The sequence below is a fragment of the Megalops cyprinoides genome, chromosome 12 (assembly GCF_013368585.1).
Source record: "Megalops cyprinoides isolate fMegCyp1 chromosome 12, fMegCyp1.pri, whole genome shotgun sequence".
Lineage (NCBI taxonomy): Eukaryota > Metazoa > Chordata > Actinopteri > Elopiformes > Megalopidae > Megalops > Megalops cyprinoides.
Window position 1 is genome coordinate 8,399,415 of NC_050594.1, and position 144,179 is coordinate 8,543,593.

The 144,179-nt window shown below is 41.5% G+C and overlaps 1 protein-coding gene across 2 annotated transcripts; it reads right to left on the reverse strand.

Annotated features, from left to right (window-relative positions):
- Positions 1-55,003: 55,003 nt before the first annotated feature.
- Positions 55,004-108,450, reverse strand: LOC118787361 (ephrin type-A receptor 7-like). 2 transcript variants are annotated; one of them, XM_036542894.1, is made up of 19 exons: positions 108,310-108,450; positions 106,454-106,518; positions 105,117-105,786; positions 91,630-91,785; positions 86,140-86,475; positions 80,997-81,008; positions 80,785-80,806; positions 69,883-70,036; positions 67,133-67,313; positions 66,300-66,408; positions 64,747-64,802; positions 62,328-62,453; positions 61,267-61,452; positions 60,661-60,722; positions 60,125-60,334; positions 59,696-59,845; positions 57,509-57,702; positions 56,283-56,438; positions 55,004-55,263 (listed from the first exon to the last, which is right to left on the reverse strand). In XM_036542894.1, the coding sequence occupies exons 1-19, from the start codon at positions 108,401-108,403 to the stop codon at positions 55,149-55,151; spliced, it is 3,054 nt and encodes a 1,017-aa protein (XP_036398787.1). In that variant the 5' UTR covers positions 108,404-108,450; the 3' UTR covers positions 55,004-55,148. The 2 variants fall into 2 exon arrangements, with proteins under 2 accessions (XP_036398787.1, XP_036398786.1); XM_036542893.1 differs by lacking the exons at positions 80,785-80,806; positions 80,997-81,008 and having other exon boundaries at positions 59,696-59,911; positions 67,145-67,313; positions 69,883-70,007.
- Positions 108,451-144,179: the final 35,729 nt, after the last annotated feature.

Genomic DNA, 144,179 nt, shown 5'->3' on the forward strand with positions numbered 1-144,179 from the left:
CCTCTTCATTCATGTAGGACGTTTTTACCAGCAATTTTAATCTTTCACAGTTTGTACAACAACCAGGGAGACACTTGGAAATTGGGTGACACAGAGCAATGTATTCTGGTTGCTTGAATGCTGGGACAGTTTCTTTGTGGGAGAGCGGGCCTGACAGATAGAATGGTGTGCTGTCTGTCTGTTGACATCCTTATTTCACGCGCAGGGAGACGAGGGAACATCTTGCCAAAGAGCCCACTCAAGCTTCGCCACGAATGATTTAAGATGAAAGGACTCTTTGCGCTCAGAAAGCAAGCAGTCTGTGCAAAGTGCATCATTTTGATGGTGTGCAGGTGTATATGTGCAGGTGTGTGTGTGTGTGTAGATGAGTGTAAGAGCATGTGTGTATGTGACTATTGGGTATTAAACACAGTTATAAGGTAATCTGTAGGAAACATTCATTCATAAGCTCATGTACTGAACATGTGAGGTTTGAATGCCACAGAGGCCCCTTTGAAGACCTGTCAAGTCTCAACATTAAGAGAGAACAGTCAGCTCTCATCAAGATGATGACAGAATAACTAATTCCATAATTTGCAACCCCACTCTGCATTTCAAGTGCGCTCGGGCACTTTGTTGAAGGCAGTAACCTTTATTGTGTTAAGGTGGGGCGGCTGGTAACATTTAAGAAATCAGATTTTTTAAAAAAAGATGATTATATCCTTTTTAAAAAGTGGCGTGCTCAGAGATCTCAGATCAACAGATGGGGGTGTTGCTTCGCTCTAGGCTCAAAAGCCCCCGGATTCAGACGGCTTCCAAAGCTTCCACCAGAGCAGCCGCAGAATGAATGCGCAATTAAGCTTGTTAGCATTCCGTCAGTTAGCCCATCGATTCCGCCCGCAGCCATGCGTAGCTGGAGGGTATTTTCTTTCAGTGGGGAGACGCGTAAAGAGTTGAGTGGCTGTAGAAGAAAGCAAGTGAGCGCACAGAACAAACGGCTGCTCTGTCCTTTGTCCCGACAACATGAACCAGAGCAAAGGGAGCAATGTCTTATAGTGGTTAGGGATCTGGGGTAAGCTTATAGGTCCAATTCCTAGGTTAGGAGTGAGGTACACAGTCTGAATCACCTCTTGAAGTTCCAAGGAAAGATTAGGAAGGAGAATTTTCAGACCTTGCCTACATAATTAACCAAACCTAGACAAACTCCTCTTACCTACCTCTTTTCCATGTCAGCTGCTCACAGCATGCCTCTTCCACCCCATCTTCCCATGTTTTTTCCTCGGTTATGATGTCCAAATGGGGGATAACAACCTTGGCATGACTAGGTGCAATCCTTTCATTGGACTCCAAGCCAAAGATCAATACCCCTGTGCCTATATAAATAGCACTGACAACATTTCCAATAGACAGATTTGTATTATACAGAAGTTCATATCCACTGAAAGCAGACATTCAGTGGAAAACATAAATAATATAGCTATACAAGTCGACCCTGTCAAAGCTATCTGTACAACAATTAGACATCCAGTGAAGAGGTATGGGACTTAAATAAAGAGCAAAAGAAGATCAGAAACATATTTTTTTCTCCTCCATTCTGTCTCTCAACAGCAGCTTTTCAGTCTGAGCTACATTCCCATTTGGCCACTAGTCGGTGAGAATAAAACCCATTTTAAAACACATCTCTCTGTTAACTCGATAATACAGTTCTCATCAGGAGTAATCCTGCTCCTAGACTATGCTGTGTCCTCAAAATAGGTGAGGTTTTCTCATTTCTGCAGTCAATGAGTGTTCAAGGACTTGAAACTTCATTTATTTCTTTAATCAGTATATTACAAATGCACTGTTACATGTTTGCACTGTTAATTTCCTTTGATATGAAAACATTATTTTCATGCAGATGCAAGGGAAGATGACGGAGCAAAATCTAGCATTCTAGTCTAGAAAATGGCAAGATAAATATAGCTATCCAGATAAAATAAATCTAGCTGAAACATAATATATCCAGCTAAAACAGATAATAAATGTAACATGGATTAACTGTAATGCTTGTCTCTCTCTCTTTCCTTTGTGCATTTCCTGTAACCTTTTCAGGCTGGCTGCACCACTCCGCTCTACAACCTCAGGATGCCTGGACACCCACCCACCCATCCCCCTCGTCTGCTCTGGCCTGAGTGTAGTAGAATAGGCCGTCCACAGTGGTCGGAACAGCAGAGTCACAGGCCATCTTCCAGCACCCCTCCGTGCTTCCATTAGTTCCCCTGCCTAGGCAACATTTATGTGCTATCATTCATAGCACATACTACTTGATAAAAGCACCCAACAGAATATATATAATGTTGCAAAGCATGATGGAGAAAATCTGACTCGCATCGCATCCGGCTCCTTTAATCTTTGGGGCGCCACTTTGTTGCACTCTCTCACAGCACAGATGAAACCTTTCCACCCTCTCTTTTGGCCTCCGACATCCTTAACAGAAAATCGTGGCTGTGGTACTGGTGACCGGCAGACTATTTACAATGGATCCGCACTACGCTGGGGGGCGGAAACAGTGGGTACCTCCAGAATCGACGGCCACCTGCGGCCCGTCGACGCCACGGGGGCCCGGGACATCGATCATTCCGCCCCGGCATCGTTTCCACCCGCGCTAAGCACGTTTGCCCTGGGGTCGCCTGCTTGCTATTTTTATTGCACACATCCGCCGTCCATCAGGACGAGCACTGAAGATGTGAGCTGATGGAACTGACGGGGGGGGGGGGGGGGGGGGGCGGGCTGGAAAAACAGGATTTCAATGCATGCAGACCCCCGCTCCAGGGGGGGATACTTGGATGAGCTACACTAATGACAGTGAGACAGCATTGTCACCAAACTATATATATATATATATATATATGTATATATATTTAATCTTTGGGGCGCATTGCACACATATATATATATATATATATATATATATATATATATATATATATATATATATATATATATATATATATATATATATGTATGCAATATGCATATGCATTATATATATATATATATATATATATATATATATATATATATAAAACGTATATGTAATGCTTACAACATACAATATACAATGGCAAGCTGGGCATTTTTGAATCGATGCACAGACAAGCTGATGGATGCACTTTGTGGCTTTCACCCAGACTGCAGCATCGATCTCTGCTTGTCAGTGAAACATTCTTTCCATGTATGTTCGAAGTTGGTGGTATTGGCCAGTGTTCTACATGCACAACCTACATGCAGGTAATACAGGATAAGGAGCCCCCTTTTGAAGTGCAATTCCTCCCCTCGTTAAATAGTTGCGCCGGATCGGAATGTAGCGGTAAACCATTGTCATTTAGGCTACTTAAAATCTTAAATCCTCAGCCTTTTCAACACGCTGCCTGTCCTCTGTTTCATGTGCTGTAATCCCCCCCAAGTCCATCGATGCCAGCCTTATTGCCTCTACTGATGACACTTCCATCTAGGATTAGCCCGTCAGTGAGACGGCTGGCACCCCCTCTGACACAAATCTTCTTTGTCTTTCTCTTCGTTATTGATTAGCTTAGCTGACACTCTGTACGAGCGACTTACATAGCTTACATTTTTCCGCATTATCTATCAGTGCAGCTGGATATTTACTGAAGCCCTTCGGTTTAAGCAGCCTCTCCCAAACAGCAGTTCCTCACCTGGGACTTAAGCCCACAACCCCCTGGTTACAGCCCCAGTTCTTCAACCACCACATATCTCGGCTGCATTCTTCTTCTTAAGGAACCTTTGGCCTGACGTCACATTTAGTGGGCCTAATGCGTTTTCATATTACCTTCTTCTGAACAGTGTAACACACACAGTTACATAGTACTTAAAACTGTTACAATTGTTTGTTTTGCATGTGAAATTACACTTGTGAAAAAAAAAACTGTGCATATGTATGAGGTAGCTGGGGTGCCTGTGTAACATAGTGGTAAGGAGCAGGGCTTGTAACCAAAAAGGTTGCCGGTTTGATTTCCCACTGGGACACTGCTGCTGTACCATTGGGCAAGGTACTTAACCCACAATTGCCTCAGTAAATATCCAGCTGAATAAATGGGTAACATGTAAAAATTGTAACATATGTGAGTCACTGTGGATAAAAGTGTCTGCTAAATGACAATAATGTAATGTAGTTGCTATGCAGGTACACAATAATAATATGCAAGCATTGTGGCCACTTAATGCCAAGTGGGGCTGGAATAGAGCCTTTCTCCATTAGTATCCATTCTGGATCATCATATAAAATACATGGCGGCTCACGTACGGTGCCTGTTACATGACTCCTGCCACTTTGTGACTTCAGGCCCAGCCCTGCTGAGTGGCAGCACCGGCAGCAGGAGATCAGGATAGGCTCCCCAGCATGACTGGTCCCTGAGGTCCTCGAATGATCGCTCCTGCAGGCAGTCAGGGGAAGAAGAGATTCGCTTTTTCAACATTTCTGGTCCAGTTCAGCTCCTCTGTTGCAAAGGAAGATCACCATTTACTTAGGGCTGACTCGTCGAAGAAGTATCTGCCCCCCCCCCCCCTCCAAAAAAAGCATGACCAGCCCTGACCATCTCGGTTTCCCTGCTGTCGGCACCCAGCTCTCGGCCCATGAGGCCTCCCTGCTCTGTGTCACCATTGCAGTCTGCCTGCTGCTTCCCTGTGGGAGTTACATTGACATCTGTAACGGAGCTGACGTAGGAGAGCTGACGGTAGCTATAAGGATTTAAACCTTGTGCCATTTCGTTCTGCTCATTAGTGTTGTAACTAGCAGTAACCCTTGGACAATAAGCAATTCCTTTGGCTTAACTTGCTGTCATTGTGTTACCTAGTTAACTGATTTTCATATTGTACATATGAACATATGAGCTATAGATGCTGTGTATGATGTAACCACTTGTAACCAAATGTAGTTCTGTTTGGTAATAACATTTGCTAAATAACACGCAAAAATAAAAAATACTGTTTAGTGGCAAGCACTGAATTTTTAAAGGGCAGGTCTGTATGGAAAGATTGTTTAAAAATTTAACTGTAGAAACATGTATTGGCATTCATTGGATGTTTTATATCATAGCAGATGTTGGCAGCTCAGCACTGAACAGTAATGAGTCTCATATTTTCTCTATTTCCCTTTATGGGTGTTGTCATTATTAAACAAATTATGGAGAAAAAGTACATTTTAGAAACAGTCCAATTCATCTACACAGACGTTTGCATTTCAAAACTATTTATCTATCAGTGCTGTTGATTGGGAAGGAAAATCTCAGAGAAACAGTAGAGTTCTGTCACCAGTCAGATTTTCTGCTGAATCTCTTTCACAGTATTTATGACCTATGACCTCTTTAAGACTGAGACTCTGTCATTCACCAAGTCTGTCAATATGAGGGGTGCTTCTGAAAGTTTGTACAATGATAAATTGGGCAGCTGTAATCCCTCTTTTCACCAGTTCCCAAATAAGAGCACTAAACTGCACTTTTTTAAAAGCAGTTGATCCATAATTGCAGAGAAATGTCTGGGGGAAAAAATGTCTGGCCACTCGTCATGATTCTTGCATTCATTGAACCGCTTCAAGAAATCTAGTTTAAATTCCACCTCCCTAAGTCAAAGTAAAAAGTGGGTTACTATTCGATCACCACTGCATTAACCCCCCCTTATAACTGCACAAAGGCCTGACAAACCGTGGCCTTGTGATCAACTGCACAAGAGCATGAGATTTGCATTTGTTTGTATTGTATGAGAATAAGGAATTTTGCTGTTTTTGTTTTATTTGATTTCTTTCCACCATCAAGGGTAGTAAAATATCAAACAGTCAATGTAAACTTGTAGTTCATAGTATTAGGCTGGGTTTTTACATGGGTTTTTACTTCAGGAATTAAACAGACAATAAGTAGACAGGTCCCACTCTTCCACAAGAACTCTCATCCTTTTTACCTTATGGCAACTTTACCTTATGCAAATGCCATAACTGACAATAAATGAAGCTATGTCATTGAGTTAGGCCACAGCTGAGTTCAACTTTGGTTGAGTTTTGCACCAAAGACTTATCTGATAATAAGAATCACAGCCATAGTTCAAAGTGAACTTCTAATGTAACTTTGAACAGTACATGTGAGCATGTCTCAAAGTTACTGTCTGATAGTTTCTCTGAACTAATGAAACCCCTTACTATATTAAGGCCATTTCTGTAACCCACCTTGTCATCTACTGGCCTCTGAAGCACAGACCCCCTAGGATGTTAATTATAATAACCTAATCACTGGAAATACCAGTGAAACTAAGGGCCTAATCAAGGAGCTCACTGATATTCAAGACAAAAGGTTTTAACATTCACCAGAAAGCAAAGTTCACACGAGAAAAAAGCATATTAAAGAAGCCAACTAACACCAGGTGATTTCAGAATAAGCCCTGTGTTGTAACAAAATCCTAAGAAGGAAAAGAGAATCAAGAAAAGTTTTATGCACAATAAAAAACATTCATGCAGAGACATAGACCATTTAGGATTACAGAAAGCACTCTAATGTCAAATCTTGTGCCAAATGAGGCTTTGCTTCTGATTACTGTAATAACAATCATAATTATTATTGTTATTATTATAATTCTCTAAGCAGATGCAGTGTCTGTAGTACTGTGACACAGTGGTTAAGGAGCTGTGCCTAAAGGCCAGAGATTGTATGTTTAGTTTCCATGTGGTACCCTGCATATGGCACAGGTACAAGCAAGGGAACTCATCTGACAATATGTGCAATGACAGCTACACCTGCATGTAGGTCAAGGGTGTCTGATGAGCTAATAAATAATGTGACCATAGGAGCTGAATATGGTCTGAAGTCTGATCCCACATACATCTACACCATAAAGCAAACTGTCCTTTCATTGGTTCACTGGCACCACATAACAAATGGGGGCCAATCACAGAGAAGGGGCGGAGTGTGTAAAGAGATATACAGCATGTCTTCATATGTCAGGAGAATGAACAACTTACCCGTGCTAGTCAGCAGCCTGCCCTGCTGATGTCATATGTCGTGACACCTCTGGAGTGGTGTCTGGAGGTCTGGAGGATTGGAGGTCTGGAGGTCTGGAGGACTTTTTCTTTCACTTACTCAGTGTTTTGTAACGTGCAAAAAATAAGGCTGTTTTTTTGTGGTCTGAACACAAAAGTAGGTCATGAGAACCAAGCTGATGGAAGTCAATCTGGAACCAAAAACTACAAAACTCACCCACATTGTTCGTGGCGCAAAACACAGCATAATCTGTACATTTACCTATGTAATGGACTGAATAACGGCGTGTTGTCAATTTATGTCACTGGATAAGTAAAGCTTTGTGAATGGTACAAGATTGTAACTGAAGGCACATTATCCTTTTTTGTTAATGTTTTATTGGACCTTTCATCCACAAAAATGCAGTCTCAAAATGCACAACGGAGCTTGTCCTTTGTGTTATAAGTTCAAATTGTACAATAGTAAAGACTTCAGGGACACTAATTTTTTGTGCTTCTACTTCCAGTACGCAATATAATGAGTTTGGCAAAAGCCTAAAAAAACTTGTTGTTGAAATGCCAAACAAACAAAACAAAAACAAAAAAGGTGTTATTAGACTGAATAACATTCTATCACTCTTCATACTTCTTACATATTCGTTATTTGCACTTCTGAAAAGTGTGTTATTACAAAAAAATAAGTGCAATAAATGGATACAGTCAAACTGTATCCATTTATACAGATTTGCATTTATACAGATTTGCAACTTCACAAAAAGTTGAATAATCATGGTTTTCTCCATCATATTACAATCCATACTTGCATAGTGGCATTTACTTGCTGCGCGGCTGGCATTTTATGCATGTACTCTTCACGAACAAAGTTTGAGAAATGGCTAAAAGTTGGAGGATCACTTTCTTTGAAAGCATACTTTTTTGTCGAAAGAGTGTGAAAGAAAAGTGCAGAGGCAACATGTCCTTCCTTGGCCCTTGGCAACTCCCCAGCCCTCTCTCATTTCTCCTCAGAGTCTGAAATGATGACTGTATTAACTGCCTTTCTCACAGTCGAGGGCAAAGTCGCAGGTGTTGTGGCAAAGTTTTTCCCTGGCCGGGACCCATAGAGTGAGCGTATGATTGGATCCCATTCTAGTATATAATCAATCAGAAGTTCTTCTCGCTGAAGCAGCATTCGAGGCCAAGGACTGAATCTGGTAAAATGACCTTTGGTTCACCCAACGAGCAGTTTGAAGGTGCAGGAAAAGGGGCTCCCTTTTTCAACCATCCGGGGCAAAGGCCTGCACGCAATTTAAACTTCAGACATTGAATATCTTTATTTTCTCCAGAAGTTTTAGAATTATTAGCTCTCTTTTAGGCTGGCAGTTATGATGCTGAATCTCAAACCTCTAATTTCCATCTCTATCCCTACATAAGAACTGCATAACACCTTGTTAAGCATTGCATACACATTTAGAAATACTCACGCCAGCTGACACATTGTCATAGTGTGCTCTGTCACCATCCAAGTGGCTGTGAAATATCAAATCAGAATGTCATTGGAATGTTACTTGATAATGATAATAATGCCCTATGGTAGCCTTTCTTGGTTGCCGTATGTGTGTATAGGAATGCATATTAAGTGCTAATGTATGTGTTATGCATTTCTTATGAAGGATTTATAAAGGTTTTATGTTGGGCATTTCATAGACAGCGCTCAAATCCTGAGAAGAATGAATAATGCCAGCCTTTCTCATAACAAATACTACTTTGGCATTCTGTCAGGTAGATACCATAAATGTATATTAATATCCTCAGTTGTCTACAATGCCACATGAAAGGACTATTAAAAATCATCAGCTTCAACACATGCATCTGTATAAGAAAACTGCAAAACAGGATTGATATTAGCGTACTGCGTTTACTCAAAACCAGCTGGTAATTAGCCAATGAAACCTCATGATAGCGTGACTTGACTGTCTCACTCTGGCAGTGAGTTATAGAGGAGAGAATATATATTCACTCAGTCTTTTTAATTTAATATTTAATATTCAGTCCCTCGGCGCCTCTCTTAGCTGCCTGCACGTTGTTCAGCACACGGCATTGGGTGCCGCATTTCAGAGCTGTCGGCTTTTTCCCCGAGATAACTAAATAAAATCCCTTGAGTAAGACATCAAGTTTCTGCCACGAGAGAAATAATTTATTGCCGCGTGCCGGGAAAAAAAAGCGGGGGGGGGGGTGGAGGAAGTGCGGGAAGGAAAGGAAAAACGTCCGAAGGAATACCTGACGACTTTCCTTTGAAGCGCCTTTTTTTTCCCAGCGGTTTTTAGTCCTGCATGTTGATGAGCTCTAGAGTCTGCCGCCTGAAGGGGTGGCGCGTCCTGAAACCTCGAACGGGAGCACGCGGCTTCACACGCGCTCCAGAATCTGATCGCGATGAAGCTGTCATCCCAATGAGCCACACACCGGTAATTCTTTCCAGTCACATAATTAACTGCTGTTATTAATTGCTGCTGGCTAATGTTTAATGCTCAGTGTTACAGCGTAGTGGAAAAGGAACTGGAACTGTTAGCTTGCAGGTTCACTTACCCAAAAACACAAATATCCAGCTCCATAAATTGACAGATGACAAATGACAGATGACAAATGTAAACTAAATGTCCCCAAGGATAAAGCAAATGATAATTAATTATATAGACAGATAGTCATAATATCATGCAATCTATAATCAAACAATCCATTTTTACCCACTAGTTGATATGTCATCTCCAGAACTTGCAAGTAACTTGTGTGTAAGTATTTGGGGGGAAAAAAGCTTCTGATGTGGACTCAGAGTCTTGAATAATTTCTACTGCACTGTGATTCACCCCCCAAACTGTCGCTCATGGGGAAATAACAAAAAATCAGAACTGCTGTTCAACTCATTGAATGTAAACCCAATGCGAAATACCAAACAGCTGCAATAGTCTTTTTTTGAATTTGCAATTTTAATGCTGCATATTTCAAACTGAGTTGAGCCCTGAGTGAGAAGTTGGGGAAAAAAAACATTTTAAAATATGTCTATATCATTATGAACCCTAGCAGGACTTGAATGGCATAGAAAAACATTGCTGTTGCTTGTCTTGGTTAGGTCTGCTTATTTCTTGTAGCTTTGATTCACTCACACACATAGAGAGGAAGGAGAGGGAGACCAAGAGAGAGACATGGATTTATGATATTTATACTTAAGTTCTTTCTGGACTTGTAAGCTAACAGACACTGCACGTAATGTCTGTACCCCCCAAAAAAGTACAACAAAGTCACTGTTTGAGTATAACATGGTTCTACCATTTTTTTCAGTGACAATGTATTGCCGCTGTGCCACACAACTGTTGTCTCATTGTCTCCAACCTAGAAAGACAATGGAAGTGGGGGGAAAAAAAAGAACAGCTAACCGAGTTGCCATTCAATCATAATTTACTTCAGAAGTCCATTCGATTTGGAAGTGGGTATATGAGGACCGCGTCGCCTTGCATCTGAGCACTGACAGGAGACATAAGACAAGGTCAGTGCCTCCGTCAGGCCAGATATCCTGACTGGCGGTGAAGCCCGCGAGCCTCATGCGTCTCCCGTGGCAACTCACAGACCCGTTCGCAGCGGCCCCGCTCGCTTCGTCTTATTGGCAAACTCCATCATACGTTGCGTTATGTAACACATGACATCTCATCTCAGCTCTCTGTGAAGGATGGGCCACATTTAAAGAATCGGTGACCTCAGCGAAGACGCACTCCTCCCAGCCCCAATACTGTGCCGCAACAAAAGGTGTTTTTTTTATACTAATCATAGTAATTTTTACCCCCTGTTCATAAGTGTATACGGACGATACTTATCTCATGGATGCTATACCATAAAACACATTATTTGCTTTCCTTCCTCCGTCTTTCCATTCTATTAATTATTTAACCTATTTATCGGTTACATAGGTCTAGAAATTTATGGTAACCTTCGGGTTGGACCCTTCGTGCAACACTTCCTGTGGAGACTAATCATATTCAATACCATCTGTGTCCTGTCCTTGCCTTGTGAACTGCGGTACATAAAGCTTTAATAGCTTGTTTACAAAGCTGATGGAGTGGGGTGATTTATGCCATTATTAATTAATGGTCAATGAAAGCACAGGCTGTTGACAAGGGGGGGGGATCTCAGAACAGCTTTGCAGTTCACCACACAGTGGAGAGCACACTGGGAGACCCTTCTTCACCCTGGCCCTGGAGGGTCGCAGTCTCTGCAAGCTATTCTACCCTGGTCTTGGAGGGCTGCAGAGTCTGCATGTCGTTGTACTTAACCACCTGAATTACTACATGATTAAACTGATCACTCTCCTGATTAGTTCAGTTCAGGCTCCCTGTTAGTGGTGTAAGGAGAACTGGAAAACCCGACGAATCACACCCTTCCGGACCGGAGTTTTACAGCCTGAATCCTGACACTGCAAAGCCGATGTAGATTGGCGCGTGGTAGTGGAAGCACCGGGGGCGTCTTTTTTGCATAATCTCAGCGAGACGTCGAGCTGACTTTGATCTCAATTCGCCGCATACATCTTCGCTCTGCTGCTTCCCCCTAAAGTACGTGTGGTGCTTTCAAGTTTTCCAACTCTTTTTCTCTCTCTCCCCCAGTTTTGGCAGAACAGTGACCCCACCTGACCCTGGGGGCTTGAGAACGCACACACTCAGGTGCCGAGAAGCTGATGTCGTGAGACAGAACGGCTACGCTAGCTGTTCAGGGAAATGTACTTAACTTCTTTCTCCTCTCTTCTTTTTCAGTCTCAGTCCCCTGGGCAGTGCAATGCATGAGCCGTCTCTGAGCACGCACCAGATCCATTACTCTCAACCCTATTGTTGGAAGGCCTTCAGACATCATCATTACAGTACTGCTCGCTTGCTCACGGGTTTAAAAAACAAGAGCAACTGTGGACCATTCCCGCATGAATAAGTGCTGCAGCAAACTTGTCAATGAATCAGATGTCTTGTAACAGCTGTGGCTGGCATCGACAATTATGGTTGACTGATTTGTAATTTTATGCAAAATGTGCTTTTTCCTGACTCTGAACGAAATACTTCCGAATACAATTATCCAAATGCCATTGCCATTTTGCCAGTTATGTTCCGATTCCGTGATTTAGACAAGCTGGAGTTCAGGAACAATGAGGGGAAGGAGGCGACAGAGACCAGCAGCATGGGAGGAAAGGAATAATGCATTTATATGGATTTATGTAATGTTTAAGTCTGATGCAAATGTCAACCTCCTCTTAATATTAGACTCAGAAAGGCCTGTTTAATTCCTGTGTCTGTCTGGCCACGGTGGGCAACATTTGTGTAAAGGCAGCACAGATACATATAAACTATGCAAAAACATCATAAAACTATTCACACAGAACTGCTATTGAGGTTACACTGTATTAAGTATATGGTCATAAGCAATCAAAGCATGCGTAACAACTTCATGAGTCTGGCATTACTGCATTACAAAGTATTAATAAACAACTGCAATACTGTATGGTGGTTGACAGACACAGTGCCCATGGGGAAAATGAAATCGTGCCTATGTTGGACGACTGCATAATAAAGTAATTATGGCATGCTCATAAGGGGTCTTTTGTAGACCTTGTGAAGTTCATAAGTAATGAAAATGTGGTTTTGTCTTTTAAATTAATGCAAATTAACCCAAATACCAAATTAATGCATTACCCATGTTAGAATATTCCTAGTCACCCATACAAAATCAGTCATTGCAGTCCTACTGTGACAAAGATCAAAAAAAAAAATCTGATGTTAATAAAATTAATCAAATTTATTCATCAACACTTGGTGGGTGGCAGAAGATCACCACAGAGAGTATACCTGAAGGGATGTACACATGATTTAATAAAAGGAAGAATGGATATTTTATATGGACCAGTTAGTCTGGGGAATACAGCACAACTAACTTGGTGCCTACCGTTGCTATTGTGTTACTGTGTCTGCTTAAGCTTACAAGGACATCTGGATGGCTGGACAGACCATGAAAATACCTCAGTCATGCCTAGTTGCCCGCTTACTTTTCATGGCAATGTCCACTTTTTCATGAGCAAAAACAAACCTTGTAACCATCCTGCAAAATGACCATTCTACCACAACAATTGCAAGCTCCCTTTTCCCCCGGCTGTATGTGTTTGAATGTTTTTTACAAGGTCCACTGCATAAAAACCAATCTGCAGGAAAAAAAATGATAATCTATTTAACCTTCCATACGCAGCAGTTGTGTGGTTTTTTTCCAAGGTAAGCACAAAAGGAGGAGGTCCTCTCTGTATATGAGCCACACATATTGCACACACAGAAAAAAAATATAATGCACAAGACAGGTATTGACTTATTTGATCAATTTTCTTCCATCAAATAAACTCTGTGCTATTAGATTTTAAAGGGTGAACTTATGTCACTTACACCAATGTAGGAAACACTGCATTTTTGAGTAGTCATTTTTTGGAGTAAGTCAGATGTTGATTGACTCTGCCCCCAAGGCTTGTTAGTGATGCTAATTAGTACTGTATGTAGAAAAAGCAGAGGCGCTTGACAGGGTATAGGTGACATGCACACAGTAGGGGGTGTCCTTTCATGAACTGGGATCACTGCTAACCTTTTTGCCACTCGTCCTTCTTCATGAGATGTCGAGAGAACATATTTTATTCTTGCTTCAAACACTCCGCCATCATCCCAGTCCCCAAGAAACCCTCCATCACAGGACTGACTAACTACAGGCCTGTCACTCTGACGTCTGTGCTCATGAAGTCCTTTGAATGACTGGTGTTGGCCCGCCTGAAGAACGTCACAGGACACCTGCTGGACCCCCTGCAGTTTGCCTACCGGGCAAGCAGGGCCGTGGATGACGCAGTCAACATGGGACTGCACTACATCCTGCAACACCTTGACTGCCCAGGGACATATGCAAGGGTCCTGTTCGTGGACTTCAGCTCGACGTTCAACCCCATCATTCCAGAAATCCTCTCCTCCAAACTCTCCCAGCTCATTGTATCCCCCGCCATCTGTCAGTGAACCACCAGCTTCCTGACGGGCAGGAAACAGCAGGTGAGGCTGGAGGAAGTCACTTCTGGTATACTGACAGTCAGCACTGGCGCTCCCCAGGGATGTGTCCTCTCCCCACTGCTCTTCTCCCTCTACACCAACGACTGCGCCTCCAAGAACCCAGCTGTTAAACTCCTGAAGTTTGCAGGCGACACTACGGCCATTGGACTCATCAAAGATGGGGACGAGTCTGCATATCGGAGGTTGACCGGCTGGTGCTCTGGTGCAGTCAGAACAACTTGGAGCTGAACACGCTCAAGACTGTGGAGAGGACAGTGGACTTTAGGAGACACCCCTCAGCACTGCTCCCCCTCACAATATCCAACAGCCCTGCGTCAGCCGTGGAGACCTTCAAGCTTCTGGAAAGAAAAACCTGAAGTGGGAGACCAACATCAACTCCATCCTCAAAAAGGCCCAGCAAAGGATATACTTTCTGCAGCAACTGAGGAAGTATGGTCTGCAACAGGAGCTGTTGAGCCAGTTCTACACTGCGGTCATCGAATCTGTCCTGTGCACATCCATCACGGTCTGGTTCGGAGCAGCCACAAATCGGGATACAAACAGACTGCAGCGAACAGCATGGATAGCAGAAAAAATCATTGGTGCTCCCCTGCCCACCCTCCAAGAGTTGTACTCTTCAAGAACCAGGAAATGGGCAGGGAAAATCATTACAGATTCCTCACACCCTGGACTTAACCTTTTTCAACTCCTCCCCTCCGGCAGGCGCTACAGTACCCTGTACACCAAAACTACCAGACACAGGAGCAGTTTCTTTCCTCATGCCATCACCCTCATAAATAGCTGACCAGTATCTTCTGCTACGCCATAGCTTCACTTGTTTCTTCAGATAGTTATGACACCCTGCTTCACATCTACAAATACTGTATTGTACAAATACTCATACATCATAATTTCATTCCCATACGTGATGCACATTATTGTTGTTTGCTCTCACACTTGCACTTTATGTATATTGTTTGTCTTTTATATAATCTGTATATTGCTTGTATATTGTGTATTGTCTGTAAATAATATGTATATTGTCTGTATTGCTTGAGAGACACCAACGGCCGGAACCAAATTCCTTGTGTGTGCTAACATACTTAGCCAGTAAATCTGATTCTGATTCTGATTCTGATTTATGGCACTTCAGACCCAACAGAAGAAACAACAACTGTGGCAAGTTTTCCTAGCAGGAGACTGACTGAATGGTAACACAACAGTGAATTCAATTTCCTTCCCTTCTCACTGTCTGATTATTTAGTGTCTGGAACTAATTTACATTAACCTCCAAGGGATGCAAGGTGCTCTTTTTATTCCTCTCCCTCCAATGGGGAAAAAACAACACATACCCAGCCCCTTCACTATAAAACATGCCATCTGATGTTGTGCAACAGCAGCTTCCAGGTAAAGAATTGAAATTTATTGAAAGCCACCCATAATTCTGAAAATTTTTGATGAATTGATTGAACTTTAGTCAATTACTTGAATTGACTGACTTGAAATGGAATTAACACCAACAACTCCGGATCTAGACACAGTTGCCCTTGGTTACAAAAGTGCTATAAAGTGATGGGGCTAATCCCCACTGTGACTTGCTAACTTATCAGGAGACACCATGGACGGTGAAACAACCCTACCTTCAAAGAGCAAGAATAGATTACTTTAGGAAGCAATGTACAGGTAAGAAATGAACTCAACACTTTAACATTTCAAGTTCCTCCACACTGCACTGGTTTGTGTCACACTTCCAAACACCCTTTCAAATCTGGACCCTTTCAGTAGCCCTTCAGCACCACTGACTGGCTCTGATGTTTGGTTGCCACCTGATATAGTTATGATTATGCACGCACAGGTATTTACGCCTGTCCCATGGAAGAACAGCACAGAACCCCCTAGATCAGGTTCAGACCTAGTCTAGCCTAGACTGGGTGATCATGGGTTCACCTAGAAAGAGCAGTGCTGTATTGGTTGCACCCCTGAGAAAAGCACTGCTGTACCTGAACCTGCACCTGAACTGATCCTCTGTGAACTGGCGATGAAAAAGAGGTATATGTAAAATGGGAGCACCTGTTTTGCAAATAAGTAATAAACTATGATTATTATTACAGACAAATTGGATGGATCTTGAATCCAAATGCTTGTGAAACATCTTTGGCAACTTTATGGTGTCACTGTCCTGTCATTTGTAAACACAAGGTATTTCTTTCACATGCATTTATTTTTTTACTTCTTGTTCCAAAAATGCTTTGTAATGAATACATTTGCACATGATGTTTTTGGGCTACAACAGGCTTTGTCTGAGTTTTATTTATATTGTGCTAGTTAGCAAAGCAAAGATTACAACAAATTAAACTCTGGCTGAATAAGGAGCCCTTATCCCCCATTTCAACTTGCGAATGTTTCAGTCAAAAGCCAGTTATTGTTATGTTTGTGTGCTAGAAGAAATAATTCAGTGCTGAGGAAGTTTTAAAACAAGCATCTCCTTGAATGCCACCACTCTTGACACAGACACATCATTCAAAAGAATGAAATTGTACAGTCTGGGGACAGCCTTAAGTTCAGGATTTTTAAAGGCAGATATTCATGCAGGGCTGAGCAGACAATCACACCCAGGGCATACTGGGTAGACAGAACTGACAGGAAAAGAGGCATCAATTTTCACTTGTGCCTTCTGGACTCCTTACATCCTGTTTCTCAGGCAATATACAAATTCCAGTGTGAACTCCAAGGGGTTATTCTTTCAATTTATAACCAGACCTGCTTATTACATGCATTATATATTTATTGGCACTGAATCAAAGAAAAACAGGACTTTAAACAGAATGTGTGATGGGGTTAGAGGAGGGCCTCTTTCATCAGCTGTGTGAGCATGGAGCTTGTGTATTCATTGCTTTTAGTGCCTCTCATAGGCTCTCCTCTGCACAGGCTCTGAATCCTGACAGAAAGCAAACAATCAATTAAAACTGCTTCACATTGGTTACTCGAATCATAGCAGAGGTTACCTACACAAGCAGAAATGCACCTGAATCTGAGTAGAAGACCAAAAACGCTGTTATTTGCCATTAAAATTAGTTTTGCAAAGTTTCAGAATGCATTCCAAATGTTATGCATGGTGAAACAACCAAACAGGATTTCTATCATGTGTGCAAAATATACTGAAAACAGTTGCTAAAAAATCCCTCAGAGATGGGGGTAAAAAGAACTTTAAAAAATGCTCAACTTTCATTATTGAAAGTATTGTTAAAAAAGGGTTTTAGTGGTGTAAGGATTAAATGAATTCTGAACATCTGAACAGTAAGTTCAGACTGCAATATCTGGAACCAATACACATCCTACTTATGGGGAAGGCACAAAAACTGAACAAAATGCTGCCAAAATGTAAGCATCTTAATTTTAGGAACCATATATCATACCTACAATGGCACAGCGTAGTGGTAAGGAGGAGAGATTTTCATACAAAGGCAGCTGTATTTCCCAGCCTGTTATACCTTTGGTTGTATAAATAGAGATCCAGCTATATGAATGGATAACATGTACAATAATGGTTAGCTATGCAGTTCTATGCAATCTAGACAAGAGTGGCTGTGACGAAAATGTACTTAAATGTACGTACACATAACGCTTAATGAAGAGAAATGTTACTACATTACTACATCATAGTGCTGGGCTGGTACAAACTATGATCCATCAGAGCCACATCACCTTGCATAATGCTTTGATGCATAGCGCTTAATGATACACTGGGGGCAAGTTACGCTGTATCAGATTTCACTCACGGTTTGGAATGATTTGGTACTGATGCTAGATGCAGCCCAGCCAGCAACCCTGGATCCAGGCCTGGTTCTTTTGGCTATGCAGGCACACAGCACAAAGCAGGGGACATAGACAGGTCACGCGCCTCTTGGGTAGAGCTCAAATTTTTGAGTAGCACTAACTTAACCAAACAGACTCCACAAGTACTTTAAACAAACCAAAACTCTGCAGGCAAGTTGAGAGTCAAAGTTCAATCTTCAAAGAGAAAGAGATATTGAAGCTGCTTCAATATTATTCTCCCCAGGACCTCTACCTTCAGGCAGCAAAGCACTGTACATGTTGACAAGAAGTTTGGAAAAAAAGGCAATATTGACAACTTATTTTTCTCCCAATGCTCGGGGAACAATTACTGAGCTGCGCTTGCACTTCAAAATGAATTTTAAACAATTTAAGTCCGAGGGCAAAAACAAATAACTGAAAGGATGAAAAAATTAATTTGCAACAGGAGGCTGGATGCTTTTTGCATTGTCAAGTGCTTAAAATTGCTGCGCACTTAAAAACAACTGCATGGAAAGCTTTTGAAGCATCATTCAAAAATAGATTACTTTATATAAAAAGCAATCTCGATAAACACATTTCATCTAGATTAACTGTTTATTCCCGAGACGCACAGTGCAATATTGCGTGTTATTATCGTCATAATATATAAATTCCTGTCATATTAATGTTTTATAATAAATTCCTTTTTCGGTTTTTCACATTTCTGTGGTATTGCAGTGAGAACAAGCAGTCGCCGTTCCACTAACCTCCAGAACGCAAACTCCAGTCAGCGTCGTCTGCCGTAAACTGCGCATCTGCACCAGGACAGAGCAGCAGCGTCTGAGTCATGCTGAGCAATAATTCCCGCGGGCACAGCCGGTGCACTCGACTTCATCACACAGAGCCTGTCCACGCACACGCGGCCCTCTGAGAGCAATCAGAATCATAATGATCTGGTGCGAGTGAAGTGGTATGTCGGTGTAATACCAGGACGAACGCGATGAGTCTAATTAGGGCACGGCTGGGAAAGATTTACCGTTAATCCCAGGATAGGCGGGTCAGTGGCAACAGAGACGCGAAGAAACGCAAACGGAGAGCCCGCATGATTTTCACTAATCAGCATTCATTTTGCGTTCGTCCGGAGTTCTTTCGGTGCGAGACGTCACGTCTCTTAAGTTCCAGCAGAGTAATTAAATTCCCTTGTGAAGCAGCAGCTTTGATTCCGGGCGGCTCCCGGTGAAAGTTAAACAACGAAATTCCAATGACATGCTATCTTGCCTCGGCGCGGTTATCGTAATGAAGGATCATGTCTCCGCGGTGGATAATTAAGGCCCTGGGAGTCAATGGGGTCTGTTTAAAATGCGTTTACTGACGACCAAAAATAAATAAATAAAAATCGCGAAAGAGTTCTGTGATAAATATGTTTCTTGTGAAGATAGGCGAATGTAATGTGTGCTGCTCCTTTGATCATTTCACGCCCCAGAATCCGCTTCTGTTCATTTGATGTCTTAATTCAAATAAGTAAAACTTCGTTGACAGTGTGTAAGATATCTGCAGAGTCTCTCGCTTTCATAAACTCCCTGTTATGGTTACATTAGAGTGCCCCTTGCCCTGGAGCATTATGGTAAGGCGTCCATACATATAAATATAAGGATTATCTTCCTATCACACCACCTTTCACATAGCTGGTTCAGTATTGTGTACATTATTTAATAAGCTTTTAAACAATTCTTTTACAGGCAAAACAAAGAGGGTGTCTTTGAATGTATTGTGGTAGACAATGAAAGAAGTTTGGGATTTTTGCAGCGTAAACTACTTACAATATTTGAGTTTATTTAAAGTTTATTTTACTGACAGTATTTTAGTTATGGGTTGGCAATGTTAAAAACACATTTTTTTTTGCATATGATTAATATGCCTATTTCCATGTAACCCCTATAGGCTACTAGTAAACCTTTGGTTGTGCCTGTGATTGGCTAGTGCACTTCCACCATGGAAAGGTCTCCTGCTCCTGTACCTTTGCTGGCCTACAACCAAGGGGGATCTGTAGAAATGCATCCCAAAAGACAAACATGACCCAAAAGCACACTGCATGCATTTAATTACAATAATACCAAATTCAATTTTACATTAAGGGCTTCTGAAGTCATTAAAATGACTAATAGACTCAGATTAGTTCAAATGTATTCTTTACAATCATCTCTTTTTTTGTTAATTTTACTGGTGAACTCATTGTATTGTGCAGGTGTTGAAAGAAGTGATACTACTGTGAATTTCTTGAAAAGCAAGGAAAAATCATGCCGTTGTACTGAACTCTGCCCTTCCTTAAAGTGTTAAATGTGATAATGGAGACAAGCATTTTTAGATTGAAACATTTTGGAGCAATCAGCATCATAGGACTGAAACATTACATTGTTATTTAGCAGACACTCTTACCCAGAACGACGTACAATTTTGTCCGTTTATACAGCTGGATATTTACTGAGTCAATTGTGGGTTGAGTACTTGTCCAATGGTACAACAGCAGTGTACCCCAGCGGGGAATCCAATCAGCAACCTTTCGGTTACGAACCATGCTCCCTCTCACTATGCCAAACTGCTGCCCGCTATATAGAAAATAAATACCACAACCTTTTGTCAAACCAAGAGCACAAATCATGTACAAAGTAAGTATACATCAATAAGTTAATTCATTTTTGGATTGTACCCATTCACAAGGGAATTGTAAGTTTTATTGGAAATGAGAATCTTCACATCCAGCATAGACTAGTTGCTCCTTATTGCTTTCAGAAGAGTGTACTGCTATTATAATTTGATAAGGATGAAAGGGCATATCTGCTGTATTGTTGGAGTAGGAGGGAATGGATATCCAGTTAGCTCATTGACATCCCACATCCCGTTTGTGTTACGAATTAACGCCCCGACAAGCAAATGGGGATCTCACGGATGAAGGGTCGAGGTGTCTTGCGGTGAGCTCGTGTGTCATGAGACATCCACGCCTCATGTAACCCCCCCCCATTGAGTGCCCTTGCTCTGCGGGGTCCGCGGAATCATCCCCAGACACCTTGTAGCGCATGGATTCAAAGTCTCCACTACCATCCTCCATGGCTGCGCATTAGCCGCCAACCGCTGTGAGGGAAATTAGCTACCGGAGCAATCTCTGCGAGATCTCAATTTGATGAACTCTTCAAGCGATCTCATTTGGCAGGGCTGCGCGGCAGGGACGCTAGATAAGGGCTCTTGCGCTCTTCAGAGGAAGAAAAAAACAATACATTTATTATATTTTCCATATGGAAGGAAAACGATGATTTATTGAGCCAAATTAAGGCGTGTTTGCCCAGAACCATGTTTCTGCTGATTTATTCAGTTCAGAACAGAACTCACTGTTTCAACTTCCTTATTCTTCCTTATTCTACCAATCTACGCGCATTCCTGGTCCCCTGGACATTCATCTCAAATCAATCATTTGTTGGAAACTAATCACATGATTATGTACTGAAATTTACATTAATTTTGCTTTAGGTAAATCCAAGAAAACAATTTTGAATAATTTTTGAGTGTGATGACATTTAATTCATTTTGCCTGTGACAAGACTTTTGGGGGTGATGATATTTCATGATTACAATTTGTGGGGATTGGCTTACAAATGTATGATGTATAGAGTTCCAGCCCTACCTTTCCAGCTAACAAAGCAGGGTCAACATTGTTGCTGAAAAAATTATTGCTATATAAGTCATTAATATCAATATAGTCTCATTTTAGCCAGCTGTTTACCCCTCATCAGACAGCTTCCAGACCAGAGTTTGCCTCCAACAATTAATTTATCACAAACAAAATTAATTTGTGTGCCCATACCAGAATTCCACAATGCAGGCGATTTTAGAGCATCCATCCAGTCCATGGATGAGTGCATGATTACTGAATAGACTTCTACCCTGGAAGACATTGCAGAAATCCATCTGGTTCAGGCTCTGTTCAGGAAGAAAGTAGCAAGGCGGGGGCAGTAGGGAAGATGCCATGCATACATTGGAATGCAAAAAATTTGCCCACTGTTCCAGGAACCCTGATGATGGATGCTTAGCCATCGCAGCCAACAGCTGCAGATAAAGTCCTTCAAAAAAAAACAGAAAATTGGGATCAACTGTACAGTCAGGGTTCACGTTGTACTGCAGCATTTATGGGGTCCCCCCTATTTTGACTTTTTTTTTTTTCCCAAAGCATCGCCGTACCAATCACATGGCAATTCAACACACGTATGCGTACATGCACACACTTCAGTGACAAGCAGCAGTAATACCTATACATCAATCCAACCCCACGTCAATGCACAACTGAGTGACTAACCTGACTATATGGTTGAACGCCAACTTCGAATTGCACGCCATCACAATCCATACCCCAGTACAGCACACAAATACCACCTACTCAGTGATCAGACACAGAAGCTGCTTCAGTCACAAGTAACAGGCTGATTAAATGCAAACAGCGCCTCTTCAGAGGCCTATTTGCATTGGTATTATTTACATGTACAATTTCATTCTACATTGCCATTCATTGCACAGCCTCCCCACAGTAATATAATGCAAGAAAAACACAAACAGTTGCTTCACTGACTCAAAAGTGCATATCTTCCTAATGTACACATATTATTGATTTAATTATCTCAGTTATGTGTTTATGTAATGAGAATGAAACAGCTTACCAGTTTAGGATAAAGACTACACTGACACAGTAGCAGTGGCTTGAGGCTGTGGCCCAATTCTTCATGGGGTTGGGAGATGATGGACTGATTTTTTTCCTTGTGTGGCACAAAAATTCTCAAAAACAGTTGGATCAATCCATACAAGACCTAGGGGTGTTCATGTTTACAAGAAATATATCTGTTAAAATATACTGTCACAGAGGAACATTGATACATGTGAAATGGAGAAAGTATTCTCGTGATACATTCTCACATGAACCTCTCCAAAGTTTGATTATTTTGCTTTTATGGGTGTTTTTGTCTCATTAAGGGCAGCTGAGCTCGCCCTAGCTCCCATATAATTTGATTCCTGTCCGCAGTTGTTTCGTCTCCATAATAATTCCATTGTTACCAAGGAGACAACATACAGACTTTGATATTCTGGTTCCAAAGCCAATGATTAAAAAGAGGCAGACTCCAACTCAGGGCTGTTCCACAGCAGAGACACAGTGGAGCTCACGGATATTCATATTTATTATGGATAGATATTCAGCTCCCTGTGCTTCACTTCAAAAGTTCTGTTTCTGCTGTTGCTGAAGCTGTTGATTTGCTGACTTGTTATGAACATTCTTGATTGGGAATAGCCTGAAACAGAGCATTCATAGGTGGCATAGCAACAATATCAGCAAATGGAACCACCTGCCACCAACCGGAAACTTCTAGGCATAGGATGGGAGGAATGCTGGAGCTCAATATTTGGCCATAATACAGAATATCTGTGTGCCACTTTCATCCAGAGATCTCTCTGAAGACACCGTGGTCTCAGAGGTTTCATTTCTTTTTTTATTGCGGGGGAAAAGATAATATCTGCTGGAGGCCATCAGCAATGAACTTGTATTATTGATTTTTTTTTTTACCCCTTCAATGCACCAAGGCTGAAAGTGGAAAAAAAGTCAGCACAATTCCACTTAAGTTATAATGACGAAATTATGAATCTGTAAAAAATATTTTACTGATCGATATTTTGCAACATAGCTGCTACAAGTAAGTGTCTGTACTGTCACTTTTTTCCATGGCCATGGCTGTTTAACACACTGAGTCCAAGTTGGCTAACTTGGGGATGAGTGTGAGGGGGGTCCTGGTGTGGACCTGGTGCACCCTGCCATGGAAACTGCTTCTTTAGCTTTAAAGTTTGACAGTCATGACTGTTTGAACACATCCCTATTAGCGACCACCAGCAAAAGGGCAAGACAGAACGTGCAGCAATGGAGGCAGGGTTGGTGGACTGTCTGGTCCTTATTCATCACCAAAACTATCAGTGAGACCACCCTTCTCAGGCCCCAAAAGAAGAGCGAATACAGGTCTGCAAATACAGCAGTAACAGCAATGATTACGACTGCTACCAGAGGTGGACACCCCAGCTTCATAAAGTAAAAGCCCTACCATGTATTTGTTCTAGCCATTCACTAAACAAGCTGATTTCACTAATTAGCTCCTCTACCTGGCTGAAGAGTTGTTAGCAGAAGTCCTTATTAATCACTATACTGTCCCCTACCCATCAATTACTCTGAAAAAAGATGCATTCTATCAAAAAAAGAAAAACTAAACAAGCAAACAGATCCAAAATGCAGAAGTGTTTTCATTCATGGTTCCAAAAGCTGAGGTGTGAAAAAGGACTTTACGCCGAGTGAGATGAACCACTACTAACAGGGGGAAAAGATGGAGAATATGCATTTCCCCTCAAAGGAAGGAATACTCCAAAGATGCGGTGCTTTTTTGCAGTGCCGAAACACCTCAAGACCACAGAAACAAACTACACAACAAAAGGTAAAGTCAACAAACAATGGCTTTGAAAGAAAACTCTCAGTAGCTTCTGAAGAGCACAGATAGCGATATGTCTTTTTGTTTCATGTAACATTCAGCTAGATGAAGACTGACTTGGGTGGAGTGGGTGCATGAAGGAGCTCATTCTTGCCCGTTGATGCTGAGGGAAATGTTTTTTCAAAAGTCAGAAAGGAACTCTTTGTGCCAACTCATGCTATATCGCCGCTTGCTATGAATAAATCTCTTTCTTTTCTGCTGATATAGACACGCGCATTCCTCACCCTACCTAACATTGCACTGGCTTGAAATTCAGCTTTGTCATCGCAAAGCTGCTTCATGACCTTGCTCAGGGACACAGTGCTGCAATGAAAAATATTACCGTCAGCTTTTGATTTTTAGCTACTATGCTACATCATGTAACTAATATGTTAAGCACTAATGACTAGGCCTTTGTCTCCTTGTTTTGAGCCTCACTTTCCAGCTCTGCCATTTTTGTCTTTTTTTCCCAGTTAAAGTTGGATTTCACAGTTGTACTTCCTATATCCGTCAATCTGAGACACCTCATTGTTTTTTTTTTAACTGCAGACATCTCTTCTTACCTGAGTTCAATCATATTGTACAATTATGCATGTTGAAGTTACCATAGAGCATTACACTACTGCTTGTATATCTGGAGTGGAGGTATAATTAGGTATAATGAGAGCTCTAGACTTCAAACAGTGGCTGACCAAGCTTGTGGCTATATTTAATCTGAAAGCATTTTCTTTAGACATTCATTATTCACACATTGAAATGGACAGATGCCTCTATGACTAAGACCAGCACAAACTGAGCGAAAATTTAAACATGGCTAATTCACTATGGGTACTGGGTCTTTCATGAACATCAAACCTATTTTTAAAATATATACGCATATTATGTCTCAGTGAGCTGTGTTCAAAGCATGTTGAGGCTTTATCTTTGATGGCTGAAACAAGAAAAGGAAGTTGATTTTCAGGAGATTAAATCTTCAGTCCCTCAGAACCACAGAGAAAGTAGCAAATGAATTTAGTTTCCTTTCTTGAATGAAGCTTTGGTCAGCAGTATAATTATGCTTTTCACTAATTGCACTACTAATTGCATCTGTGCTGAGTGTGGCAAAAATCACCTACTTCTGACATATTTATTCATTTAATTGACAGATACTATTATTCAGAGTGACTTACAAGGTAAGAGTTTTATAAGATACATTAAGTGCATATCAAATGAACAGGAACACAGGCACAAAATTACCCTGTAACACGCTGAATGAACCTCCAGCTAAAATGAACAGTAACAATTCAACATTAATTACTTTGGTATACACATAGGACTAACAATTGTCTTTCAACATAGTAATGTGCACATAGACCCTAATCTAACTGCATTATATGAACTGACAAATGCTTTATAAATCCTTTATATCCATGCATAAATAGATGAATAAACAGATGCAGTCTTATCACAGAATTATTCTATATGTATCGATTTCAGGATATGGAAATGCAAGTGCCATTAACCTAAGTAGGTTGACTGTTGTTGACTGACTCGGTCGAGTATTGAACGGAAGACCCCGTACCAATCAATCAATGAAATTTCATTTGATACAGCGCTCCGATTGAACGCAATGTCACAGGGCGGCTTGGGCAGAGCGCGTGTCACGCAAACAGATCGATCCGTAAGGGATGCGACTCGGAAAGGAGGAAAAAGCGACGAAGGGGGGCGGCGGCAGGAGAAACGAGCCGTGATCAAACCGTGCTTGATCAGAGCCAGAGAGGTGACCTGAAGGAACGGCCCGCGACTCCTTCTCAGTGCTCTGATCCGATCTCTTAACATGGGAGACCGGGGCGGCGTGCAATCGTTAGATGACAGTAACCGTTTTAAAAGCGAGGTGCCACCCGGCCGTCCCATCGTTCCTCGCTGGGCGCGGAGGACCTGGGGCCATCCGTCTATGTCACCGTCACGCAGCTCAGGGGGAAGCCGTCCGGGAGACCTGCTGCTGCTAAACGGAAGATTTAGTGGATATTGACGCACCTCCACTGCCCTGCTCTGTGTGGGGAAGTACAGCTCATCATACATACCTCCCTGCCAGGTGCATCATGGGAGAAGCAAAAAGGGCAGAATACATGTTTGGCACAAAGGTCAAGCTCTCTACTAGGATGTTCAACTGCGGAGGCCGGACCACACTGAAGTCCCTGTCATGCCCTCTCAAGAGCTGACAAAGAATACATTAATGCTTAAAAGTATAATTTCAATGACATATGGCCAAGTGGAAGGATTAAATGGGGGGTAAATAAGATGAGTGACTTTCAAAGGGTTTTTTGTGCCTTTAAGATCCTACTTTGAAAGACATGAGAAATAACATCTCAAAGATCAAAAGATAAGACACTTCTACAGAATTAAATTAGTCTGGATGATGGTTTTTTCATTCAGATGTTTTTAATGAGGTCTCATGGATTATAATTTGCTTTTATGACAACATTTTTTCTTTTCAAAACTATAATACATATTTTGTGATTGGCTGATAAATTAATTTTATGTAGACACATTAATACTTAATGTTCATGTTCTTTTTTATGGCAATGAATAAAAATCTGCAAATGAAAAAGAAAAAACACAATGTGTGTTTAGATCACCATCTTTGAGACACAGCCTGGATTCAAACAGCAGGTCTTTTATCTATTTTAAACTATTCTGATCTTTTTAACAAAATCACCCAGTACATGAAGAGTGCATTTTCAAATGCATCACATGTAATGGGTTGGCCTTTTATGTAGCCAGATAGCAAAAAAGCTCAAAAGAAAAACCAAAAATGAGTTAGCAATACCCAGTTGATGAGAATGATCCTACAGAAATATCTACAATAATATTTTGCAAATAACATCTGCAATCCAGTTTTTAAGATAAGTGGCTGTCCTTACTAGCTGGGGGACAATTGCCAAGCTGGGCTACATAGGTGTGGCTTGAATCGTTCCAGGCTGAATGATCTATAAATATATAAGCAGAACATACCGCAGATATTTCTCAACAAGGGCAGTTTCCCAAATTTAGTGGTCCACACCCAGGCAGGGATCATAAATTCAGTTTATTTGAAAGTCCCCTCTTCAACGGAGAGCAGGATTTGACCAGCCAGTTCATAAATCAAGCACATCAGTGCAAATGCTATAGCTGATCTTAAATCAAAAAGCCCTCGTTGAGATAGCTGTCCTTTTCTGAAGCAATTTGTATGAGGAAACAAGGAATCCTTACCTGACCCAATATGAAAAAAGCTGTTTTTTATTTGAAAATGATATATAAATATTCTCCAACTGCTATAATATTTGCCATCTCTATCAGAATGGAAATATCTCCTTTCCACAAAAAAAAAAAAAAAAAAAAAAAAAATGCAGGGATTAGTCGACTTAAATTTGGTGTTACAATCCAACGCTCTGTCAGTGTTCCTCCCAGACTGGTCTTTGATGGAGCTTTCTTTTATAACAGATGTGGCTGTAACTCAGAAACACAAAATATAAATAGTTAATACAGTTTTTAATGGTTGTGTTGGCTGGCCTGTCCCCCCGGGAGGCATCACTCTCAGAACTGACCCCGTATGCGCCAACTGCTTTTCTGCGTGACGCGGAAATTGATTTCAAAGCCATGCTTTCCCACACTCAAGGACTGGCTGTCGCAGGCCCCTGTAGACGCCTCGTGTGTCCGTCTGATCTGGGCACCAAAGCGTTGCTGTGATCTCAAAGTGGTGCTGTACGGAACGGAATGCCAAAGGTAAAGTGGATTCACTTCAGACAATTCAAACCCGTCGTCTGTCACAGTGTCGGAGTCGGGGGGGGGGGGGGGCGTCAGAGTTCACACATTTTTTAAGCAAAGGAATTTCGTAATACTGTCTGCAACATTTCTTCACTTTTCCATAGTCCACCTGCTGTATACGCACACATCTCTTCATTTCCCAAAATGAACTCACTACTGTAGCACTGTTGAGCACATTACAAATATGATTTTTCAAAGGGGGCCTAAAGGCGGCAATGGTGGCAGTGTAGCATAGTGGAAAGCTGCAGGGCTTGTAACCAAAAGGTTGCTGGTTAGATTCCCTGCTGGGGCACTGCTGCTGTACTTAAACCACAATTGCCTAAGTAAATATCCAGCAATATAAATGGACAACATGCAAAAATTGAAACATACGTAAGTCGCTCTGGACAAGAGTGTCTGCTAAAATAACAATAATGTAACGTAAAGGTAGAGTACATTATTTTATATTTGTCTTGGTTAGTACACATCCATGAAGAAAAACTATTTACATCTGATGAAATAATGAAATCCTCTTTCAATCCTAAGGCCTGTATCTAAGGTTTCACTGACTTGTGTTTTGTGCTAACTGCTATCAGTTTTTTGCAGCTGAAGATTGCCACAGTGACTGCAAACATTGGAAACAACCTTCAGACGAGAGCTGGGGAAAAAGAACATAGCTGAAATGTGAAGTTTGATATCAGTTTAAGGAAAGGAAGCATAATTAAAATCCTACATCAAGGAGCTGTTGGGGAGGCAAAGATTCCTTAGAGGAGACACTTTGAATACTTTTGTTTCCACGCTTCCATATATCATTTGTCACATGCTACATTAGGCCTTGCTTTGGTGAAGCGTGCGCCTGGACTGCCCATAGGGTAAGCGCATTACAGAACGACAGTAAAACACGGAATAAACCGCAGCACTTCAGCGCTGCTCCGGTTCAAACCGGTGGGCCTCGTTGTTTGTGCCGACTCTTGGCGGAATCGACAAACAGGCTGCCAATGCGAGTCTGCGGGGACCTCGGGCATGATGGCCGTCATCTCTGGAGGACAGCTCAGGGCGCTCCTCTCACACCTCCCTCTCTCCATGGCACTAATCAAGCTTCCACTCCATTACGCAGGCTTCTTGCACGCCGTCCCTCCCTTTGTGCCGCGGCCCGTAGCCACTGACCCCGGTCTGATTCCCCCGGGAGAGCGAGTGGCTCATATTTATCCGAGCCGTCCGGGAATGGTGCAGACCTCTGTCTTGTCAAGGCCTGCTTGTAGCTAAGGTTTAAATCAGAACCAAACAACACAACGCATCATGTATTTGTTAATCAGATGCCAGAGATGTCATCTGATATATTATTCATTTACACAGCTAGATCTGTACTATTTAGGTATGGTCCTCAAGGTTAGAAACAGCTGGTAGTTAAACCTGCAGCCTCCTGGCTGAGCCTAGTCATCTCACCACTAGTGTATCCATCCTTTCTATATCACACTTTTCAGTCTCCACTGAATGTACGAATTAAGATCAACAGGTATCTGCGTGTATTTTTTTTTTAATTAACACACACAGTTTTGGCTTGAAATTCCAATTGACCTTTCTGTGCCCTGGTTAAAATAGCTTCTGAATCACTATGAGCTCCTGAACCCACATTGCTGTCTGGTTTCTGCAAGATCTTACAAAACCTAATATGCAAAATCCATTTGTGCAACACGAGCAGCAAAGGAAAACCAGAAGCGATTGCTGCTGTTCTAAGTTCAGCATTTATTTATTAATTTACTTTTATCTGATGTGGCATCTGGCATAAATGGTCATAACTGGTTGAAGCGCGGCATTAGTACTATAAAAGCATGCTATTTATACAGCACGTTTTATTTTTGGAGCTAGCCTTCCACATCAAGTTTTCACTGATAGTGTCAGAAGTGCTGTCACGGTGTGTCTGTCTTAGTTTTGCACAGCGGCAGCATTAGTCTGAGGGAATCAAAGTCCATCCACTTAGAGGACCACTGCAAGGCGGCACCACATGGTGTCTTCATTTCAGCTCAGAGTCGACAATCTGAAACTCGAATCCTTTATTTTGCCCCGAAAAGCATGAATATTTGAATGGCGGTCTTCGGAGAACAAGCCCAACAAATTAAATTAGTGATGAGCTTGCTGAAACGCCAGCCGCCGATATCTCACTCCAGCACAAAGCCTCGCGTGTGAAGGTGTGAGCACTTCTGCTCAGTTTTTATGAAAGCATCCACAAAACCGGCAACTCGGCGCCGATGACCTGTCTTATATCACCTCTATTTGCCTTGCAAATGCTTGTATCCAAGGTGACTTACATGAAGTAGCTTACATTGGGCATGCTATCCATTTTTTACAGCTGGCTTCATTGAGGCACTTCAGGTTAAGTACCTCAGGGGCAGCAGTGCCCGACAGCAGTGCCCTGATTTGGATTCAAACCTGCAAACATCTGGCTAGTCTAGCTACACAAGCCCTCTGCCACACATTGCAACCCCTAAGCCACGCTGCTGATTGTGGAAAACTCCTCATGGATTTTGTGCCATCTCCGTTTTCTCCTTCTGTTTTCGACTTATAATTTTATATTAGAGTATTCTAGGGGTTGAGAAATAAAGCTGTCTGTAGCTGAGGTACAAACGTGCTCTTCGGTAAACAGCGGCGGTGGAGAGTGTTTCATATGCGCCTCAGGGACATTGTTAAGTCTCTCTGGCAGGGCGGACTGCTAAAAAAAGGATACAAGAGGCAACCTCTGTGTGTCTGCCTGCTCTGCGAATAACTCCAGAAACCTCTCACAGTCCTGTGAGAACAGCTCCGCACGCTAGCGACGTATTGCACCATACCTCAGGACACTTTTCGGAAAAAAGCCTCATTAATCTGCCAGTAAATTGGTCCAACTCGAACTCCCACACTGAGAAAACTTCACCCGAAACGGTTTTGTTAACGATAGCTGCGATTTCCGCCTTACCCACCCGTTTTGAAATGGAATACATCACGGCATGAGCTTCTCATGAAAACATCTCAATTGCAGAAAAGCAAAAAAGTTGGTTTTAATTTTAAATACATCACTAGTCTCTTTGTGTGCCAGTAGAATTATTTAAGGTAACCCAATTGTTTTGTTCTGAGTGCAAGACTTTAATAGGGAGAGAGCATAATGGTACTGTAATGACACACTGGTCAAAACAAGTAAGTAAATCAGCTGCAAATAGGCATTCCTATCTTAGATAGGCATGGGTATAACTCATGAAAAACAGTCAAAAACAGGTTCAGGGTCTTAAGGTCTCTGCCTCCTGTATTTCTTGCTCATGGGCAGCCTGGTATTCATTCTAACCACTCCATACTCATCGAATTAACAGGTGATAAAGCAGGGGAGCACCAAGGCTAGTTCTACTATAGATTAAAACCCAGGAAAAGTGTTTGGTTGGGCAAATCAAAAAGAAGAAATTATGACCTCTTATGAAATGCATGCAGATAAATAATGAAGCAGATACCACACAAGGCAAAACAAGGAATTAACAGGTATTGCTCTTATAGGCTGGGATTTTTTTGTTGTCCTGTTTCACACCCTAGCGCCTCTCGTGGGAAAAAGTTGTTACTGCAGGTGGCACTTGGTCAGTGAACTACTGCAGGGAAGCTACCGTTTTAGGTTCCACTTTCTCCAGTGGCAGCCAAAAGCGTTTTGTCGCTTCCGAAGTAACGGGAGCGCCACGCTTTTTTCTGCCAGGCATCTGTCTGCCATGAGGAGATATTTTCGGTTTCTCTGGCTGGCAGGGACTGGCAACGTCTATGCCAGTGTTAAGATCTCGGTTAAATCCCCCGATGCGGTTTGCACTGACAGCGTGTGATGTGCCAGCCCAAGCGAGTGCCACATTTTTAGGGAATGGGCCAAGGTAATGGAGTTCATCCTTTTGACAGCGGAGTTTGTCTGCATGCGTTTCGCGACTCTTTGTCAGGTTTTCAAGCAACTACGCCCGGGAAATGAATACATTGACAAAATGCATGAACCAGAGATCTAATTTGTTCATCAGCTATTTTCTGGAAGCAAATTTTTTTTGGCTCCGGAGTGTGTGGCCGTTCCTCTCAGGGTAATTTATTTTGAAGTGAGAACCCATCCCTCTGCATGTATAAATGATTTGGGTGTGGACATTCCAAATGGCCCTGGACTGTGGCAAATGCTGAGCATATTCATTTTGAAGCGAACGCCAGACCGTTGACAGGAATGGCTGTGGGGAAAGACGCCAGCTGATCACTAATCATGTCGCAGTGGACAAACTTTTCACGGCGGGGAGATCGATTTCGATCAGCGGCTGAAGTTTAAAAGGCCGTCGACCCCTAGCGTGTTGCATAAAACAGCGAACCAGTGAGGCGGAACGGGGAGCGTGCGGCGAGAAAGACTGTTCACAGATCGAGCAAAAAAAACTGCCGTGTGCTGAGCGCGAGCACCGGGCAGAGGAAATATGTATTTTTCATATCCATCTCAGTTGTGACAGCTCAGCTTTAGATAAATTCCCATCTCAGCAGAAGTGGAAGGAAGGGGGGGCAGGGTGGGGGGGAGGATGGGGGTGAAACTGTGGCTTATCAGAGAGAGAGAAAGACAGATACTGACAGTCCGAGTCTTCTCATTGCTCCTGCTCCATGAATAATCACGGCCTTGTTAGTGATAATCTTACATTATTTATTTGCGTAGGAGACACCCCCAGTGCAGGGCCACTTAAAATGCTTACAAATGACTGCACCCACTACCGTTTATAGATTGTTAGTGAGGCAGCTGGGATGAAAGCAACTTGCTACGGGGTACAAGTGCAGCCTCTCATCTGACGTGCCTTACATCACCAAACAGGTGATTTTCCCCGGGTTTGAGTAAATTGGATTGCATTCCACTGTGGCGGATGGCATCCTCTGCACCGCCCCCTGCTGCCACGACCTGATTTCTTTTCCCCATCTGCATGATCTCCCGGCTTCGCCAGGATTTCTGATGTGTTGCTAGGGAATTTCCACCTGCGGAAGGCGATGCGGGTGAACTTTGTTTTAGGAGACACTCAATATTCAAACCCACGACTAGCAAGCACAGCAGGGCAGACAGCACCAGAATCTCTGGATCTACTCGTAATGTGATAGAGAAGAAAGTAAAGAGGGGGCACAGGAGCTGTGCATTTGGTCATCACCTGTGGATGTACCCTTTAACATAATATTTAGCCTAAAGCGGGGTTAACATCCAGCTGTAGGAAGAAACGGAGAATGCAAGCCATTTGCGTTGCCGAGGCAAAGGGGCTTCTCCTAAGCAAATAAAGGAATGGTCTCGTCAGTCAGCCCGCTGCTTCAAATGAAAGACAGTTCAAACATTCCCACAGGAAGAGCTAAGTTGACGGGATGTGTCTATGTTTTAATCAGCAGCATTTCTTTCCCTGTGCTACGAGACACCGCCCCCCCGCCCTTTCCAGCGAAGCAAAAAATAGCATGAAAGCATCAGAAGACAGTGGAGTAAGTGAGAAAGTAGGGCGCGGTGAGGGAGGAGAAAGGGACGCCTGACGCCTGATGACTCATTATTAAGTGGATTTTCAGGCTCGATCTGCCGTTGAATTACAGAGGCTGGGAGAGTGCGAGGAATTCATTTCTATCGGAGCAAATCCCAGAGGGGTTTTGGAAGAGGCGAGATTTAAGTACGGGTGCTGAGATATCCAAGCAAGCCTCTGCCCAGGCAGGGAAAACATCCCTTTGTCCCTGAGCTGAAGGCCTGGGATTGAGCGAGGAGGGAAGACGCCAAGGTTGCAGCTGCTGAGGTAGATTCAATTGAACATCAAGCAGCAAAAGAAAAAAACACCTTGGTCTACTCAGTCAAACTGCGGTGTACTTTTTGGAACTCAAACCGACACAAGTGGCGGTGTTTGCTGGACTCAAATAATCCATCATCTATTTATGACGAGGATATTTATAATGAGGAATAAGATGAAACAACTGATTTAATAAATGTGTGAGAAACTAACATAAATGCTTGAATTTGATGTTCAAAGTTAAGGACAAATTGCATGGTGGCTTGATTAATTCTGGGCCCTGCACTGCATTGGCAAAAACACTGTACTGGACCTAAATCAACCATGCAAAAACACACAAAGACACATATATATGTATATGTATGTGTATAAGTATGTATATACAGTATATATATATGTGTGTGGGTGTGGGTCTCCACTAAATTTATATATTGCTGAGTGACCTGGAAATTTAGACTATGCAAGCGATAATGCTCTGCTTTCAGAATCAGTTTTGTCCTTAACAAGATGAGAATGTCACATTGGATTAAGGCCGATCTTTGTCACCTCTGGCAATAAACAGTGTTTGCCACGGTGATTTTACAGCGTGACTAAGGATGTCATATTAATCTGTTACCTGGCTGTCATAAGCGCACGGCAGGCAGGGCCGTCATGTGATCTGAACGCGCAGCAGAGCCGCAGTTCTCAACACAAGATGAGAACCCAATTACGTAATTAACAACCCAATTACGTAATTAACAACCCAGTTATGTAATTAAGACCTCGGATGGAGCAAGAAAGAGAAACGGCTCCTGCTCCTGTGCTCCATGCCCATATTTGCAACATTTTTCAGCAATGATGTCAAAAATTACAGTACCAGCCAAAGGTTTGGACACACCTTCTCTTAGAACAGTTTTACTTTATCTTTACTATTTTCCACATTTTAGACTAAAGACATCAAAACTACAAAATAACACAAATGGAATATGCAGTGAGCGAAAGAGTCTTAAACAAATCAAAACAAATCAAAAATTTTAGATTCTTCAAAGTAGCCAAAAAATACTTTTTAAAACTAATTTTTTTTGGAAAGAAATTCATACATAGACAGATATAAATAGTGAAGTTGATGCCTAAGAAACAAATTTCAAGCATTTAGCCATAGGTCTTTAGATCAAGATGTTTTTGCATGTTTCACATTATCTTAATCAGGAGTTTCCAAACTTTTGACTGGCACTGTATGTACAGGACACTTTTGTACTTTGAATGAACCCCACCTCCAAACAACCATACATATTAAAGACTATGATGAAACTACCTAAATATTCTTGGCAGCATTATCTCCTGCTGTCAAACTCCTGCATGTAAAATGTTGAGATATCCAACATATTAGCACCCAACCGCACCCACCTGTCAGATAAAATTTTGTCCAATGTCTGATGCCGCTTCATGCGGAAAGTGCATTTTCACCAAGCTAATTATTTGTAATTATGGCCAGAGTGTGGAGTAAAATGGAGCTGGGCAGTGACTGGCTGGCCTGCATATGGCCAACAGCTTGGATATATCTGGACCGATGAAGTGCAGTAATGAGGTGTCTCGCCACTGCTGGCCTGCATCCCTTGTTCCCCAACCTTATAAAATTCACATGCATTCACGGCTTCATTCATTCATTTCGTTCAGATTAGGGCCAATGCATTCTGATGCATGGCCACTAACGTTAAGTCCGACAGCACATTCAAAAGGCAACATTAACCGAGACACGTTAAATACAGGCCTGCATCCAATTATCAGCTCAATCAGACCTAATTAATTAGCAGCTGCACTTAAAGGCAGCTGTAACTAAACCTTTGGACTCTGAAATTAACAAAAAGTCTATCTGGTGAAAAAAAGAAAAGCAAAGATACGACTTCTCCCATGATTCGAGGTGCAAGGAAAAAAATACGTCTGAGAGCAACAAAAAAGAAGCCGGCCATCTCCGCTTCCCCTCCTGCGTGAGAGAACTGTCTCTTTCTCCTCTGAGTGACACCCTCTTTGTATTCCTCACAGCTCAGAGAAACCTTGCTCTCCACCGCCCCAGAGTTTCCCGCTGTTCCCCTTTCAGTTACCCATTTTACAGCATGCTTCCTGACTGACAGATCTGGAACTTAAACATGCCGGTCTTACGGTTTTACTCCACTGTGCACACGGGGAAATCACAACGCGCTTGGGGGGGGTAGAGAATGATTTCAGAGTAATGTTTCGAGGCAACTTAAGTCCTTAAGAAGTCGTAATTGCCGGGTTGAATGTCGGGAGTCGGGAGGTTTGGCCAAATCCATAGCAACAAGGCCTGCACTGGTCTTGCGTTGACAGCAGATTGATTAGGATTTTTTTTTGTCAAAGGACCATTATTTTCCCAGGTGGGAACATTTAAAAGTCAGACAATGTTGCCCTGGTAGCGAAAACAAAGCAACACACAGCTGACTTGTTGAGGTTGATGTCAGTCACTTTCAAACAAATTCTCACTTAATTGGAATGGTTTGAAGTATTCCAATCCTTGCCGCAAGCTATGCGTGCATGCATGTACACACAGACATGTACGTGCACACGGTCATATACACACATGCATCGCCATATTTGAACTGTATCATGAAAGCTCTATAAATCATACTTTATGTCCAAGACAAACATATTTGCAGAACCATCAAATCAATCAAAACCAGCTAACCCGCCAACACTCAAAGCCTGCAATAAAATGGATATACTCAAGGACCGCTCAATGTTTTGGGGGTTCACAGTATTTAGCAAATGCCATTGACTTTGGAATTGCTTGGTACATGTTGCTAAACATCTAAAAATTTTTTGACATCCATGTTAGACAACACTTAAAATGAATTTTTATCTATTCTTACATTTCAGCTCTAGAAGTCCTTTCAGACACCTGCGTTAGATGGCACGGCCATTTCACATCTCTTCCTGTGGAGTTGACTCTTTGCAGATGTGGAGAGCTCCTGTCAGTCACTGCACAGTGTGCATTGACAGCATCATAAGCACTCCATAGTCCTCACATGTCAGTCTGCTCTCTAACTGGACTACGTGTGAGAGCTGACAGCTCTTTGCTTTGGCCTTGTCGCTTTCCAGGACAGGATGGAGCGCCGCTGGGAGAGGACCATCAGCCGCAGTGGGGAAGTCGCTCTGAGATTTGAGAGAACGACCCGTACTTCTTGCTATATGTGGCAGATACGTCGTCAGATGTTGAGGTTTACATGTACATGCCTGTCTCCATAGATCCAAGGCTATACACAGAGTCCCTGGCAGGGGGTGACACTATAACTTGGAAACAGAGTCATCAGATATTCTGTAGGACATTGATTCTTTTAGACAGTACAGATGACATTTTTGTGATGACCTTCTACATCACAGAGAAAGACATTTTATATAGTAAAGAGAGAGATATTTTTATTCTAGGGGTTAAAGATCAGAAATATTAGTGATAAGGGTATTGTGGTGTGGTGGCAGGTGTGTCCACCAGACAAGGGACACACAAGAACAACATGAATTAACCCACTGATCATTATACCCCTTTGTATGGGGTAGGAGGCAAATAAAACAGTAAAAAAAAAAAAATGAAAAAGAACATTACACCAACCAGCTGTCCAATGATTCAGCAGCTCCAGGCAGGACGGTGGTGGAGAGCCACAATATGCTGCATTCATGTCCATGAAAGTTTTTTGTAAATGTAACATCTGCCCCCAGTTGCCTTCATAGCAGGCCTGACGAAGGCAACAAGCAACACCTGGGCTGGTCACAGCAAACAGCCTCAGCTGTGCAGATGCCTGTTCATGTAGTTGCCCCTCTGCCAGGCCTTAAAGCCTTCTAGGCTTGGGACACTGCAGAAATAACCAACAACAGCTTTAAAAAAGCAAGAGCAGGTTTTCTTCCTCATCATTCTTTTTATCCTCATGTCTCTCTCTGCGTCACAGTACTGATGCCTATGTTGTTGTTTTTTCCAATCATTTCATTTTCCTCTTCCCTTGTTTTATAAAAATTGCTGTCAGAGCCAATGAGAGATAGGATCCTCTAAAGACTGGCAGAAAATGTGGTGCGGCAGATAAGACACTTGCTTTGCTATATGAGGTTTGTGACTTCAAATCCCAATGTCTCATTTAAGGAACTAATTCATTTTTCTCGTCCCCCCATGTTTGCTGTTCTTTTCCATGCCTACTTATCTTTTCCCTTCCCCGTCTAACATGAAGTGTTTCCTGTTTAACAATGTACTGCAGTTGTGTAGTATGTCGCTCAGGTGCATGATGGGAAAACAGGGAACACTGTAGGACTTGTCTGCTCATCTTGCAAGGAAATATATAACCATTTTGACACTTTATAAATGTGTCACATCCTATGTGCTTGTTCACAGTGAATGCTCGCTTGAGAAAATCTTTCAGTCACCATTGGGGAATGCTTGTGAGAGGCAAAAGCCCTCTATTTTTCCCAGGTTAGGAGATCACAGAGGGAAGTACAGAACTGAGTTAGGAAAATTGAACTTCCATTACTGAATGGAATAGGGCATTTTGAAATTTGAATCAGGTCATTTGCACAGTAATATAATTTACATCATGGCAGTGAGCATGAATGTTATAGCCAATAAAATGACAGAGTGCACATTGATTGAAATTAAGCTACACTTCACAGAAATCACAAATTAACTATAATTTGCAAGGTCCATGCTCATTGTATAACCTCCTCAGCGCTGAGGCACTCACTGTGTTGCCTCAGGACAACACAAATACAGATATGTGCTTTATTCTCATAGTCTGAATGGCTGTTAAGTTGGCCACTGTGAAAAGGAGCAGCTGAGCAATCATGAGATGGCGTCTCCAAAGAAACTAGCTAACAACTCAACTAGCTTTGCACCAAGGAGAAGGCATTTATGAGCTCATCAACTTATATTCAATAGTTACAATTAGCGAGGATAAAAATGAAAAAAAGGAAAAATAAAACTGGCCAAAAAACTTAGCCACAGTCAGGCATGTCAAGGCCATGATTTGGAGCTATTGGAGTCACATCAAGGACTCTGATACCACTTCCCCAGAAGTATTTAGCAGGGTCCAGACCCAGGCAGAGAAACCGTGAGCCTAACCTGGAACATGGAGAAATTATTTCATGATTTTTTATATCCAGGAATCAAATCTTATTTTGGAAGTATCTGTTCATGATAACTTAATTTCCCGAGAGATGTAGCTTAATGGGCCTGTGTTTGGAAATAGAAAACTAGAGTTTGTAGCAATTCACAGCCCAGGATAAAAAGACAATAACATGAGGAAAATGTGGAAACAGCGGTATGTTAAATTGCAATTACCTGCACTTTCCCTCGGGTGAGCAGCTCATTCCCCAAAACCAAAGAGTACCGAAGCAAAGTGGCCTGCAAAGTGAAGTAGTACACACCAGTGGGTAACAGTAATAAGGACGTATTTGGAAATAGAAAACAGAAGTTGATAAAGATGACTAAATTATTTTTTATCTATCCTTGTACAGTTTAGTTGAGGAATATTGTTTCTGTTACTTGCCAGGTTACTTTAACTATAAATGAAACTGCCATTGTCAAAGTGATTTTATTGAGGGTGGTGTTCTAAAGCTACCAAAAGAAGTGAAACTGTTTTTATTTTATCCAGGGTAGCATAATGAACAGTAAGAGAATGTTCCTAGAACACACACACACACATACACGCACACACACCGCACTCAGACATACACTCATAGACACACATTTACACAAAGACACGCATGCACACACAGGAATAAACATAAAAATGCATTCACACACATGCAAACACAGACTCATTCAAACTGACACATAAAAAATCACACTTAGACATATAGTTACAGACAAAACACACAGACACACACTCATTCACACACAGACACACACTCATTCACACACACACACACACACACACACACACACACACACACACACACACACATACACACATACACACACACAGCAGTAATTGTTGTTGCATTGTGCAAAAGTTAATCACAGCACTCAGACTTAAGCTGACAAGCCCCCGCTCTCATCCTTGCATTGTCTGCTCTCCTTTCATCACAAGTGGAACATGTTGTCTTTGTACCATTAGATCACTGTCACTCTTCCATACTTCAGCCAACATATGGCCATAGCTCAGCTGCATCATTGAAAACTTAATTACCGCCTGCAAGTACCAACGTCTCGGGAACTCGAGAGAGGCTGCATTACAAAAGGCAACAAAACGTGGATTAAAACTCCAGAACACCCACAAGAACCCTGAGAGGTCACGCCTTCGGTCATTCAGATTCAAATGTCTTGAGACACTTGTACACCAACGCTTTGGCTTAAACGGTGTGAGACGTTCTTCTGCGCTGTTTGCTGAAGGTCCCTGCGGTCAGGCCGGGCCATGCGGTCGAAGGTCCGCTACAACCTCAGGTCATGAGAAAAAAAAAAAAGGAATGCTTGGTACACCCGCTCAATTAACCCTGAGCCCCCCAGAAAAAAAAATGTGTTTAACTTGAATGGATCCCTGGGAAATATAAGTTTCAGGATTTCACTTGTATGCTTTTCAATTTAAAAAGAAAATTCAACATGCATACCAGCTTGCGCAAGAGTTTGGCATGCCTGTTAACATGTCTTGTAAACTCCTTATTGGTATAAGATTATTATGGTTCCATACTGGTGCAATGATGGATTTTAGGTACCCAGGCCTTTAATTTACATGTTTATTTCTTCTGTGAAAAAATATAGAAAAAAAGGATGTATTTTTCATTTGGATCTGTACACTGAGATTCGCTCTGAAACAGCAGTCATAAATATAATATTATCGCCATTACCTTGCTTATAAGAGTCCATTTCAGATTTGAGAGCACACAATCATTGGATGCCATTGTAATATCCTTTTTAAAACATGTTTAAATCATTACCGTGGACAACTAGTCACAATATGTCCATTATAACAAATTTATGACAAAATAAACCTAACCAGCTTTTTAAAGTCTTAATAATTTATCTGTAGATAACTGTTAACTGATCATTGGCCCAGCACGGATGGTAATGGCTCAAAATATCTTCTTTGAATGAACAATCCCACTAGGACGACAATCCAGCACAATTACAATCTCTTCTGGGATTTTGAACAGTGACCTGGCAACCCCTGTTAGGAACTCATTCAGAGCAAGTGAATGTCTCACAATCACAATGGACTGTTCCAAAAGAAAAATGGGAGGGGGATACAAGAATCCCACCAGGCTAATTATCTCAAACCTGTATGGATCGGTGGGGCTGACACCCATCCCAGCTTTGGATGGATTTATTCCCCTAAATCTCCTAGGAGGCAATCCCATGGGTTAGGTAAAGAAGTGTCCCCGTGACAGATTGCATTGTGCCCCCCCACTGGGGAAGTGTAATAGAGGGTCTGTTTGCGTGAGGAGTCTGGGAACTGAGACCGCAGCAGAGGGGCAGTTGGGTTTTGTCACTGATCACCCACCATCCCTTTTACAAATCAAAGTAAAGGGGAAACTGAATGGAGACTGAAAATAACTTGCATATTATTCTCCAGGTGCAGCATTCATTGACAAAGAGGAAAAGGAGATCCAACAATGAAGGCCCAGTTTGCAAACAATCACATCACATACAAACCCACAATGTGTAATAGCAACTATCTAGTAATGTTACACATTAAATTATGTTCTGGCAAAATGCAACACTTTCAGCCATTTTATTGTTTAAACTTGTCAGGAGCAGCTGACACTGAACCCTACGTGACAAATAAAATGGTGGAAAGAGGATCTGATATGGGGAAAACCAAATCAATAAAAAGCTAGTGATTGTAGAATGAAGCCTCATGATTCACAAAATGGGTGGGTCATGTATTACCAGTAACTCAGTGATTTGAACAAATCATACTGTTTTGCTATAGAGAGCAAAGATTCTTTGTACAAGACAATTATTGACCGCACATGGTAGTTTGTTACATGTAAAGGCACTAATGTTAGCGTAGCAGGTAGCAGAGTATTTTCAGTGGTGATATCACTCCCTGACACTCCCGTTAGCTAAGACTGTTGCCTACAGAGCCAGGGGTAAATTGCCCTTAGCTCAACTGGTAATGACATTGGCCATTAGAGTCAGACTGTGCGACAAGAACATATGTCCTTTTTTCTGAGATTTATGAACGTGCGTATGTCCTTTGTTGCTCTTGGGATCCCACATCAGAGACAATCCGCTTGTCTGAGTCTGTTGCCTCAGACCTCCGGCCACTTACATACCAGGCCTTTGCAGGTCTGCAGCTTTTATCTCTGCAGGTATTCATTCTGCAGATGTGCTCAAGCAGAACAGCTCATAAAGCAGAACACATCATAAAGGAAAGCGCATACTGGAAGGGCACATAGCAACACTGCACACAGAATACAGCAGATCGCATCTGAACACGTGTCACCACAGCGCTACAATAACCGGTGGCATACTGAACACAGATTAACTGATATAACACAATCAACATTTTAAAAACTCCTGTCAAAGTGCAATAAGAATCACACCCCTATAGTACAACAGGAAAAAGGCAGGATGTAAGAGCTGTAACAACTAAGTAAGGGAACCAAGATGCATTCTGAATGGGTGGATCTTTCGGCTTTGACCGAGACTGTGGCGGAAGATGGTCTGAGACCTTCATAACCACTATCAGAGGCTAAAACCCCTATGTGTTGGAATGCATCCTTATCAGGCTATAGGCTTGACACATTCAGCTTTAGCTGAGTTATCATGACATTTCTATTCAGCCTCTGAGGGCTGGGAAGGGAAATATGGAGGAATCTGGATGAGCATCTCATGTCTGTGATTGGTTGAGTTTTCCCTCCTCCTGGTCCTCCAGCACTCAGACAGAGGGCCGTGTAAAAGAGAGCCCCACTTCAAGTAAGGTCAAGCAAGGTCATCCGGTAAGTAGTCAGGATGCTCCTCCATCACATTAATGCACTTTTAATGACATTGTGAAACTAACAGGGTTGTGATGACTTCATACCTGATGCAGCCAGACGGGGAGTGGAAGGTACAAAAAAAAAAGAAAAAGCCGCCATGAAATCTCCCACAATGCCCTGGGGGGACCGCAGGCGAGAGTGCTCCTGACAGATAACGGATGTGACAATGAGGAACTGCTTCAGGACAACAACAAAAAATAACTCGATTTTCAACCGTAATCTGTCTCTCCCCAATCTTTTTTTTTTTAATCGGCCCTGCTTATGCTTGAATTTTTACATGAGCCAGAGAAAGAGAGAGAGGGAGAGAGAGAGAGAGAGAGAAAGAGTGAAGGAAAAGTGGGGGGGAGAGAGAGAGGGAGAGAGAGAGGGAGAGCGACAGAGACTTGACTTCAGTTCATCTTTAATTCATCACTAAAAAATGGATTCTTGCAGATTTAGGTTGCTATTCACACCTGGCCCATTTAGAGGGGACATTTTGTTTGGAGAGCTCACTTCTCCTGTGAAGTAAGGGATGTTTCTATCTAGCTGCTGTGTGACATTCAAACAGTCGCACTTTTTACTGTGAAAATGAATACTGGACAGCAGCAACTGCCCTTGGGCAAGAAGTAGGCAGAGAATTTACTGATATCTAAGAACAGACAATTGTCCTGAATCCAATTTTGATTTTTTTTTTTTTTTTTTACAATTACCAAGCTTGCCAATTGAAATAAAGTTGACCCTTCAATAATGCAGTCAAAGCACCATAGCACGGTAGTCACTATGAATTGTTTTAGGATGCATTAAGCTGTACAATGGATAATTTGTGAGTTGTGTCAGCCAAACCTTAATGAAGGCCGTGCCATTAGCAAATAAACAAGCGAATATTTTATTTTCTCTTGTAAAACTGCAGATTGTGAATCGCTGCTGTGTGCACAGTGCAACAGGAGATGCGATTAACTTGCAGAGCTAAAGATCAGTGTTCCCAGTTAAGGAAACTAACTGCACTAGTGGGCCACTTAACTTCACTACACTTGGATAGTTTCCTTTTTTAATGTTCTACCTTTTTTTTCTTGTTACAAAATTGAAAATGCAGCTGTTGTTTTGACTTATGAAATAACACCAACTATTGGCCCTCTTAAAATTCCGTTCTGTTCAGTTCATGTCAACCCACGGTAACTGGGCTTCCCACTGAGATATTTTTGAAAAAACAGATTTCAGCTGAGGTCATGTGAGAATAATTCATGTGGAGAGTATTGCAAGTATATGTAGTTAGCTAACCTAAGCCAACCGGCTTTGTTGACTTCTAGCTACCTTGCCATTTTGGCTAGCAGACGATGGTTAGCGAATTGCCTAAATGGCTGGAAATGGAGAACACTGTCGATTGCATTTTGCATGACTTGACAATGTAGACCAAAACCTGGTATTTAGTTCGATGTAGAAATCACCCTTCTCAGTTCTATTGGTATAAGAAGGTAGAGTGGCTTACTGGTAGCATGTTCGCTACCTGTGACTGTACTGCTGGCTCAGTCCGCTGACGTGATCAAGAACAGGATTTGATGATGTCCATAATTCTGACAGCACTTGCAAAAAGTATGAGAATTTAAAAGAGCATGGAAATACTCGATTATGTCTACTGGACAGAATACAGGTTGAGCACGCTGCAGTGAGGTAAAATAGGCGAGGTAAAATAGGCCAGTTCTGAGTTGTTCAACCAGTGCATCACCCTTACTGGGGCAGCAGGAATTAGCTTTCAGAGGGTATGATGAGGGAAAAGATTCTGTCAATAAGGGCAACTACGAGGAGTTAGTGGAAGTAATTGGCCAGTATGGTGAAGTGCTGGGTGGACATTTTCAATCTTCAGCTGTGTTTTCTAATATGTCAAAATCAACCTAGAATGACCTTGCCTCCAGTTTGCTGCGGTACTAGAGAGACCTATGCTATAGTGGCTCCTTTTTTCCATGGAAGATACATGAAAGTACTGACATTGCCTCTCATGCCCAGCTTTCTTATCTACATTATGTAGATGTTCTGGGAATCATTAAAAAAAAAATGTTCATTGTTTTCGATGTTTTGGCTTGTCACAATGCTTAGTCAGTGTTAACGTTTGTGGTGACGCCGTTTGTCTCTTTTGATGTCATGCTTTACCATATGGTAATTGTTTCCATTTGCAGCAGACAGTTTGCAGTGATAGCATTCGGTTTAGGAGAGACATAATGCACAGGAACAAGGGACATATCTAGAACAGGACACAGGGAACTCCAGGAAGCTGCACCCTCCTCTCATGGTAACACCTTGAATGCTTATCAAATTCTCAGATTTCAACGCTAAGGAGTATTAGATATACTGTGTTCAAATTAAGAGTTAAAGCCTGTGTTACTGTCCTCCTTCATCTTTTGGTTTTTCGGTGCCACGGTCAGCCTGGTCTTGCTTGGGTGGACATTAAGCATTTCACAATGTATGGGAAAATGTGTATGCAAATGAATTAAACTGAATTCTAAGCAATGAGCTTATATTATATTGAATGTGACACCTAATTGATTGTAGAAGTAAGTAATATCCTTACCCCAGAAGTCACAAAGACAAACAGTTTTAGTAATTTGGCTAAAAATGTTCTTCAGGGCAGCCTCCTCAAGTTGACAGACCACCGGCTGCCACTGAATCAGAAGACTTCGAACCCATGAGACCCATTGTGACATCAAAATTTTGTACTGTGGGCCATCCCAGTACATGATCCCATGACTTCCTCCTTGTGTCATCTCCTACTAGTGGAGTTTCACTGTTTTGTGATGTCACAGTGGGTTTCATGGGTTCTGTCCAATGATGTGTTTGCATTTTCTCCTTACTCACTTTACCCTTCCCTTGCTTGAAAGGGGCTATTTTCAATACATGTTTTGCTAGACGAAACTTACTTCTTACACATTACCCAAAATGTTCTCAATCCCCATAAGCTACACCAGCAGCCAAATGATTCACAAAATATTTTATAACAGAACTTGCAGTTATTTGCCATTATATAAGCCTGTTAAATAATGCATCGATTTTTGAAGCTGCAATCATGTGGTTTATCCCCGACACGAAAAAGGTTTCTCCTTAAGCAATGACCTCGAAGACAGGGATTTAGAGCAAAGATATATGTGGAAACCAGGCAACATTTTCTGGCAACACTACAGCCAGCCTGTAGTCAGCAAGTCAAAAAATCTCTATTCCTTAAAGACGTTTATGAATGCCTATGATGTTTTATTTGGACATACTGAAATGCAGGAGTGTGCGCGAAAACTCTTCCAGAACATGCACTCCAGAATGCACAGAACGAACTGTGATTATTAATTACTTCTACCTACTGTTTTTCACCATGTATCATCATCGTGATCCTGAAAGGTCATTTACCTGATATACAGATAGCTTTATAATGGTCTTTTCTTTTCTTGGCTTGGGCTTTTTTTTTCATAACTAAGGCTGAGTCTGAGTCTAAGTCTCTTTAGACGATTTAAAGTTGCAGCGGGGCTGTTACAAGAGGTCATAAAACTCTGGGAATATACTTGGCTGGAAGTGCATCACGTTTTGTCTCCTGGGGGTCGTAGACATTCCCTGGCGGTTTCTAGAAGGGAAGGCTCACTTTTCCGGAATTTCTATTCTTTAGTTGACTTATCCCTTAGGGAAGCCTTTTTTCCGTAATCACAGGATCTGTCTTCAGAAGAGGGCCATTAGGTGATAAATGTATGATGAGATGAGGACCTCTATCATACTCTTAAAAAGAATCACCAGGCCTCTAAATTGGCTCAATTTATAAATGGATGTTAGACGCTCGAACCAGACATGATTTGATCCAGCAAGTTTTAAGCTTGGCAGGAAAAGTGAATATCAAATATATTTTAAAAAGCCAAACGATTGGGTAGATACTGAGAAAAGCTGCTGTCTAGTGTAGAATTAAGGAATAGAAAACTGCTCCACCACAAAAGACAAGAAAGGACAGGGTAAAACTTCAAAAAGCTATTAAAGTTACTGAAACAAGGAACACTAGCAAGACTAATTATGACAATAGAGATAAAACAGGGTATGTGGGATTCTTGTGATAACAGAAAAAAAAAATGTTTAACCGGCTTTTGGTAGCTGTGTAGGTACTGGCTGAAAACTTTTCTCTCAAATATTTCTCTCAAATTCCAAAAGTGACTGAGTCGGATCACACAGAGACAGAATATGATTCTATTTGAATGAAGTGACTTCAAATAAATTCACCTCCAGTGTATTCAATGGTAATGTGTCTCAAAAGCAGTGTTTATAATGCTAACAATAGATATGTGGATCAAGACAAATGTTTCCATTTCATTAAAAAGAGATTTAATACACTGATTGAAAATGTGTGACACTCTGCAAAGAATCATCAATAGATTTGCATCAAAAATGTAGGAGACCATTACTGAAGCATTAGCCCCATGCAAACAGATATAATCCACAAGAAATGGGATGAAGGTTTCTTTGTACACCTCCATACTGGTATTCTGGGAGACCGACTTAAAAGAGAGAGAGAGAGAGAGAGAGACAGAAAGACAGGAGGCGGATCTGATACCTTTAAGCCAATAAAAGGAGGTGATGCTGGTATTTAACCAATAAAGATAAGAGATGTTGCCATGCCAGGAACACCTGAGCTGAGATATTTAACAGGTGGCCCACAGAAATTAAGGTCAAGAGAATAAAGATAAGGAAGCGCAATCTCAAAACTCTTTCTTTAGGGCGCATCTTTGTGAGATATGTGTGACAGGTATTGAAATTACTTTGCCCTTATGAACAAACAGAATTATGTGTCTAGGTGGGCTGCTGTCCTTGCCAATTCTGACTTGTTCATTGTAGGGCCTAAAGTGTAAAACTCTATGTGCTCTGAATGTACCTATTTCACCTGTGTAAAAGTTCCACACAGGTAGAAAACATCAGCTGGAACACTGAAATGTTCCAGCTGATGTTTGCCATTTCTGTTTTTCACTATGGTGATTTTTCTCATCCACTTAAAATGTGTTTTCCTCTTGTTTGTTTGCTTTAGAGTCAAAACTTTTGTATAGTGCCATTACCAACAGGAACCAGAGCCCAGGAGGCAGCGATCTGACTTTTGTGTGGTTGCTCAATGGCAAGTCGAGAATAACTGTCTGGGAGAACAGAACATAAAGCCATCACCATTAAGTGTACACGGACCACACAATAACCCATCTGCTGTGCGCACCAGTCCTGACAAAGACAAGGGACAGATGTGTTTTGAAATGGTCCTCGTTTTGCACATTTGCATACGAGATGAAGGTAGTGTGTCCCATGTTTCTACATGCTGTAATTGGCACTTAGGTAGTGAGTGGGTACATTGTGATGCAGGTTATGACACTGTTGAGCAGGACACACTTTGAAACCCTGTATCGTAAACACTTGTTCAGTTGTGCGGATTGGATTAGCGTTTTTCTGGAAATAGAATTCATTGTCTTTCTCAAATAAAATGTAACATTCCCCGACTCACAGCGAAAACACAGACAAGCAAATGCATGTGCACCTACACACACAGTATTTTTATACGGCCCTACTGCAGTGTTCAGTAGTGATACATACAGAATAACATATATAGTACAGTACGTGACATTTATGAAAGAACCTTTCAATTACCTACTCAAAAACATTATACTACTTTAACACAGTTTTTCTGCTTTCTTGGTTGTAAAATGCGCTATAATAAACTTTGTTGTTGCTTTCCTGGTGTAAATATGTCTGAAGAGAATTCAGCCTTACCAAAATGTGCTTCATTGTTGACTGTATCACATTTAAGTGGATGTTACTTCCTTAGTTTTCTTATAGTTTATGAATCAAATCATGTAATACGTAAGAAATCTCTGTAAAAACTCTGGGTCTATCCCCTGGGTTCAATCAACATTTTTCTGGAACTTACAACTAAACGTAGGTGTTATTTCTCTCAAAATTATCATAATTTTTTTTCTGTAAATTCTCCTAACCTAACCTTTAACCTTTTTTCTGTAAATTAATCCTAACCATGCTTGAAGAAAAGGTATGCTTATATTTAACTGTGAGTCGTAGTTTAAGATGGTCACTGATTGAAACCAGGGGTGAGCCTCTGTTCTTGGCCTCTGCCTTGATAGCTTCAGGGTGTTTGCAAGTATTTGCAATAAGGTCCTCTGAGAAATGAAGAGCCAGGCTGACCTTGGCCTGACCTCTACAATATTCCACCCTCAGGTCCGCACAGGGGCCCTGTAGATAGAGGCTGGAAAGTGGGTCACCGTTATCTAAAACGCCTGGGTCGGAACACTTCCACACTGCAGGGAATACCAAGAGAGATCCTTCATTGTCAAGCGCTTTTGTGCTTACAGTGCTGTTTCGCTTACTGCCCGAAAAACGGCCACTGCACAGTTAGAATTTTATCCATCTTTTCATTCTTGAGACGTTATTAGATTCCGTAATTACTAAATGAGATTCATGTTCAGGATTATTTTGACGTGACCTTCCCTCACCCACACCACACCCCCACAACAAACAATAGCTCTTATCGGTCCCAGGGTTTGGCAGCGTTCCCATAATTCTTAGCCTTAACTGGGGTACTTTCAATATCACTGGCTTGTGAAATAATTCAATGGGGAAAAAAGTCTTCTGCATGGAACACACATATATCATGCCTAACTGCAGACTAAAATGAAATGTAACAATTAAACATTCCCTCTCTTAAAATTACTATCATCTGTATGTGTAACATGCATGATTGCAATTGTCCTATCTTCACAGTGTCATCTTCAGGCTCAATTTACTGGTTCCTTTCCATGTTTTTTTATAGCATTAAAATATCTAAACAAAAGGAAAGTACAAAGGCAATGCAATTTTAAAATACATGGTCCAGTTTTGTTTCCCATGATGATACATTTACAGTATGATTTCCATCTGTGAATTACATGTGACTGGCTCAGTTACCTTGTTGATGACTTAATTCAAGAATATACCGCATGAGCAGAGAACTCCTTTCCCCCCCTCCTGGTCCAAAACTAGTTGCACACCTTCTTTTCCCCTCTGTCACAGCCCCATCCAACACACAGCAATATCCTCCTTCCTCCAAGACTGGCCTTACTCAACACTGCTTAGAATGGCTACAATTAAAACACCACTGACTTGCCTTAAGCAATCACTCTCTGGGATTCGCCTTATTCAACACTCGCGAGTGGCCTTATACACAAAACTCCATAGGGAAAAAGCTAGAGCTATTTGGAAACACACATACTTTATCACTGAATTCCCTCTTTCTCATGCATATTTTGTTAACAGTCTCCAATAGTTAATGGAATAAATATTAGGCTATGACCTTTATAAGCCCACATTTTTTTTGCTAAGTTTCTGGAGGGAATAGCTTAATTTAAATTTTTCACCATGTGAAGGTCCCCAAAGTCTTTGTGATGACACCCATTTTGGTTCAGATTTAGAAGACGCTAAACGATGAAGAAATACACATGCATACATATACACACGCACTGATGTGCATGCATGCACGCACACGCACACTATACAGTAAATGCCTTTTGACATGAGTCAGAGCAATTACTGTTATTTTCTTTGTTCAGCACATTTGATTTCGGGGAAAAAAATGTCAAATACTAAAACAGTCAGCTATATTCTTATGACTTGATTTGATTCTACCAAGTCTCTACCACAATTACTCAATACACCCGATACTGTCTGTAAGAGTCTGGCAGTGTGACAGAGTGGTTAAGCAGTGGCCCAAAGCCCAATCCAATTTCTAGATGGGGCACTCCTGCTGTACCTTTTAGCAAGGTGCTTAACCAGGATTGCTTCAGTAAACACGCAGGAGTAAAAATGGATAATGTGTAAAAATGTAAGGTATGTAAATCACCCAGCATAAAGGTAACTGATAAGTAAATGTAATATGTAGTGTAACAAATTCTCTTAAAAAACACAGTTTTACAGACTCTGTTAAATTTCCAAAATATATATTTACAATGTATTACAAAGACTATAGAGCAAAAGAACATCTACGGAGCAAGAAATTAAGTGAGTAAATGTTTTTACAGTTTCAGAGAAAAAATGACCGTATGTGATTATCACACAGAAAATAAATAACTGATCTGTTTTGCTATACATTAACGGCAACGCCAAAACTGAATAAAAAAACACTACGATGGAGATTGTATGAGCTACGTTTGGTCCTAAAAATGACAGATAGCAAACAGTGGAGAACAACAAACATGGTGGAAATACTCTTCTAAAAGTGAGATAGAAAAATATAGTGCAATTTCAATGTATTCAGCGCTCGGCACAGAGCAACGTGTGTAAAAAAAGGCAATATAAATACAATTTACAACTTTTACATTTGGACATGAATATACAATGATCCTTTAGGTCTTTCAGAGAGTCAATTCGATGACACTTAACTCTTTGGAATCACCAGTCCCTCTTGTCCGCAATGTTCAGCTACGAGACTTCAACTTATCACAATGTCCTTTGTCCTCAGTAGTAGCTTTGAATAACAAAATAAGTTAATTTCATTAACACTGTTAATTTCAGTGACATCTATGTTGTGCAGGTCGTGAAGAAAACTAATAGTCCATTCATTTTGTTATTTAAATTCAAAAGACAAATTCAAAGGGTATCGCAGTTGAGTCTGGCCATTTATTTTGAATGCTTGACTGCACAAGTATATTTTCTGATCTGATGTTAAAACCCTCTCATGTTATTGTAACCTTATTCACCAAGAGGGTCCAATTCCCAGAGGCCAGGTACTCATTTTTATCTAATGACTACAGAGGAACTTACCCTCTCAGAAATATTGTACTTTGCCGTTTTAATGTGTATTGAAATATGACATGTTTTCCTCGGGATCCACCTGTTTTTGGGAGACAGCCATCTCTCCTGCTAGCTGCCTTTAACTTGTTATCCCCAAGCTTACACTAAGAGACAAGTGTGTACACGTGTGCACGCTACAGTGTGATTAAAATTTGGCTCCAGTTTCAAACTCTACCACAGATTTTTAAACACGAGTGTATGTGACATTGAAAATTCTGTCTTTGCCATTATTGAAGATCCACATGTTCCAATTCGCTGTCTTCACATTCTTGAAAAACCAAAAAAAAAAAATAAATTCTTCTAAAACAGAACATCCATAGTGAGCACAGGAATGCAGACAGCATCAGAACATCACCAAACAGAATCTCCTACAGGGATGATGGAAGGAACACTGGAGCTGAATATCTGGATATAATAGAATATCTGTGCTAATACCACTGGCCAGTGACACAACCAAAGGTCACTGGAACCTTCAGTTGCATCTGTGATATAGTCAATAATGTGACTGACAAATCACATGCAAACACATTGATCAATCGTGTGACATCAATCAACTAGGCCCATGTGGCACCAGCGCCGGAAATGCTGGCACAGTGATAGGCTCCCTCAAATTGAGTGTGGAAAAAACACTCACGTGTGTAGTCACCCATTGCAATGTGCCTTTTCGCTTGGTCCAGAGGTGTCTCCATGAGGACTTCAGCCACACGCTGGTGGGTTTGGGAGTTCATGTGCTCACCAGTGTGTTGATAGGGGTATTTAGTTCAAAATGGCCAATGTACGTTAGTCCCAACCAGTGTGGAGTGACGTGAATGGCCTTGTAATCAATTAACTGGAACCTAGGAAGCATAATCAGCTTTAAACATTCCCGTAGTGACCAGTTCCTCAAGTTCTTCTGCTGCAGAGAGAAGGGTCCAGGGGCTGTCCTCATATGTACGCTGGTGCCAGAGATCAACCAAGTTCCTTACAAATGCATTGACTTGAGATTCAGTTGCTAAAGTAAGAATGTGTCCCAATCTCTGCACCAACAGCTCCACTTGCTGTCTCAATATGTAGTCCTCTTCTTTTAAAAAAGCAGATTCAACAAAAGGAAAGCATTTTAGTGATTTTTTTTTTCTGTGAAAGACCCAAGTCTCATTCATTATTACAGGTACTCATTTTGAACAAACAATTTTCACAATACTGCTTCATATACTTGCTTCTTTTTCTGTTGCTTTTGAAAATTTCACAACAGCTGCTGATCACACTTAAACTTATAGAGCAGTTGTGAAATATCTTACAGTTTAAGAATTGGCTTATTTTTTAAGGTAGAAAACAAAGTCAGCAAGTCATAAATGGGTCATCTGTCAAACTGCCAAATGGATTTGCTTGGCACTATTTAGAAATTATTTTTGATGCAATTTTCATATCTTCAGACGTCATTCATTAATTATTTTACATTTATAAAATAATATATTCTGGTCACTTTCTGACTGAACAGGTATGAAAGTAGAGAAATTTTGTAACAGGTTTTCTGCCATAGTCTATGCAATCCCATCAAATGTTAAAATCACTGAAACCTGATTATTTTCCCCAGACCACTGTGCTAAACTCCAGATCTTTGTGTTCACTCACACATACTAATTACGTATAACACTGGATTAATTAGTTATTGTTTGTGGGGTTACTATATATAATTCAAAGGTTTTCCTCATTATTTGTTCATTAACAAGCACTGGAATGCTTATCAAAACAATCAATCTTTGCTAAAATGTTCAAATAAACAGATACTGTCTCATCTCTGTAACCTGCTCATCTGCAACCTGCTTACTATGTGTTACCTGACAACTGAAAGCATAAGCAGTACTTAAATAAAACATATAACATACCTCTAACTGTTTTCTTTTTACAGTAATGGAAAATCTACTACTTTAAATTTTTACAAAAAAAAAAAAAACCACAATTATCAGGACCAATTAAATATACTCACATTCATCACTCATGTGCCAACTGGACCGTAATGACACCAGTAGATTAGCTTTAAGAACACAAATGCTTAGACAGCCTGGATGTCATTATTGTATACTGGTGGATGGAAACAGAGGGAGCAAAAAAAAGACAGAAAGACAGAAAAGAAATGTGTCTCTGCTGGACGTTTCATCCAAGGAATCATCTGGACAGATTGAGCGGATATAGACAAATAAACAATCAAATACTCTCTCCAGGCAATCTGTCGCTTGAAAATGCCAGTGGGTACACCTTTTTCCCACAAGCAACAGACATTTCCAAAATGAGCCACACTAGCTTGCTGACATTTCAGTGGAGGGCTTTTTTGCTTGCGATTACAATTGCTCAGTGCAGTTGAGTTAAACTGCCTCTCTAAATTTAAGATTCACCTGACTCTATTTGATTTATCAAATTTAATTCATTTACCTCTTGAACTCCCCAATCAGAGCGCTAATGAATAATCACTAGGTTTCAAATTAAGACGATTTGAATTCATTCGTTTCCCCAGCAAAATCTGTGGAACTTCTTCCTTTCAGTAATTTCAAAAACAACATTCATGTTTTGACATATAAACTTATGGTGATGTTTGACATTTGCAAATTTAGTGAGATGAGCTTTTTCTGATTGATGTAATATTTTCCTTTTGTGAATTAGTCATAAATTTCACTAATTAAGTAGGTTTATGTTTTGTGCAAATGTATGTTCAAATCTTCACACAGCAAAGCACTCCCTTAGGATTTAAATATTGAGGTGAACATTATTTCTTGAAGAGCTCTACTGTGCAGATATTGTCTAACTTACCCCTCGGCTGTAAAGTGAAGTGACAATGCTGTAGTCATCTGCTAAATGTTTAACATACAGAACTTTCAAAGAAAACCCTTAATACCTAGAGCATTCCAACACAGCCTACGCAGTCAATTTAAAATTTGAATATGAGATTTTACCCTGTTTTCAATTCCATATTGATAAAAAATAAAAACAGAATAAGGTATATAATTTTGTACCACACCACAGCACTGCAGAGTTTAACAAACAACAAAAAAACAACACCACTGAAAAGTGCTGAAGTCACCAGTCCAGGAAAATGCATGATTTTCACCTGCCAAAAGTTCTATTTAAAAGAAACCCAAATCAACAGTGACAGAAATGACACTTCACACAGGTAAAGGAGCAAAGTGGAAAATGCTCCATCTCTTCCTTAATCCCAGTTACAGGTCCCTCCAAGCACTGAGAATTCTCTATGGCAGGGTCCTCCTTCGTTTCTTTAACAAAGATAGTGAACGCTTGATCCTTCTCTACACCGCAAAGATTAATTCTATACATCCAATAGCCATGTATGTGGGGAGCCAGCTCATCTCCTTTTCTCCCTTTGTTTATTCATTCTTTTTCTACAATTTTTTGCAGTCCCACTCTGGCCTACTTTTTTTCTCCTTTCTGAATAAGTCTCTGCCCTCTTGCCAGCAGGTGGCGCTGTTGTGGGTCACACCTGAATGCCGGTGCCTTGAAGATGTCTCATCTGCGCCCTCATGGACTGTATGCTACACATGATCTTCCTCTGATGGCCCACCAGGGCGATTCCCAGGCTCATCACGTCCCTAGGAGAGACCATATCCGGTCATTAATCACCGCACCGGATCGCAGTAAGCCCACGTAGGAGAACCAAGTTCAACTTGCGGCAAAATATCTTGCATTAATTAAACATCGATCCACTCCTCTCTGCGGTCTGTGAGAAATTTAAATTTAATGCAATTACTGTGATATTAGAGCACTTTTTTTAAGCCTCGTTACTGGACAAGCCAAGATAAAGCTGCTAAAAAGGCCACGCTCTCAGGAATGCAGTATTCCAGTTTGTGTATTTTCAGTACTGTGATTTAAGAGACAGAACATTTCCATTAGTGTCCATTTTTCCTGTATCTGGATTAAAGCAAGCAGTACACACTTTGACTTACACCTAATACAAGTATTATATGTCGTATACTGTACTTTGAATGAACATTTCAATGAATGGATGCAGTATATTTTTAATTAATATGCAAATACTGTACTTATTACTTTATATGATTAAGAATTGTCACTGAAAGTCATGTTTATGTAACTAAACAATACATTTCCAGTTCATATTAGCTAATGATAGAAACCAAAATATAGTACTTCAAATGAAAAAAGTCAGTCCTAGCTTTATCTGACTTATGTGAACAGGGCATTGAATATGTCCCTGTTGCTGTTTTTTCATATATTTTTCAATATTCTGAAGATTAATTATGCAAATTATATAAATGTTATGTACCCATAAGTGATGACAGAGAGTGAGGCTTCATGAATCCTATAATGGGCAGAGCCATCCTGCACTGTCATTCACCGACTAGTGAAGTAGTAAAATGACTTCCCACATCTGATTTAACTCAGTAGATCACTAATGACATGTGATGGCTCCACCCATTTTGGGGTTCATGAACCCTTGCTCTCCAATCACTACCCTGTTCTCTTCCAACAGTTTCTTTTGGTCAAACCTGCCAGCCACTGATGCGTGTGTATCTGTGTGTGTGTGTCTGTGTTTGTGTGTGTGTGTGTGTGTGCATGGGAGGGGGGTTTCTGGGACAGATGCATCTCTTACTCAGCTGTCATCGACGCCACAGAGTCCAGCGAGGTAAACCCTGCCGCCGCAAAGCTGTCCTTGTACCTCTCCATCTTGATGGCTTCTAACCAGTCCTCCACCGAGCGGAAAGTGGTGAAGTCCGGCGTGTTTGGGTCCAGGAGGGGGCCGCTGGGCCTGAGGGACAGTGACAGGCAGCGGAATTGTCACATTAGATTCACCAGAAAAAAGGGAGAGAAGCAGATGGGCCTAAAATAAGGTAAACTGGAACATGAGATCGATGACTTCCTGAACGCGAACAGCTGAGTATTCATTAGTATTCAATTAGTAATGAAACACTGTCTCACACAATCCACACGACAGCGACCCTTTCTCCCTGTCAAGCTGTTTCAAATCAAGATGAAAATATTACAGAAGGTTTTTTTGCATGCAATAAATTATTTATAAAATCTGAAATTCAGCTCATTTTACATTAAGCTTGATGTTTTAAAAATTTCATCTTTTGTCCCAGTAAAAGAGGCACACACTTACAATGTTAACACACCCCAAATATATCTTGAACATATCATGAAGTAATGAATACTACAAAGTTTAGTATATGGGTCAGGCTGCACTTACATTTGAACACTATAAGGTTTACTGTAATATGGGCTGTTGAGCAGATTCAAAACCAGAACCCATGAAACATTTATGAGGCATACAGTTCATATTCACTAGTGGTATGAATACGATTAATCAGCACACATCACTTTCAGACCCTAAAATGATTTCTTTTTTCTTCAAACCCCCACCCACCAAAAACTCTAAGTCTTAAATCTTAATTTTCGCATATGTCCTCTGTCTCACACAGGTAGACTGCGCTCTGACAGTAAATAGGTTTTGCTTGACAAATGTCACTGTGGCGTCTGTTGGAACTTTAAAGTCACAGGATCTCATTACATGAATTGATTTAAAAGCCCTGTTGACCATAAAAACCATGGAAGAGGCTTTAGCTTATTGATTTTCTGGAATTTATCACCGATCTCTAGACCGCAGCAGATAAATCACACCAGACATGGGAAGACAGGCTGGTGGCCCTACTAATGTGGTTACACAAGACTGGAAAAAGTATTAAAGCGTATGAAACGATGGAAGTATTCTTGAAGGCACACTCACTCTGTAGAATCTTTGGACTGCTGTACAAAGGCATCATTCGTCATCAGACAGGCTTTGCAAAAAAGGTCTTTTTAAGAGATGACCGTCCTTACCTTATGCATGTACCCACGGGGGTTTTCAACGTGCTGGGATTGCGGATCAGTTTATCCAGAACCCCGACTATCTGGTCAAACTTTGGCCGCTCTGCTCGGTCTTTTTGCCAGCAGTCCAGCATCAGCTGGTGCAGGCCGTGAGGGCAGTCCATCGGCGCAGGGAGCCGGTAGCCTTCCTCTATCGCCTTAATCACCTAAAGGTTAAAAAAACATGACATGATTTAGGACAAGCCACTTCCTGTTTACTCAGAGCTGCAGGCCGGGTTTGGCGGATGGTTATTTTCGGCTGTCCGTAATGAGAGTGGGAAAAAAGCTGAAAGGCTGTATATGATGCCTGTTGCCAGGTTATTAAAATCATCCTGCACACAAGGTCATGCAAGGTCAGAGTAAAACATGCAAGTAAAGAAACTTGGAAAACTACTTCACTACATACACCATTGTATGAATGTGCAATTAAAACCCAATTAAGGAATTTCCTGGGCCTGCTTTAGCAACAGAGCTGTGGTGTAATTAATTCATTGTTCAGGAGTGCCATTTTCTCTGGATGGTGCCATGAATGTTAGCCTCTTTTATTTTTTTGACCCTTGCACTTGAGCACAACTAAAAAACGTGAGAAGTACTGTATGTCTACAGCATTTCACCAATAAAAACAATGTTTTCAATAAAGGTGGTGGTTCAAGCTTTGTAACTTTTACTTCTGTTGATAATTTGAATAATGGCTACCATGAGCTGTGCACATGTGCAGAGAGTTCAGCGTGGTAAAGCTTCAGCACAGATAAAACAAAAAACAACAAAAAGGACTGGTCTCATCAAGTGATTTGATTCGCTTGAAAACCAAACCCTCTATTCATGTAGTCATTTTTGTTTTTAATTATAAGATGAATACGTCTGGATATAGAGTTCTCTGCATTCCTCTTGATGTGGGTGTGTTTTTTTTTTTTTCCTTTTCTTCCCCTGTTTTCGATGCTTTTTTCCCCCTGCACCCAGTTTTGGAACCAGCAGTTGTACACTAGGCTCAACCCTTTGCACAGCCTCTATATTCACATCGGAGTGCAATCCTGCCATACACTCGGACACAGCCAACAGCTGCTCGCATTTCAGGTACTACGGTGCACAATCGTGCAACACACGTCGATTGGAGGATGGGCGGATCTCCAGTGATGTCACAGAGGGACTCCACAGATGCCTCCTCAGCCGTTAGAGAGCAGAGCGAGATGAGAGAACTCTGCAGAAAAACCCATGCCTACCCCTCAGCGGAACAAAGCCAATTTGTTCCACTGCTGTGGGCTCGTTGTTGGCTGAAGACACGGCAGGGATCGAACCCGGGCCCCAGGGCTCAGCCCGCACTCAGAACTAGCTGACTGAGCCACTTGGGAGCCCTGTGGGTATGTTGCTTGTCTCAACAAATTCATCTTTTGTATACTGTATTTCCCATTTAGTTATGCCTTTGAGCAATGCGGTTCAACAGAGTTGCTTAGGTAAAGCGCCCCAGTTGTATAAATGGATAATGCACTCAATATAATCTAATGCACGTCACCCTTGATAACAAATAGGTAATAACACAAACATGCTTTTAGTCACGGAACTCCTAAAAGAAATCTCTAACAAAGTTCCCTTTCTGTTTTCAACATAAACTCAGGAAACTCAGCACAATGCTCATCTGTTCACAGATGATCAAAAACAACAGGCACTGCTCTTTCTTTAAGCTTTAGCGTGCCTAAATGAGTTTCCCTTCGATTACAGATCTCCACTGATGGCCACTTTAGTTTTGCATTGTCAAAACTCGTTATATAAGTTGCACTGCATACTGTTTTCATAACTCATGCCAGTATTTTTATTTTTATCTGGGTTGATTTCCTGGAGATTAATTTCCTGAATAAAATGTTGTTTTAATTATGAACTTGACATGTAATCCTTCACATTTGAAAGCAATATAACTTGAATTACAGAGACACATTAAATTATGGACTTAAACTACACAGTCACAAGGAAGTCCATTGGAGTTCCGCAGGCCTCTGGTCTAAGTGTGAGCCAAGTGTGGTCTATGTGACTGAACACAAGAATGACTCACTCGTGGCAGGTATCAGCTCAGCTGGTTCAAAAGCATCTCTACATCTCTTACAGCTCTTACACCTACGTAAGTAATCCCTTTCATTAACAAACAACATTGACATGAAGACAACTCACATCTTGATTGGACATGTCCCAGTAAGGTCTCTCTCCATAGGATATCACCTCCCACATGACAATCCCATAGCTCCACACGTCACTGGCAGACGTGAACTTGCGGTGGTGGATGGCTTCAGGCGCCGCCCACCTGACTGGTAATTTCACACCCTGTTCTGTAAGACTGAAGTTATTCGTTGGAGTGAAGATCAGGCTCATTATATCTTGAATCTTCCCCTGAAACATCAGATAGAAAGATTAAAAAAAAACTTGGTAACAGCATCAGCAAATTCACAACATGCCTGCAGCTAATTTATGACAACCATGCTTAGAATTTTAAGGATACTTCTGCTTGCATGGTACTTTTCTTCATGTGTGCATTTTGGTTTTATTTGTGCATCTATAAAATTTACACTGACAGTACAATATGGGCCAGTGTAAGTCACTTACCGTGGTGGCATAGATGGCTTCAGAATCATCATCCGTAAGTCTGGACAGCTTGAAGTCCGATATTTTACACATGAGGTTGCTGTTGACGAGAATGTTGCGCGCGGCCAAATCTCGATGGACGTAGCCCATGTCGGATAGGTATCTCATCCCGGCCGCCACCCCTCGAAGCATCCCCACCAGCTGGATGACCGTAAACTGACCGTCGTGTTTCTACAGTGAGAGAGAGGGAGAGAGAGAAAGAGAGAGAGAGAGGGGGAGAGAGGGAGAGACATTAAGCTACTCCAGCATTAAAAGACCTCTCTGGGATGAATAATAATAGAAAGGAAAAGCAATACAATGATCATATACCATATAACATATATACAAGTGTCTAGGACATTGCAGGATTGAAGCCCAGGTGGGCTACTGAACCCTTGAGCAAGGTGTTTAACCTAAATATGTTCAAGCTAAAAAAGTGAGTGAAGTAACTCTATCTGCTAATTAAATAAACAAATAATAGAGAATTACTTTCTCATTTCAGTGACAGGAGCACTCACCCTCAGAAATGAATCCAAAGCTCCATTCTCCATATATTCCATCACAACCATGATGGGTTTCCCTGTAAAACAAAATAATGATGAATTCACAAACCTGACAAACAACTAGGTCTAATCCCTTTCAGACAAGCACAGCAAGCATCTTCATCTGACTAGATGCATTTCCTGCATTGTTTACGGATGCAGAAAGCATATACTGTACGTACCACCAATACGTACACAGAAAATACATTTTATGCAATACAAACGCGTATGTATGTGATTGTGTGTGTGCATTAACACTTCCCTTTGAATGACAAACAAATGAACTCAAACACTGAAACATAATCCTCATACATACGCAAGCATTTAATTTGACTCCTTTTCCCTCATTCCAAAATTAACATACTGTGTCAATCCTAATGTTGTTTTGTTTTGACTACTCAGCCCTCGAGTGTCGAGGGAAATACGAGGCCAGGAACATAATGACATGAGCAAGCAGGAAAGGGCTCATTTGAGAAGCCCCCCCCCCCCCCAAATTTACTGCTTGGGGACTTGTACTGTCAAAGTGGGCCCTGAGTTTATCTTTTCCTGGCGGGAGGAGGGACACATTTGTGCGACGCTCACCCCGTGTCACCACCCCTTCCAGGCGGACCACGTTGGGATGGTCAAACTGTCCCATGATGCTGGGCTCGGACAGGAAGTCCCGCCTCTGCTTCTCTGTGTGACCCACTTTCAAGGTCTTGATGGCCACGGGCGTGTCCCTCTTCCCTGGGAGCTTGAGGAATCCGCTGCACACTTCCCCAAACTCCCCTGTGAGAAACGCAGGCCCCAAACACTTCATTGCAATGCGATGTTATGATGCGTTCCCAAAGAAAACAAACAACATGTGGACATTTCGACATCTTCTCCTGGAAGTATAAATAAAAGGATAAAAATAAATCTAAACAAAGGAGAAAAGTAATACATTTCGAAAATAAACTATATTAGACCACCAGAAAGACAATTGCTTTGTGTTTTACAAATGCATCATTTTTCTGTACAGCCGGACATATTATCCGTTTCTTGCAAAACCAGGGATTTCTTAACTGCACTGTCAACATAACAACATTAAGCAAATATTTGGCAGGAGCATGCAACATCTCCATACCCGAGTACTTTGATATTAACATTATGAATTAACTTTATCAAATCACAAGTAACAAGTTTGTAATTTGTAATCATCGTTGAATGCCCTGAAATTGTAAATCATGCTAAAAAATAAATGCCATACCCCCCCCATGCTGCCCAGCCCTACATCTACAAAAGAGACTTTTGAAGGGCGCTCGGGTGACTTCCTGCTTTTAAATGCTGCCAACACCACGAGAGGCTAACAGGGACACTCATTAATAAACCATGCTATGAATGTATAGATACTCCCCACCTCCATATCTCTAAAACACATATAGCAGAAATTTGCTGTCGACGTGTTTTCTCCTCCACCATTGAAATATGTAAAACACGCCCTAATAGCATTTTGTGTTTTGCAAATTTATTTTTTTCGCCTCATCCTCGCGCTTGCTGTATCGATGAATAGACGAGGAAAAAAGGATACCGTGCGAGGGGGCCACATATTTGGCTGTCAAGAGTGATATATGGGCATATATTGTGACTAAAACAGAGGGAGATGAGAGAAATGGCCGGCTCACCTGCACCAATTACTTGCTCAATCTTAATGCAGGAGGCATCCAGCTCCCTGGCAAATTGATGGACAGCCCTGTTGGGGTCCTCGTAAGTTTCAGGGTCAATATAGGTTTTGGCAGCTGGAAATTTGACTGTAAAAAAGGGAAAGAAAATTGCTGTTAAAATTATGCATGCACATAGAACAAAAAGCGTTTGACAGGTACACAATTAGAGAGACCTGCGATTCAGAGGGAATTACTAAGTAGCCTGCTAGTGAATAGCGCTTGTGTCAAACGTTCTTGTTACTTTTTGCACATCTCAACAGGAATGAAAGGCCAATTAGTCTTCCTTCTGAGCTTTTTCTTTAAAAAAATAGATGACACTGTTACACACAAAGATATCACCACCACCACCTGGTTTTCGATTGTTCGGGTCACCTGCCAATGAGTGATGTTATCAACCCGTGTTGCAATCCAGCATTGTAAAAGCTTTTTTCGTTAATTCATTAAAAGGTCAAATCAAAGCTAGTAACTGAACTGTGATATGCTCTTATTTCATAAATACAGCAGATGCATTGGAGTTGAAGAAATATGTTTGTTGTCTTTGTTTTACTGATAAGCTTAATTTCAAACTTGCAAGCAGTCAATATATGCTATTGTAGTTACTTGTACTGAGGAAAATACACCTCTTTTGAAAGTGTCCTTTAGTAAGTATGCCTTGGTACTGATACCTAACTAGACAATACATTTATGCATACTTTTAAAAATTCTTATGAAAATTCATTCAAACATATTCATCAAATAAATATGATGAAAAACATTAAATACAGGTTCAAAAATGCATAGGTCTTACATACAGTGGCTATATTATGAAGGTGCTGCGATCCATGACATACTGTACAAAATGTTTTTAGTCAATTTTGCTCATTTTTTTGAGACAGTCGAAAGTTTGTTTCGAGCTATAACCATATTTATAACAGCAAACAAGTGTCACTTTATGTTAGGGGAATTTAATGGCTTCCTGCCACCCAATTTGCATAGAAATAACATTTCCTTAATTACACTGTCACCTGTCAACTTTAATATCCCAATCCTAAAAAGGAGGGTGTATCTTATACTGTAGCTAATGCAAGAGACAAACAAAATACAGCAGATACACAAGTTTAAAAGGATTAAAAGTCTAAACAGCCCCATGTCCAAATATTTAGTAGTTATCAAAACTAATTCTCAGGCACCACAGAATTCAGTGACATGAACCCAAAACTATTTAGCTGTGCCAGAGAGCAACATCAGCTTAGAGTTTTGTGCCTCACGCCTTCAATTGCACCTTTCACATGAACAAGGCCCGCTGAACAAATTTACCTCCCTTCCTCCCTTCCTTCACCCCCTCACCCCCCCCCACCCCCTCACCCTCACCTCCCTGTTTAATATAGTTGAGTGGGTTAGCTTGTTAAGTCTGGCAATGGCAACCACAGGAGCGTGGGGGAATGAACGGAGCCTCTCTCTCTCTCGAAAACTTATCCTGTCAGACACTTAGCAGCACCAGGCTCCTCCCTGTGACATTCTGACCATTTATTTGCTCTTCAGCAGGCTGCCAGCAGCACAGATTATTATATAATGTTATAGGCTAGCTGGGCAGCCATCTGCGGCTACGTCTCGTAGCGGGGTCGCTGGGGGCGGTGTGAATCACTTACTGGCAACGCAGCCAAAAAGGACACCTGGAAACAGGCTCATCCGAGTACAGTTATGCTGCTGATCTCAACCCTGCACAGGGGACAGGCTCCATTTTTTTGACACACATAATTAGGGACCGTTCTAAACAAAGGATTATTTTACAAATCCATTATTTGATGATTAAATCACTAATGGATGACTTGAATAAGTATTTGAGCTCTCATTAATTAAAGACAAAGAGAGAAAAATCTGTTTTATTATTTACTGTTTATTACATCTAATTTCTTATTTCTAGTCAATATTCATTGAAGGAGAGCCAAGTAAGCCTGCATAAAATAGGATAAATGCATCACAGTGAAGTTTAAACTTAAATTAGGAAATTCATTGTGTGGATTCTTTGTATATTTGTGTTTGGCTGGCAGCAGATGGTTTCCTAAAATGCAGTGGATGTCAAGCACAGAGGGAAAGGGGGAAACAAACCCCTTTAGCAGCCTTCTATACCAAAAGGAATTTGCAAGGGCTCAACCTTGAGAAAACCTTTCCTGAGTTTTCTAATTTAAACCGATATGGCTCTAGAATATCATAAATGTGGGTTGGCACGTGTTACAAAAAAAACTGAGTATCGATATGCTATATGCATGAATGCATGAAAAATGTCACAAGAGTGCTTTATGTTATTGCTATGTGCTAATGTAAATTTGATGAGAGGAGGTGGAGGAGCACTTGAAAAAAGCAGCAGGTTATTGGTATATATTACTATTGACATACTCACATTGGAAATAAAGCTCATCGTCTCCTTCTTGGTCCGCTTTACTGTACCCACAGTGCCTACACAGGGAAAGACAAGAAGAGGGTCATCTAAACACTATGAAAAGCTGTTATCTATCTGTCATTCTGGGAGACAATTACGTATATAATAATACTAATGATACACTTTAGGTCCATACTGCTTCTCCCATGTGTAAGGTGTAATGTGGATCTCTTCAAATAGAGATACTTCATACATAAAATGTATTCATATATATATAAATATAAGTAAATTGTTCACCATAAGCACATTAAGCAGAGGGAAAAATAAAAAGTTCAAACACTGCCAAACCTTCACAAAATCTAAAGGACACTTCAAGAACAGAGAAAACAATGAGATTTCATCATAAAAACCCCTCTACAAAGGTGGACTTAAAATGAGCCACAGCCTTGGAGTTTGTGGGGGTCTGTAGCCCAGGGAACGACTGAAAGCTCCATCACCGGGCGCACAAAGTTTGCTCACCGCTTGTCAAAGGAGCCCTGAATTAGCGGCCACAAGGACGAAAAAAAAAAGGAGAGTGCCTCACTGTTAAAGCTCACTGAGGTAAGACAGAGCCGCTGCCATTAAGGAGCGCACGAGTGAGGCGCGGGGCCTTGTAGTCGCCTAATACGGAGCCAGTGAAGGGTGAAGAGGACGGGGGCTGGCATGCTCTTTGTGGGCCTTGCGTGCAAGGACCCACGCGGGCCGAACGGGGGAAAGATCTTGTAGCCGAGACGCGTCTCGCCGAGGCTACTGCGGCAGTCCCGAGCACGGTGTGATGAAAACACGGAGCGACTTTTTCAGGTTCGGGGGGGGAGGGGGGGGGGGGGGGGGGGCAATAATAGCCGGAGCCCTACTGTAGCAGGACTTCTCTGGCTAAAAAAAGGACTTTTATCAGGGATTCATAATACGGACTGTTGTTAGATAAGACTCCCAGATTTTATTATGTTGGAAGCCGATTTTCTGGTTTGGGTTTAAAGTTGTTCACTTTTTGGTCAAAAATAGGCAAAGAATACGTCAGATAAGAATCAGCCCAGTTCATTCGCAGTTAAAGTTATGAAACTCATATGGTGTGACATTTATTCTGCATAAAAAATGATAATATGGCCCATAGCCTCAAAAGATCTGGCCACGGGAAAGCTTACATATACCAGCAGGGAAGTTTGTGAAGAGCTGTTGTGAAGAGCAAGCAATCAATAACTGAAGACCAACTTCTATTATGAACATAGCTTTAAAGGCATGTAGGGCGGTTTTGTCAGTGTTTAGGTGTTGAACTCTTAACATGTAGTAGTTTAAAAAAATACGATATTAAGTGGTTTTGGCACAGAGGAGTTCTGGTGTTAAGAGTTCCATTGTTCCAGGATTTGCTTTGACAGAGTTTTCATTGCAGAGTGCTGTATACAGGTTCTAATATCTTCCTACAAGTTACGCATTTGAAAATGACACATCCTGATACACGGCCACTGCACACATTACAAGCACTATCTACTGTGCTGCGTAAACCTGCGAGGACCAAAAGGCTGACCAGACAGCAGTACCTTCTCCCGATGATGAATCCGACCACCATGAAAACCAGGATTATGGTTCCTGCCACCGCAACCACGGCGATGATGATGACTGGGTTCTGTTCGCTGGAGACGGCGGCGGCTGGAACGAGCGGGAAGAGAGCACGAACAGAATCAGTTCTCGTTATCAAGGCGCTGGCAGGCCTCGAGGACGCAAGGACCACTCAACCTCTGTCTCAAAGAGCCATGCGTGCAGTTTGTTGTTATGCAGATCTGCCAAAGTTAGGGTCATTATTTATTCATTTGTTTTGCAGAGGCTCTTGTCCTGGGCAACTTGGATAACTCACAGGTTGCATTTCATCCATTTGCATTGTTGGATGTTTGCTAAAAAAAGATCCAGATTGAGTATCTCACTCAAGGGTACAACAGGAGAAGCCCTCTCAGGGTCCATAACTGCAACCCCTCAATCCCTCCTCCCTTTTTATTCTTATTTCATTAACTACTAGAGATTTTGAGGTTTGCTGGAACTCATTTCTTGCTCCTCTGGTAGTGATTTTTGGTATCCACAACTCCCAACAATGTACACATAGTAGTGGGCCAGGGTAAACTGATATGCAAGTACTACAAGGCATTCAAATCTAATGGTTTAATGCACTTGTATCTCTACCAGTTACCTTGTCTGGCGAACTATTGAAACCTGGTCATACAGCACTTCGAATATCGCTGACTAATAATGCGGCTTTTTGCTTGTGTTGTACTCTGCCTCACTTGTAAGTCGGTTTGGATAAAAGTGTCTGCCGAATGAATAAACGTAAATGTAAAACGTGATCACTAAATCGGGGTTGAATCACTCGTGTAAGGGCAGCCGTGGGATGTACCTGTGGCCTCGTCCTGAGTGGTCACCTCCAGAATGGGGCCGTACGCGCTGTACCCGGCCGCCGTGAACGCGCGGATCTGAAACACATAAGCCGTGCTTGGCTTAAGGTCGTTCACTGTGGCCAAGGTCGACTTTGACCTCACAGTGGAATAAATGCCATCCTTTTGGTCCTTTCCAAAAGAGAAGAGAGTTAGATGCAGTGACGTTGCCGCCACACCTCGCAAAAAAATCAAGCAACCATCACAGCTTCACAGGAAAAAAAAAGAAAAAAAACACAACAGGACAGCGCTTTCACAACACATTCTTCACAAAAGGCGTGTGCATGAGATCGCGGGCGTGTGCTGCAATTTGCCGGCTTTTTTCGACTCAGGAATAAGATCAGAAAAACACATGCTGTTTGCAAGAAAAAAAAAGTGTGGCAGACGCATAAGAAAGAACACATTTGTTCAGGCCTCAGAGGTGAAGCGGATCCCGTCTGTAAAATCTGTCTCAAAATATAATTGGGAAAAGCACAAAAAAAAATTGATTCAACTACTGCGTGGCTTTGAATACAGGTCTGTGTGCAGAAGACATTTAATACGTGTGTAGTATCGATTTTTTAGTTATTTTCCCTTTCAAGCCCAAATGGAATGCCAGAGCTGGTTTCCAGGGATACCAAGCAGGTTCCCACTGTTACAGCTGGGCAGACTACGGCTACAGCACTCCCCTGGGACACTTCAAGACAGGCCAACAAGATCCAATGGCCTCATTTATCAACCGTGCGAACACACAGATTTAATTATAAACCATGTACACACACACAAATTTCATTCAAATCTGTGCGCGCACACAGAAATATAATTGTACACCATGAGTACAGATAAATTTCATTTCAGCCTGTGAGTATGGACAAACTGTATTATGAAACCATGTGTACACAGAGATTTTATCCTAAGCCATTTGTTTTCATGCTATATGTAATTTCACGCTAATTTGTAGGCATGTCCAGATTGCTTGTGCACGTGCAGGTTAAACAGCGTTTATGTGTGTGTTTCATTCTAAACTGTGTGAACATGTAAATGTCAGTCTCATCCACAGCTTTGCACAGTTTCACATTGCATGTTAGTACCCTCGGTGTAGAGTGTTAAAATGTTTCCTTGTAGTTAACGGCAATGGCGCTGCAGAACAGGAGAGAACCACAATTTGCACTGAATACCTTCCAGTCAAGAAAGCGAAGCGGTTTGCCATCTGGCAGGGGAAGCTGAGTAGCACGCTAGCGGTGACTGTGGAGTTGTTTAGACCGCTCCCACAATGGCTGGCAAAAATCACAAATGCGGGCAGGATACAATCAACACTTTTTTTCCACACTGGAGAAAGGACTGCAGTGCTGGCTTTCTTCACAAAGCTAACCTTGCTGAAATGGCGGGCTTTTATTTCACGCAGTTGCACCCCCCCACCAGAAAGTACTGCAGTCACACTCAGAGTCTGCCTGTACAGCTTTGCTCGAATTGTAGGGAGACACTCGAACAAGCACATCTGATAGACCACATGTGAGTATGAATACAACTACATTTATATACCTTTATTTACAGTTTGTTTTGACAACCTGCACACCAATGCACCATGTGTGGTTGTGTGCAGGCTGTTGTTGGCTGTTTCTGGAACCACACATATACACACATGCACATATGTGACAGGCTGGCATGGTGGTGTTAAATACCGTGGTTTCAAGTCCGGGGTCATCGTTTCATTCTCTGGGACCAAGCATGGTTCTGTCGGGTGCAGCCAGCACTGACTGTACATGTAGATTTCCCATACAGGGTTGAAGTGCTCTTTAAAAATCGTTACACGCATAGCGTTCTCGATACGCAGGCTCCTCTCAGCAGATGGCATCCCCCGGTAGGACAAAACGGCAGCGGAGTGTCTCCCAGGACTGCCTGGCGGAGAGGGGGAGGAGCTGAGACCGCCTGCTCGTCCTGGTTCTGCATTTGCACCCTTTGTGCGAGAGCTTGTCCTTCTGCTCCCAGCCAAATTCAGGGGGAACAGCTCCTCTGTCGCTTCTGAGAGCGGTCCGGCGCATGCAACTTTGAGCAGAGCACTGGCTCTGACGACACGTGGCTGCCGGTTTCAGAACGAAATCTGTGCGAGCTCATGGTCCATAAATGAGGCCCCCGGAGTGCAATGTAACAGCGTCTGAAGGAGACGCTAACAGATCGCGCATCCCCCTGGGTCTGACGGGGAAGTGCACTGGTGTGGTGCATGAACAAATCTGAAAGTTATGTGGGCTAATTAAAGATATTACAAGATTACAAGATCCTCATTTATTATTTCATTTAAATTGAACCGGCTAAAGGAATTTCAACATTTTTAGGGGTAAAGACGGTAAGCAACCATGCAGGACTTGGTTAAGAATGGGAGAAAAAAGGCATCGCTGGGAAAGTGTCGGGGTGAATGCTTGAAGCAGTAGTAAAAGAGAGAACTGGCCTGCTATGAAGCAGTGTTAGCATCACCCCGTAAAACAACTGTAATGCACATAATCCGTGTGGTTAGTAATGCATGCACTCCACAACACAGTCCATGAGACACACACTCCATGACACATGCATTCTGTGATTCACAGACTCTGTAACGTGTACATTGTAAAGCACACACTTAGTATTGCACACACTCCTTTACGCACGCACACCGTAACGCAAGCAACTCATGCGCTCCACAACGCAACGCGCTCATGTGACACAGCCCAAGGTGCCCGGCACTCACTTTCTCGTAGTACTTGATCTCGTACTCGGTGATGACGCCGTTGGGGTTCTCCGGCTCCTGCCAGGAGAGCTGGACACTGTGCTGCTCCACCCTCTCCTTGACCACCTCGCTGACCTGCGAGGGAGCTGTTCCAACAAGAGATGAGGTCAGAGCGCTGGCCAAGCCGTCCAATCACACGTCAGCCCACGGCCCCACACTGTGATGCTTTTTTTTCTCAGCGCTGACAAAAACAACACGAAACACCCCTCACTTCCCCAGCTGATGTTCATCCCCAGGCGCTAGTGCTTCCTGCTCCATAACGAAGCTTGCTGAATGAAATTACGCGGCAAATAATGTGAGACAACATTACCCTTGCTGGCGTGAAGCTGTAATTTGTAGGACCTGAATGACGAAAATGACGGTAATTTCATTCAAACAAACTCATGGGAACAGGTGGTGTTCACTGCGGTGTCAACGGTAGATATAATATCTTGCAACCTCTAAAACGAAGCGTAACACATGCATGTGCTATTAAATTAAACATCAGCCTCAGCAGCATTTGTTTGCTCTGTTTGCAATGCAGTTTTTTCGCAAACTGTGCTTGTGCACTCTGGCCTCTGCGCAGAAACATGTGAGATGCCCATTTCTGCACACCACACATATTTCCAGGATTTCCCACAGGGTACGGCATACACTTTGACCTTTTAGTATTGCACATAATTTATCCAAATTTGACCTTTAACTTGAAACTAATACTGGAGACAGAAGCAGCAGCATACTGCCTAATATTAAAGGGTTATACATAAAAATGAGTTCTGATATCCTCTCAGGATTTATTAAAAAAGAGGGGGCAGGGGTATGAAGAAAACCTATTTCGCAGAGAAAAAGTCCCCCATTTTCCAGAAGTTTGACAACAAAATATTTTTTATTTAAAAACAGATTTTTTTGTTTTGTTTCTAGTTTTTTTTTTTTGTATTTTACCATTTGGCTGATTTAGCAACCACCAGTCCTGGTACATGGAAGAATTAAGACAAGAAACCTACAAAAATATGGACATCAGGATTTAAGCTACATCTAGTCTAAACAATTGTCATTTTGTCCCAAAACATGCAATTGTAATTGCCTGAGAAAAGAGCCACTGTAGGCTAATCATTGTCTATTCAGCCAGCTTTTAAAAAACCATAATCATGCAAACTCTTCAGAGCAAAAAGTCACAACTTATTTTCCTTCACTTTTGGTTTCTCCAAGTTTGGCTTCTTCACTTGGTGTGGTGGAAAATGAAAGAGTACATTTGTTTTTGTTGTTCTCGTCCAGTGAAATGAAATCTAGCAACTAAGCGCACACATCCCTAGGATGCTGTACGTCTTTAAATCTGGCAACACACTGACCTGAGGCAAAAATTAATGAATTAAGAAGTGACTGACAGTTTTCTAAATGGCCAAAAGAGATTAAAATAAACAAATGCATAAATGCAGTATGATTTCATGTTTTATTTCCATTTATATTTATTTGCACTTTGTTTATTTGATACTTTTATTTGTATTTTTTTCTCCTATTTACTTTGTAAAGTTTTGGCAGCTGAAGTCTCTGCAGCCTACAGAATGTGCGGACAGAGGCCAGACTCTGCTGGCTCCAGCAGAGATCTCTCTCTCCTGTGGTGGAGTGAGTTTACGGCTGTCAAAGGCACCTTGAGTTTGTGGTTTTTTGTGTGGAGGAAGGGCCAGGGTTCCTTTCAGCCTCCCTCACAATGCACAGCCGGCGCCAATCACCGCGGCCCCGGCGGATTTCTGTAACGAGCTCGTCAGAAAGAAGCACGCAGATTCCAGAACCTCGGTGCCCCTCCCTGTTCTGACACTTCCAGTCAAAATACTCTATAAAATCTTAAAATATTCTGTCACCGGGCAGACAAAAACAGGCCTCAGCACTGCTGGACAATGGTGACGACTGTGTTGACGATGATGATGATGATGAAGTCATCAGTCTGTCGTCAACATCGGGTCACGGTGCCGAATCTTCCCTGTGTAGTGCTACTGCCCCCCCATAACTGCTGTTAATGACAAACTACCAGCACACAAGGAAGACCAGACATTAGTCTGGCACTCAAAAAAACTACATCTGAGGGCCCTAGTACAGCAGGGATTAGTGTCATCGTTAAACCTGACCTTAAACTCCCTGTTTAGTAAGGCATTTCTGCAAACATAATGGTTTTAATTATTAAAGACACATAGCATCAGTGCCTCCTGCAGCAAAACTAACTTGGTCTGGAGCGGCTCCTTTCCCTGCCACATTCGAAGGCGTTACACATGTAAACCACTGCTCCTTGAGTCACTTGGCTGCTTGGCAGTGCCACTGCAGCTGAAGTGGCAGCGATATGACAGTTAATTATTCAGGCTCATTTGTCTGGTTCTCTGCTTGGGCTCTGGAGCACAGCGAGACCTGTACTTTGCGGTAACAACTATATTAGTTGCTTATAACCCCTCAAGTCAGGCGCTGATTCTGAATATCGATTAACCTGTTCGGTTTCACTCGACACAGCCTCCGCCCTTATCAAAGCAGGAGCCACAGGAAGTTCAGAGAGCACATTAAAGCAGAAAAAGAGAACATTAATACAAATACACAAGATGTTCAACAAATGGAAGATAAATAAAAATATGGGCAAACAGAGACACACTGAATGACAGCATTAAATACAATAGGATAAACACTGTGTTGCACAGCACATTACACATTTATCATATGCATCCAGCCTTATCTATAGTTTCAGTGTAAGCAGTGGTTAATCCCACAAGAGATTTAAAACACGTTTTCCAGAACTCGTTTAAAACCTCACGCTCAACAGCAGCACATTCTACGCACTGACAGTAATCCTGATCTCACTTTAAAAGCAAAGACTTCCTTGTATTATTACTTATTGTATATGTGCTACATATTTAATACAATTCTTCACCCCTCCGTGCTTCCTGCCCATCGCTCTGGGTTTTCCGAACAGGCGTACGAGCCCAGGCTCCACCGGGTGGAAAATGGCTCCACGTGGACCGGCTCGTTCGCTTGGCAGGCCGGCTCCACTCAGCGAGCCTCCACAGAGACCAGCGGAGAATGATCTGCTTTTTGCTCCCTGCCATCAATGGAGGCTTGCTGGTTCAAAAAATACAAACTGCAAGTGACGACGGACCCCGGCTTTGATCGGCGCGAGGGAGGCTGCCGGGACTAAGCGGCTTGGGACTCTGGTACGTGGCGTGTCACGACGGCGCAGTGGAGAAGAGGCTTGTAAACCAGAAGGTCATAGTTTTTATTCAAAGGCAGGGCCCCAGTGGGTCCCTGAACCAGCAACCTTCTGGCTACGAGCCCAACTCCTTTTAACAACGGTCCTTATATTGCATTCTGCTAAGCTCCCAGCAACCAGCAGTGTAGTGGTAGGGAGCCGGGCTGATAACCCAAAGGTTGTTAGTCCAAAGGAGGAAACTGCTGTTGTAGCCTTTGGCAAAATTATACCTCTGAATTTGTTCAGTAACTATCCAAGTGTGTGAATGGATAACATGTAGACCGCATGCTAAAAAGTCTTTTCCGACCCATGGCCGAGGCAAACTCGATTCCCTTTAATATTAACCAAACATCAATGTGGCTCTGTGTGTGTGTGGCACATAATGGAATGTACACTACAAGCAATGAGTGGCATTTGCTGTAGCCTACGTCTGCAGCCTTGCTGAGCACCCTGTCAAATCCACTAAACGCTGCTGCATTGTGTAACTGAGGCAGAAATCAGCGGTCGGCTTTGTTGTGCAATTACCGAGGCGGCGGGGTCCCCTGTTTCTGCCCAGTTTCTGTGGCCGTGGTTACGGGCCAGCGGCTGACAGGACGTTATCTGCGGCTCCCTGCCCAATCCCAGAATGCATTACGGGCAAGCCGTGCGATCTGTCACTCTCTATAAATGGTAATTCAGAGCGTCCCGTGGTGACTGAGCTGTAACAGGGCATGTGAGGAGAAAGCCTTTTTATCTCAGAAACGTGACGTTCTTGAACGATTTCACATGTATTTATTGTAACCCCCCCCCCAAAAAAAAAATCATATTGCAATGACAGTGGTGTAGTTTCTCTGTAATACATCTCCCTATCTCCCTCCTCTCTCTTTTTCCTTCAGTTTTTTCCCCCCACCCCTGGATTAAATGCCAGTCAATGCACAGCTCACCACTAACACTGTCTGGAAGCTTTGAGAAAGTGTGGGTGAAGGAGGGTGTCAGAAGGGGAGAGTCTCTAAAGCGAGCTTTTTGAAGGAGGGAGTTTCAAAGGAGGGAATTTTGATGGAGAGAGTTCAGAAGCAGGCTGCAGGAAAGGAGGAATGTCTGAAAATGGACACCACACAAACGTTGAATCTATTTTCCTCAGTGTAGTAGAGAGTAATGCGTCACTGGTTTCTACCACCACGGGTCTGAATGAGAATTCTATTACAAACATCTTGCAAGGACAAACGTGTTTTACATCTTAGACTCTTACCAGATTTCTGTCCTGCAGATCAGATTCTGTAAACAGAACGCTCACGCACGCAAGTCGGGCCTTGCTTGTTAACCGAGTCTTAGCGACAAGAGTAGTCTGTCACATGAGCTTGGTGGGCCATGAACGAAACCGCTCAGCATCTGAGTGGAACATGTGCAATCGTGTGGACACGGTTAGCTGTGGTAAAACAAACACCAAATACCAAGACGCGAGCACGGCTGGTTCCGCTCAGGAAAAGCAGGGCTCATTTTGTTGTGGGCCAGACAAAAACACAGGATGAGGGAAAAAAAAGCTCCACAGCCGACCAAAAACCAAACAAAGGAAATACAATTTCCTTTAAAAAAAAAAAACTAAAAAAAGACCCAGTGTCTCCCCAAGGGCCAGTGACACTCTCACTTCGGACGAGCGGGTCAATGAAAACACTTGGTGGGATTCCACTGGCAGCCACAGTTTCCAACAGAAGGTAAAATCAGCTTAGTTATACATCTCGCAACTCATATTTTGAGACATTGGAAAGACATCCCAATAAGTCATTCCTAAGGCTTAAACAATGCGTTTGTTTTAGACTGTATCCATTTACAGGGCTGGATGCCCTTATCCAAAACCAACACACACAGTTCACATAAGATCCATTTATGCAGCTGTATATTCATCCAAGCAATTTGTGAAGTCGGTATGGATTCAAATGACATTGCTTGGCTTTCTTGCGAGGCAAACCACCTCCCACTGAAGTTCAAAGTTCAAAGACTCAAAGCTGGCAAAACACCATATGCCTCACAGCACCACGGCTTCCCCTGTCAAGGAAAGGCAAACAAACACTGCCTAAACTGTGCTTTGCTAATCTATACAAACTTCAATAGAGAGCCATTTTTCTCTGTGGCCTCGGCAGAGAGTGATCATGGTGATGCTACAATTGATTTCAGCAGTTGTTGCCTGCAACTACAATTACTGCTGTGCGAAGACCACTCAGTCTTAGCTTTGCAAGGGGCTTTTCAACCCCTGCCAGCATGTTAGATCCTCATTAATCTGTTCTTATTTAATGTGATGCCTTCTTTGTGTTATTTCTTTGCCTGGCAAACTCTGTGATTTACACAGCTCACATTTAACATATCATCCAATCATATGGCTGGAATATTCACTGAAGTTCTGCTTTTCCAAGGTGTGTCACCAGCACATCTGACATGAGCAAAACCACAATAGAAGGATGAAATATGCTAATCAAATATAATCTGACTACAAACAAAAGATGAAACATTAGCAGTACCATTGATTATGTTTGCAACAATATTGCTGAAGTGGCTTCACATCTCTTCATATTGCTACCATGTTTACCACTGTGCTCAGGTTACATTCATTACATTACATTATTGGCATTTAGTAGAAGCTTTTATCCAGAGTGACTTACATAGGTTATAATTTTTACATGTTACCCATTTATACAGCTAGATATTTAATGAGGTAAGGCATTTAATTGTGCCCAAGGGTACAGCAGCAGTGCCCCAGCAGGGAATTGAACCAGCAATGTTTCGGTTATGATTCCTGCTCCTTGCTACTATGCTACAGTGCCACCCCATAGGGTTAACAGGATATGCTATGTTATGGCAGAGTGGCATAACGGTTGTTGGAGGTGGACCTACGACCAGAAGAGAAAGTGGGACACTGCTATTGTACCACTTGGTGAGCATCTTAACTTGAATTCTGCCTCACATGTAATGTATGTGTTATCCAGTTGTTTATTTACATGTTAAAGCCACTGTGGATATGTGCTTTCATCGAGCAAATAAACAGCAACGTAATGACACCCAAATGGACTCCATCAACAGAAAAGCTAAAAGCCTACGCAACCTGCAAAGCTGTAACACGTGAGTGCAATTTAAAGGTTTTTTTTTAAGATTCTGCATTTGAAGTAGTCCATTTTGATAACTGGATAACATGCCATTCTGACACAGGTCAGTTGAACCTGTTCCCCTCGCAAGGCCCTTGAAAGTAAAAGCTTGTGTCTAGCACCCCCCCATACCCCCCCAACCCCCAATGAGGCAGCAGCGCTTCTCCCCGCCCTCCCCATCTTGGAACGGTTTGTAATCTAAAACGTCTTCGGCTTAATCCGTGCTAAGTGATCAGCTGCCTGCTCACACACAGCCCTCGCTCCAGCAGCCTGCCTGGGCTGCCAAATGGGCTGCAGAAGCGCTCTATCTCGTCCTGGAATCCAGGGTACAGACCCAGCGGCCTCTTGCAACAGGGTGTCTTCTGTCCGAACCCGTCTTTCATCAGATTTTCACACTATGCCGGGCCATGCCGCACTTACACCATTCTGAGGTGCTTGTGTCCGTACTCCTCAAATCCAGGCCCTTGTCCACTGTGAGTCATTTCATAAGACAATAACAGCATCAACAAAGAGGAAAGGACTGTCTATAGGTGTCAGCTGGAAGAAATGCGGGACAGCTAACATTATGGCCTATTTGAAATTTGAATATTTTTAATGTTTCAAAATGATTATTAGGATTCTATCAAAAAAATATATAAAATATATAAATAAATTACTAAGTGACTGAATACCTATGAATGAAATTACTTTTAGGACTCTTGTCTCCTCTCCTCATTGGGGAAAACTGAACGGAATGCCTGGAACAGTCCACATTTTATATTTTATCTTAATGACATACCTGAGCTTCTTTTCTTGTCTTTCAGAGATAAATTATTGGAGACTCAGCAGAGTAGTTTAATCTGTTTATCAGAGCTGCCGAGAGATTAATGGCCATAGTAATCTGGCATTCTGGTGGTCCCGTGGGGGGTGGAAAGCCATCGGAGAGCAGCCTGTGAATGTGACCTCTTCTACGGTCTATGCAAACTGGCATAGCTATGGCTACTTTCCACTATGCGATCAGTATGCGTGCCTCAAACGCAAACAGAAACGCGCTCCGAGACACATCATTGGTCAACCCCCTGTATCTTGGCTGGTTGATCGGTTTGTCTCCCTGTTCTGCTTTAAAGGTTAAAAGTAACAGCTGACTTGTTGAACCAAATGCTAAGGAGTGCTCCTACTGTTTAGCGGTCGCCGTGGTCGTACCGTCAGAGGAAACCGTTTATAGTCCGAGCATCTCCTCTGGTTCCAAAGCGCATTTTAATGCTCGTCCCACTCAAAAACATAAGTCTTTTCCTCTCCGCCACTTTGCAGAGTTGTCAAAAAAAAAAAGCGGTGGGCCAGATGGCCGCTGTGCGTTCCTCCTGCTTTAATTAAAAGGTATTTGCGTGGATCCCATGCAAGGCTGGGAGGTGCAGCGTGCAGCTGAAGCAGGTGCAGGGGATGAGAGAGAGTTTAGGCTGCCAACTGAGAGCTTTAAGGGGCACCCAGGGATGGTCTGTGAATTTTAGCAGCAGTTTACCTCACAGGAACCACTCAACAGGCCTATCTATATCCAGCTAAAAACTAACTACAAATTTTCAGGAAGAAGCTTGTATGTATTTGTAAATGAACCATAGGGAAAGAGTTCTGTTGGACGGACTAACCATGCAACCACTTGGGTTTTATCCTCTCACAGATATGCCCTTGGTGCCATTTAACGCAACAGGTTTTGGAGGGAGGTGGTAGTAGGGGTTGCAAAAATTGACCAGAAGTCTTTTTTTTCCAGTGGTGCGCACCGCAAAGGCCAGCCTTGAGCAAACTGTTTAAACTCATTTCATTTTCCCCAAGGTGGAAAAAAACCATCTGAAAAGGCATTCTTTCTCTTGTTGCTGGAGGCAGACTGCTAATGAGACAATGAGACAGAAGTGCCTGCCAATTCCTGCACTGTGCTTTTTCCTTTGCTTCAGCATTTAAAGTGGAAAAAGGGCTCTGCGACCAAAATGCATTTTGGGAGTCAAGTGAGCGCTTAGCTGACATTACTGCCTGTCTACTTTATTGCTGAGCAGCATTTTTTTTTCCCAACTTGACTTCTTCCTATATTGTCATTTCGGGCCAAGATTAATTTTTCACCTCATTTGTCCCTGAATAACACTGTATGTATTGTTATAATACAACACCCTGCAAACAGATCAAGTATTAAGTATCTTACTGATTGTGCCATTTCACATGTAGGGGACAGCAGTTTTTTTCCCCCGTCAACTTTGGAAAAACATGTCACTTCAGGCAATTATGAGAAATCCCACAGAACTAATGCACTGCTGATGAAATATAGTCCATTCAACAGCATGAGTAAGAAAGGCTTAAGTGACTACACAGACACCCCATTTATTATGAACAGATATTTAGCCCTGTGTGCTTCACACTGAAAGTTCTCTCCTGCCGTTATTGAATCACAGGCCCCAAGCGCTCTGATTTGCTGGCCCATTGTGAACATTCTTTAAGGGGTATGGTCTAAAGCAGAATATCTATAACTATCTATATTTATAACAGCATCAAAGCCTCCCATTACCAGCTGGAACCTCTTAGACAGAGGACAGAAGGAACACTGGAGCTGAATATCTGGTCATAAAAAATGGAATATCTATACAGATGTAAATTTCATGGACAGCACAAGGACAGAGCATTCAAACATCAACTAGATGCATCACTTTTAAGGGTTCACATTTAATTTTTCAATAGCTTCACTTCCTTTTGCTTTTGAGCATATTCATATTTGTATGCTCAATTGTTACATATTTTATGCATTTATTTAATACTGTCCCTAGCTCACGGTATATGCTGTGAATGGCTGTGAAAGGCCAAGAAAATTTTGCCAGGGGGGTGGGGAGGAGTTGGAGGCGTAAAAAATACTCAATTGGACCTGAACTGAAATTGGTGACACAGAATGGGAAGTCACAGAAAGGTGATGAACTTTACCATCGCCACTGCCATATGTTATATCAAAAGGCAGTCTGCTTTCACCAGGAGGTAAAATGCTTACAAAAACAACAAGAATATCAATAAATAAGCAGAAACACCCATCTGGTCAAGCAAAGGTAGCAAAAAGCACCAAAGTTATAGAAAATGAACTTCAATGCACTGTTATTATGTTTCTTTTTAAGCAGTTTAAATACCTCATATTCTAAGACTTATGGAACAAATAAGAAAACCTCTTTTATGTAGCAGGGATGGGGGCAACACACCCAGTGCTCAGCCGTCTGAACCTTCTCTGGATTTATCAGGAGTAGATGTACCATTGACAGCTGAATTCCACCCAGAGCACCATTCTGCTTTCGGTAAAAGCTGGAATGGCTCAAAATGCTATGGCTTTAGGAGTGATACATTCTTTGTTGCAACAAATTTGTGCTCTGTGCTGTCTTAAAATCATTGCATAACATGTTACATTTCATGGAAGAGATAATATCACCTATTATTAGCCACATTTCTAGGGCAATGGCAAAAATCTCATTTCCTGTCTGTAGAGTCTCTTATTTAAGAGAAAATTGTGTTTTGTTTTGTTGAAGAATACATTATTTTATTAAATAGAATATTTTAGCTGGCATGTACAAAGACTCAAGAAAATACTAAGAACTATGGAAGGTTGTAACTTCCACAATTTGTATTACTGCTAACAATCTCATTGCAAATGTTACTGTAAGTTCTACTTATTATTTTATTAGTGCTAAATATTCTCATTACCAGAAGTCACGAATCACTCCAAGATTTACCCAAGAGACTTCTGCTCCATCCAAGGACAAACCACTTGATTCGTACCACCATTCAAACAAAACTCATTTATCATTAATTCTAGTGCATTTGCAACTCAACCTTTAGTTCCATTTTTCCTCCCTTCATGATATTTTCAGATATCTTACAGAGAACTTTCAGCAAACTTCCATTTCATTGTGCTACTGTAAAATCTCTCTCAATAGCTGGAATGCCGCAGAATAAAAGCATCACTGCTTCAGAGAAATGTAAATAATTAAACACGTCTCCAACTCCTTCTGCTGAAAACCGACACAGAGCGAAAGATCAAACTGAATAATAACAAAAAAGTTCGCTTTTAACTGACAGACTGCCGACACTATGCTTCGGTTGAATGACCCAAAGGCCACGGTCAAAACTGTTCAACAGGAATGGTTGTTCTACTGACCACAAAGATACTGCATAAGTTACGCAACTGCATTGTATCACTGAAGTCTTAACTTGACTGTTTCTCAAAGATCATATTTCATCATATTAGTGGTATTTATATATACTTATCTTGTCTGAATAATAAAGAATAGAAACTTTGAGTGTCATAAGTGTAATGTATAAAGGCCTCTCTGTAACATTGTAATTATGATCCTTATTCAAGTACTAAAGACATATGATTAGAGCAAATATCTGACAACCTACGCTTGTTATGTTAGTCATGTCACATATTGATCTAAAGTCAAGACAGCTGATGAACTATTATTGAAATCCGATCCAAATCTTAATGACTGCTGAATAACAGCATAGACCTTTTTTGCTCATAAACATGGTCCAGGTTATAGATTGTTCACAGACAAGTGGCAAGTGATATTTGTGCCTGTAATTTTGTATTGACTTATATAATCTAATTTAAGAGTTACCATGAGGACATCCAACTTCATCAGTAAAATGAACAAGGCTGTAGTAATGAGCACAACTGTTTACATAAGACTATGGCATAGCTGAGCTGGGCTCATAGCCACAAAGTTTCGGGTTTGATTTTCATGTTGTTCCTCTGAGTAAAGCACTAAACCAGCTGCCTCACATATCAAATACCCAGCTGTATAAACAGTGTGGAAACATGCAAACTATGCAAGTGACACTAGGTAAGGCACTCTGCTTTTTCGTAGAGTGAAAATATTGCACAAAATATTGCAACTGGGCCTTGTCAAACATCTTGTCTGCTCAGACACAATCAAATACCTCAAAACTCATTTGATAGCACTTCATAATGCAGCAGGACAAATGACTCCAAGCACACTGCCATGGTAACCAAGGAGTTTTTCAGGGCCAAAAGTGGAAATTCTTGACTGGCCAAGTCAATCACCTGATCGGAATCCAGCTAACCATGCATTTTAAATTCAGAAGACAAGACTGAAGGCAAAAAGCCCCCGGCACAAGCAGGAACTGTAAGATGGCTACACTACAGGCCTGTGAGAGCATTAACAGGGAGGATACCAAGCATCTAGTGATGTCTGTAGATCACAGTCTTCAGCCAGTGATATCAGGCAAAAGATACATGACCAAGTACTATACATGACCACTTTATTGTACATAATGGTAATCTGCCCAAATACTTGTGGTATCCTAAAATGGAAGGACTGTATAAAACATATTATAATTCTACATGGTTCATCCGATTCGGATGAAAAAAATCCCTCAAATTAAAACTGACAGACTGCACTTTATCCCTATAGTCATTGTATCATTTCAAACCCAAAGTGGTAGAGTGCAGAGCCAAAACAACAAGAAAAGTGTCCCTGTCCAAGTGCTTTCAGAGTTCACTGTATGGATACAGTACATATATGTATATTTTAAAAAGTAAGCTTTGTAAGTCGGTCCGGATAAAGGTGCCTGCTCAGCAAATGAATAATGAATAATGATACTGTTAATCATGGTCATCCCACATTCTCAGCAAAAAGCAAAGTCCTGTCATTGCCGTGCTGTTTTTACTGTGTGCGCGTAAAAGGGTTCGCTGCTGGCAGCCCGCTACCGCTCTTAGACACTGGCTCTTCAACAGAGCACATGTGAGGTGGTGGCCACTGAAGCACAGAGGACTCAGGGACTCCTCCACAGGTGATCAAAAAGGGTTAAACATGACACACATAGAGGGATGTTACCCAAACAGGGTGTGGTCACACAGTGTAAAGGGGAGAAGCCTCAATGAGCACCCTCCAAGGAAAATTATTTGTGGTTGATGGGCAGGGTGGTAGACACTGACAGAAACCTACGGGCCAAACACACGGTTTGTTGATATGCCACAGATGTATCACTGGGTGTCAAAAGTACTGAAACTGTCTCCTGGGTAACATAAAATGGCAGGCCGACAGTGCACAGGCCGACCCACTTAACTGAAAAAATGACACATTTTGGCATTGGTCAGCTAAGAATTGATCGCTCCATTCCAGTAAAGGCCATATTGGTGTACCAGGCCATAAAAAAGTAGGGTGATAAATAAAAGACTTTTGTTTTCCCTCTGAGAGTTCTGAGCAGCATCGATTTTGTGGTGATAACGGGACAATAAAAAATGACACGTGTCATGAGGACAAGTTTGGAGTACTTCCATTTCCTCAGATTCAATGCAATTTCTTTTAATTAATTTTATGAATCTGTGTGCACAAACATTTATAATGCATTAAGTATAATGTGGAAACACTGAAATTGGCAGATCATTTTTACAGCATTTTTACTTAGCCTGGTATTAAAGCTTTTCAGGTTGCTTCATTCAGGAGCAAGTACCCTATCTGGGGATACAACAGCAGTGCTCCAAGATTGAAACCCTGAAAACCTCTGGTTATGAGTGCAGTACTCTAACAGTACACCACACTTCCACTTTTCATTGCTAGATTTGTGAATGTTTGACACAATACAAAAAAAGTCTGATAATTCTGTAACAGCCAGTCTAATCTGCAGAACGAAAGTCTTTTCTAGAGCTTTCCTTTGGGGGATATCTGCACAGAGAAGCTTCACAGATCAAAGTGAAGTGCCTTGTGTCTTTTGAGTGAAGTTTTGATCTGAAAGGATTCAATAGGCTCACACTGCCAGCCGCACAGGGAAATGTGAGGAGCCAGCCGCCAGCTGTGGTCTCGATGGAAATGGGGTAAAAACTCACTCCAGCCTCTGAATCAGGCAACGGCTTACTTTCCCTTTTTGATTGCTGAAATTCACTTGTCCTTACATCCCTCCTAAAGGGACCCAAAACTAAGAGATATCAAGACTTATGCATGCTTATACAAAAACAGAAAAACAAAACACGACTGCCTGTTTGTGCAACTTTTCATGCCAGTGTATTAAATTCACTGTGTAAGTCGCTCTGAACAAGAGCATCTGCTAAATGACAATGATGTAATCATGATTTTGTACTTTCTAATTCTGAAACACAATAAACAACTAAAGCCGCTAATGTACGGAAAAACTTGAAATCTCTATGGGGAGGAGCGTTCTCAGCAATGATACAAACCAATGATTTGGAATGCACTTTTTCCACATCTTATGCTGCAGCAATGTCAGAATTATCTGACCGTCTTTGCCATTTCCATACAACATGACCACATCCCAGCATCAGATTTGAGGCTTCACACAACCACCTTTGTGACTGTGACATGACAGATTAAATTCCAGCACCAGACATCTCTGAAACCTTTATCGTCAGCAAACCTGGGCTGGACACTGGGTTGAGGGCACATTTCAAGGTCTTAGTCAAGTCAATTCAGTTTATTTCCTGGGGAATGATCTTTTAGACAGGAAGTGGTCACAGGCGGACACATATTTATACATCTGCCTATGGGTTTTCACCAGCAGAAAACACAGCAAAGTAACATTGCTCAGCTTCACAGCTTTTGTTATGTGTATGTAAATGGTGAGGGAGAAAAAAAACGTTGGCGGATATGTGCAGTCAGCATGTAAACTTCGACGGTTTCTTTTGCTCTTCCGCTGTTCCCAGCCCGTGTCCAAGCAACAGCCAACCGTTTTCTGTTTCACGCCAACACCGGAGGTCATGCGGTCAGCCTCGCAGCCAATTCGAATTCCATTCCTGCAACACGCTCCGCGTGGTCAACTTTCTGGCTCAGAGACATGTTACGCGCTCCCAAATAAATATTAATGACCGACCCATGAGCTAATCCTACATATTAGCATCTGGAAGAAGACAGGGCCTTGTTTACCAGCATCTTGTGGCAAACGGGCTACAGAGCGGGCTTTTCAGGGAGGTGTCGGGCGAAAATGCGGCACTGATTGATGTTCCCTCTCTACGGTTTCCCATCGAGGTCTTCAATAACACTGCAAGCGTGACAAAGGCAAATTTACACGTCCTACGGTGAACTGAAAAAAGGAGAAGTAATAGACTCAGAACCCTAGTTATTAAAGTCATTAAACCACAGAGCTGAGATAGTGATTATGTTAGAGGGGCTGATAATCATCCAGCCCCTTCTAGGAATAAATGCACTTTCTTCCCTTTTTTTTTTCCTGCATCACCCCTGCTGGGTGCGCTGGGATAATTGCAAGAGATGAGAGATCCTCATTGGCCGAAATTACGATTGACATTCACACCACGGGGGCCTCCCTGCGTCTTGTATGAAAATGAAGGAGGACGTTACTAATGAGAAGAGCAACTGTGGGCGCCATGACCATTTGACACCTTCCAGGAGCTCTCCCTCCTCTTTTCAACGTTGGCAAATTTTGGACTAGCGGACAATGCTCATTAATGATGTGTTCCTACAAGCAAGCGACAAAAGAGACATGTCCACGCCTACTGTTTCACGGCAAATGTGAGACGACAGTAGAGATGAAAGAACAGCTAGAGTCTACATATCACCACGGCACTCCCAAAATCAATGACATTTATTTGAATGTAAAAAAAGGACAATGTTTAGAAACCTAACAATCATTGTCAGGATGACTGTTCTACATGCTGTGGTAGAGTGGCCGCAGGCCAAGCAGCTAATGAATACACCAGCACTTTGGACACCCACCTCCTCATCTCAGATTAGACACCCTGATATGAGTGAGAAGAAATCAAAAGTTTAAGATGGAAAGTAACACTTGTGAATACAGTAATGCCAGAGCTACTTAGTGCTGGAGGATCTGCAGTGTCTGCAAACTTTTGCTGCAGTCTGGCAACAACAGAATTAGCTAAGCTTTAACTCACTAAACTTATTATTAGACAGTATTATTAAACATGAGAACATAAAAGTATGAGAAGGTTTAGTGATGAGAACGGGCCACTCAGGTCACCTAAGCTCCTGCCAATAGTCAGGAGTGTTTCCAGTACTGTGTCAATCTAGGTCTTGAACAATCCAGGACCCCTATTACACTGGCCTGAGAATCTGGGGTTTTTCCCAGGATTTCCTGGGTTTGCCTTATAAATGGGACTTATTGGGTTAATAGACCTGAGAACTCTACCAGGCTCCAGAGCTGAGTCCAACCTGGTAAATCACCCAGGTCTGCTTCAGTGCAGAAGGGGATTCATTTTTTGCATACGCTGCACTCTTTGCTGTCAGACCTACACTAGTCTATTGTTGGTTTCCCTGTTTGCTGCTGCGTTCACAATTGACGTCATGAAGAAAAAATTCTCTCCTCCTGGTTAGATATTATTGCTGTTTCGAGTTCGGATTCCTCTCTTTGAATCTCTGACTGTGGGTCACAAGATTGCAGGGAATTCCATTCAGATTAGCATCATATATTAACTGACACAGAGACTAAAATAAAAAAAAAACCTCTGTGTCTATTGTCTACTGTGTCTAAAACAGTGTCTATTGCAAAAATGTAGGCTATTGCATTCTTCTCTGTCATACGGCTGCACTGCATATATTACAATGTAGAAATATAGAACAAAAATATAAACATAACCGTCTCTGTATCCAAGCCCTGTATGTCACGGTAGTATTGTATGCTGTAATAACTCAATGTTCCATAAGCCCTGAGAGTGATAAAACTGAATACATCAAGCTAGCTAGCTATCAATCTAGCAAAGCCAGTTACCTGGCAAGTTCATGAATAGTTTGCTGAAATGGGTAACTGTTCACAAGGAAAGAAAAAGGGATGATGAGGGAAAGGGAGGAGGACAAGGTCAGAAGTATGGGACCTTCAAATGAAAGTTCCCTGAGAAAAGTACAAAAAGTACAAAAAGCTGCATATATATTTACATGACCTCCCCCGGTGCACAGTCCCCACCTGCTTGCGTGCTAGCCACGGTGACCGCTGCGAAGAGCCTCTGTGTCCGGCCCATATCCGAGACCCCGTTCACGGCCTCCACTTCAAAGGTGTAGTTGGCATGTGCCTGCAGATCCACTGCCGTCACACGGGTGTCCACCAGCCCAGACCGCCGGGGGAAGAACCCGACACTGCCCCCGCAGGGCGAGCACTCCTCCCGCGCCCCGGAGCACCGCCGGCACGTCACCCTGTAGGTGAGGTCGCTGCGCCCCCCCGTGTCTGCCGGGGGGGTCCACTCCAGGTTGACTGAGGTCTGGTTGACCACATACACCAGGTTCTGTGGCGCAGAAGGAGGTCCTGTTACAAGAAATAAATGTATGAAGGAATTAATGACTGATAAAGAGTGGCCTTCACACAGCACCTTACAAGGATCTTGAAATGCTTTACAAAGGGAGATGGCAGGGCAGGCATTATCTCAGTGAGCAGCTACATGTAACCCCCTTTTAGCTGGTGTGGACTTTTTATACTGCGTGTCCACACCAGGGCTACGTGGAGAAGCTGGCCAGTACTTCTCACAAAAGAAGATTTTCAAATGTTCAAAAAACGTTCAGATGTTCAAAACCTGCTTAACCTACTGTAAATAAATCAGACAGGGTAAAACAGGAAAACCAGGCATATGTTAAAGAGCTAAATTATAAAACAAGGACTAACCCATATTAAAAAATTACAGCCTTCTCTAGTTCTGTCCTTGCTCTTCTTCCATTTCACAGCCCACCTCAATAATATAACCTAGTGGGCATGACTAATCAATTAAGCAAACAAACATTCTAATGCCTGTCAAGCCAAAAACGCATATTCTTATGCTTTCCAAACCGGTTGAGGTGAACCTGATGACAAAAGAATTCTCTACCGGACGGTTTAACACATATGAAAACACAGGTATCTGAAGACAAACAAATACACAGTCATACACACATAACAGGGGAGAAAACTGTAGAGACGAGTGCATCTACAAAAACTGTCTGACACAAGAGACATTAGAGCATTTAGGGTTAGGGTATGAGTTGGTTCATGACCACTAAATGGGCATATCCAAGCGACATCATACAGAAACCAAGCTGACCAACAGACTTACAGGGATAAATTCACATGGAAGTGGCTAAGGAGGTAAGGAAAACACTTGGCGTAAAGATCACCTGTCGGTTTTTGAGGCCCTGTTACCTGCAGTCAGAAAAGGTGCATGTTCTGTGGCATTGTTCTCTTCCTGTTTCCTGTTCTCAGAGCATTACTTCCTGTCCCTCGGTTGTCTGCCCCCTGGGACAGACCTGTTATTACTCTCCCTCATCAGTAGCACAGAGGTGCAGCACATTCTGATCCTCTAATGTCCAGGCACATGACCTTTGAGTTCTAGTGCTGGCAGCTCCCTGGTCCTAATCACATTTTCCTCTCTCTCCTCATTTTGTGCTCTACCTTCAGTAAATGGATTCACCTCATAAGGCCCCCAGGGATGGGATGCCTCACTGAGACGTGAGGCCATAATGGCTGTTCTCGCACAAAAAGCCGAGGTACTCACAAGTACCTTCACCCATACGTGCAGAGACAGAGATGAGACAACTGGGGTACAAAGGAACCCCTCTGACCAGCTCCCAGAGCTTCCGAGCTGAAATTCACACTTAATACCAAACCTCTCTGATTGGCCCCAGGCCTTCTGAGCTGAAATTCTCATTTAATATCCAACCTCTACGATTGGTGTGCAGACCCTCTGAGCTGAAATTCCCACTTAATATACAACCTCTCTGATTGGTTCCAGAGCTCCTGCTTGATTTCAGATACATTCTGCTGCAGCTATGGAAATGTCACCTCATTTCAGCTCAGCATTAAACAGCTTATTGCAGAGCTTGAACTATTTCAACAGACACATTAGTTGGGGGGGGGGGGGGGGGGGGGGGGTGCGAGCTGAGGGGAACTGTGTTAAAGAAATGTCTAAGACTAACCAGCTGGCTGTCACATGGCTGACGGAGCTTTTGTGCTGTGTACACAAGTAAAGGTGTCCTCATATATTTACCACTGCATTTTCCTTTCTTTTTTCAGCATGTTGTGGCAAAGTGGCTCTATCGGTGAATGGCCAACACCACTCTAATTCCCAGAAATGTGTGGGGAAAGGCCCCATTCCCTCACAATTTGTCAGTGGAAGATATAAAGCTGGATGGGCAACACTGCTGGTGAGACTGCAGCCCCGAGTTTCCAAAACAGCGACAGACACAATACTGGGGCTCATTTCACAAAAGCAATCCAGAGCAAATTTCATTCTTACATCTAGTCAAAATGTGTGTCACAAAAGATGTGAGCTTGTAAATGCGATATAAATGTGAGACCAGTACAGAGTTATCGCCAGCACTTGAGTTGCTTTTTCAGAGGTGGACAAATTAAATGGAAATGAGATGGGAGCTAATCTTACAAGTTGGCATGATTCCTCTAGAAACATAGTCAAAGAGATGTTCATCACAAAATACAAATGATATTCGAGTAACCGATTTCAGCTTCAGATGACATCCACCTTCAATTTTCTGTGAAATGCACGAAAAGAAAAGGAAAAAAAATTCTGATATTTGCTCACATACAAAAAGTCTTGCAAAAGTAGCCCACAGATTTTGTGCTTTTAACATGGACAACTAGCATTGTGATTTGGTGGATTTGCACGTGAGTGCATTTTCTGTTAGTCTTGCGTTAGGTCAAGAGAAGGACACTTTAGCTTTGGAGGCAAGTTTTCATCTAGCTATTTACAACAAAGCACCTAAGACCATGCCTATTTCCAGACAGTAGGCTTGGCTAACATCCTAAAACTCCACAGCATAAAATGGTATTGCATGAATTGCACATTGACATGATTATTCTGTTAAAATGCAGTGACAGAAATGAAAAATTTTCCTTGTTTGTTTTTTTTTTTTGTTTTGTATTCAATACAGATGCTGTAGTGCAACTGCACTATGACATCTCTCAAAATATCTGCAACACATCTTAATCTTTCTCCCCTCTTAAAACAGAATTCTATAATGACATTCCTGCATATAATCCGCACTCTGGAGAGATCTGTGTCACTATTTGTTTTGGGCCCGGCGTTTTGATAGGCTTCCAAATGCTAATCTAATAAACTGTCAGTCAGACTGCATATTCAGAGAATGTGAATTCACTTGTACTTCAGTCCTACACCATTGCAAACCCCGCACGGAGCATCTCAATGTGGTCATGGAACACATTTAAGAGTTAGCACCAAAACTCGTAGAGACCTATTTTACTCTTTTATAAAAAAAATAAAAAATAAAAAAGATCCATCACACTATGCTTTGTGCATTATTAATTTCTGTGTTCAGTTTTTTCGGGTTATTTTGTTCTTTGTTTGTTGTTAGAGACCAAAGCGAAAATATACTGCCAATGGAATTGTGTTTTTGCCTTCAGGAATACTGAAGGTTATAGAAATTTCCCTCAGCTAAAAAAAGAATCCATTTTTATCCCTTTGTTGTGTGAATTTTGCCCTTGATTAGCATAGGAATACACTGAAAAGTGAAGAAAGCCGTCTGTCTCAGACAGTAAAACTAGATCACAGAAACAGAAGGCAATGGATATATAGTTGATAAAACTGACAGATCTCGTTTTTTCCCCTTGAAATATGAGTTTGGTGATTCTATTTTTTGTTAAGTGGCAAGTCGTAGGATGCCTTACATAAACTTTTTCAGCAGGGTCAGTGAATCAGAAAGTCTTGATTGAGAAGCAGATTAGTTCCTCCAACAGGAAGAAAAGAAATTTAAGACCACCTTTTCACCCTGTTTTAAGGTAATTGTGCCTTGCCACTCGAGATGCTGAACCATACATCTTAAGTGCTTGGTAAAAAATGCAATTGAGATAGCATCTTAGACAGGTGGCTCCGTGGTCAGCTGTCACAAGATCTCTGTAGTCTTTGGGTGGGCTGCGTTTAACCAAGTACCATAAAGCAAGATGAAAGCATATTGCTAAAAGCATGATGCCATTAGGGCCTTGTAAGTCCGTTTGGGTGTGAGTGTCCACCAACAGAGTAAATGATAGGGCAGGTTTGCTGATACAGGCAATGCGACTGCGCAGTCAAACCTGTTGTTCTGTAGCTGTGTCATGCTGTCATGTCACATGTGCATGACCTAACAATGAAAACTGGATAATCAAGTGATGTCACTTCTTGCTTCAAAGTGGTGGTCAAGACCAGCAGCCTGTTTGTGCGTGTGTGTGCGTGTGTGTGTGTGTGTGTATCTGTGTGTGTCAGAGAGAGGACATGTGTGCATGGGTAGAGCCATAATAAGCTCTAAAAGGTCATTTTTCAGACGGGAGTGTTTGAGGCCTTAGAGCAAGACACAGTAAACCACGCTGGCACTGCTTCTGTATGAGGAATGTGGGAGTGGAACTGCACACCCTCCCCCCAACTTAATCCCTTCACCCTCCTAAACAAGGCATCCCTGCCTGTCACATAATTGCCACGCTCACCAGAACAAAAAAAAGAGACAAGAGACGCTCACAGGCTGCTGTTGACTCTAATTGCGATCTTTCAGAGAGGAAACGCCAAATTGCTTCACTTGATCATTAGCTACCAGCAACAGGGGGAAAAAAAAAACAAACCATTGACCATAATTATACAGACACCAAGACAGAGGCTTTGATCGCCATTGATGAAGTGACAGATGACACATCTCCTTCAGAGTCTTTGCCAGAATTAGGTTTTTTTAGATTGGACAGTAAAATTACCTGTTTAGGAGTTTAATCCCAATAAGACTAAGATGTTAATACAATAATATAAACTATACCAAACAAAAGAGTGACTAGAAGGTTACCTCTGAATTATGCTTCAAGAGTAAACGTCATACTTGACTTGCAAACAATTTAAGAGGCAGGGACTTTCTAAGAAAAAAAACAACATACTTATACATACAACAACTTATAATTATTTATGTTTTTATTACATAACTCACTGGAGTTTGCAACTGCATTTTGTAAAAAAAAAAACACAAGTACGCATGTAAAACTGAACACCAGGGAAATAATTTCACTGGAGGTACCATACACACACAGCCCTCATGAAGCAGGTTTGAAAACGCTTGGCATGTTCGACTGGACACTCTTCCTGAGTTTTGTTTTCTCTTGGAGACAATAATAACTGCTTCACAAAAAAAAAATCATATCACTATTAAGCTAACAACATTTTTGGAGAGACGTAAGGGCCATATTTACATTTATGTTTACATTTTTGGCTTAGCAGGTTCTCTTATCCAGAGTCACACACATCCATCCCAATTTTTACATATTGGCCATTTATACAGCTAGACATGAAGGAATATGGGTTGAGCAAATTGTCCAAGAGTGTGAAAGCATTCAGAATTACACCAGCAACCTTTAGTATAAGGACTTGTATAAGACAGGAACCAGCTGGTGGCTCAGTCCCTGGGCTCCTTTAAGGCAGTGGCCTTGTGTTTGCCTGGAAACAGCACTTACTTGTGCAGGCCACAGACGGTGGGTCAGAGGGGGCGCGGTAGTAGCCGTCGTCGCAGTCGCAGGTCCATGATCCCTCTTTGTCGTTGGAGCTGTGGGCTGGGCAGCGGGAGCACTGCAGGTCCTGGGAGGAGGCCTTGTAGAACCCTCGGCCACAGGCTGCAGACAGGACAGGCAGTTCACAACACAGCCACCAACAGAGGGCGCCACCAAACAGAACACCTGGCCTGCGTTTGCTGCTCGACTGGCAGTGACCACGTTCCCATGAGCCGCTCAGTCTTTACCTGCTCCACTCCCCAAACATATTGAAAGGTAAATGTGAAAGAAGCAAACACAGTCAAGGTATCAACATACATCAGTTTAAGCTCCACAATTTTTGTTGTTTATTTTTTGCTTATTTCCTTGTTTTAAATCACATTGCTTTACAGCTAAAGTGAGATATAAATGCAATTATTCTATTCAATTTCATTCTGTTTCAAGTAACAGAGTTACCTTGGTACAGGTTAAGAGGTGAAATAGAGCCAGGAGAATAAGGTTACTGAACTCTAAACAGATCACTTCACTATTCGTCTTCAGGAGTTGATCTTCTGGATTAACTTGGCAGCTAAGGATCAAAGACTATCTATTAACCATTCCCAAGTCTTCACAGCCTACACACATGGACTGTCAAACAACATTCCAGCTATTAGTATCTTATCTTGTCTTATGTATACAACATTAGTGTGCGGGGGCAGATACTGTGTTGTACAATAGAGGTCAACTATATGCACTGATCTCAAGCGAGCCCACACACCTACACAAATGCATGTTTGCACACACACACACACACACACACACACACACACACACATTAATTTTATAACTCATACGTGTATCTCCATGAAATCTAGAAAAACTAATTTAAGTATTTATAAATGCACAAATCAAGTCAATGACTCTAACAAGGCTGATGTAAAAACACTAAATACGTCCACCCCAACACTAGTCTAGGGTTTTATTATCTTGAAGAACAACCTTGTAGGGTTTTAAGTTTTCCCAGCGATGAGAGTTACATAATGAACTTTGATATGCTAATGTTTCAGTGGGCCAGACTGGAGTCATAACACTGGCAGACATTTCATACTTTCAAAGCTTCAATATTTAAGTATTTTACAGCTGGATGTTTGACTAAAATAATTCAGGTTAAGTACCTTGCTCAAGGATCCAACAGCAGTTCCCCTCTGGGGAACTGAACCCACAACCTCCTGGTTGCAAGCCCAGATGCAAAACCACTACACTTCATAACTGCCCTTTCAGGACTAATCACTCTCAGCTCACATGGGTGGCCCTTACTCTGGCTCCTCTGTGGTAAAATCACCCACCAGTCCAAGATTAGCAGCAACAAGGGCCAGCAGAAGCAGGCCTCTCCAAAGCAAACACTCCCTGGCAGTTCCCACGACGACACAGTTTATCCTACGCCTTTGTGATCGGGCCTGTGTTTATCGCCGCACCCGCGCCCGCCTCGGGTCTCCCAGAGTGTTTATGTAATCTCCCACAGGGCAGCACGGCGGCGGACAACCTCCGGTCAAACGGCTCCGAGGACGTGAGCAACCGCAGCGATGCAACGCGTATAAACACGGACGTCCAACACACACGCACTCTCGTCTGCAGGGCTGGTCTGCTGCCGGCCTGCTCCGTTTGACTGCCTGGCTTCTGTCATCTCCTTCCCCAACTCATGTACACTCACCCTGGACTCTCTCCTACTGTTTTGCCTCTTCACCAATCATCATTTGAAATATACATGCATTTTATCAACTGATTAATTAAATCCTGCATCTGTTCAATACCCCGTTTTGGTCAGTGATAAGTGAAACAATATACAACTGTATTTCCCATAAAGCCCTACTTTTCATACAGTAATGGAAATAAAAAGGTACCTGTAGGGGGTACTATGAAAGAAATAAAACCCAGGGAGGGTTTATGGTTGGACATAACATGCATTTATTAATCTGCTCTCTCAGGCCCATTGGCTTGCCATGTGTCTGGTATGCCCAATCACACACTTTCCTAGTGGTTAGTTTTCAAATACATTTCTCTGGCATGTATTTGAACAGTGACAAGCTTTTGAGTAGATACACCTGTTAGATGGTTACTGTATAGTCAACTGCTGATACTTGAAGAATTCTTTGTGCCATATCGGCCTTCTCATTTAAAATGAGGGAAGAGGCATCTACAGTCACTGATTCTTTACATCCAGTGATACAAAAGCAAGGGTGCCTCAACTCCTTAAGGAGCACAGCCCTAATCAAACTGAGAACGCAGTGACAAACAATGGCCATAATAATTATGACTCGTCTATCTAGCAGTCACAGCTCAGCATTCATTTTTTTGGCCAACAAATGACAAACCATCAATTCCTTTCAAGCAATGTCTCTTTGTCAGTACCACTGTATAATTTACTGAAATAGGACTGATTGGTTCAATGTGTTTTATCCCTAGAAACATTTCATAAAAATAAATTAAGAAATAAATCACGCTCAAAGTGATCAGAATGATAGCTTTCATTGTCTAAGCAGTCCCAGTGTACCCAGGTCCATTCACCTAAACTTCACTGATTTACATATTTTTTGTGCTGTTGTTATTGCTATCATTGTTCTTAGAGTGCTTGGTTGCTTAACCCCTGCTGAAGAGATCTCAGCCACAGCAAAGATTGTGAGAGTTCTGGTAAAACAAAGAAGTGTTATCTTGCAGACATACAGACACAGAAAACCATATGTGAATGCACACACGCATAAACACACAGACACACACACACACACACACACACGCACACACACACACACACACACGGACAAAGAGGCATACAAAGGGCTGCTTGTTTTACATACTGTTTTCTCCCAGCTAGCTACTTAACGTTCTTGAATTGCATCCAAGCGTGGGGCATGTTTGTCTATTCAAAACAAACCCTACGACAGAACACCGCAGGAAAAAAAAAAACGATGGATGAGGTTCTGGAACATGGCTGACAGCCTGACATATCATTACCTTGGGGATGTACCGGGTGATAGTAATTACTAATGTCCGTCCCTAACTGTGGAAGTCAGGAGCATTTCTCTCACAGTTAATGTAGAGCCTTGATGGACAGATCAGGTTGTGCCGCAAGCCTTGCGTTCGCAGCGTGGCCGGTGATGAAAATGAAAGGTTCAGTTTTCACAAGTCCATAAAATGACAAAGCCAGCCACCCCCATTAATTCCCAAATTAGTTCAAGGTAGTCATCATTCTAGCACGATCAGGGGCGGAGATCAGCAGGGAACAGCGACAATTAAAATCTTTTACTCTTCCTTCTCATTTCAGATACAGTTGGATTCTTACTAAGGCATCCTAGGTTAATTGTCTCTTTCTTCTCTCTCACTGAAGAAAGAATAAACATTTTGTGCCCTACTTGAACAGATGAATTTATAACAAGGGGCACACAAAGGCTTCCAAAATAAATGAATAACCGGTTAAGGCTTAATTGGTTAAGCAACAGGACTTGTCAGGGGTTATATTTCATAGAAATGAAATATATTTAATCGAAATTGCAGACGATAAGACACATTCCTAACCCTGCAAAATCTAGTGTGGAACACATGAATGAGGAATACAGAGACAGAACTGTACAAAGAAACCCATGTGTGAAATGTTAGTTTGTATTTTACTGGTGTTTCCCTCTTCCCCAGCTTTGGTAAGCAGGCCCATTAGTCATTTCTGGACCTCAGGCTCCAGTGGCGACATCACCCTGCCTGTCACACGAGATGCAGGGACGCAGAGTATCGAAAACAGCATCTGAGCAAAGCGGAACCTCTTGGAGGCGACGGCCCATTAGAGTGACGAGGGCAGTCTGCGGGACAAGAGCGTGGCAGGACTCACTCCCTGCCCTGATCGTGTGATAAAGGAAATCCTTTCGTTCTTCCTCCTGTGCTTTCCTTACACACCGGCACCCTCAGAGGTAACAGTAAAAACAACACCCCAGCCACACAAAGCATCTGAAAAGCATGAGGGGAAAACAATCAATCCAGACTGCTATGACTCCCTGTTTAGACAACCAACATAAACAATTGATACGTACTGTTAGTGTTAAGATATGCAGGGGTGGACCTCTATATGTAGTAGAAGGTAGGCTTCATTATGCTTTAGCTCCCTTTATTTGAAATGTGAAGAAGAGGATAATGGTTGTTTCTCATTAATGATCAATACATCTGCTGCTGTGTATAATTCAGTTCATACTATGGCTAGATGTTGATATTTCGAGTCTCATTAATACTAGGAATAAAGGTAGCACTTGTGTCTCCCCCAGCCATTTGTATTAAATTCACAGGAAACAGATCTACATGTTTAAAGGCACAAGGCTTAATTTTGTAGATTAACAAGATTTGTCGAAATTAGACTCTACCACAAATAAATGAAGTTACTTGTTCCTTTCAGACATGTTGCCAGCTAAACGATGTTTTTTGGTTTCGAAAAGATATGCAAAATACATGCCAACATCTGTATTAGCATCAATCACCAAAGGCTCTTTTTGTGCTATAAACCTTTTTACAGCGTAATGAAACATTAAATCAATCACTCTACATCATTTCTTGTGCTATTTTGAGTCTGAGCTCCAACTGGCCATTCCGTGCAAAACGCACGTCCCCTTCACAAAAAAACGTCTGCCACCCGCCGTGTCGCATTAGCGTGGGCCTTCTGAACGAATTAATCCTGACGTGGAAAATGTTTCTGCCCAATCGCATCACTTTCAGTTCATTTGACCCAGAGGGGGTAGGCCGGGGGGGAGGGCGGCATAGGGGATGGAATGGTCACCTCAGCTGGGGAGGTGGTCAGTTCACCGGGGTGCTTCCTGTGAAAGAACAAAATGTGGTCGGCTATTTATGGCACTGAACAAGAGGGGGGGGGGAACTCCTCAAATTGGCCTGAAAAATATGATGTCGAGAGAGTGTCCAAATTTCTGATGTGCAGCAGGTTTTCTGCTACAAAACGTTCACCTTGCATCAACCAGGTGGCTGCTATATGGTGACGATGGATGACGCCAGCCACCCACCCTTACTGTGAAGGCGCTATATAAACTGCAATACACTGTTATTCTTACCATAAGCCAGGGTGGGTGCAGCAGCAGAGCACAGCCATGACACAGATAGTAGTGTCACCTGATCATACATTCACAGGGTCCATGATTGTTAGGTCACAATCAGCAAGGATGTAAAACAAAAAAAAACAGTTCTAGGGTAGATTGGTTCAGTTAACAAGCCTCAGGAAGATGGGTAAACCAATAAGATTGTTTGACACTAGAAGCTAAACAGGCATGTTTTTCATTGGCAGCTACATTCAGAATGATGGAGAAAACCTTTTCACCTCTCTCACCTTTTCAACAGGGCAAATATTTCACTATTATCCTTACATGTTCCATTTCAGTTATCTGCGTGAATCATTTCAGTCATGTTTTAATGCTTGATACCCCCAAAGTGCGTACACAGGGCATTTCAGCAGTGTGTGTATTTAATAGTCATGTATGAGAGAATCCCGGTGTTCTCTGTGTGTATATATGTGCATGTGTGTGTGTGAGTGTGTGTGTGTGTGTTTGTGAGTGTGTGTGTGTGTGGGTGTGTGTGTGAGTGTGTGTGTGTGAGTGTGTGTGTGTGGGTGTGTGTGTGGGTGTGTGTGTGAGTGTGTGTGTGTGTGTGGGTGTGTGTGTGAGTGTGTGTGTGTGGGTGTGTGTGTGAGTGTGTGTGTGTGAGTGTGTGTGTGTGGGTGTGTGTGTGAGTGTGTGTGTGAGTGTGTGTGTGTGAGTGTGTGTTTGTGAGTGTGTGTGTGTGTGGGTGTGTGCACGCGTGCAGGAGTCTGTCTTCCCAGCAGTACATGAAAGGTGGGTTTGTGAGCACAGCTGGATAATTTCAGTGGCATGCAAGAAGTGCTTCCGGGAATCAAATTTCAGCTTTTCATATTTAGGGAGGAAGCACATTGGAGGCAGGTACAATAGATGCTTCAGCACAGCAGCACCATCCAAAGCTCATCACTGACAACAGCAGGAGCCAGGAACTAAACTTCCCACGATTCAAGGCAGAAACGATTTCATTTCTACAGTGAGATTTTTTTATTATTAGTATTCTGGTGTTGAAAGGAAATGGGGTGACAGAAACTGTGTACAGTGTCAATCTCTAATGTATTTTTTAGTATGTAGAACATACCATATGCAGTATGGAGCTTTGTGCCTTTGTGTGGGTTGGTTGAGATGAATAAATATTTTTTATTCTAAAAGTTTTTCTATGTGTGTGCATATGTGTGAGTGTGTGTAAGTGTGTGTGTGCGTGTGTGCGTGTGTGTGTGTGTGTGCACACTCTTATGTGCATGGGTGTGTGTGTCTGTGTATAAGTGGGTGTGCTTGTGTGCCCATATGTATATATGTGTGTGTGTGTGTGTGTGTGTGTGTGTGTGTGTATGCGTGTGTACATGTGTGGGTGGGTGGGTGTGTGTATCTGTGATCGAGAATTTTTAAACTTCTGAGGAACTGTGGTCCTACAGGAAAAAGGGTTATTGTAGAGCCCTGGATAATTCAACCATGAACACAACAAATTTGGCCTCTCCCCTGGCTAAGGGCTACAGTAATCGGCTTTTCTTCCACGTGGTCCTCAAGCCGCCAGAACTAACTGCCGTATACATGAATAAAAAGTAGTGGATGTGAAAAGTAATCCCCTTTACAGCTGTGGCTGCACAGAAACTATTCAGAAGTCCATTTACAAAAGAGCAATATTTAACCCACACTGGATAATACAGCTTGTTTACCTGTAATGAAATACATTAAATATTCCCTGTCATACCACTGGGTTAAACCCACTGATATTATTATTGATGATTATTATTAAAACTGTCAATTGTTGGTAGAAAAGTGCAAAAAATTCATGACACTTCCACATGCAATTACCTATAGAGATATTTCATTATTAAAAACAAATTACTGGTCCTGCCAATGGTACAGGTTTGGTGCAGACTGCCAGAAATATGGATAAATTGTATGAAAGTTAGAGGCCATAAAGAGGAACTCATACTCCGCTGGGTCAGTGGCTTCATCACCACAGTCACAGCACAGATCCTCATAGGCTATGCATGAGGATACAAGTATTTCATGCAATAGATACTGATAACATTCCCCAGCATGTTTAAACAATCAAATACTGTCATGCAAGACAAAAGAATGAGTTGTTCTGATTTCAGACAGACAGACTGGCTGACATTCCTGAAATTCACAAATGATCTATTGGTTTCATCAGGGCTGTGAGCCAGCAATCAAGCTGCAGGTCAGGAATGGCTTCATATATCTTTGAAAATATAGATTTGACCTGAGTTCCCCTAACTGCCTAACTGAATGGAAATAGCAAACACCAACTTGGTGATCACCCCAACCTCTACCTCTTACACAATTAAGGGAACTCACCACACAGCTCCACCAATCCTGTCTTTTCTTGTGCTGGCAGCTCCATAGGAACAAACACACTTAAGTAAATTTGCACAAAACTTTCTTCACCTTGAAATAGCTGTGTCCTTCACTGACAGACTGGCCTACCAATACTGAGTGAGAGACTCCCCTGAAAGCAACTGCAGAATCTTTAGTTTACCACTAGAAGGCAAAAAGGCACCAAAATGTTATTTTTGTCTGTAATAATTTCTCCTACCCCCTCTAAAAGGCACAATTGTGCGGGTGAAAAAAGAGAATATTTAGCTATTTAGCTCCATTTTCTTGCAGTGTTTGGTAGAAACAGCCCCATGGTTGGGCCTGAGTGTCAACACCTTTCTGAGCTTATGATTGGGGGGGCTGCTCCTCGGAGAACTTCCGAAAGGGTGGCTCAGGGCCTAAATCTTCTCTCGCAAAGAAATCGATAACCCATTACATAACCTCACACTTTTCTCCCCACAGGGCTCAGAGCAGTGAGAGGATTTAAAGGATTTAATGTGCTCTGAGGGCTCTATGGGTGTGAAATGCCCCCGATTTCTTCCTATTTACTTTTTATCATGTAAAACAAACACATCAAGCAGCCACTCAAAACTTTTACATGTGCCGTTCTTACCTAACACAAAAATATATAACGTGTATCTATCTGTATACACACTTAACATACATGATTATGTGATTAGGTGATCATGAGACATACAAAAAACATACACTAAGAAATGGCTGGTACAGTACATGCAACTTAAAGTACAATGTCTTCTTAATATTAGCAGTCTAAATAATTGGCATTTTATGTTAATTCATACACTTTAAACATGTTGAGAGGAACAGATTCAACAATCTTTATGGAGCTATGGAGTTTCTCTTCATCACATGCACATACTGGCAGTATCTTACTGGAAGCATAAACAAACATGGATACCTAAGTCAACCAGACAACCTGTGCTGCTTTTAAGTCTTGTCCCTGATACTACAGTGCGGAATGCTACATCCAAGTCATGTTACCTGCTTGTATAAAATAAAAAGTGTAAGTCAATAAAACATAAAAAGAATTTAGCTTTTAGCGACTGCAGCCAAAATTGTAATCCACAGTAATTAAGGTCTGGAGAATGCTGTGGGCTAAATCTTTCTTCATAAAACCAGGAGTGGTGGGGAAAGAAAACACAACACAAGATGCTCACAAGGCAAAGTACGTCACTGTTCTCTGTGTTTGCTTAGATTGTATGAGCACCATGTAAACAGTTTTTAGCCGTGCGCCAGTTGTGAAATCAATAAACATTCATTCTTTGCAGTTAAAAAGGTTGCTCCTTTTCCTTTCTGCAGTTTGCTAATCTTTCCTTTCGCATTTACATAATTAAGGTCATTAACGGTAACAGAATGCAAACGTGCATCTTACCACCTTGGGAGTCTGTGGCAATGCTTGATTCCATCCAATGTGAAATGCAGGCTGCAGTGAGTCTGAACGCCTGCCTTTTTGACAACCCCTGCTGCCTGTGGTTAACCTCAGTCCCTACATGTCAGCATCTAAGACATTATCCCACCCTCCAATCTAAACTTCAAAGTAGATGATTTCCAACAAACCACTTCAAAATCGTTCTGTTGATTTCACCGTTAGTGAAAGAAACATGAGCAATCATCAGCTCTTTGTTCTGTCTAGAAGGTCAATAACTAGACAAGGGGTCTTGCCATTAATAACAGTTTGGCAAACATCTGACTAAGTTCTTAGGAAGAGATACAGGCTATCAGTGTTTGCTAAACTTATCATCCCTCAAATATGTCCAGCTGTTAAAATTATGCTTAAGAGATAAGAGATACCACAATGAATGTTTCATCTGTTTGTTGAAGACAACGCCTTTCAAACATTTCAGTTTTGTCCCATTTGTTAGATTACTGTCAGGCAAGAGTTTGTCTTTAAGGGTCAGTTATGTGCCATTTCACTAAGACGTTCCTTGGGACTTTGAGAGACAGACATATAAGTGTCTGTTAGCAAGGTTCTGGTTTCAGAAAGATGCATAGGAGCATTCAGTCTAGCCCGTATGGTGCTTCCTGCTTCAAAACTTGCATATTGAAATTAAGCATATATTTTATTTTACAATGAGGTGTAACAGTAAAAAAGCTTAAATTTGTTATAAAGTTAAGGACAGGTGCAATGGCACCCTTTCAGCCGCTATCTCTATGTGTGAAATCAAAATAAACAGACACGATCCTTTAACACCATCTCTATATAAATAACCACAACTCACGCGCGGCTACACTTCAAACACTGTTCCAGCATAGACCCGCCGTCCCCCTAAGGAGACAATGACTGACATTCTGCGGCGATGATTTTTGCGCAGATACGAGGAACAAAAAGAGAAAGGAAAGCTGTCCCTCGCTAGTGACGTTAACAACTTCATCGCGAGGCGTTTCGGGGCCGAAGCTCAAGCAAACACCTTTCCAACGACATGATTGACGGCTGATCTCCCTTTCCCCCCAGTCCCCAGCACCCCACCCCCGCTACGTCCTACTTAACGTTTAATGAATGCGCTGCTGCACTTCACACTTGTATTTGCTGTGCGTTCGGAACGGGAGGGGCAAACACCGCAGTTGTCAAAAAAAGGAGTGTGGAAGAAAAAAGGCAAGAGAAAGGAGAATCTCTCCAGGGAGAGTGCTAGGGGCCGCACAGCAATGCCGAGGCCGCGTGCCGCACAGAATTGAACCGCGCAGAGATTTAACCACTTCGCTGTAAGACCTGTCTTTCAGTGTGTAATTACAAACACATTTAATTTTATGAGCAATGAGCATGTCTAGACGGTTAGTCTATCGCCTGCATAAATAAAATTTCCATCTTCAATGTGATGCTGTTTGTTTTTCCCATATATCTGGTATATCGAAAGCCTTTCTTTCAGGGTATAGGGAGCTTTGTAGTGCATGCAACGATTTCATTAACAAATACATTTCGGCAACCTTTTAGAGGACGCTGCAAAAGACAGTAAATGGGAATAACGCACTGTTATGCCATATAATATCATATTAGAAACTGATACATTCATTCAATCTGTTCTTCTAATTAGACACGTCTTGCATCCACATCATGTACTGTAAACTCATAACCGGGTATAGACAACAACAGTGATGTTGAAACAAATAAGACGGTTTCAATTATTAGTTGGCTGGGATTGATTCAACTATGGAACCACTTCAGTTCATCTCTCCGTCCTTATCTCTGCTCATCTAGCATCATCACTCACCCTAATTCCTGAATACTTTAAGCTGTTGCATTATTTCAGTGTCTGAGTCTCAGTTTTACACATATAAACAGACAGCATGTAGTGTTACTTTTCTGTAATAATACAAATAACCAAAGCTCTTTTTTCTGACGATGGCACTTCACTGGTTTCTGAATTCTCTCTTTTTTTATAATTATCTCATTACAACCAACACGAAACAGCCAAACCATTAGCACTTCAGAGCACACGGTACATTTCTGAAGCACCCTTCACTTGGTAACTTGTGATATGTGTGTGACATGAAAACTGTTAGCACCGCTAATTTGCTCTATGCTGTTCAATCACGGCTGGTTTCACACTTCATAAGCAGCTTAGCTGGAGGCCTCTAATTTTTGAACACAAAATGTGTTTGTGTACAACTGACAATATCGGATGGCGAAACTTCCGCACTGTTTTTTCTACAATAAAAATGTTCAAGTTTGGTGGCAAATACCCAAAGCACTTAACTGTTGAGATGCCTTCCTACAATTAGATGGACGAAATGCACACCCGTAACCCCAGTAATTGCGTTTCCCGTCCTGGTCCTTCACGAATATGCCAAGACCTAAACGCCGCACTACAGTGGCCATTTGTTTTCGCTCCATCTGTCGGGGTCATTTTGGAGGGCAGAAGGATGCAGAAAGAGCCGTTGGACTTGGTACAGACCTGTGTATTCAGCGAGTGATTGCCTTGGCAAACTGCCAAAACGGTGAGGCGCTGTCAGAGAAGATCGCCGCGCTAGAGGCCTCGTTATCATTTAATCCCAGCGCTAATATAGCCATGGTTATAGATGAACAGTCACGTAATTAAGCAATTAAAGTGTATTCCAATAATGAAATCGACGATTTTTAAATTTAGCTTCCCCCTTACTTTATCCCCAATTACAGGTCTATAATCGTAAAACAGGAATAACAAATTAGGTTTGTGATTAATTTTTATATTTTTAATAACGTCTGAAGCAACTGAACCGTTAAGTAATGGAAAGTTTGAGTTTTTTTTTTAACTTTCTAACTTTTCTAAATTGTCTTGGTCCAAGGTAGTTACTAATCACAAAAGTAGGGGGAGAGAATATCCCCACTGAGTCATCTAAACTGAACTGTCCTTAAAAAGGACTGTAATGTTATTCATCTATTGATACAGCTCAAGAAAGGTAACATACATAAATATAATACATTAAAAAAATCACTGAAAAACGTGATTGCATGGCAATATGTTCTTAATGACTTTATTCCGGTGAATAGCTTTATGTTGGGGAACAGTCAAATATGTATGCTTATGTTGGAATAATATCATTAAAACACTAAGCAAGTACTGTCCTATAAACTATTTAACAGAAAAAATACGAGCTTTTCCAATTGCAATATTGTGTTTCATTGTCATCATGGCAAACTGTATATGCCTGCAAGGTATTATAACTCTAAAACATTCATTCTGTTGTGTAAAAACAGAATAGAGAAGAGCAACATGAATCAGGCCAACAATTACAAGACTGCAGTAAGAAGACAATGCTCTCACATCTTTTAATCCATTAATGCACAAAAAGCTTTTTTCCTCTTCTACTCAAACAAGGCTTACTTTGTCAGACAAAAGCTGGAAAAACCGGACACTAGAACTTGAATTTCTACCCCAGACACAACAAAACGAGTGGTGACCATTGGAGATCCAGTTTTGCAGTCATAATTCCTACTTGGGTCAGAATGATTAAGGTCATGTTTTACAGAGAGGTTTTCTTTGAAGAGATTTTGATTTATCTCCTGTTCTTGTATTCTGTGATCTATGTGAACAACTAATGTTTGCATCACAGAGAAAGAGGAGCAATTTGTTTTGGCGCAAAGCCTGTCAGTACTATCACAACAGCACATAGCCTTCTTGGCTGTGCAAAGGATTAGAGGCCTAAGATTAGAGGCCATTTTATCAGGCCTCCTTTATCAGGCCTCCTGATAAAATGTGTGAGAATATGAGCTCTGTTTTTTTGTCTAATTTAACTCAATTTCCTTTTACGTTAAGCGCAATTAAATATTCTAAAATCTAATTCAGCCTGTAGTGTATCATACTGGGCCACATGATACATTGTCTCAAGCATCAAATAAACAGTAAATTGAGAGCTCCCAAGCGGCTCAGTTGGAAAGGCATTCATGTCTTCTGCCAGCAATAACCGTGAGCCAACAGCAGTGGAACAAACTGGCGTCACTCTGCAAAGGATAGGGGTGGGTAGGTCAGCGAGGGTTTCCATGTCTCACCATTCTCAGGCACTCTCGCTGCCTGCGAGCTGCATGGACGATGTCAACAGAATATTGCCTGACCTCCAACTACAGCCCTAGAGGTTGTTGCTGTGGGAAGAGCCTAATGCACAATAAATGATTGTAAACAGTGTTACATAAAGGGGAAACGAGCATTAAAAATCAATAAATTGATGGAAAATCATTGATGCAATCAGCTTCTCATTCTGTTTTTTTTTTTTCCTGACATACTCTCTTCCTGTTTACCCTCATGATTCACAGAGGTTGTGACCTTCACTCTCTGACATAAATGACATCGAAGAAAGACGTGTCACAGCAACCAGCTGCAATCAAGTCTTACTTTGGTTGCGTTTTCTGCACAAAAATCACCCCTGCTGCCAATAGGATTGCTCCAGTTTTCTACAGGCTGCTGGTAAAGAAGCCTTTTATAGATGCTCTAAACAGTAAACTGCCATGATTGGGGTGGATGCCATTGACCTAAATAAATCTAAAAGGAAAAAGAAGTCCTCATGCTTTGAAGCAAAGTCGGACGTACTTACGCTCACACGAGTCGCCTTTCTGATGAAATCCCACCTTGCAGATACACTTCCCGATGGGGACCAGCCACTCCCCCTCGGTGCTGCAGTGCATCTTGGGAGAATTCTCAGCCTCCCCCTCCGCACCACTCACGCACGTTCCCTCCACCTCCACCAGGGAGGAAAAATCCGACCCCGTGACCGTGTCAGGAAAAACTGCCAAATTCTCAATGATTGACCAGCACTTCTTGTAGTACACCTTGACGGACACCAGGGCGATGCAGGCCCCAACATCCTGAAAGGCCAGGTAAAACCCTCGCTTGGACAGGGGACCAATGACGCGCACCTCTGTGTTCAGCTTCATCTTCCTTTCCCCCAGGTCACCCTGGGTGAAGCTCTCATCGGCGGCGATGGTGTCGATCTTCACATAATGACTCTCCCCTATATCCCTGCCGACTTCAGACTCTGTTTCCCGGTAGTAGAGGTTGAACGTCTCCTTGCACGTCCCCACCACGCCTGGCAGGCTGTTGCAATCCCTCAAGGTGAATTTCAATTCCACAAATATCCTCTGGGCGGCGCCCTTCGCGATCCAGTTAGTCCTCAGCCAGTTGTTCTGATTGGGCTCCATTACCTGGCACACCTGGTACGTTCGGATGGGGGTGTAGTTTTCGTCCAGCCCACTTATCTCCTCCCACTGAAAAACAACGGCAGCAGTTTGCCGCCACACCCATCAATCATTCGATTTTGGCTAATCAGACCTGCCTACTGCCAGTCAATGAGGAAACGATCACAATAGGGAGATTACAGTGGATATTTCATTTGACCACCTGATGCTGGTATCTGCCACATAAAAGCAAATGTTACCTACAGCTTGGATTTTTATCCTGCCTCTGTCCTGACTGCAGTCATACACATAGAAAACAGCCTACACAAATGGCCTTTCTTTGACATGGAGTCAGTCAGTCTGCAAATCTCTGAAAGGATATCTGTATGTGCATTCACTCACTGCCTGGCTTATACCAAAAATGTTCTCTGAGTGTTTATGGAGACATGTGCAGGTCAGTGGATAAGGAACTAAGTGGACTCAGAAAATACACACATAAATAAAAACACAGCCACATATAAATTCACAGATAAATTCTATAAGTGCCTAACTGCTCTAATGTAAACATTCATTTTGAGAAGTAAGAGATAAGAAATGATTTTCATATCTGCTACAAGAATGCAAAACATGCAAGTCTACTGGACTTCAAAGAGTTAACTACATGCTCCGTTGCCTGTCATTAGCACCCAAATGGAAAAGTGCTTTGAAAACAGCATAAAAACAGCATTTACGTCGGTACAGACATTATAGAACTTACCCCACTTGGAGGAGACGAAATCCACTCCAAGTCTGTCTGCTGGGCTTTAGAATCCAAAAGGATCACTGTCATTAAAAGAAAATTTACAGGCTATTAATACATCATATAAATGTTACATATTGATGTCCGACATAAAGTTTGAATACCCGGTTCCGGATCGATTCTATATTATTATCCAGTTCGTAAGATACTATATTAAACCATGCAAATGTATCACACCTAAACCAACAGGCAGTACCCGTAAATCAAAGTATTCGGTGCCGAAGCAATTGCCACTCGGCGCATTAGGAAAAATAAATTTCTTGTCCAAGGCAAGCAGGTGCATTTGGAGGAAGATAACAAGGCGATATTTAAAGCAAGGTATCGGCATACAGCCATCTGTCGTTTTTTGTGTGCACATTTCCAGATCCAGTTCTAGACCTCATATACATCTTTTTTGCATTCTACTGGGCTTGGCTTTCATGGCACTAAAAAACAGCCATATGATAAAAGCCATAAAAATCAGCTCAAACGTATTTGCATGTACCTCATGACGTTCAAACACATCTTTAAATCCCTGCTAATACAGTACGCCGGTCGGTAAAGGTGAACACAAGGAACGTTTTTAAACTATTTTTTTTTCTATTCTGTGTCCACCTGTGATGGTCACATTTTGTTGTCCAGACATCTTTATTTACCGTTAAACAAGAAACTCCCAGTAACCTAAATGTCTTCACAGAAACATCGTGGAATACGCATAATCTATATACTGCAAAACCCTATACCTCTATTTATCTATTTACCGGCATTGTCCCTGTTTCTGAAATTGAATCTGAAAAGCCATTACCTGATTGATAAATCTACCAAGTTCGCCATCCGTAAAGTTTATGAACAATGTGAGACGTGCATGTTTGCAAACAACGGGATGCATAAACCAATAAAATGTAAGTCAATTTACATTCTGCAGCTAATCAAAATGACAGATTGATGTGTCTTTCCCTGCAAAGCAATTTACTGTTTCGTGAATGTGACTGAGCTACCGTTATCTACGCAAGACAGAACAACATACATAGCAACGCAGATAGAGAGCTCCAGCTAAATGTTTCGTTTCTGCCGTAACTTGCAAGACTTTCTCGTTCGATTTCGCCCTGAAGTAAAAGGAAACTCGTCTTACGAAAACGTACACTAACGTACAAGCAGGTCAACTACTGCCAAAGATTTAACTGATCCGTTGTCATCTCCATGCTACACAATCTATATTTTATCATCCCAAAGAACAGTGATCCGGTGCATTTTTTTTTTGGTCATGGCGCATCACAGAAGTAGTTAATATATTACGGTGCAAGTTAATGCAAGCAATGTTCTCCTGTCAGAATAGCTAAGTAGGGACTAATAACAGTAAATTCTGATGTTTTCAAAATTTAATATTACTTTATAGAGCCGTTTCTGCGTATTCCAATAGTATGTAAGCACAGTTCCATGGGCTGAAACGTGGCTAAATATACATTAGGTATTACAACGTTGCACAACTTTCTGACACGATTGACTTCAAATTCTCACGGCATTTCTCTGCTGGGCGGTATTCGGCAGTATGCTACAAAAGCGCGACGGGTCGATAAGCTTTGAGTGATGAACATGTATAATGACAAATCTACAATTAACTCGTCAACAAAGTATGGTCTATTTGGAAACGCGCGCCCTTATAACATTCACTTGATTTAATAATAATCATAATTCAGGTCGACGCCAATGGAAATTTATATAAGTAGCAGACTTGTTTCGTATCGTGTCACTTTATCACACACCCCCTGTGTCTGTTAGACTCCAGCAAAATCGTAGAGGAAGACGAATGAGTAGATGATAAGTTTATTCCTCACCTTCTTTCGTGTTTTGCGCTATTCCCATGTCAACATGACGACACAAGCAAAGGCAAAATGCAATCCAAAGGCAAGGGGTCGGTGTCGAAACCATGGCGCAACTGGAAACTGGCTACTCTGTACGTGCTTTTCCGCGGCGCTTCCTTGCCATTGACTGTGCCGGGGCAGGACTGAAACTGCGCGTCTCCCTCTCTCAGTCAAATAGCATCAACAGCTGTAGGGCGGAGACTGGAACATCCGCGATGTCAGTCAACACGAGTGAGCGGAAGAGCCTCCACGCTATACTCGCGCATATCTGCGCAGTTTAGACCGATCGATGCAGGGCAGAGGCGGACCTTGACGTTGTAGGACGAGAGTGCAACCGCAAGGTAATACGGGTAGCACTCTCTGAATTTACTCAACAAACGCCCGTGTATTTGAAACAATCACACAGTTGCTTGGTACTGTACGTCCAAGCGCGCGCAAATTGTTCCTTTACAGTCCGTATTCATGACAATGCTAAATAGCCAGTGACAAAGTCTTGCTTCGCATTTTCTTGCAGTGATGAGTATTTTACATGAGGTGCCTACCTTGATGCTGCAGGAGACATAGCGATTTATAGTAGGAGTACGAAGTATAGCATTAAAATCTACCTTACGTTATTTATTTGTTATACATTTGTGATGTACAATGTCTTCAATTATCCTGAATCAGACTGACTTTTCATAATTTTCTGTTCATTTATGTGCCTGTATCAATCAAATAGTTGTTGGAGTTGCCAGTAAAGTGTGACAGTAATTACACACGTTTTCGAATACATTTGAACGTCTGTTATTTACTAGACTAAGAAACTTAACTCCACAAATACCACTGCATGCACTCTACCTTAAATAAGAAAGAATTAAAAGGTCAAAGGCCATTGGCTAGAGACATGCATCAGTAGTGCCTATTCACCAATCAGGCTTGGCAGAGGAAGATGCCACACAAAAGCCAGGTGAAAAACTCTGATACATGGCAGCCCACTTCAGTTTCACCTTTTTAAATATCCCATTGAGGGCAACTTATGTAGATGTGATTGTGTAATGTGTCAGTTATCAAAGGAAATTAACTGGTTGGAATGAGGCAGCATTATATATTCTAGGCATATAGAACCTGTAGTGTATAGCAGAGACTTTATTTAGCTACAGTTCAATTCATACATGCAAGGGTTACTTTTTGTTATTATTTTCATGTCACAGCTTTCATGACCTGCCATTGACATCCATTGCTAAACCCATACTGTTGTAAATACATGTAAAGATAACCACAAAATGGAACACTTGTTTAAATTCAGTTTGTGAAGTTTATGACAAACCATAATAGACTTAATGGAGATCAAATCTGGCCTTAAAATTTATGGTATTACTGTCTTAATACCTAAACTTTTGAATATCAGAAAACAAAATAGCCTTTTAGAACATACTGAAAACCTGTCTTATTGAAGTTAAATGAACACCCACAGGAGCACCTGCAGATGTAGACACACCTGCAGCCTGGAGGAAGTAGCCCAAGAATGATTTGTGTCCAGCCCTCACTCAGTGACTGACTGAGCAGCTAGACGAACTATTAGGGTTTCACCACTAGAGGCAGTGTGGGGTATAATGGCTACTGAAGCAGTCCCAGCCAACAAGACAAGCAATAACAGTTCAGTGCCTCAGAATCAAATTATAAGTGAATACATGAAAACAAAACACACCTTTCCTTATCTGTACACAACACAATAGTGTATGGTTTTCCTACAGGGCCTCAAAGTCTCTCATCTTAACCTAAAAATCAGTAGAAAAATGTTTAAAATTTAATGCAACGCCACCACTACTGTATCTATGAAAGAGGATGTCCCAAGAGCCACAGTCTATGGGACGTCCTCTGCTGTAAGCCCTTCCAGAAAACAGGAGGGAGGGATTTAAAAGTGGCGGAAAACTGCTGACGTGTGGTGAGGTGTCTATTCAGTCGTGGAAATCAAGATTTTTGAACAGATCTTGCCGCGGGTAAACTTGCACCCATTAGCGCGTGTTCCAGGTTTATTGATATAGTCATATACTTGGCTGCATCTGTCCCAACCAGATGGCGGTTGGAAGGCATGGGCCAGCCTCAGCGATAACGCAGAGATCACTGTGCTCCATTTTGGCTGGGACACATGAGCCATCCTATTCATATCCATGCCCTGGGTCACTGTTAATTTCATAAAAGTGCGGGTGAGAAGTATGTCCCCAGAGAATCACTCCTAAGGGTGCTTCAGAAAGGAAGCTCAAATAGAGCAGTTTCAGGCGCTTGATTAAAACACATTCCCTATCTGATAACAGAATGATTTTAATACAGTTTTACTCAGCATTAAAAGATTTATCCAAAATGATAAAAAACCTGTTTAAATATTCAACAAACCATCTGAAATAGTTAAATTAATTACTGTCTTTTTACCTGGGATGATGATATTCTAACTCTGCATTTAAAAAGAGCTACAGTACAACTAGAAGGCAGTGGAAGCTAGCTGGTGCACATTTTCCTAGAAAATGAAATCACAATATGGTCATCTGTCAATAATTTATTAATGAACAGACTGGGAAAGTGCTTGACTTGATTAATTGTGGCTGCTACATGAAAAACCCGTTATTTCCTATTTTTGATTTAATTGCACACAGAGCAGAATTTTGAATCCCAATTTGCCGACACATGAAAATGGAAGCCTCAAATAATGCTTGTGTTGCCAAAGGAAAATTGAATGCATGAATGAATTGATACACTCACATAAAAGATGGGCATGGATCTAGCCTGGATTCAATTCTTCCAAACTGTGTTTTGCCACTAGATTTGAATAACAAATCTGAGCGAGTGTCACTTTATTTTATGCCACATTGTGGATCTGCTGGTCGCTGTAAAAAAAAAAAAAAAAAAATCTGTGTATGTACCAATAGAGACTCAAACCGTGTTAAAGGGGCATGCTTGCACTTGGTACAGAAAAATGGTTTACTGACAAAAATGATTATGACAATGAGAACATGTCATATTCTAGTTGTCAGTCATCACTAAAGCTGTTAATTCTATTGGTATCATCCACTATAGACTCAGCAGAGACATGTAGTTTTCATGTGAGTGAGCTGGGGAAATGCCTGATAGTTCCTTTCCCTACAATTCACTTCAGAGAGACCTGGACCCAGACTCAGTTTAACTGTAGTGGGATTTTGTTTTAAGCCGTGACTGGCAGGGTTAAGCAACTTTTTCATTTTTTGACTTCTCTTTCAGTTCTCATGGTAGTGTGAGCAAAGGCTAAAATCATAATGTGTGTAATGGTTCTGGCCGTTCCATATATGGTTCTGTTACACACAGAACTGCAAAAGGAGTTTTTTTTTAAAAAAACAGCAGTTTATTCTAAAACAACATAAACCAAAACAGAAAACCCAGCCTAAACACAGCCACAACTGCAGTCCTGCAAGTGACTCTCCAGCCACACATCTGTATAAAATACGCCTCCAATTAGGCAGATGGGGCTCAATAGCCAATGGCTGGCTACCAGACACAAATAATCTCACACACACACACACACACACACACACACACACAGTTATGATATTTGAAATGATTTTTGTTGAATTTGTGAAACAGTTATTGCCAAGATTTGAACTGGAGATTTATGCAAGGATCCTCCATCAAAATTTACAGAATTTGCATACTTGTTTACATTAACATACACAGAAACATTTAAATAATCACAGCTTTCAAAAAACTAATTTTAACTCTACAAAGCAGTCAATTTCAGAGGTGGGCACTGTTCAGCATAGGTGAAGACTCCTCCTTCACACTGTTTAAGCCATGAAAAAATACACCTGTTTAAAATGCAAAGGTAAAAGCCAAAGTTTGTGAATAGGCCTGGGCCCTATTTTCTGTGTGTTTGCTTTGCAAGAAGAGAAGAAAATTCCTGTGACCATACCATTAGCCCCCATGTGCATAAATAAGAAGCCACTGGTTCCCTCCAAAGTTTAAACTCTATACAGTTGATTTTCATGGTCATTTGTCTTTATAATGACTAAAAGAGTTCATTTGTCCTTAAGGTGCTATTCTAGAAGAAGACGACCATTGAATCCCAGGGAAAGCATTCGGTTTGACAAATATTTATAAAATGGCCTCGTAATGTTGTATGAATCAACTCGACAGGCTGATTCTTATCAGTCCAGTATGGTGTCTTGGGCCAAAAAAGCAGGCCCAAGTGCTGGTAGCTGGGGCATAGGGCTGGACAAATGATAGCCAGTCTCATTGCTATATACATCATTGAGCCATTGATGTATCCTTGGCTTGTCTAATAAAACACTTCCCTGGGGTTCATTTTTCAGATTCATAGCTATTGTCAGGAAGATGAAAATTATTTTCGAGCATTCAATAGATAAAGGTGCGGTAAATGATTATTGTAAGACAAGCTACTGATGTGTACAAGACCAAACCTGAGTGATCTTGAAGAGGACTATTATCACATGCAGATAGTGGAGCCCTCATGACCATGTTCACAAAACTATGGCCTCTCCTCACAACAATACACTCTCCCAGAAGCCTAATATTTCAATGTCAGCAGAATGACAAATGAAAAATAACAATTCATTGTGTCTGAAAATGCTTGTATCACACTTGAGAAGCCTAAGATTTTTAGATGTTACTTTGTAATTTCAATTGGTAAAATAAAATTTTCAGATGGATAAAATAATCATTTAAAATTTATTATAAATTTGTTAGACCATACAGCTATAACTGTTGGTATGTGAATGCATGGAGAATGTGGTTTTATAGAATGAAAGAATAATTAAGGAGAAATACTGGCTAAATTGAGAAAAGGACTCCCTTAAAGGTTGCATTTGCATATTTGTCACAGACTAAATGCTTTGCCTTGGTGCCATGGTGTCCTTGGATGACCTTCACATCTACCTTGTCGCAGGCCTCATAGAGTCCAGGAAACTGCAGTCCTGACCCTGGAGGGGCCACAATCCAGGTTTTCCAGCTCGCTGTTGAGTGACAGTCTTAGAGCTGGAAGGTGTGGCTAAATTGGTTCAGCTAAGGCACATAATGTGATGAGAGACAAAGGCAAAGGCAAAAATCAGTGGAGCAACCATGTGCCATCAGTGGCTCAACAGTTTGAATAAATATTATCATTTTACTGTGGAGTTTAAAAATTAGTTTAAAAAGTGATTGGCAGGACAAGGTATACTATCTCCACCCATTATAGGGTTTGTAAACATTACATTACTGGCATTTAGCAGATTCTCTTATCCAGAGAAATTTACATAGGTCATGATTTTTTATGTTACTCTTTTATGGAGCTGGATATTTACTGAGGCAATTCTGGGTTAAGTACCTTGCTGAAGGACACAACAGCAGTACCCCCCAACAGTGCCCCACCAGGGAACTGAACCAGCAGCTACACTGCAGCCTCATTCTCCCATCACGAAGACTGGTTGCATCAAGTGCTTAATTGCTGGGCTGGAAATGAAACCTGCTGTATTGCAGCAGCTCAGGACTAGAACTGTACACCCCTTCTGATCTGTACACCAGTGTTTCACTGCTCTGGTCCTCGGGTCATTCTGGTTTTCATTGCAGCTGGGCACAAATTAGGTTTGATTGAGCCAATAATTGAATACTGATCAGCTCTGACATCAATCAATAAGCATCTGCCGTTAGGTACTTTGTTACAGATATGAGTTGTTGGATGTGCGCTTGTTTGAACATGAGGATCCAAGTTAAGGTGATTCTTTAACTTTGTTCAGTTCATGGTTCAGTTCATTTGAGCACTTTCAATCAGTACAGACAAGGGTTCAACTTCATTCACTAATGGCAACTTCTTTATTGATGGGACTTTGAATATTTCATTGTAATTGAAACAGCTGCCATACATTTGTGCAAGGGGCAGACATTAACAAAAAATATAATAAATGTCCAACTTTTTCTTCAATTTAGAACAAACACACTTTCCAACAACACATTTCTCTCAAAATAAAGTCATGGCAGATTTAAAGTAGAGATGTCAACAAAAGATCAATATTCAATTAACGGCACAATCAAACCTAATTAACTGAGAGCTCAGCTGGAAGGAAAGCCAGCACACAATGTTTGCCCCCAGGACCAGGGCTGGGAAACACTGTGCTGCATGACAGACCGTTTCTCTAAAATAACGCGGCTGACAGAGGTGCGTCCTAACTGAGACAGCTGTGAAAGGGTAATGAAAACGTGATTGCGTGAAGCCGGCTGTTACACAGGTGCTGAGGTTTCATATTAGGGGGGGGGGGGGGGTCACATTGTCATAAAAACACCACACGTGTTGCCATGGGTTGAATTGCTTGATGGGGCCAGGTGACAGTTTGCGTGACCCTCCTCATACCAGGAGTGAGAAGAAGTATGTGTGAGATGGGGCCGCAGTGTAGCATAGTGGTAAGGAACTGGGCTCGTAACCAAAAGGTTACGATTCCCAGCTGAGGTGCTGCTGCTGTACCCTTGGGCAAGGTACTTAACCCAGAATTGCCTGAGTAAAATATCCAGTTGTATAAACAGATAACATGTAACAACTGTAACCTATGTAAGTCACTCTGGATAAGAGTGTCTGCTAAAATGACAATAATGTAATGAAATGCAGTCTGTTTAGATGTACATCAAGCACCTTCTGAAAAAGCTAGAGAGGAGAGTGGGCCCATCAACTGTCAATTGGAGTAGGGTGGCAAAGTTTAAGAATTTGTACATGCAAACCACCTGCTGTCTCTGGCAGGATCTGATCAACTGATCATCTACAGCTCCATCCAGAATGGGGTCCAGCCAAGAGAATTGTGCTGCTCTGGGGATTGGCAACCGAAAAGTGGTGGTGGCAGGCGCTTCCAGAGCTTTCTACAGTATGTAGCTAATGAGAGCATTAGCTTCCATTAATGAGTCATAGCTTGATAGTGCCATCTGTATTCTAAGCTAGACTCGTCGCTACATGACGGAAGATTTATTAAATGATAATTAACTGGTAAAGTAAAAATGAACTATTTCGATTCACTTTAAAGGTTGCAATTAAGATTAGTTTCATGAATTAAAAGAGCTACACAGCCAAAACAAAGGGTTTCAAAAATGACACGTATTAAAATTGGAGGGCACCTTGCTAAGCAAATTTGTTTCAGAGAGGAATGCAAGGCAGACAGTCTGACTGCACACAGACCTGTTGGAAGTTTTTATTTTCTTTTTTGAAGAAACACCTTTTGGTTACCAAGGCTACCATGTATAGGACTAACAGCCCAAACAGCCTAGAAACACTGGTCTAAGAGTCAGTTCCTAAAAGTGGGTTATTTGTTTGTTTTGGGGGGGGTCACAAAGCATTGTTTTACCCATGCCGCTTCTCATTCCCTCAACCCACAACCCTCACCCCTCTGACAGGTAAAGGTCGACACGCTCACAGTTTTGGCTGTTGGCGCCCTTTCTCCGCCCGACCCCGCCACCCATTCCACCTTCTCCTTCTCCTTAAGGATGTGACCGGTGCAACTGGTTTTTATTTCCTGCTTGTGTTGTTCATTTATTTTTTTCCCCCTCTCCGGTTCTCTCAATCTGGCCACCTTGTCATCCTCCCCTGTTGTGCTGCTCATTGGCTGTTCAATCTGCTGCTTTCCCTGCCTGCTTTGTTTCCCAAGGCAATCGCTATAGAAGAACAATTTTCGCAGCTGACCTTCCCGGCAAAATTAAGGTTAAATAAGATCAAATGAAATCATTTGGGCAGCATTAAAAGTTCATACCTTACGGGAGCCCGCCATCACTCAGAGAAAAGCACATGTATGTTTTACCTGATTGCGGCTGTCGGAATCCCATATCAAAATTTAATTAAAGAGGTGTTGCTAAGCAAGAGACATCCAGCAGTAGAAGTATCAAGCATGTTTTTATAACAATGGGTATAATGGGACGTATTAAGCTCTCATTTAGACCAGCTTTGCATAATCATGTTCCAGTGGTGTCATTCAGCTTAATTGGTCTTGCGTTAATGCTTACTGGGTAGCGAGTAAGCTGTGGCGAACTGTGGAGGTCAGGTGTTCATCTCTGATTGGCATCCTTTCTTTTAATCCCCACCCTAAGAGGTCAACAGCATTTAAATACAGTTTCAATGCATTTTCATATTTCTACTTTTGCTTTATTTTTGCCTGATTTTCAGACAAAAAATGGCAACAAATCAGGAGGAAATCCATTTAGGAGAAAAATTAAAATAAAATTGATGCAGACTCAGACTGGATTTGCCAATGGTGAAGCCAGTGCACTTTAATGTAGCTCTAATGTGTCAGACCTGGAGCAGTGCCAGTTGCACTTTTTTGCAGGCAGGAAGCATACAATGCCAAACTGTTGCAGAGTATAAATATATACAATAAAATGGCACAAAGGGGTGTTTAGTGTAGACAGCACCAGCCTGCTGTTGAGACAGTCAGAGTGTTTATTTCAAGAAAAACATCCATTCTTTTTTGCCACTTAGTATTGAAACAGTGTTTGCATAGTTTACAATCTAAATATATACAGGCCCCTGAATGTACTCATGTGCTAGTTTATTGAGTTGAATGACAGACACAAATGGATGGGGATCAAGCTATTATTCTGAGTGGAATCTCCCCGCAAAAGTTGGAAGCCAGGGGACAGGGGTCAGATCTGGGAAAGAGACATGGGGATGAAATCCATGTCAAATGGACAGGATCTGATGTAATGGGGTTGACCTGTATTGACATTCAGAAGTGAATCCAAATCCAAAGCGCAGGAGTTTGTCTACTGAAAAGCCTTGGTAGATTTTAAAGGAATGGTTTCAATAACCAATGACCTGACCGACAATCCTGGTAATATAGTATTGCATGGAAAGGGATCTACCGGATTTGGATAGGAGCCATTCTGTACAATGATTTCTGGGGATGCATAGCGAGGCAATATGTTCCTAGGGATATCTCATAAATAGCGTCTACAGGTAAACTCACAGCCAATAAAAAAACACCCATTGGTGTTACTGCTGTTCAGATAGTTAATGGAAATGGGTATTGATTTCCCACATTGACACAGAATGACATAGAAATGACATAAATTGACACAGAACCACATAAATTGAAAAACTGCCTCAGGTTCCACTGTGCTGGGCTTTTTAAAGGAAGGGATAGGCAAATTAAGATGTTTTAAACTTTAGTACATTATTTATGTGCATAGCAGATGGCTGCATCCAAATAGACTGTCATGGCTCACACTTTAAATATCTGTTTATACAACTGGATATTTTCGTAAACTCTGTGGAAGTCAATTTCCATATCCACGCTATCAAACTGAGTACTGTAGGTACTGTATGTTTGTTTGAGAACTGCATATACAGTAACTTCCATTTTAGTAAATACCCAGTTCATTTAAGGTTCGATAGCTCTACCAGGTTCTGCACAGTATCAGTTTACCCGTGACATTTTCTAATCCCTCTGCAGTAGTAACTAACAAAGTAGTTGTTACTTCTTTGTTGTTAATTCCCTAGAAGCTCTTGGCTAATTAATGGCATTGCAATGCACTCAATTATGTAACACTGTGACAGTTAAACATTAAGGACCATGCTGATTGCTAAATAACTGCAGGTGTAAACTCCTGTCTTAAGGAGATTACAACATTTGCTCAAAGGCTTAAGAGCCCCCTGGGGTGGTTCTCTGAAATTTATCAGCAGTTTACCTCTTGTTCACATTTAATATGTACCCATTATTGAAACTTTAATCCCTTCTCAAAGTAAATAACTACTTGAATCTAAGCACTGGGGGAAAGTAGTTGGACACACCTAACACATGCTCCTGGACCTTACACTCTAGGTACTTTCTGCCCTCAACAACAGATCCCAGACCAGCTTGCCTCCCTCCAAATCCTAACACTAACCATTTAGTATTCCATTTTTACCCAGATCCTGGATCAGCTACTGAGAACAGAAAGTCCCCACATTGGCCATTATGTTGCTGGATTTGAGAAATGCTTTGGAAGTCCAATCAAACCATTTCTCTGGGTTTACATTTCAAAAGCCTTTATAGATGCTCTTAAAGGGACAGTACAAACGTTTCAAGTTTGTGTGCCTTCATGTGAAACTGCTAAACACGCCATTACAAGCGAGTCCATGGGTCATTACTTTCAAAATGATTTCGTTATGTATTACATCTCAAGTGCCTGTGCTGTGTGTGGCTGCCGAGTGCCTCTCAATAATCTCAATAATGCGAAAGACTCGCTTTGCGACTGTAGGTGGTAGTCCACTTGGCAGAGGATGAAAAGAAATTTTTGGTTTCCCCCTGCAGTAAGGCGTGATTAAAATGCATGCTACCCAAGTCTATTTCTTCTCATAATTTATCAATAACTTCAGATACTAAATACAGTCACACTATAAAGAGCTTTAACTTTGAAATATTCATGGTGGATTAATTAACTGCGTATTTGTGTGTTGATTTTTAAGCTCTAGGCACCGCTGTACACTTTGGCTGAGTCAAATATTTTTGTTGAGTAGTTCCACTGCAAGGCTGTGTACCCAATGAATACTTTAAAGAGTATGGATTCTCATGTGTTCCAAGTCATCAGTTTAGTGTCAATTACCAGTTTACAAAATATAAAGTGGTTATTGGTTAATTTCTAAAACATGTATGTTTAGTATTGTTGGGAGTGGAGAGTGAATCTCTACAAGGGAAAACCTTATTTTAATTAGGCAAAATTTGTACCTCTCTGCTTTTTCAGAGTGTTAGAAGGTGCTGGGAATTCTGGATAAAAAAAAGGCCATCTCATCATGATACTCCATCGTACTTTTTGTATTATATGTGTATAACTTTGTGTGATGACTAATGCATGCAAGAAATATTTTTTTTTGAAACTGTCACTGCATTTCTAGTTTAAAATGTCAAATATCCTCTTTATATATAAACTATTCATGGTTTTAACGGTTTAATTTGTGTTGATTATTGTAATTATCATGCATTTTTATATTAGCTTTCATACAAGCTTTCCTGGATAGCATCATAGTAAAATATAATTGAGACATTCCAATATTCAGTCCTTTTCAAATGCTCCTGCTAGTCTGCAACCTTTTCTGATTACTGATGCCTTTATGTAAATAGCTGATTATGTTCTCTTTCTGTTTTCCATCTGGATTGGTTCAGTCTCAATAACTGCATTAAAATATGACAGAAAGAAAACACAATTTGAAGGATCTGCCTGATACATTTTGTGAGGTGAGAAACCATTCAGGGGTTTTAAAGGCTCAATAAAACACCTCAACAAAAACAGAAATGTAAAATGAATAAAACATGGGAAGAAGAATAATAATCTTTTTTTTTTTGAAAATGCTCATTCAAGGAAATAAAAATAATGGCAGTGGATGAAACGCAAGTGGAAGACAAGATAATTTCATGCTTGATTATCATATTCACTGCTTAGTAAAACACCTACATTACCATGCGAGAACACACAACAAGCAATATGCCTTCAAGGTGAAGCTTCACTTAGTTGTATAAATCCTGCACAATTTTATAATGTTTAACACTGTGGTGTGCTCCAGGAAGATAACCCCACCACCATCCTTTTCAGTGAAATCTCTGCAACCTCCCCTACCTGTAAGCTTTGAGTAACTCCAGTTGCTACCACAACAATGGCAACTAAATAAAGGCACAGTTTCTTTTGTCACTTAGGGGAGTGGTGACACCAGTGTTTGATTTCAGCGTGATAAGAGGTCTTGAAGCAGCCTGTTTATATTTAACTTGATACAGTGAAGGCAGCTGAAGTCGAGGTGAAAAAATGCAGAACAATGGAAGCAAGCAATTACGTTCCAAAAAATTCAAGGTCATCCAAACTTGGAGAGGAGCGCATCTCCGGCCAATTAAAAGTGACAGTTTATGGGTCTCAGCATACAAAAATGTAGATTTCCTCCTTTCCTCTCAACAGATGTACAAGCCTCTTTCGTCTTGGGTCGCTTTGTTGTGCGAGTTCTGAACTGAACACCGTTCCTCTGAAGAATGCAGGATATGGTGCTGCTGTGTGTTCATTCTACACATTATTTGCAAAATTTTCCACTGATTCCACCAATTGGCCTAATTGATAATTTTCCCATGTGTCACTTCTTCTTGACCCCCCCCCCCCCCCCCCCCCTCCAGATTGCTGCTGTCTTTGCTGTGGTATATGAATAGAAGAAGCTAGAATTTATACTAGAACCTTCTAGATTATTTTCCAGGTCTTTTTTTTTTTTTAAAGATTTGAAATTTCAGTGTTTGATTCATTAATGTTCACTGTCACGTATTTAGTATGCATAATGGTTACCTATTTACATACCACTCTGTAAAAGACTTTACTGACATGCATTGGTGTGTTTTTAACAACAAAATAGGTCTTCATTTATTCCCCTGGAGTTGTTGAAATCTCTTGCAATAGTGTAGTGATTTGCCTGGATACAGAAGCATTTTACATGGCTATTTCACGGGAATAAACTGTTGAAAAAAAGCACCATTCACATTAAACTTAAATTAAGTAAACTCTCATGGTCACGCTACATTCTTGACCTTAAATTTATGCATTGCTAACGCAGATATATAGATTTTTTTGCAATGTCTCAACCACATAATGTAGAACATGCTTCACTAGCTTCCCCACACGAGGAATTTCACTTGCCCTAAGGATTACAAACTTGCCATGGCAATATTAACAGTATGTATGTGGTACGAAGAAAATTCTTGAAAAGCAGGATTTTATCTTAAGAAGATTCCTTCCAGGTTTAGTCTGACTATCTGTTCAGCTTCGCTAGAAACGGTAAACACATTTTGCGAGCCGATGGGCACGTTATCTGAGGACTCGTGACTCTCATTCGTAGCTATTTGCACATTCCCGTTTCCAAGTCTCCAGAAACAGCCAGTGGGCCCTCGTGCAAGGCCCGACAGAGTGGCGTTCAGAGCCCGGGAGCATGTCGTCAGTCGGAACTGAGGAAGATGGATACCCAGAGTTGGGCGCCGGGCAGATGGAGGCCGTGAGGTGTGGGGATGTTTTGGCAACAGAGATAATTGACCATCAAGGAGCCGAGTGAAGGAAGCTGTCAGAGGGAGGGAGCGTGAAGCGCAGAGAGATGGCTCCCAATATAGGCATTAGGAACCGGGGCTGCGGTCGGCCGAATGGAACACCGGGGACATCGAAGGTGGATGAGATTCTGTGTGTGTGTGTGTGTGTGTGTGTGTGTGTGTGTGTGGGCGGGCTGCAGAGGGGCAGGGTTGGGGATGGCAGGGAGGAGGGGATATGCCACTTATCAGGATCAAATAGGCTATGTAAAAATCATTTTCACACATGGAGGGAGATTTTGCCATCGGTCAAGTGAACCATTCACAACACTGAAACTTCCAGACCAAGGAATGCCATTTTTTTGTGTTAATTACCTAACCCTATGCAAAGGAGGCATATCACCTACAGTAAAGGATGAGGCTATGTTTAGCTTGGGGCTCAATCAAGGAGTTCCACCTCACTGCCAGCACAAGGTTACTGACCCACTCCTATAGATATCAGGACAGACCAGAACAGACAAGAGTGTGGGGGGGGGGGCTGGGGGGGGGTTGTGCAAGAAACAGCTGAGAGTGCAGGTTAGTGGGACTTTTTCTCTACCTTTGGAAAAACCAGTTTATCAAGAACCTGTGTAGGGGTCTTCCTAAAACTCTTCCCCTCCTGAATCTTCCTTTAAAAACTCCACATATGTCACCCCAGATTGAGACAACATGGAGATGTTCATAGTTTGACAATGGAGGACTGCAAAGAGATGTCTCATATGAAGATCCAAATGAAAGCTTCAAGCAATTGGATGCATGACCACAGCTTGGTGTGGACAGATTTGTGGCATGAAACATTTTACAATGTGGCAACATCCTACTATCCCCACAACATCTCGCCAAACGCTAGTGAAAGCACAAGCGCTAATGAGACTTTTTCCATTGTTGTCGCAACAAGAGGTAATCTCAGCAAAATACATAGAATTGCTGCAACTCAACTACAGACCAGAACTTTCCCTTTGCTTAGTTATCTTGTATGACCAGCCAAGGTGCCCTTCAAGTAGTCTTGGTAGATGTTTATAACATTGCCATCCCTGTGGGATGTGTTCCTGAGTCCCCCATTAGAAAACAGGAAAGTTCTTAGAGCTGGGAAATGCCCTAATTTGATGGTATTTTTCTGCTTTGATTTGGCCTGACTAAGCCCTCTCTTGATTAACGTGGTCGTGGAATTGACAAATAGATACTGCGTTGCATTGATGGTCCGCTTCACTTGATAATCAGGAGGCGCCGTGTGATTCCTCCCGTTTCTGCGTCCTCTCTTTTCCGCTCGACCCCCCCCCCCCCCCCCCCCCCGCTGCTCTTTCACATTACCTGGATTGTCTGCAAATGCCTCCACATCGTTTTTCTTTCACAGCAAACGGTCTGCCTACCCGTCACATTTTTTTTTCTACCCTCTCTGGAAAGTTCTACGTAGGCTCTTTCTTTTCCTGAATGTTTATTTTTGTATTTCATACAGGAATAAGACATCTTTTATTGCAAAAAAAAAATGATGAGTACAGCAGGTCCACTCCTGAAATTTCCCTTACAAACCAGAGATTCTCTTGTGATATAAGCCCCATTGTTTAGGTGCCGCACATGGCAATTTATCTCAGATCAGCTAAATGCATCCATTCTCTGCTTATTTCACCTTTCAAACAGAAAAGCACACAAATACAAATCGTATTGCACACTGTGTAAATCGATATGGTGTGCAGGAAAGGTGTGCGTGAGATCCAAACATACCATTTCCAACCCCTATTCATTGCAAGAGTTTCACCCTCAAGTGTCAATGTTTTGTGTCGCCCAGTTACTCACCTGTAACAACTCAGTACTGATTCAGGTCTGATTCAGTGGTTGAGAAGCCCGATGCACTTTTACAGAAAATAAGGTAAAGCCAAAAAAAGTGTGTAAAGTTAATGGCTTTTTAAGTTTGTGTGTTTAAGGATGTGCCAGATGAATAGATGGTTTAATGAATACATGAAAATAAAGCCCCAGGATAAAGTTATGCTCTGACTAAATCTGCTCATGGCACATTGGATTGACTGTGCGGCTGGACCTCAGCCATGCAAAAAAATTGACAAAAAAAAAAAAATACAAAGTGATAAGGGGTAAACATTGCACTGATTGAGCCTATTACAAGAATCCAATTAAATAGGTTTTTTGTTTTGGGTTTGGGAGGGTTGTTACTATTCACAAAAGTGTCACTTTTGATTGCAATCAAAGAAAGGTGTGTCCTAAAATGTACTTGTGAGCTCTAACACTGCAAACACACTGTATCGAATTGACTCTCAAACCCATGTGTTTCGTGTGGTCATTACATGAAAAAATTTCATGACGGATGATAAACCATTGCTAAAGGATGGTCACAAGGTCCTCGTGCCTGCCTACCGCTGTTCAAAAAGCTTTCTAACTTCGGTTGGTCAAAACCACTTGATTGGCCTGCTTGCAAAAGCATTGCCTTGGATACTGGAACTTTAGCTCTTATACTGCAGAGCTCTACTAACAAAGGACAGCTCTGTGAGCACAGAGAACGAATCACGTGCGGGTGTGGCTATCCAATCACAACACTCTATGAAACTGAGGATTACTGAAAGTGAGAGTCCTTTTGAAACCCAATCCTTTGACACGCATTAGAAAACAGGAAAGGGCACTGTCATGGAGCGGCAACTTTGGTGGATCCTCTTGCTAGTGCAACATCTAGTGGTCACTCAGAGGTACTGTTGTTACTCTGGGGGATCAACTCAACCAATTCAAAGGATGAATCATCACAGCCAAAAAGTCACAAAAAGTCTCAAAAACGTGCAGAACACAGTCTTGATAAAACTCTCCAATCAGAACGTTTTTTAATTTATATATTCTGAACCTAAAAAAAAAAAAAATTACCTGGAGCTGAAGAACAGATTTTGTCCTGGGGCTTTAAAAGAGCCAGGCCATGCACTAAATATGACATGTTTATATGTTTCTGAGAGCAATATTGATTTCATATAAATCCAAATCCAAGCCAAATCCCCTCAATATGATTGGGATATAAATGTGACAATTTACAATTCAGTCAGCATGGTAAAGATTAATTCACAGAATATTCTGTTTGAAAAATAAACACACAGAGATGCTTTTTCAAACAGCTTCGGCCATGAACTGTTTTTTTTTTTTTTTTGCTAGTTTGTTTGTTTACTCACCTATTTATCTGTAATGAGCCTGGAGAGCAGAATGAATCATGCTCATTTAGACCTGCTTTTTTCACCACAGTCCACTGTGCCCAAAGTGATTATGGTGGCGTTATGAAAAGCTGTTGCGGTTCCACACCCCAAGCTACTGTTTTTATTTTGTGATAAAAGGTATGGGAAATACAAAACACATGGGTCTAAGACCTTCTACTTTAACTCTTCAAAAATAGACAAGATCATTTTCATTTTTTAAAAAGCTTTGTAAAATGGACTTTGTCAATCCCTGTTTTATAAAAGCACGGGGAAAAAAAGTTTACTCACATTCCTTCACAGTAAACCAACTGGAAGAAATGCATAGCGCAAAATTATATTGACTGGTATTATTACTATTACTTATTATCTGACTGGATTAGGAGTCCTGGCTGTGGGACAAAAGGTTGATCTAATAGAGATCTGGCTGTGGGACAAAAGATTAACATCCCCTTTGTTCTCCGCTTGGACTTGTGTTTGAGACTGGTTAATCAGAGAGGGGAAATTCCTGTTTTGCTGTATCAGGCTCCTTATTAAATATTCCTGCCCACACGAGCCCTTGGAGGATGCCTGGTGTGTGAGGAGTGAGTGTGTCAGCAGTCCTTTCAGCATCCGCAGTATTCCCCCTCCAATCCTCCTCCGGTGCAGGTGGGCCCCAACTCATTGCCTTATCAAGCAAGCTCACCCAGGAAAACATTGTGAGCGTGTTATTTTCACACCTGCCGCGGCCCACGGCGCACCACTAACGGAAAAACCCCTGACGAAGCCTGTCGATCTGCCGCTGCTCCATGCAGACGTAGGATCCCAGGGTTCTGGGCTCTTTCGTAACCCCACGGAAGAGGAAGGGTATGGCTGTTTATTGTTGCGAGCCAGGGCCCCCGGAGCACCAGGGACAGGCGTGTGATTAGCCGGCTGAACCCATCCTGCCCCGTCCGGCTCAGCCCATCAGCAAGCCTTCCGGGGGGTCTCGTAACAGGAGTAAACTGTGTGATCCTGGGTGCAAAACCGACAACAGCAGGCAGACAGATGAAGACATTTTCTTGCCAGAATTAGATATTATCCGAGGGAATCACTACTGAGTCGAGATGAGATCCCCCCTCCCCCAAGCACCCCCAGCCTGCTGTGGGGAGAAACTTTCATTTCGTTTTTTTTTTTTTTTTTCTGCCCATATCTGTGCTGCACAATGTCTGAGAGTGATGACAGCAGTACACAGGCACGGGTTGAATTGATCTGTTCTTTTCTGTGCAAAGATGGAATCGTCTCTCAAATTTAACTCTACCCCTGCCCTGAAATACATCCATTCTTCAAATCATTTGCAAACACACACACACACACACACACACACACACACACAATAAGACACATACATTTTGAATTGATCCCCTGTTTCTGAATTTACTCCTCTGGTCTTTACACGTACAGGCACACACCTAGACACAGGGGATAAGACACTATGCATTTTGAATGTGTTTCCAGATACAGTCCTTATTCCTCTGTACTTTGCAGACACAGATACTGAGAGACAGGGATGGATAGAGAGAAAGACAGACGCGCGCACACACACACACACACACACACACACACACAGGAAAGGGTAGGGTATAAAACATACATTTTGAATGTATCTCCTGATACAGACCTTATTCCTTTCCACTTTACAGACAGACTTAGATATGGAGATAGAAGATACAGACAAGCGGATACACACAGAAACGAAAACAGGTAGATAGACGCACACACTTAGACAGACATAGCATTATACATATCTGTTGTGAAGGAGTTGTAAGACACACGCACATCCACACACATACACACCCACACACACACGCATAGGCATGTAGGCAGAGACACACAAACATGCAACAGCCCCGCCACACGCACACACACAAATACGCAGGCACGTAGGCAAAGACACATATAACTGCAACAATTCAGTTGTGAAGGAGTCATCAGACATGCATACATGTTGGCAAAGACACATATACATACCTACATTTCTATCATGAAGCAATCATCAGACATACTCCCCCCCCCCCCCCCCCCCCCCCCCCACACACACACACACACACTCCTCTATCCCGACTGATGGGTCTCCTCAGCTCCGCCTGACAGCTGTGGAGATTCTGACAGAGCAGAAATGATGGAGGGGGGCGGAAAGGTTACACCCGATACAAAACGGTTCTTTTGTCCCTGCTCCGAAAAGAGGAATCCTTACTGCCACTGTGAATGACTACATTTCCCTGTCAGACAAATCTGAAAAAGCCCCGAAACCATTAAATCACGTTTTGCTGGACGTTTATTGGCCTCTCTTAATGGAGTTGTCAATAAAATTGAATGAATATTACTTCCAGAAAGGGATAAATCTTCTCTCCATGTTAGCCACGTACTGTTGAACTGCTAAAGATGGAAATGAGGTTGGATCTAGTCAGACCCTGTCAGAATGTAATGGGAGTCCTCTCATTGGTGAGGCTCAGATAACTCTGACATACACAGAAACCATCAAACATGTTAGCCAGGTAGTCTAAGGCAAGGGCATATTTTTATAGTTAACTAACTCTAGGTGCAGTTGACCTATGAATGCTGCTGACTCTTTGCAAGCCTGAAAACACAACTTGATTTTCAAGCATTTGCAGCTTATGTCCAAGTAAATGATATTTTCCATTGTTCTGATATGGAAATTAATTATATTGTAATATATTGAGAAATGCATTATTCAAGAATATATTGCAAATTAAATTTAAACTACATTAATGGAAATCAGAAAAATGTTGCAATAATGACAAAGATTTACAATTTTAAAATATATTTATAGAGCTAAAAAATACATTCTTTGAAATATATTCTCAAGTTTCTAAGTTTTTTTTATATGGGTTTCCTTATCTTCCGTGTCTAATGAACCTACGGCGAAAGATGTTTTTTCCCTCCATTGAAAACCCTCCATCGAGGCATGACATTAAGGGCTCAAACCCCTTCCTTCTGTCAAACACTCATTCACACTCAATCCACCCCTTCCCACCTCCTGTCACTACCTGCAGCGGTGATCTTGAGCGACAAGTGTGTTTCCAGCGTAAGACCTGACACCTTCGTGCTCAGAGACAACCCACAATGCTTTGTCAACTGGCCCGTGACCACCCATTCTGATGGTCTCTGTTGTGGGTCATTTGAGATCCACCCACAAGTGAACTCACTGATAAGACAATTTCTCACGAAAAGGTTCTTACAAAGTTCACATATATCAGAAGGCTTTGACTGTGGTTAAGAAGTATCATCAGGTTAACTTCAGGGTGCCGTGTGTGAACATGCATAATGCCTCACACACATAAGCTCAAACCACATAATGACCTGTTTTATCATCTGTAATAGTATTGAGCCACATTCATCCTCGTTCATAAACATTCACAGCCATTGACTTTAAAGGTCATGAGGCATGCAATACTTTACAACAGAGCGGTATTCTGTAAGATGGTTTATGTATATTGTAATATGTTCATACAAATCTTCACATAATGACATTGTCATGAATTTAATTTTATGTGTCATAAAAAAACAAATAATTCCTGTATAAGTAATTATCCATGTAGTAAGTGTTTTGTGTATATATAAGTACCATGATCTACAAAAGAGTTTTTATTTTTTTATTTACTGATGAGAGCACAAAAATCAAACATAAAGAAAGGGGAAACATACTTTCTGCCATTTTAAAAACAACAACAACAACAACAACGAAAATCAAGTAATGGGTTTAAGTCAGATTAATGGAAGCCATGATAAGGCATTAGAAACTTTAATTACAGGTGATTTAATATGGATGTTCTAATTAGGAAATGATTCAGTACTATCCACCTGATTCATGACTTCAGTTTCCCTTTGAAATCAGGGATATAGAGTGACCAAAGTATTCAGAAGGAAATCAAAGATATCTTAAACCCTTTATCCAGTGTCAGGATACCCCACCCCTCCCCAAAACTCTACAGCTAATGGCTTGCCTACGTCTTATACTGTCTGTCCCAGGATGTCATGGACATACTCAGTTTGCTAGTTTGTAATTTGTTTCTTAATTTGGAGGTCTGTATAATTCTGTAACTTCTGTAGCAGACACAACGCTATTGGTGGAAAGAATGAATTGATTGACTGAACGCAAGCCATCATGAACAAGGCAAAGGAAAATTAAAATATTTCAACCTCAACGCTTGGCTGATGCTATGTGACACTGCACTAGATTGTTCATTTGGTGTTATTAGGTGGTACATTTGTGTGTCTTATTTGAATCTGGATTTTCATTACAGCAAGCTTCAATCCCCTGCCTCTTTCTGGATGGGAACTAGACATTGTATGTGTCTAGTGAGACGTTAGGGGCCAGACTCCTCACAAATGCAATGGGGAAATGCCAGGGCTTCCTGGATTCCTACATTGGTTCTTGACTGCATCTCATTGTTCTCTTCACCCCAAGTCAAAAAACAGCTTTAGTGTAGTTGCCCAGTCTCCCACTGTATTGAATGAAATGGGAGTTGGGGACCATAGTGGTTCACATAGGTCTTTCAAAAACATCGAATTAAACAAAAAAAAATCATGAGTTTTACACTAAGTTTCAGAATTCAGAAAAAATATACTCATCCATGAAAGAAAGAACCAGGAGTGCTTCCCAAAAGTTAGCTGTTTCTTAAAGGAGCAAAAGGTGGAAGTTTCTGCGTTAAACTCTGCACAACCATCAGACTGGAGGGGTAAAAAATGTGTTTCTAAAATTTGTTATTGCATCCACAATATTCCATATTCATTTAGACAATTTTGAATGAAGCAGATTTTAGGCCTGTTTATTCTGTTTAATATTTATTTGTTGTTGAATATTTATTTTGGTTTTTTTTTTTGGCGGATATGCGCACACAGCATTTCAGAAGTTTCAATCTGCAGAATAATTACTTTGACATCTGGGGCAGGAGACACCAGTGGCAAAATGAGTTTTGACAGTTTCAAGACTCTGGTCTGTCATCTTTGTCTATGGTTCTTCTAAGTTTCCATAATTACTATGATCAGTATTATTATGGTAAGCGGAGAGACCTTGAAAGCAGAAACATTGCTGGTGGTGTGAAAAGTCCATAATAAAACTTTTTCTGGCTCACATACATCCCCCCCCCTACACACACACACACACACACACAAATACACAGATTAATTTTGCCTTTCAAACTGTGTATATATAATCACTATGCTAAATAGTTTCCAGCTGTTTCTACGTTGTGATACTGTGATAATACCGCGTTGGTGGTTTTAAAAATCTGTTTTTTTTTGGGGTTTTTTTTACCACTCTGTATCTGAGTAGAGCGTCTTCACTGAGGATAGAACAATGGGCCCGTTCGCAATGCCCTCTGCCTGGTACGTACGTGCATTCTCCGAATACCTGCCAATACCTGCAGTCGATGGAACCATTAAACATGTATTTCACTGGAGCTTTAAAAAAGCCAGGCAAAACACTTTTAAAAACTGAATCCCCGAGAAAAATGCTGGCTGGATGTACTAAGCAGTATTCAAGTAGACGGAGGACGAAATATGAAAAGTGATGAAGAAGTAATTAAATCTCCACCTTAAAGCCACGTAGGGAATTGCACAAATCACAGTGGTTTACACCAACATTCCAATAAAACATTATTTGTCGTTCGTAAAAGCCTTTCCTATCAAGTATACATCCTTGCATCGCATTACATGTACACTGGGGTCCAAAATTATTGGGACACTCACTTTTTTTTTTCTGAAAACCCACAATATTTTTGCTGCATATTCCATCAGACAGTGGGACAGTCATATTTATGTCAATGTCAATTTCAGCTTCATCTTCTGTGACCATGTTCCAACCTTGTTAGGTTTATATAGGCGTCATTATGAGTGTTCAATTAGGGGGCAGTGCAACATTCAATCAGGCCTAATTGAAGTGATGGTCATTTTTGGTCACTTGTCTGCACTCAATAACTATGTAGATACCTTTTAAAATTAAGCTAATGTCATGGAATTGTCAGTTTGTTTGGCAGTATTAATGTCATACATATTATTAAAATGTTGGAAGTAAGGGTAGTCATCAGGCAATCGTGTGCCAACCACATGAAGAAATGTTTTGAAAATGTTAATAGTTGCCAAAACATGTAACTGTTTTCGCCACACCATAGATTAGGTTCGAGTGATAAAACTAATAGCTACATGGACACATCCACACTTAACCACAAAATGCCCACGTGACCCCATAATTTTGGACCCTAGTGTATGTATAGCCTACTGTACATTTGCCACGTTTCTAGACTGAAAGCCCACCTCTTCAGTCATCTGGGTTCCACTTCAATCCCCACCCCTAACACCTGATACCTCTAGGATTTGATGTTTATTTTACGTGTGCTATTGTGATGTAGTTTGGATTCTGTGTTCTAGCGATTGATGTATCGTAGTGTGCTTGGCTTCCGTTACCTAGTCAGGTTGCACAAGTTAACTTGGTAGGTAGGGCTTGAATGATGCTATGCTTATACTCACTAGTCTGTGAGTGTTAGCCTGGTCTGACACTGTTGCTCATTTGACTTGAATGGATACATGTTCTATTGTGCCGGAAGTGCTAGGCCTAAATGCATGTAATGTATGTAATGTATGTAATGTTTCAAGATTCTTTTTTAAATGATTATTCTTCTGGTATTGCCTACAAAAGGAAAGTGAGCTCTCAAGCGACCCCCCTTGTTAAATAAAGGTTAGATAAAAAAAAAAAACTATTTTAGTTGATTACGTTGTGCCTTGTTTTCTGTTGTTGGGTTTGGGCAGCGCATTAGTTCATGAATAGGCCTAGTTATTGTGGTTAATCCGACGTGTCTAATGAGTACGAAGGTTTTTGTGCAGAACCGCATAATGGGCAGGTTACAAAACTACAACTAGGGCTGCGCTTTATCTTGCAGTGCCAACATCCGTTTTGCTCTGATAACCTAATCCAGCCCCATTTACAACCGCGGTACGGCTTCAACTGAAATTACTACTGTAACTGGGGACCAATTGTTAATATTCGTTAGGACTTCCCCTCCATTGATAAACTCATTTAGAAGTCGCATTATGTAATGCAAGCTTTACATATCAGGCACTAAGACACGCGCCATGGTATCGCGGCACTGAAATACATGTCTGTGCTTTAAAAATGATTTTGGTTTACTTCTGTGCGTCTACTTGCATGCTCATTTATTCATTTATGTCTGAAATGATGGTATATTTTATCTTTTCAAAATAAAACATCAGCAAACTGGTTTAGCTTAAAACGACATTAATATAACATCCACATTAATATGAGTGGAGTCAGGGAAACAAACAACAAATCAAAACATATTGTTCCCTATCCCTGGCAGAATCCCAAAACTGCAAGCTCAGTGGTCGCGATAAAAAAGCAATGACATCCGTTTTGTTTATTAGATTTAATAAGTTCTCGATTCATGGAAGGGAGGCGACCGAAACAATCTGTAAGGCTCTAATATGCCTTCCGTTTTCTATTGACTAAAGACCGTTTTATTATGTTAATTACTATTGAAATCACAGAGTAAACAAACACTTCATCCGTCCATTTTTAAGACAAAGGAAGCAATGGGGCTGAATTCCAATCTGCGGAATGTTAATTTCTTTTCACGCGGCCGCTTTTGTTTCTTCTGTCTTTTGTCGGACTCGCACTGCGCCGGTTGCAGCGCTGGAGCGGCCAGCAGGGTTCGGATTGGAGACGTTCCAGACCCTGGAAGCTGAACGTGACGGTTTGATTACTGAAGCCGCGGTGGCAGCTTACTGACAGATTGACGGGTCAGTGGCTGTCTGTTGCAGATGAGATGAGATTCTGTGCTCTTGAAGCCACCCGACTGCAAACATCAGCAAGCAACAGTGTGACCAAGAACAAGGCCTCTCTCGCAAAATGACTGACAGTTTGGAGCTGACTTATCCATTCGATCTGATCGCTGTCATACTTTAAGGCGGAGGTTGAGATCCTATTGTACCAGTGTTGCAATTCAAATTTTTAAACAAATTAATGTCGCAGACATGCCACATGTAAACCTGAAGTGGAAGACACAATTTTTCGTGGACCGCGGGTTCCCAAATCCTACTTTACAATACTGTTGCCCTTAAAGTTTGAACTAACTTAAGAATCAAGACCAGTATTTCCTCAAAACTGGGAAATCACACTATTTAATAGCTCTACAAAAATTGGGAGCATATACTATATTGGTAAGCATTTCTTTTACGAAAAGGTAGACCTACGATAGACTATTTTACATATGTAACACATTAGGCTATGAGTCTGATTATGATATTTTGCATTATATAGAGAACAATATAACAGAGAGAACATAGCCTACTACCACTTAATGACCAGTTTTTGTAACAATAATAATGCCAACCGCAAAATAAGTGAGAAGAGGTTCCCTTTTGTAGGTCCGAATCACAATCACATGTGTGTCGCACGTGTACTTGAGATGTCTCGAGTTGCGTCTCTCCACAAGTTAATTTACCTTAGATGAGAAGTATGCAAATGTAAGGAACTGATACGAGTGTCTCTCCAAGCGGGGTGACAAGCATGGCAATTCATCAGTGGCCGCCGAGAGGGAGGATTCTGCGAGATCCGAAAGCGCAAAGCCAATGAATACGCAGCTAAACAGGATCTGGATATAAGACCACCGTAGCTAACGTTATTATCTGTCTGTCGGAAGCAAATGGCAGGCCTGTTTGGGGGGAAAACTCTTGAGGGGATATAGCCACACCAGAATAGCAGTTGGACCGCGTCCCAGAAATCAGGGTTAATAGCCCTTTCTGTCCGCCGAAGAATGGCTTGAATTTCTAATTCGACTTGCACGCGGGACTGCGGGACTGCGGTCCAGGGTGCCCCTGAAAGGACTTTTTTTTCCAACGGAACAAAGCCGAGGGCTCTGCACTAATTTATTTACGGAGGTAAGAACTTGTGAAAGTGCACACGAACCACACGTAAGCCCAATTGATGGTCAGCGTCCAGGTTAACACTGCGTAAAAGTCTGGCTTGTAAACTAAATCTGATGCGCAATGCCGTGAGCAGACACGAGGTCGTAAAATCTAACTATTCTCCTTGTAAGGCCCATAGACACGTGCGCTAGACATATATAGGCCTACTCGTTATTATTTCTTCTTTCAGCACATTTAACACACCAAGTGACGCCATCTTTTTACTAACCAGCATTACTCATATTGATTACCGGAACATGGGCAAGTCTTGTACACAGTATTGAGTGATATCTGATACCTTGTATTCTCTCTTGCAGACCACTGTTGGGCACAATGAGTGCAGTAGTATGCTCCAAGGCGATGTTGCTTTTACATCATAATGTTAACATTGTGCAAGACAGTTTTTCATCCGTTAATGTTGCTTTTATAGATCACTATTAGACTGTAAGGTGTGTTCACATTAGTATGGTGCTGGCATGTTGCTCTTCAAGACAGTTCTTTGGGTATATGCTTTTAGCTGTTATGTACTATAATGTATCTTATGTTTACACGAAAACAAACACTTATAATTGTTTTTCTCCGTGCCCATTTGCTGTGTCATTGATTCTGTTATGTGTCTGTGTTTTGGTTGTTCTTGTTCCTGTACTTATAGTTTAATGAAACTTGCTCTGGATAAGGAAGTCTGCCATATTAATAAATACTAAATACTTAGGGATATTTCAAAAGAGCAACATTGCATGATAGCTGTGTATTTTATTAGCTCCATGTCCATTATTACAATAAACACACACACTAAGTTAAACATTCAATACAGACTCCTATGTGAGATACACACATACACAAAGATGCAGACACACTTACCCATCTGGCAAACACACACACACATCACCCTTGAACAGATACACACACAAAAACCAACTTCTGTGAGAATCACACACACACCATCCTGTATCAGACACACGCACACACAGATATAGAGACACACAACTCCATCTGTCAGACACACACTCACACACACCCGTCTGTCAGGCGCACCGCTGTCATGACCACTCCCTCTGATTGACAGGAGGGCGCCTCTCAGGGTCAAATTACGCTCATGAATAATGCATGCAGTGAGACCGCCCCATTCAGCTTCTCTCTTGCATGGCTGAAATCAAGACATTTCACTTCTCCTGGCTTCTGCTGGTCTCACAGTTCTGGCCAGAGTGAGATGTTTTCAGACAATGGCGTTTGACAGACAAGTGCACATTTTTATTGAACCAAGAATAATGGGTGTGTGTGATAAATTGACGCTTTGTATCCGAACAATAACCAGTGTGTGAACAGTAAGGGGACATTAGTTTGACAAATGTACTGAACTGTAATTAATAAACATGGCAGATGTCTCAAATACGCTGTGGTGAAGTTATTCTTCACCAAAGACAATGGCATTTTTCACAGACCTCACATGAGGCCTATCTAGGAAAGGGGGGGGGGGGGGTTAAGGCAAGTAAAAGTCAAAGCTTTACCTTTCCACAAGCTGAATTCCTTTTGCCGTTTAATTGACAGAGAAAGGCATTTATACTATAATACACAATGAAAAGATAATTCAGTGCTTAATATTTTGGCAATCACCAGTTGTCAACCTATATGGGGTATGTGGTGATTAGTATGTAGCCTGTAGGGAGGATATTAATCATCATAAGTGCTATTACAATCTTTGTAATGGCATACTTCATAAATCAGATCATTGGTCTGACATCTGACAAACGTGACTTGGCTCTTAGTTCAGACTGTATGCTGACCTCACGTCTAAAGAAAAGAGAAGAAGGAGCTGGTGCTAGCATACTTTTTGTTTTACTTCTGTAGTTCTGTTTAATTATTTTTTTACTGGGCTGTATTGTTTGTGTTGTCTGACCGATTGACATGAACCTCTCACCCAATGACCACGTTCCACTCACAATAAACTACAAATTTTTGAATTCCGATTATGTGCATTGGGTGAGCATGTTTTGAATAAGCTGATGGCATGCTTTTAAAAGGATTCAAATGGTAATCATTGCTTGCAGGCAGATGGGCATACAGCATTATTGCCAATGTGAACATGAATTGTGCCATTCTTGGAGGCAGCGGCCGTAGGAACCGAGGGATTTTTGATCAAACAGCCATAATTGACTTGAAGCACATGCTGCTCTTACTAACAGGGCATGGACTGCCAAACCTTGTACACCCTATGCTGCCGTTTCCATTTAAAGACATTAGCTTTTCGTCGCCAAATAATTTGCTTTAACTCATCTTTGCTTGCCAGCTACTTCCACAATGAATAAGAATTTGCAGGTTCGTACCCCGTCATTTACCTTACATACATATGCACACCTGGAGTATATTAATTGGAATGGACCAGTTTTGCCATAATATGCGATATTAACAAAATACTCCATCCCTGTTGATCGTAATGTTCAGATTCTGAAAAACTTTTTTTACCCAGATTTACCCAGAATGAGCTGTCTATATCATGTTGTACATTTCGAGCTATGTCATATCTTTCCATATATATGTCATCTATTCATCTAATGCATTTCCTTAATATCCTGTCAGTGCATGTCAGCTAATAACGTGATATTAACGATCATGCAGAGAGTATGATTTTGGCGTTCAAGTATAGTGAAAGAAACTTGTATGTGAGTTGCGTTTTACAAATCGTATGAGTTAACCAAACAGGTTAAGAGTCTTCGCTTTCTCCTGTTTCTGAAGTCATGGTGATTCACCCCGTCGGAGATGACTTCATTGCGGGGGGAACGGCTCCGTGAGCGGACGGAGTCGCTCGGGACGGCGCGGTGTAGAGAGGCGGCGTGTGGCTCACTTTGCTGCCCGAATCATTTTACACCATCATCGATTTTCATTAGAGGTGTGAGGAGATGCGCTTTACAGTTGGGACGCGTGCGGTCGATTTTGAAAGCCGTCGACAAACGGCGCAAAGAAAAGGCATCTTACGGTAAAGATTAAAGAGTTTGTTGTTGTTGTTATTAAAATCCCAAATGAAATATGCTACCCAAAGGTTTCGTTTCCATTTTAGGAAACATTCAGAGTCCTTAATCCCCCCCCCATCACGTATCTGATATTCCCATTCCTCTCTTTGGTGTTACTGTTTAAATGGTTTATAATGCATGAGGACATAAGAATAATGACGAGTCAATATGTACTAAGTCGCCGATTCTCGCCATTATAATATTATGTTCCTGTGTTGTAACAGTACACTTTCCACTGTTATCAAGTCAAAGAGAGGGAAAAACATTGTATACCATTAACACTGCTGAATAAATGGGGTAAAAATCAATTTTGTGATACATGGATTTAGTCTTTTAATATTCGATTACGTAATCTCATCGACAGATTTTATTCTAACGTAAAGTTGAAATGTCAGCAAAGTTAGCACCAATGTAGACGCTCTGTCTTATATTTTCCATTCCAGAAAAAAATAGACAGTCGAGGAGCCAAGAGAAATAACGAAATTTCATCTTTTGCACAGACATACAGTATATGGATAAATATGCCACGTTGGGACATACAGGATATTTGTATGAGTTGTTTCATTAGGGTCATATGATGATTTTTTTTTTTTACATTACTTCACATCATTAAATCACATTACCGTGAAGATGTTCTTTAATCAGCCAAAATCAACACCAGTCTACTAAAACCAGAAAAGAATATTCAACAACCTAAATCAATTAACTCAGTAACTAGTCATCCAAACGTGATAGGGGAAGCAATTAGTAAAGTAATAAACAGCCATTGGTCAACTGCATCCTTTTGGACCTTTGTGAAGAAGTAATTTGTCCTGTTATTGCTGAGACAGATCTTTGACACATTTGCATTAATTTAAACTGAAAGATATGCAGCCACAGGCAGGATGCATTGCCAGTTATATATCATGACTAGCTCACTGTAGCACTTATTAAGTAAGACGCTGAAGTTACAACAATGTCTTCTTAAATGTGTTTAGGAGGTAGGCAGTCAGTGGCTTGCATGCTAAAATGCTATCTGGAGATCGTTATCTATTTTAAAATGTGAGCAGTGCAAAAAAGAATCGTAAAAGTACTTTAAATTTGGAAGATGCCACAAATGTGCACTTATGGGCGCGCGTGCACACACACACACACACACACACACACACACACACACACACACACACAAACACACACACACACACACTCCTTACCACACAAATCGGCATGTATCATGGGAACTCTAACTGCAGTTCCCAGGGATGTTTCTGCATGCATCATCATCATCATTCTAAAGCAGGAGCATTAAGCTCCTGGAGGGCCAGTTTCTGTACTAGTTTGTGCACCAGTCTCTGCACTTAAGTAATTAACACAATAATTACTGCATTACTTTTTTGTAAACTATACTTGACGTTAGATTAAAACCAGCAAACACAGTCTCCTCCAGCGTATTTTGAGTCCCCTGTTCTAGTGCATTCCGGCACCATTATACTATTCTCTCATGTTCTCTCACATTTTTACTAATTGAAAATCATTTTCTACCACAACTGCATTGATCACAGTTTCTCTGCCCCATAGACCCCTCCTCTATCCCTCATTACCTGTGCACATTCCCGCCTGTCAGATAATTACACAAGAGGGGGGTGGGGTAAACAAACACATTACACCTTGGCGCATCCCAGGGAAAGGAATTGTTATTGTATTTGTTGTATCATTTTTAATAGCATGCTCACTTGACTCATATAATGCAGTATTACTTTTGTCTGGTCACATGTTTGTCTTTTTTGCAAACTCCTGGCCACCACAAATCATAGTTTCAAGACATGTTTTTCTGTGCTTAAAACTTTGGGTCAGGGAGGGGTCCAGAGAGATGTTTTATTAGTCAAAACCAGAGGGAAACCAGATATGTTTTTTTTTTACATGTTTATTTGCTTAAAAATCATTTAGGAGATACTTAGCTACTGTAGATTATTCAATCAGCTTGCTTAGCCAGCCCCATATCTGATCATACTATTGACACAAGATACCCTTGAAGTGAATAAATTAAGCTGATGCCATGATTTTCAAGAACTCCTAAAAGGAAGTTCCTGTCGGCCAAGGCGTGAATTCAAATGGGAATGCTGAGTCCTAAAAAAAAATCAGAAATACAGAGGTAGAAAAATCACACATTTATCCAGGCGGTAAATCTAGGTCAGCCTGGTCTATTAAGTTATCAGTCATGCAATGCACTGAAAATCTTAATCAAATGTCCTTTACTCTTTTCTGTTTGCTGGTTTGTTTTGGAGCTTACCGATGTGTTCTGTTGCGGTAAAAATGTGAGTGAGCATTACTGCTTGACCATCAACTGCATGTTGCACGTCAGCCAAATATGTTTGCAAAAGCAAGAGTAGAGAGGGACAATAGGTAGTTACTGTGTACCATGATGTCCATTTGGCAATTAGAGTTGACTTTGCAAGCTACCTTTTAATGCAACATCAACTGGCACCATGGGTTAATGTCAAAACATTTGAGTATAATTGCCATACATTCCATACAGTCCAGATAATCACAAATGTTTTCGTAATTCAGTGTTGTTTTATACTTGTAAAATGTATTATTTTTTGTATTAATTGCAATGGTAAATAATTTCACTGCAGCACTGGAAGAACAAAATTTTATACTTTTATACTTTTGGTGTTCATTCTGTAGTACGTATGCAATTGTCTACAAAATTAACATTTTGGTTTATTTTGGGTTTAACTGTCAACAGCGATGTTAAATGATAATTGATGAAAGAGGCTTTTTAAGTTCCATTGAGGCTTTTTATTGGATCAATCCAGTGTAGTGTTGTCGTGGATGTGGATCAGCTGACAGTGGGCACAATGAACAGACTTACTGATTTAAAGATGAGACCATTGACCCAGAAAAAAAGATCACGTTTGGACCCCCAGAAGTCCTTGCTACACCTGTTGCTGGGAAAAATGATAAAAGCTGGGTGTTAGTGGTATGTTTATGGAGTGATACTCTATGGAACATGTAATTCTATCCCAAACTGTAATTTTAAATGTTAAATGTTTAATGGCCTACACAGCATTTCTGCTGTGCTTTCCCTGCCTATAGGCTCATTGTAACTGCACTTACACTGCATGGTACTGGCAAAGCGGTTTGGCGATTATCCAAAAGAAAGTGCATCGTGAAACTCTATGATCATCCGCACGTCTCATAAAATTAGAAAGAATGAGCGCTCGGGTCATAGGCATCAAAAATATCCATTCATTCAAACAGGGGCACTGCATTTCAATACGAGGCACACCGGACACTCTGCCACAAGATGAAGGATGCAGGTATCGATTATGCCATTATGGGAATTCCACTGTATCATTACACCTCATATTTATTTATTTTTCTGCCCCCAGTGGATACTCCGAAAGGCAAATTATTTCTTGATTACACCCTTGGAAGCCATCCAGCGTTCCTCATTTCAGTCACAGGGATCTCAGAGAACAGAGGAATCACGGAGCTCATCTGTGGCAAGCACAAAACCGTAATTTCACAAAGCCACGTGAAACCAATCCCTCTGTTTCAAAGTGACCTTTTCACAGCGGTTATTAAAAACATTACTTGCACCCCAGTCTCTTTTGAAATGATCTCACATCAGCTGTACAAATTGTACATGTGATTCCTAAGGGCACACCACAATGAAGAAAAATCTCATTTCTCTGAGGCGCTCAGAAGTTCACCACTAACAACAGCAGGAAAGAATCTGCAAAAAATGAATGCCATTTTGACGGTGTATATATAAAAATCTAATCCTTACAATAAAATAAAATCTAATAATAAAAATATTGATAAAAAGAGGAGGGGTAGTCAGGGAATTTGTGGTATTCAAAGACACGTGTACAGTACCATTAATAGGAAGGAGTATATCGCCTTTAATGGGTGGAGCTACCACATAGCTCTCCATGGTTATGATTGGTTCAAATCTGTGAGCCTGACAGCATGTAGTGGCTCCAGCCTCTTCTGTGGCTCATATCTCAGTCTCCTATCACTAAAATGGCCCCTGTTACAGCTAGCCTTTGACACGTTTACAAAATCCAAGCTTGATTTATGTGGTAGGACTCTGGTAGGCTTTTAACATTTCCAGAACAAAATAATGGGGGCTCATATTTCTGCATTGGTAATGAACTTTCATTGTACATAACACCATGGTCACCATGTCCAATCCTAATTATTAGAAGGGAGTAATATTTCATGCTTGGGGCACACCTTTACAGTGTCCCTTATTCCCTGTTTCACAGTGCATGCAATCAAACTTTGTAATAAAAGTTTGAAAGGTAGTGGCTTCATAAATATTTGATGTGACTTGCGTGTCTTAAAGGTTTGGCTGGTTGATTGAGCTGTAAGATAAAAAAAAAAATTTTGGAAACGGCTCTGAAAGAAGCACTGAGGCACCGATTTGAACAAGAGAAGCAGGCTTTGACCTGTGGTTTATTGACATGCAGTAAAATTTAATGAGGCCCTCTCTAAGACTTGATAGAATTGTGGTCGGCGTGTTAATATGAAATACTCTGATGAAATTCAGACACACAATATTGAACCTGGCAGCAAGTAATTACACTTGTCAAGAAAATGTATTGATTAATTTAGCGATGACTGACAGAGCTGGTGGCTGGGTGTTTAAACCTACCTTCCATGAAAATCTTTATTATATGATTGCATTTTATAGAAATTGTTTTATAATTTAACACATTTCTTTTTTGGTATTGATGTCTATATTCCTTTTCTTGCAGGTAATTACATCATACTGCAGTACTGCATAATGCAAGCCACTCTAGGTAAGAGCCTCTAAAAATGGCAGAATAATTAGAATTTATAGGATCATAACCCATAACGTCATGCACCGAGTATTGCACGCAGTCATCCGAGCATCACGGAAACTTGAATGCTGAGACGTACTGCAGGAAACAAATCAAATCACTTACTGTCTTTGTGAAATAATAATAAAAAAGATACCGATAATTAATACATTTTAAAAAGCAGCTTTTGGGGAAAACAATGAGTTCTGAGACTCGCAATGGGCATCTGCAGTGTGATATTATTTTCAAGGAACTGTATTGACTCTGGGGTAAGTAATGCGATGCGTCATGTGTACAATGCAGGGCAGCTCCAGCAGGATTTGTGACAGTGCTGTCATGATTTCATGAAAGCACATCAGATTTTTCCTCTCTCAGTCCTCTCTATACAATACATAAATTATTCGGCGGAGCAGGAAGAAGCTGCTTGTGCCATATATGGTGACGTATACTGCAGCAGTTTAAGAGAGAGGTTCCAGTTATGAAATATCTGATGACGTCACCACCTACCAGAACATTTCACAGCGTTTGCCTTTGGCTGTGATACTTTAAAAGAGATGTACTTCAGATCAGTGACTGTTTATTTTGTTACCACCAAACTTGTTACACATATTTCTAAGTGTAGGAAAATGCAAAAAATTCATGAAATGGAAATCTGGGCCATTGAGACTGAAATGTGATTTAAGGTCACCCACCGCTAATTCAAGGCTAATCCTCATTCAGACCCTAATTCCAATCCACCCTAAATTCAGACCAAATTCCGAAAAGAATGAGAAACTGGACAAAACTTTTAATAGAGATATGTATTTCCTTCATTGTGCCCTCCTAAAATACATTGTCCACATAAAATATTGGCGGATATACGAAAATTACTTTTTTCCCATGACCGACTCTACAATCCTGACAAACAAAGCTTCCTCGAAAGAGGAATTTCCTCAAGTCTGGCCTAAAAAAGGGGACTTAACGGTGCTGTGCAGTGCAATAGTACTGATCGATCAGAGCAAAAGCCCCTCTGCTGTTAAATCTTGTTCCATGTTGTATTGTGCAGCTATGCCGTACGTACCTGGCCTAAGCCAGTGACAATCTGCCACAGATTGCTTTGGCTAGCAGACGCAATAAGAGCAGATTACTCCCAAGCTCTCTTTCAAAGCACTTATCAAAGTTAAGACACTTTTCAGTTACATCGGGTTTTGACAGGAGCTGACATCAGAAATGTCTTACTCTGTGAAATGAATGTAATCTTGAACCGTTCTTCTATAAAAAAAAAAAGAAAAAAGTTGTACAGCAGGAGCCTATGAAAAAAAAAGTTAGCACTTCTGAGAAACCTCTTTGGAATTTTGAATTGTCCTCAGAGACGTTCGCCGTGCTGTGCCGCAGAAGTGAGAAAGTGGGTCATTGTAAGAATTCATTCAGTGGGAAAGTTGTTCAAAGCCTAGTCTGAAAAATACACAGGAAAAGATCCATTTTCACTCTGGAAGGAAGGGTCTATATTCCTATTGCTTTTTCCTCTTTCCTTTTCCATGCCATTTTCTCTGTCCCTCTCTTTCTTTCATTTTCCTTTTTTTCCTCTCTCTTACACTTTCTCACTTTCCTTTGAGATCTGTCCCTCTCTCTCTTCTCTCTTTTTTGTCCATCTCTTCCAATTATCTATCCATCAAGTTGTTCTAAACATCTTTCAAAAAAGACTTCTTAAAAGTTGTGTTGATGTTGGTTTAGAATTGTTTGAAGCGATAATCACAGCCGGCATTAAAGTGGAAACTCTGATGAGGTGGTGAGAAGGAAATATATAAGGTAACTATGTTCGTGAAAGAGCTGCACTCTGAATTTTTCCTTAAAGATGTGGCTAAAGCCCCAATCCATCAGGCAATATCAGATTGAAAATCACAACGCCTTCGTTTTTCATTCAGAAAGTTTATGGTAACTGCAATAAAACTTTCTTGCTGGGAAAGCAGTACAGAAAACCAAAGGCAATTTTTCAAAACACGGGTAAAGAGCATTTTCCAGATCAGAAGCTATGTGAGTGAAATTTGCCTCCATTTCTAATCAAGCTTGCTGAAAATTAATTCTTGGAATGCTTAGGGTAGAAATGCTCCTGTGAACGGTGCAAGGTTGTTTCTGACCAATAAAAAAAAAAAGACGATTGGCAAGAATACTTGTTTGTAATTTTTATGCTGCCAAATTCCACATTCAGGTTAAGGGTCCTATAATCTCACTCTAAACCCAATGAGCTCTGTACTTACCTTCGAGTGGCAAAAGTAAATGTTACGTTTGTTTGTCATTTTTAATTGCATTGTGCTTGCATGAAATCTTGACTCAAAGTAAAGGAAAGAAAGTGTGTTCAGGTTTAGGCCTTAACAGGCCCTGCTTGTCTTTCATATCCAAATTAGACCTATGGGCCATTTTTCATTAGGCTACCACTAAACTCTCTGGTCTGGATTTGGCTATCACGATGGTTTGTGGATGAAATCAACATAAGTCTGCCGTCTCGGAAATGCCTCCAAGAGAAAAAACTCATCAAAATTTATGACCTTCACAAACATGTCTGTGCATCTCCTGAAGCTCATTGTTAAATGCCAGAAATAAGTAATGGTGCCATTCCCACAAGCAAGGACTGTCAGAAATGCCATCTCCTAAGTCAGACGTAGGCTGCAGCTATCCCACCACCTGTGCCAGTGCCTGACTGAAACACGGGCAGAAATGCATTGACATGCTTAACACTGACGTGAATGCGAGGTATCACAAATCTGCAACAGTGTCCATCTGAGTGGCGTAAAAAGCAAAGACTTCAGTTATAGCATAAGGAAAAAGCAGAGCACTCTGACAGATATTATTGATACATATGACAGATATGATTGCCTG

Bases quoted from the DNA above. Each gene is read 5' to 3' on its own strand.
- LOC118787361 (XM_036542894.1), bottom strand. From the start codon at position 108,403: ATGGTTTCGACACCGACCCCTTGCCTTTGGATTGCATTTTGCCTTTGC. The intron at 66,409-67,132 runs GCTGCCCTTACA...CGCTCGTTCCAG, and splicing joins GGCCACAGGTACATCCCACG to CCGCCGCCGTCTCCAGCGAA. The intron at 64,803-66,299 runs GTACTGCTGTCT...TTCCCTGTGTAG, and splicing joins GGATTCATCATCGGGAGAAG to GCACTGTGGGTACAGTAAAG.